At 47.0% G+C, this 139913-nt stretch overlaps 4 protein-coding genes, 1 long non-coding RNA gene and 3 pseudogenes across 9 annotated transcripts; 5 read left to right on the forward strand and 3 right to left on the reverse strand.

The window, feature by feature from the left end:
• Positions 1–693: 693 nt before the first annotated feature.
• On the forward strand, positions 694–6221 carry LOC125525818 (disease resistance protein RGA4). Of its 4 annotated transcripts, XM_087534728.1 has the most exons (4): positions 700–2241; positions 3862–5318; positions 5424–5813; positions 5908–6221. In XM_087534728.1, exons 1-3 carry the CDS (start codon positions 1412–1414, stop codon positions 5792–5794), a joined length of 2658 nt encoding a protein of 885 aa, XP_087390854.1. In that variant the 5' UTR covers positions 700–1411; the 3' UTR covers positions 5795–5813; positions 5908–6221. The 4 variants fall into 4 exon arrangements, with proteins under 4 accessions (XP_087390855.1, XP_087390854.1, XP_048546777.1 ...); XM_087534729.1 differs by lacking the exon at positions 5908–6221 and having other exon boundaries at positions 694–2241; positions 5476–5611; XM_048690820.2 differs by having other exon boundaries at positions 701–2241; positions 3862–5813.
• Positions 6222–32821: 26600 nt separating this feature from the next.
• Positions 32822–34275, forward strand: LOC147956705 (uncharacterized). Its single transcript, XM_087531427.1, has 2 exons — positions 32822–33950; positions 34229–34275. Exons 1-2 carry the CDS (start codon positions 32822–32824, stop codon positions 34273–34275), a joined length of 1176 nt encoding a protein of 391 aa, XP_087387553.1.
• Positions 34276–39731: 5456 nt separating this feature from the next.
• Positions 39732–59272, reverse strand: LOC125524102 (disease resistance protein Pik-1-like). The gene is made up of 3 exons (XM_087531429.1): positions 58058–59272; positions 39861–42351; positions 39732–39740 (listed from the first exon to the last, which is right to left on the reverse strand). Exons 1-3 carry the CDS (start codon positions 58912–58914, stop codon positions 39732–39734), a joined length of 3357 nt encoding a protein of 1118 aa, XP_087387555.1. The 5' UTR covers positions 58915–59272.
• A 527-nt stretch (positions 59273–59799) lies between these two features.
• LOC125524752 (disease resistance protein Pik-2-like) lies at positions 59800–65412 on the forward strand (annotated as a pseudogene). Its single transcript, XR_015611364.1, has 3 exons — positions 59800–60771; positions 61231–62313; positions 63034–65412. The product of XR_015611364.1 is annotated as a disease resistance protein Pik-2-like (transcript).
• A 2514-nt stretch (positions 65413–67926) lies between these two features.
• Positions 67927–70429, forward strand: LOC147956706 (uncharacterized; annotated as a pseudogene).
• A 15783-nt stretch (positions 70430–86212) lies between these two features.
• Positions 86213–86643, forward strand: LOC147956707 (uncharacterized). Its single transcript, XR_015611365.1, has 2 exons — positions 86213–86317; positions 86402–86643. It is a non-coding gene; the product is annotated as an uncharacterized LOC147956707 (long non-coding RNA).
• A 5637-nt stretch (positions 86644–92280) lies between these two features.
• LOC125524012 (MDIS1-interacting receptor like kinase 2-like) lies at positions 92281–96013 on the reverse strand (annotated as a pseudogene).
• Positions 96014–98696: 2683 nt separating this feature from the next.
• On the reverse strand, positions 98697–117008 carry LOC125523984 (disease resistance protein RGA4-like). Its single transcript, XM_087536286.1, has 8 exons — positions 116131–117008; positions 100923–102988; positions 100670–100789; positions 100161–100358; positions 99902–100030; positions 99641–99766; positions 99340–99515; positions 98697–99091 (listed from the first exon to the last, which is right to left on the reverse strand). The coding sequence occupies exons 1-8, from the start codon at positions 116928–116930 to the stop codon at positions 98927–98929; spliced, it is 3780 nt and encodes a 1259-aa protein (XP_087392412.1). The 5' UTR covers positions 116931–117008; the 3' UTR covers positions 98697–98926.
• Positions 117009–139913: the final 22905 nt, after the last annotated feature.

Below are 139913 nucleotides of genomic sequence, written 5' to 3' on the forward strand. Positions count from 1 at the left end.
ACACGGGGACTTACGGGGCTCACGAACTAGATCGGATAATGCGTGAGGGGTGTGTTTGGGAGCTCTAAAAAGTTCAGCCGCACTTACTAGAACTTTGGAATAAAAATTACATCGACGTCTCTGAAATAACCACTACCGTCGCCAGAATGAGCTGCTAACCGCAAAAAATAATTAGAGAAACGCTGCTAGAAATAATTATAGATCGTGACATGGCGGGCGCGTCTGGATGTCCCCTGCCCGCCTTATATTTGGGCCGGGTATGAGAAATGCAGAACGTTTGGCCGGATATGAGACGTCCCATTGTTTGCAGGTTTTTCATTCATTCGGGCAGTGGCAGGGCAGCCGCCTGGGCTTTTGGGGATGAGATGTCTACTGAATTACTAGTATGGTTGCACCGATCTTAGTCATGGTAGATCAGGTCCAGTCTAGTACGGTTCCTCTTTTTCTCGGTTCGTGCAGGTGAGTGAGAGAGAGCGGGTACTGGACTTCATTATGGAGAGGCTACCCGACAAGTAGGAAAGCAAATATGCAGTCCAAACACACTAATGGAGTACTAGTGATAAAAGTGTTAAAGCGGTGGGGGAGTGGGGTGGTAGAACAGTGTAAAACATGTACAAAGATGCTCGGTGCCTCCTTGCCGACAACTCCCACCCCGCGAGGATACCGATGGAGGCACGCTCGGATTGATTGATTGATTGATGATGCCAAAACCAAGAGGAAAAAGTACAAAGATATTTTTGACTCGTCTGCGCAGTCCACCCGCACTCATCAGCCTGCCTGTACGCTGCATGCACCGAAGATGATGTTGTAAATAGCTATTTAGTGTTTGCCCTACATCGATTGTTTTTTCCTCAAGTACTATTAATATTAATGCCTACGTCTTGCAGTAGTTTTTCAAAAATCTAACTCCAAGGCAGTGCACAGTGCTTTCAGTTCCATCCATAATACTTTGAATTCATGTATGGTCTATTATTTAGCGACAGTGTTAACTACTTTTCCTTTTTTGTGTGATTACCTAGCATGTTTATTTATTTTTGGTTACGTGTACTTCTAGTTCTAATATACGTATAATAGTAATGGTGTGTCCTCATTTCACATATCGTTTCACGTTAATTAACTTAGTGTTTGTAAGTTTGTTAAGCTAAGGATGGATATAGTAAGAAGGAAGGACAGCAATACTTTGAAGATATTACCATGTGAACAAGATATTTTCTTGGCAGATTTGTGCATGTCAAATGTCATGTGACGGGTTAGTATTGTTAGCATCCTGGCAGGTCTAGGTAGCTTAGTTCAACTTCATCCATCCATGGTTGCTATTGTGTGTTGTCCTCGCCGGTCAGTGAAAACTCCCATGGTGTGACCTTGCAACCGTTGAACACACACACACACACACAGAGAGAGAGAGAGAGAGATGGAGGCTGTGGCGACGGCCGCGGCCACCTCTTTCGTGGAGTGGATGGTGCCGAAGCTCTTCGATTTTTTAGATAAAAATCACGAGCTGCGGAAGAACCTGGAGCGTGACATCAAGTTCATCAAGGACGAGTTTGCCATGATTTCTGCCGTCATCCAGGATGAGCAAAACAGTCGCCATGGAAGGGGTGAAGAGGTGCATAAGGAGTGGATCAGGATGGTACGTGAGGTGGCGCACGCCATTGAAGACTGCATCGACCGCTTCATGCACCGCGTGAGGAGGGCCAAGACAGGGGCCGGTTGGCTCCGTCGGGCTGTCCACCGGGTGAAGACGGTGAAGGCCCGTAACGAGTTCGCCATGGCTATCCAGGAGCTCAAGAAGATATCAGAGGATGCGTCCAAGCTGAGAGGAGCATACTGTAGCAGCACCACCTCTTCGCCAGGGCGGTCGCTGTCGTCTGAGCAGACAGAGACTGCAGCGGCGATCGAAGATGATGAAGACGACGACCATTCAGCAGCATCATGCCCTGTTCCCATGGGTATGGAAGATCCCCGCGACGAGCTTCTGGATCTGATCCGGCAGCAGCAGCAGCTCAAGGTGATCACCATTGTTGGGTTCCATGGTATGGGCAAGACTCTCCTCGCCAATCATGTGTACAACTACAAGGCAATTCAGACCCAATACGAAGCACGGGCCTGGGTTCCTCCAGCGAAACTTGGAGGAACAGCCGCCAATGTTCTCAGGGAGATACTCGGGCAACTTGGCCATCCCACCGACGGCCGTCTCACCAAGCTCCAGGAAAGAATCAAAGAGTGCATTGGGATCAAAAGGTAATTTATCTACTGATCGATGTACCAAACTCCTTCAATAAATTATTGTCTAATAAATCTGCCATGTTTAATTTGGTATGTATGTTCATCGTTCTAACTACCCACACATTTGTGTGCTAGATTTTTTCCGACTATACTTACTGTTAATTCCTCTCTTTATTTTTTTGCTCCCATAGTCAATTGTTATTTCGTTCAACTTGCTTCATAATATTACTTACCACTTATAGTAAAATATATTAAGCACAGGTTGAGGTTCGTCCTCAATGGGAAAATGGAGCACCTAACAACGCATCTTCACAGACCAAGAACTACGAGATCGCCCCTTTCATTCTGGGGTGACATCTCAAGAAAAAAATAGACTTTGGGTTAAATATATTAAGTTTATTTACTATATATGTTAATATATCAAGTTGTTGTCAAAGACACATTGATATGTGGTACTTGAAGACTATGTTGTCAATAGTATGATCTTGCTTCTTCACTTCAACTCATCCACGGGATCCGTTGTTTCTACTTTTATCGCAAATATTTTAACTAACAAATTCACCAAGATTTGAATGTTAAATATTAATGGCTTTTATATAGATCTTGTATTTTGTTTCTCCACATGTCTTTGTGTCTCTGGTTGCATACATATTTGTTTACTTACTGCAATGCAGTTGGCAAATACCGAGACGTGGCAGTTACTGTAACTCCTAGAATCTTTGCCAAGCTCCCCACTCGGCAAAAGCCAGTTCAGTTGCCATATGCACTACTGGAATCACCTATTTTTCTTAGTGTCACAGACACTCGGGTAAGGGCCAAAAAATACTCAGCAATTCCTTTGCAGAGTATAGTTTCGGCAAAAAGCACTCACCGTACACCCCTTGGGCAAACAAAACTTTGCTGAGAACCATCTATTGGGGGCTTGGCAAACTTGTTGTCAAGAACCAAAATGGTACCTTCGGCAAAGTAAAGTGACTTCACGTCCGGAGGGTGAGGACGGCACCGTCATGTCTTTGCCGAGAGCCGGCATAGAACTCAGCAAACACTTCCGTAGTTGCCGACTGTCGGTTCTTGGCTTACCTGGCACAAAGCAACTTCCTAGGAACACCCATGTGTCGTTTTTATTTGGTGTACAATGATTTTCCAGTAGTGGTGCTGTCTAGCTTTGTCGAGTGCGATGCTCGGCAAAATGGAATACTCGGCGAACAGGTTAAACGTCTGCGGTGTTTCATAGTGGGCCAAGGTTTGCCGAGTTTCGGCGAACGGGTACAATGCAATATATTGTACCACGCGTTGACAGCTTGCTCGTCCAAGTAATGCCTGGTTCCGTACACGAATAATAGTCTAGCCACGTGTCGCCACCGTTAACGACCCGTTTCATCTAATTTTTTGTTTGCCGAGTTCTCGTTTGCAGAAACTCGGCAATGGATATTGAAGATTTTGGCGAATCCAGTAGTGATGCATGGTCATCTTACTTTAGTTGTCTGTGCGAAAACATTTTCCCCATTCAGTTTTGCCATGCCTTATTTTTTTTCATTCATTCATTCAGTTCCCTATCCCCTCTTGCTCTGCTAGCTTCATCTATCATTGTAAACCTTGTCTAATTTAGCTTGTCATGTTTAATTTGGTACATAGGTTCTTCATTGTGATTGATGGCTTGCAGAAAGCAGGATATTGGCACGATATAAAACTGGCTTTTGCGGGGTTAAGCGGCAGATTTCTGGTGACGACGACTATTCAGCGCGTAGCAAATACGTGCAGCAGCTCAGCTGTTAATGATCATGTGTACACAATGTCAACTCTTGCCAATCAACACTCAAGACTATTGTTCTTCAAGGAAATTTTCCAAGATGATGAACTACCGCCAGATGTGGAGGAGCTTGGCTCCGAAGCGCTCAAGAAATGTGATGGTCTTCCCCTTGCTCTTGTTACCACTGCCAGGTTCTTGCAAAGCGCAGGAAATCCGACACCCATGAAATGGGCGAAGTTATGCACCGACCTGGGTACATATTTGGAGAGTGATGAGCTATTTTCAAGAATGAGGAGTGTGCTTGTGCAGAGCTACACCAGCATTGATAGCCAGGTTGCCAGGACATTCTTGCTATATTTGAGTACCTACCCAAGTGGGCGTCCAATCAAGAGATCAACCCTGATAAGGAAATGGTTAGCCGAGGGGTTTTCACCGGGAAACATTACAAACAATGCCCTCGACGCCGCTACCAGCTGTTTTGATAAGCTAGTTGACCGGAGTATCATCCAACCTATTGATGCTAGTGGTAACAGTACAGAGCTGAAGACATGCCATACCCATGGCATGATGCTGGAGTTTGTCATCCGCAAGTCCATGTCTGACAACTTTCTTACCTTGTGTAATCAGCCGTCTGCTCCACCCCTACCCAGCAAAATCCGCCGGCTGTCTCTGCATAATACAAAGCCTAGAGAAGTGAATGATCTATCTCTTGTCCGGTCACTGACTGTCTCCGGCGAGACACACCCATCAATCCTGGACTTCTCCAAGTATGAACTGATGCGAGTTTTGGATCTAGAAGAGTATGATCATCAGATGTCAGATGGCCATCTCAAGTTGGTATGCAGAAACCTGTTGCTGCTGAGATACCTAAGCCTCGGAGCTGCTGTTACGGCGCTTCCAAAAAATATCAAGAAGCTTCAGTTCTTGGAGACACTGGATGTAAGAAGGACGAAGATAGAGATTCTGCCAACACAAGTCATGGAGTTGCCATTTTTACTTCATCTGTTTGGGAAGTTCAAGCTGAAACAAGATGTAGGAGCCCGCAGAATGAGTAAGCTACAGGCGTCGTTGTCAGCCAACAGCAAATTGGAAACAGTAGCAGGATTTGTTGTGGACAGCAACAAGAGCCAAGGATTTGCACAACTCATGGATCATATGAAGCATTTGATAAAGGTGAAAATATGGTATGATTCTTGCGCCGATGCCAGCAGCACAAGTACTCTCTCGAAGGCCATCAAGGGGTTCATCGAGCGAGGTACCAATTTCACGACTTCACTTGCACTCTCACTCAATCTCAGTGGTGAAAGTTCTCAAGACTTGCTAAATTTCTCCCTTGAAACTGGTAAATCCTACTATCTTAGCTCACTCAAGCTACAAGGGGGCAATATATTCAGCCTACCCCCCTTTGTTACCATGCTGGCTGGTCTCAATAAGTTGTGCCTTTCAGTCACTCATCAGCTGAGTCGTGACATTTTTGCTGCCCTGAGTGAAATGCGCAGCCTGAAGCAGCTGAAGCTGACTGCGACTCAACTGGACAAGCACATCATCGGACAAGGTGCATTCAAAATCCTGGAAGACCTATGGATCACGGTGGAAGTGATGACTGCGCTGGACATCGAAGACGGAGCTCTGCCGTGCCTCAAATCGCTCCGGCTGCTATGTAAAAATCTAGATGGCTTTTCCGGCACATCGGCGATCAAATACTTTAAGCGCCTCAAGGAGATTGCTCTTCATCGTGAAGTGGGTGGTGACACAAAACAGAAGTGGAAAGAAGCAGCAAGGAAACACCCAAGATGTCCCAAGATCTTGTTTGTCTAGACAGCACATCAACATCCAGGTAATGAATTGTGTCGTACTTGCCTTGCATTGACCATCCTACTCACCTCTCCACAGTTCACATCCTGGTAATGACACCTTTTTCTATCATGCAGGCAGTACAGGCTGCGACTTGCTAATGGCAAAGCATTCTCGTATTGTGCTTATTGGTTGATGGCCATTCATCAGCATGATCAAGTGCGTCGAATAATTTAGTCCTCTTTGCTCTCGTGTCGATTTGGTGGCTTCCCCGCCGTTCGTACTTTTATGTTGAGTCACCGCTAGGATTTATTTATTTCTAACAGATCGAAGTTAACGATTTTCTTTGCAAGAAATATGGTGACTTCCTGCTGTAATAAATAAGTGTACTCTGTTTATTGTTGGACATGTATTTGGCTATTTCGGTCCTAGTATACTTAATTGGCTTTTACTATTATTTCTCACAAATTTAGCACTACAATATCCTAGTACTCCTACTTGTTTGGGATAAATTATGGAATCTTAATATACTTGATGTGCAGTGCTTCCTGTGCTCTGTTTTCTAAAGCGAGGTTAAGTTCTACACACTGATGGTCTAGATATGTAGCTGAGCTGTGAAGCTTACCTCTTTGGCGATGATGCCGTTAATTCGATCTACCTCTTGGGCGCAGGTCTTGCATTGCAAACTCGATGCTCCAGTGACATCTTCTTTGTGGACCTCGACTCGACTTTGTGGACCTTCAGAACTGATACATATGTTGCTCTGCTTTCTGAAGTCTGAATATTTGCGTGTAGTTAGCATCCTCTGCTTTTGCTCTGTTTTCTGGACTCTGAACATTTGGCTGCAGCGTGAGCTTTGAGCCCGCGTCAGGTCGCTTGACTTGGGGCCTGACAGACAATCTTTCTCCTTCTGACCACTAATGGCGGACGGAGATGCTGCCTGCCCCTCTCTTTCTTTTAACAAAAGGCCGAGGAAAATACACGCTAGACTGTGTGATACAGACCAAACACTCACCGATCAAGACGCGACAACTCCACTCCAGCACGAGCCGGGCAACCTCCACCGCCACCGTCGCCTCTCCGGCACCACTCGCTGCCTCCAGCTTGATCGATCGTGAACACCAGGTACACCAAGCTGGAGCTGGAGAAACCAAGCAAGCAAGCCATCTAGTGCTGATTGGTTGACAATCACACACCGATCCAATCCGATCAATCTTTTTAAGGGAATGATCTGGGTAGTTGGTTCCTAAAATTTACTGGAGAGGTTGGAAACTTTATGGCTGTCATACTTGCTGCTTTAGTTTGGAGTATATATATGGATAGCTAGAAATGTTGTCTCCAAAAACATGTTTCCTAGTGCTAATGGTTTTTCAATTGTCACGTTGGTTATCGTCTGGACCGGTTTGCAGAAACGAGGCCTACAAAGCAAACATCGCCTTCCCTTGCAAAGTGGAAAGGAGCGGTCGGTGCCTGGGCTTGGTTCATCTTACTCGGGACGGGACTGTGGTATGCTTTGAGTCATTCAGTGTCAGGTTTACTCTCAGGTGCTTGCTATGGGGAGGAGTCGCCTCCTGAAGATGATGAAACGCTTCTGATAAGTTTGTCCTGAATGCACATGAGTTTGTTCTCATGAATACAGATTTGGTGCTCGACTCTGTCCTCTGCTCATGAGATGTGATGAGACGAGACGAGGAAATGAAAACTGAAGAAGCATAGTAGCAGGGCCATGAACCCATGACCATGTGAAGCCAAGCTTTCGACAGCCTTCCGAGCTACAGCCAGTAGTGACCGACCCGCTCGTCGTCCCCGTCCACGTCTCGGATGTCTCTTAGATCGGTGATCTGTTATCGACGGGGAAATGATATGTGACATTTGAATTTTGAAGTTCGGAGTGTAAGTTTTGTTTTTCTGTAATGATCAGTAAGAACAGTGTGAAAATTCAGTGAGAGAGGGAGAGAGAGAGAGAGAGAGAGAGAGAGAGAGAGAGAGAAGTTTGTTATTACATTGTGAAAGATAAGAGGAAGTCCACCGATAAGGTTGGCTAGGCCTACCAAGGTTACTCTGCTCTCTAGCACTGTATATGTGTTCTTCAACCACAAGTTAACTGACGGCAAAACACGGCACAGACAAATTCAGGAACTGAACTTGGACTTGATTGCTCGTCTCGGACTCGCTGACAAGCACCATCCACGGGATGCCTGACTGTGTCGTCAACCTTATATGCACCCTAAGCATGAGCTTGAATTGCGCCTTTAACCCCGCTATCCACAGTTCGCTCGTGAGAGTCGATAGCAGAACCTCCGTTTCAGTTGCACATGCCTTCTGGAATTCGAGAAGCCCAGTTCAGTTTGGATGTGCTACTGCAACTCAATAGTGCGACACCTGAAACCACAAGCTACAGGCAAGTGTTCAGGGTTCAGAAAGCAGAGCAAAAGCAGAGGAAGCCACAGGCAAGTGTTCAGGGTTCAGAAAGCAGAGCAAAGCAGAGGAAGCACAAGTGCAGTCTGTATATATATATATATGCATCAGTTCTGATTTTCCATCTTTCCAGGCCCTGAGCTTGAAATACAGACAAAATTAACAGCATCATCATCGGTGGATCTCCCGCAGGTAAGCAGGCTGGGATGCCAGAAGGACAGTTCACGGTCGACACTCCTAATGAGAATTCTTCAGATTCTGCATATACAAATTCAGAAACAACCACGTTCGGTTTGGCTTGTCATACTTTCTGCCTGGGCATCCTCTACAAGTCTGAAATTTCTGCTAAAAGATTCCTTCTGTCTGATGATTGTTCAGATTTGGATCACCAATCTGACCCTTTTGTTTGGCAGGCTGCGTGTCCTTCATGAAAACATGTTTAGTATTTGGATTCTGTAGCGCGTGTGAGAAATGTTGTTGCAGAGGCTGACCCTTGTTCTTGGGATAACTGAGAGGATGTTACTAGTTGTCAAATACGCAGCTTCACTGGCTATGTTAGATCTCGCCAGTTCCATCGTTACAGAGTTTACTTCACTTGCTGGAATTATGGCACGCCATTGTGCTTGGAGGGGTGGTCTTCCAGAACAGATTGCACAATCACTGTTTGAGATATCACAAACAGCAGCTGAAGTAAGAAATCATATCGTTCAAGTTTTATGCGCTTAGCACCTTTGCTGAAATTTATGGAAGCGTCCTGCGTTTGTTGCTGACGGTCTTTCTTTGTGGATACTTGCAGATGGAAGCATTCTCAAGGAATGAAGTTTTACCAAAAATTGTCGAGGGCATGAGATGTATTCAAGGCCAGTTCGAATTATAACTGGAAACCAAATTGAGTATGCTTGGGAGGTACTGGCTGTTTTTACATAGATATGTACCGTCATTATAACTCAGAGTGCAGCTTGAATAATGAAGTAAGCTTGCCGATGTAACATCCATCGACGACCTGCCTCACCGTGAATGCAGCATGCAGGTCAATGCAAGCGTATTCGAGAAAGACAAAGAAAAATCCCTGTGGAGCGCCTACTTGGAGGTTGCCGATAAGATCCACCCTGTTACACAAGCCTACCTTCATTCCTCAAAAGCCACAAGCTTCAGATCCACGGTTCATAAAGCTCTGTTCACCGCTCTTGTAGGCGTCGACGTCAAAACCTTCGCCGAGGCTTCTCTGCTGTTGATACAGCCCCTGGAGAATTTCTTCAACAACGTTTTCGTCTTGGCGGTGAGTACAAATCTATGCATTTCAAGATCTCATGATTCATTTCATTTTTACCGTTAAACAAAGAGTGTATATATGCACATGTACCTTGGCTAATTCATCCTGTCTGTATATGGTGATGGCTCATGGAACAGGAAGATGAGAAGATCCGCAACAACCGGCTGGCACTGCTACAAAAGGTTGCGAGTCTGACAAAGGGGATAGCCGACCTCTCGATTTTACAAGGGTTTTCATTAGCCATGTAGCGAGCTGAGAGCGTGTGTCCCATTTTTGCGCTTGTGTCATTAAGTTGGAGCCTTTTTTTTTTACTTTTGTTACTGGTCATTCATCTGGTCGAAAATTACTCAGAGATTGAATGAGAATGGTATTTCAAGGGTTTCTCTACTAGTATGTTGTTTATGGTAGTTGATTAAATGCATTTTCTTCTTCCGTGATGTGTTGCTGATATTATTTTGGACCCTCTTCGATTGGAGGATGGTGACCCAGGAAAAATTTACTTAGCATTCATTTAAATCTTACTAATTTCAAGCAAATCGGGTGGGCGCTCCCTGATGTTGATATTTGTTCGTCGGTGTATAATTTTTCTTTTAAGAAGATTGAAACAGTTGCAGCTAGCCTTCCTTTTGTCTGTTGGTTCGTGACCATTTTGGTCAATCTTTTGGTAAAACATACTATCAGTTAGGTTTTGCCGGGTTCTTGTTTGTACTACAATAATCTGGGTTAGTAGCGTGCGTAATTGTTTTAGTAAGGGCCTTCACGTGGCAATGAAAGAGAGAAAATCCAGAGGGCAGCCCTCAGGATTTTAAATTCTAATACATGTATTAAAATGAAATAAATTTTGCTTTTCCCATGCACTATAAAAAGTGTAAGATTATTGTTAACATTTCTGTTGTTATCTTAAAATGAAATAAATAATGCCCTCAGGATTTCTGTTGTTGAAAAGACATATGCCGGAGCAGCGGCAGAGGAGGGCCGGTGCAGCCTAGCCGCCGGCCGGAGCGACGGTCGGGCGGCGTTGAGGGAGGAGTGGGCTCGGGGAGGTCCGGCCGAACCGAGCTCGATGAGGGCGCGGGGAGGATTCCACGCGCCCTACCGCGGCAAGGGAAGGGCGGCGGCGGCGCGACCCGAGACGACGAGGCCGGGGTGGAACACGGGTGGGGCGGCTGCGGCGAGTGGCGAGGGAAAGGCGGCGGTGGCCCAGAGCGCGGGTGGGGCGGCGGCGGAGCAGGGCAAGGGAAGGGCGGCGACAGCGACTGGAGAGGAAGGGCAGCGGCGGGCGGAGCAGAGGATCCGGCGGCGGCGCGGGTGTGGGTCGGGAGGAAGGGGGAGATGGGGAATGGGTGGTCGGGGGCGAACCGCAGCGGATAAGGTCAACCTATGCCGACGGCTTGGCCGTCGGCATAGGCCTGGCCCTTTGCCACGTCATAGATACTTTGCATTTTTTTATTTTTTTATTACGACATGTGTTACTCTCAGCACAATGTAAAAAATAGTCTCACCTCGCCCAAAAAAAGTCTGAAGGTTTCACCGTGATAGTCCACGTTCCATGATGGATGTCGTTTTCCACCTCCGAGACATGGCGGCAGCGACGCCCGTGAGGGGGGCACACCCCGGAGTCGCGTGTCGGGTGCCTGAGCGTGCCACCATGCTTCCACAAGCGTAGTAGGGCCCACCGCAACACGTGGCGGCATTGCAACCCCCTCCGGTACCCCGTCCCGTCTAACCCTGACATAGACGACCGCCGGATCTAGCTCTTGAAGGAAATATGCCCTAGAGGCAATAATAAAGTTATTATTTATTTCCTTATTTCATGATAAATGTTTATTATTCATGCTAGAATTGTATTAATCGGAAACGTAATACATGTGTGAATACATAGACAAACAGAGTGTCACTAGTATGCCTCTACTTGACTAGCTCGTTAATCAAAGATGGTTATGTTTCCTAACCATGAACAAAGTGTTGTTATTTGATTAACGAGGTCACATCATTAGTTGAATGATCTGATTGACATGAACCATTCCATTAGCTTAGCACCCGATCGTTTAGTATGTTGCTATTGCTTCCTTCATGACTTATACATGTTCCTATGACTATGAGATTATGCAACTCCCGTTTGCCGGAGGAACACTTTGGGTGCTACCAAACGTCACAACATAATTGGGTGATTATAAAGGAGCATTACAGGTGTCTCCAAAGGTAGATATTGGGTTGGCGTATTTCGAGATTAGGATTTGTCACTCCGATTGTCGGAGAGGTATCTCTGGGCCCTCTCGGTAATGCACATCACATAAGCCTTGCAAGCATTGCAACTAATGAGTTAGTTGCGAGATGATGTATTACGGAACGAGTAAAGAGACTTGCCGGTAACGAGATTGAACTAGGTATTGGATACCGACGATCGAATCTCGGGCAAGTAACATACCGATGACAAAGGGAACAACGTATGTTGTTATGCGGTCTGACCGATAAAGATCTTCGTAGAATATGTAGGAGCCAATATGGGCATCCAGGTCCCGCTATTGGTTATTGACCGGAGACATGTCTCGGTCATGTCTACATTGTTCTCGAACCGTAGGGTCCGCACGCTTAAGGTTTCGATGACAGTTATATTATGAGTTTATGAGTTTTGATGTACCGAAGGAGTTCGGAGTCCCAGATGAGATCGGGGACATGACGAGGAGTCTCGAAATGGTCGAGACGTAAAGATTGATATATTGGAGGCCTATGTTTGGACATCGGAAGTGTTCCGGGTGAAATCGGGATTTTACCGGGTTACCGGGAGGTTACCGGAACCCCCCGGGAGCCATATGGGCCTTATTGGGCCTTGGTGGAAAGGTGAAAGGGCTGCCCATAAGGGCTGCACGCCTCCCCCCTTCCCCTAGTCCTATTAGGACTAGGAGAGGTGGCCGGCCACCCCTCTCCCTCTTTCCCCCTTGGGAATCCTAGTTGGAATAGGATTGGGGGGGGAGTCCTACTCCCGGTAGGAGTAGGACTCCTCCTGCGCCCTCCTCCTGGACGGCGCCCCTCTCCCCCCTTGGCTCCTTTATATACTGAGGTAGAGGCACCCTAGAACACACAAGTTGATCCACGTGATCGTTCCTTAGCCGTGTGCGGTGCCCCCTGCCACCATATTCCACCTCGGTCATATTGTAGCGGTGCTTAGGCGAAGCCCTGCGACAGTAGAACATCAAGATCGTCACCACGCCGTCGTGCTGACGGAACTCCTCCCCGAAGCTTTGCTGGATCGGAGCCCGGGGATCGTCATCGAGCTGTACGTGTGCTAAGAACTCGGAGGTGCCGGAGTAACGGTGCTTGGATCGGTCGGATCGGGAAGACGTACGACTACTTCCTCTACGTTGTGTCAACGCTTCCGTTGTTGATCTACAAGGGTACGTAGATCATACTCTCCCCTCTCGTTGCTATGCATCACCATGATCTTGCGTGTGCGTAGGAAATTTTTGAAATTACTACGTTCCCCAACAGTGGTATCAGAGCCTAGGTTATTTATGTTGATGTTATATGCACGAGTAGAACACAAGTGAGTTGTGGACGATACAAGTCATACTGCCTACCAGCATGTCATACTTTGGTTCGGCGGCATTGTTGGACGAGACGACCCGGACCAACATTACGCGTACGCTTACGCGAGACCGGTTCTCCCGACGTGCTTTGCACACAGGTGGCTTGCGGGCGACTGTCTCTCCAACTTTAGTTGAACCAAGTGTGGCTACGCCCGGTCCTTGCGAAGGTTAAAACGGAGTCTATTTGACAAACTATCGTTGTGGTTTTGATGCGTAGGTGAGATTGGTTCTTGCTTAAGCCCGTAGCAGCCACGTAAAACTTGCAACAACAAAGTAGAGGACGTCTAACTTGTTTTTGCAGGGCATGTTGTGATGTGATATGGTCAAAACGTGATGAGATATAAGTTGTTGTATGAGATGATCATGTTTTGTTAAAGTTATCGGCAACTGGCAAAAGCCTTATGGTTGTCTCTTTATTGCGTAAGATGCAAGCGCCAAATAACTGCTTTACTTTATTGCTATGCGATAGCAATAGTTGCAAGAGCAATAGTTGGCGAGACGACCATGTGACGACATATTGATATAGATCAAGATGATGGAGATCATGGTGTCATGCCGGTGACGATAGAAATCATGACGGTGCTTCGGAGATGGAGATCACAAGCACAAGATGATGATGGCCATATCATATCACTTATATTGATTGCATGTGATGTTTATCTTTTTATGCATCTTATCTTGCTTTGATTGATGGTAGCATTATAAGATGATCTCTCACTAAATTATCAAGAAGTGTTCTCCCTGAGTATGCACCGTTGCCAAAGTTCGTCGTGCCCAGACACCACGTGATGATCGGGTGTGATAAGCTCTACGTCCATCTACAACAGGTGCAAGCCAGTTTTGCACACGCGGAATACTCAGGTTAAACTTGACGAGCCTAGCATATGCAGATATGGCCTCGGAACACGGAGACCGAAAGGTCGAGCGTGAATCATATAGTAGATATGATCAACATAACGATGTTCACCATTGAAAACTACTCCATCTCACGTGATGATCGGTCATGGTTTAGTTGATTTGGATCACGTAATCACTTAGAGGATTAGAGGGATGTCTATCTAAGTGGGAGTTCTTAAGTAATATGATTAATTGAACTTAAATTTATCATGAACTTAGTCCTGGTAGTATTAGCATATCTATGTTGTAGATCAATAGCTTGCGTTGTTGCTTTCATATGTTTATTTTGATATGTTCCTAGAGAAAATTGTGTTGAAAGATGTTAGTAGCAATGATGCGGATTGGATCCGTGATCTGAGGTTTATCCTCATTGCTGCACAGAAGAATTATGTCCTTGATGCACCGCTAGGTGACGGACCTATTGCAGGAGCACATACAGACGTTTTGAACGTTTGGCTAGCTCAATATGATGACTACTTGATAGTTTAAGTGCACCATGCTTAACGGCTTAGAATCGGGACTTCAAAGACGTTTTGAACGTCATGGACCATATAAGATGTTCCAGGAGTTGAAGTTAATATTTCAAGCAAATACCCGAGTTGAGAGATATGAAATCTCCAACAAGTTCTATAGCTAAAAGATGGAGGAGAATCGCTTGACTAGTGAGCATGTGCTCATATTGTCTGGGTACTACAATCGCTTGAATCAAGTGGGAGTTAATCTTCCAGATAAGATAGTGATTGACAGAATTCTCTAGTCACCATCACCAAGTTAGTAGAACTTCGTGATGAACTATAATATGCAAGGGATAACGGAAACAACTCCCAAGCTCTTCGTGATGCTGAAATCAACGAAGGTAGAAATCAAGAAAAAACATCAAGTGTTGATGGTTGACAAGACCACTAGTTTCAAGAAAAGGGCAAAGGGAAGAAGGGGAACTTCAAGAAGAATAGCAAGCAAGTTGCTGCTCAAGTGAAGAAGCCCAAGTCTGGTCCTAAGCCTGAGACTAAGTGTTTCTACTGCAAAGGGACTGGTCACTGGAAGCGGAACTACCTCAAGTGATTGGCAGATAAGAAGGATGGCAAAGTGAACATAAGTATATTTGATATACATGTTATTGATGTGTACTTTACTAGTGTTTATAGCAACCCCTCAGTGTTTGATACTAGTTCAGTTGCTAAGATTAGTAACTCGAAACGGGAGTTGCAGAATAAACAGAGACTAGTTAAGGGTGAAGTGACGATGTGTGTTGGAAGTGGTTCCAAGATTGATATGATCATCATCGCACACTCCCTATACTTTCGGGATTAGTGTTGAACCTGAATAAGTGTTATTTGGTGTTTGCGTTAAGCATGAATATGATTTGATCATGTTTATTGTGATACGGTTATTCATGTAAGTAAAAGAATAAATTGTTGTTCTGTTTACATGAATAAAACCTTATATGGTTACACACCCAATGAAAATAGTTCGTTGGATCTCGATCGTAGTGATACACGTAATCATAATATTGAAACCAAAAGATGCAAAGTTAATAATGATAGTGCAACTTATTTGTAGCACTGCTGTTTAGGTCATGTTGGTGTAAAGCGCATGAAGAAACTCCATGCTGATGGGATTTTGGAATCACTTGATTATGAATCACTTGATGCTTGCGAACCATGCCTCTTGGGACAGATGACTAAAACGCCGTTCTCCGGAACAATGAAGCAAGCAACAGATTTGTTGGAAATCATACATACTGATGTATGTGGTCCGATGAATATTAAGGCTTGCAGCAGGTATCATTATTTTCCGACCTTCACAGATGATTTGAGCAGATATGGGGATATCTACTTGATGAAACATAAGTCTGAAACATTTGAAAAGTTCAAAGAATTTCAGAGTGAAGTGGAAAATCATCGTGACAAGAAAATAAAAGTTTCTACGATATGATCGCAGAGGTAAAATATTTGAGTTACGAGTTTGGTCTTCAATTAAAACAATGTGGAATAGTTTCACAAACTCATGCCACATGCAACACCACAGCATAATGGTGTGTCCGAACGTCATAACCGTACTTTATTGGATATAGTGCAATCTATGATGTCTCTTACCGATCTACCACTATCGTTTTGGGGTTATGCATTAGAGACAGCTACATTCACGTTAAATAGGGCACCATCTAAATCCGTTGAGGCGACACCGTATGAACTATGGTTTGGCAAGAAACCTAAGCTGTCGTTTCTTAAAGTTTGGGGTTGCGATGCTTATATGAAAAGGTTTCATCCTGATAAGCTCAAACTCAAATCGGGGAAGTGCGTCTTCATAGGATATCCAAAGGAAACTATTGGATACACCTTCTATCACAGATCCGAAGGCAAGACTTTTGTTGCTAAATTCGGAAACTTTCTGGAGAAGGAGTTTCTCTCGAAAGAAGTGAGTGGGAGGAAAGTAGAACTTGACGAGGTAACTGTACCTGCTCCCTTACTGGAAAGTAGTACATCACAGAAAACTGTTTCAGTGACACCTACACCAGTTAGTGAGGAAGCTAATGATAATGATCATGAAACTTCAGATCAAGATACTACTGAACCTCGTAGATCAACCAGAGTAAGATCCGCACCAGAGTGGTACGGTAATCCTGTTCTGGAAGTCATGCTACTAGATCATGATGAACCTACGAACTATGAAGAAGCGATGGTGAGCCCAGATTCCGCAAAGTGGCTTGAAGCCATGAAATCTGAGATGGGATCCATGTATGAGAACAAAGTATGGACTTTGGTTGACTTGCCCGATGATCGGCAAGCAATTGATAATAAATGGATCTTCAAGAGGAAGACGGACGCTGATAGTAGTGTTACTATCTACAAAGCTAGAATTGTCGCAAAAGGTTTTCGACAAGTTCAAGGTGTTGACTACGATGAGAGTTTCTCACTCGTATCTATGCTTAAGTCTGTCCGAATCATGTTAGCAATTGCCGCGTTTTATGAAATCTGGCAAATGGATAAACAAAACTGCATTCCTTAATGGATTTACTAAAGAAGAGTTGTATACGATGCAACCAGAAGGTTTTGTCAATCCGAAATGTGCTAACAAAATGTGCAAACTCCAGCGATCCATCTGTGGACTGGTGCAAGCATCTCGGAGTTGGAATATACGCTTTGATGAGTTGATCAAAGCATATAGTTTTATACAGACTTGCGATGAAGCCTGTATTTACAAGAAAGTGAGTGGGAGCACTACAACATTTCTGATAAGTATAAGTGAATGACATATTGTTGATCGGAAATAATGTAGAATTATTCTGTAAAGCATAAAGGAGTGTTTGAAAGGAGTTTTTCAAAGAAAGACTTCGGTGAAGCTGCTTACATATTGAGTATCAAGATCTATAGAGATAGATCAAGACGCTTGATAAGTTTTTTCAATGAGTACATACCTTGACAAGATTTTGAAGTAGTTCAAAATGGAACAGTCAAAGAAAGAGTTCTTGCCTGTGTTACAAGGTGTGAAGTTGAGTAAGACTCAAAGCCCGACCACGGCAGAAAATAGAAAGAGAATGAAAGTCATTCCCTATGCCTCAGTCATAGGTTCTATAAAGTATGCCATGCTGTATACCAGATCTATTGTATGCCCTACCACTGAGTTTGGCAAGGGAATACAATAGTGATCTAGGAGTAGATCACTGGACAGCGGTCAAAATTGTCCTTAGTGGTATAAGGATATGTTTCTCGATTATGGAAGTGAAAAAAGGTTCGTCGTAAAGGGTTACGCCGATGCAAGTTTGACACTAATCTAGATGAGTCTAAGTCTCGGTCTAGATACATATTGAAAGTGGGAGCAATTAGCTAGAGTAGCTCCATGCAGAGCATTGTTGACATAGAAATTTGCAAAATACATACGGATCAGAATGTGGCAGACCCGTTGACTAAGAATCTCTCACAAGCAAAACATGATCACACCTTAGTACTCCTTGGGTGTTAATCACATAGCGATGTGAACTAGATTACTGAATCTAGTAAACCTTTTTGGGTGTTGGTCACATAGCGATGTGAACTATGGGTGTCAATCACATGATGATGTGAACTATCGATGTTAATCACATGGTGATGTGATCTAGATTATTGACTCTAGTGCAAGTGGGAGACTGAAGGAAATATGCCCTAGAGGCAATAATAAAGTTATTATTTATTTCCTTATTTCATGATAAATGTTTATTATTCATGCTAGAATTGTATTAATCGGAAACGTAATACATGTGTGAATACATAGACAAACAGAGTGTCACTAGTATGCCTCTACTTGACTAGCTCGTTAATCAAAGATGGTTATGTTTCCTAACCATGAACAAAGTGTTGTTATTTGATTAACGAGGTCACATCATTAGTTGAATGATCTGATTGACATGACCCATTCCATTAGCTTAGCACCCGATCGTTTAGTATGTTGCTATTGCTTCCTTCATGACTTATACATGTTCCTATGACTATGAGATTATGCAACTCCCGTTTGCCGGAGGAACACTTTGGGTGCTACCAAACGTCACAACGTAATTGGGTGATTATAAAGGAGCATTACAGGTGTCTCCAAAGGTAGATGTTGGGTTGGCGTATTTCGAGATTAGGATTTGTCACTCCGATTGTCGGAGAGGTATCTCTGGGCCCTCTCGGTAATGCACATCACATAAGCCTTGCAAGCATTGCAACTAATGAGTTAGTTGCGAGATGATGTATTACGGAACGAGTAAAGAGACTTGCCGGTAACGAGATTGAACTAGGTATTGGATACCGACGATCGAATCTCGGGCAAGTAACATACCGATGACAAAGGGAACAACGTATGTTGTTATGCGGTCTGACCGATAAAGATCTTCGTAGAATATGTAGGAGCCAATATGGGCATCCAGGTCCCGCTATTGGTTATTGACCGGAGACATGTCTCGGTCATGTCTACATTGTTCTCGAACCGTAGGGTCCGCACGCTTAAGGTTTCGATGACAGTTATATTATGAGTTTATGAGTTTTGATGTACCGAAGGAGTTCGGAGTCCCAGATGAGATCGGGGACATGACGAGGAGTCTCGAAATGGTCGAGACGTAAAGATTGATATATTGGAGGCCTATGTTTGGACATCGGAAGTGTTCCGGGTGAAATCGGGATTTTACCGGGTTACCGGGAGGTTACCGGAACCCCCCGGGAGCCATATGGGCCTTATTGGGCCTTGGTGGAAAGGTGAAAGGGCTGCCCATAAGGGCTGCACGCCTCCCCCCTTCCCCTAGTCCTATTAGGACTAGGAGAGGTGGCCGGCCACCCCTCTCCCTCTTTCCCCCTTGGGAATCCTAGTTGGAATAGGATTGGGGGGGGAGTCCTACTCCCGGTAGGAGTAGGACTCCTCCTGCGCCCTCCTCCTGGACGGCGCCCCTCTCCCCCCTTGGCTCCTTTATATACTGAGGTAGAGGCACCCTAGAACACACAAGTTGATCCACGTGATCGTTCCTTAGCCGTGTGCGGTGCCCCCTGCCACCATATTCCACCTCGGTCATATTGTAGCGGTGCTTAGGTGAAGCCCTGCGACAGTAGAACATCAAGATCGTCACCACGCCGTTGTGCTGACGGAACTCCTCCCCGAAGCTTTGCTGGATCGGAGCCCGGGGATCGTCATCGAGCTGTACGTGTGCTAAGAACTCGGAGGTGCCGGAGTAACGGTGCTTGGATCGGTCGGATCGGGAAGACGTACGACTACTTCCTCTACGTTGTGTCAACGCTTCCGTTGTTGATCTACAAGGGTACGTAGATCATACTCTCCCCTCTCGTTGCTATGCATCACCATGATCTTGCGTGTGCGTAGGAAATTTTTGAAATTACTACGTTCCCCAACAGCTCTTTGACTTGTGCCGGACTGGGTCTGACCGGTGGACCTTTTCACCTGATTTTCGTAGCCCAGCCCATAGCTGCACCCCCCAACACCAATCCGGCCCAACCCACCCAAAGATACCCTCCGTGTCGGCCCGACGTGGCCGTTTCCCCCCTTCGGGACGGGCTTTGACCAGTGGACCTCCCCACCCGATTGTGTTAGGTCAGCCCATAGGAACACTTCGGAGCAACATCCGGGCCAGACCCACAGCAAGATCCCCTCCGTGTAGACCCCACGCGTCCGTTTCCCCCCTCCAGGTGCCGGCGACAGCGCCGTCCGTGAGGGGGGGCACACCCCGGACACGCGTGCCGGGCGTTTGCAACCGCCACAACACTTCCAGACTTGTGAGAGGCCGCCTACGCAAGATTTGGCGGCATGCTAGCCCCCAGAGGCCGCCGGCCACAGCCGTAGACGCGCGAAGGGCAATCCGCGTAGAGGGAATTTTTCGGATACTTCTCCATCACCAAAAATTATGAAAAAATACCATCGTTCCTATAGCACATGTGCCCGCGTCGTGCAAAAAAACTCATGATTTTATCGCGCTCCGAGTATTTAGTAATATTGACGCCGCATCGTTACTGCAGAACGTCTACTATCGTGTCATCGCCGTCGTGAGGGGGGGCCACGCCCCGGAGACGCGGCCCGCCTCTTCGGACATGCCACCACACCACCCCGCATGTATGAGGGCCCGGTGCGACGCTCCGGTGGCATTGCTACCCCCAGTGCCCCCGTCCCGCCTAACCCTGTAGCGTTTGACCACGGGATCTAGCCCTTTGACTTTGCACGGACGGGCTTTCACCAGTGGACCTCCCCACCCGGTTGTGTTAGGTCAGCCCATAGGAACACTTTGGAGCAACATTCGGGCCAGACCCACAGCAAGATCCCCTCCGTGTAGACCCCACGCGTCTGTTTCCCCCCTCCAGGTGCCGGCGGCGGCGCCGTCCGTGAGGGGGGGCACACCCCGGACACGCGTGCAGGGCGTTTGCAACCGCCACAACACTTCCAGACTTGTGAGAGGCCGCCTACGCAAGATTTGGCGGCATGCTAGCCCCCGGAGGCCGCCGGCCACAGCCGTAGACGCGCGAAGGGCAATCCGCGTAGAGGGAATTTTTCGGAGACTTCTCCATCACCAAAAATTATGAAAAAATAACATCATTCCTATAGCACATGTGCCCGCGTCGTGCAAAAAAACTTTTGATTTTATCGCGCTCCGAGTATTTAGTAATATTGACGCCGCATCGTTACCGCAGAACGTCTACTACCGTGTCATCGCCGTCCGTGAGGAGGGGGCCACGCCCCGGAGATGCGTCCCGCCTCTTCGGACATGCCACCACACCACCCCGCATGTATGAGGGCCCGGTGCGACGCTCCGGTGGCATTGCTACCCCCCCCCCCTAGTGCCCCCGTCCCGCCTAACCCTGTAGCGTTTGACCACGGGATCTAGCCCTTTGACTTTGCACGAACGGGCTTTGACCAGTGGACCTCCCCACCCGGTTGTGTTAGCTCAGCCCATAGGAACACTTTGAAGCAACATCCGGGCCAGACCCACAGCAAGATCCCCTCCGTGTAGACCCCACGCGTCCGTTTTCCCCCCTCCAGGTGCCGGCGGCGGCGCCGTCCGTGGGGGGGGCACACCCCGGACACGCGTTCCAGGCGTTTGCAACCGCCACAACACTTCCAGACTTGTGAGAGGCCGCCTACGCAAGATTTGGCGGCATGCTAGCCCCCAGAGGCCGCCGGCCACAGCCGTAGACGCGCGAAGGGCAATCCGCGTAGAAGGAATTTTTCGAATACTTCTCCATCACCAAAAATTATGAAAAAATACCATCGTTCCTATAGCACATGTGCCCGCGTCGTGCAAAAAAACTCATGATTTTATCGCGCTCCGAGTATTTAGTAATATTGACGCCGCATCGTTACCACAGAACGTCTACTACCATGTCATCGCCGTCCGTGAGGGGGGCCATGCCCCGGAGATGCGTCCTGCCTCTTCGGAGATGCCACCACACCACCCCGCATGTATGAGGGCCCGGTGCGACGCTCCGGTGGCATTGCTACCCCCCAGTGCCCCCGTCCCGCCTAACCCTGTAGCGTTTGACCACGGGATCTAGCCCTTTGACTTTGCACGGACGGGCTTTGACCAGTGGACCTCCCCACCCGGTTGTGTTAGGTCAGCCCATAGGAACACTTTGGAGCAACATCCGGGCCAGACCCACAGCAAGATCCCCTCCGTGTAGACCCCACGCGTCCGTTTCCCCCCTCCAGGTGCCGGCGGCGGCGCCGTCCGTGAGGAGGGGCACACCCCGGACACGCGTTTCGGGCGTTTGCAACCGCCACAACACTTCCAGACTTGTGAGAGGCCGCCTACGCAAGATTTGGCGGCATGCTAGCCCCCGGAGGCCGCCGGCCACAGCCGTAGACGCGCGAAGGGCAATCCGCGTAGAGGGAATTTTTCGGAGACTTCTCCATCACCAAAAATTATGAAAAAATAACATCGTTCCTATAGCACATGTGCCTGCGTCGTGCAAAAAAACTTATAATTTTATCGCGCTCCGAGTATTTAGTAATATTGACGCCGCATCGTTACTGCAGAACGTCTACTACCGTGTCATCTCCGTCCGTGAGGGGGGGACACGCCCCGGAGACGCGTCCCGCCTCTTCGGACATGCCACCACACCACCCCGCATGTATGAGGGCCCGGTGCGACGCTCCGGTGGCATTGCTCCCCCCCAGTGCCCCCGTCCCGCCTAACCCTGTAGCATTTGACCACGGGATCTAGCCCTTTGACTTTGCACGGACAGGCTTTGACCAGTGGACCTCCCCACCCGGTTGTGTTAGGTCAGCCCATAGGAACACTTTGGAGCAACATCCGGGCCAGACCCACAGCAAGATCCCCTCCGTGTAGACCGCACGCGTCCGTTTCCCCCCTCCAGGTGCCGGCGGCGGCGCCGTCCGTGAGGGGGGGCACACCCCGGAGCCCCAAGACGGGCGTCTACGCATGCATGAACACTTTCACATATGCATCGGGACCCGTTGGATGTTTCGGTGACATAGCTACACCCCGAACCCCCCCACCAACCAGAATTCCTTCCGTGTCGACCGTTTTCCCCCCTCCGTGACACGGCGATAGCGACGTTTGTAACGGGGGGCAATCGATATACCATCGAGTATGTTTTTTTAGATAAGGCATAATTATCTTATGCAAAAGCAAAAACTAAAATAAAGTAAAAATAAAAAAATAAAGTAATGCCCACGTATGCCGACGGCAAGGTCGTCGGCATATATGTGCACACACGGAGGTTGTCCCACGGATCGGTGACGTGGCGTGGCACAAGGATCGATGACGTGGCGGAGGGGCCTATGCCGACGGCTGTGCCGTAGGCATACCTCTGCCACAAATAAATTTAAAAATTGAGTAAAGTAAACATATGCCGATGGCAAGGCCGTCGGCATACCTGCGCACACACGGATCGATGACGTGGCGTGGCACACGGATCGTTGACGTGGCAGAGGGGCCTATGCCGACGGCTGTGCCGTAGGCATACCTCTGCCACAGATATGCCGACGGCCGCCGTTACCACCCGTCGGCGTAGGTTCAACGCCGTCAAATGGTCAGCGCTGACCGGACAGGTGGGCCCGTGCTATGCCGACGGCCTGACCTATGCCGACGGGCCCCGTAGGCGTATCTCGGACGGTCCCGACGGCTCGTCTATGCCGACGGGCATAGATGGATGTATGCCGACGGCTTTTCTACGCCTACGGCCTATCCTTGGCCGTCGGCATATGTCCGGCGATGCCGACGGGGGCCGTCGGCATAGATTTGGCCGTCGGCAACCCCAGTTTTTCTGGTAGTGGTGGCATCACGACCAGCACCATCATTGGGGAGGTTAAGTGTGAACGTTGTTGCAATTCTGCATATATCATCATGCTATTTCTTTATAATTTCTTTAACATAAGTGATGTTTTTTTATCTGATATGTACTTGAATACTTAAACTCAGAATTATTTCATCATGTGTCATGTTGATCTTTTTCCATCCATAGGATTCATATGGACATATGTATATATATATATATATATATATATATATATATATAGAGTGTTCCACAACTAAGTTGTGCCTTCAATAAGTTGGTGTTACCGTGGTCTTCGGTGCTGTAGTGACTACTATATGCGGAAAAGCCTCTCCTGATTGTTGCAGAAGATCTAGAAAAGTAGAAAGAGAGGCATTGGACGCTCTGATTCCTGACAAGCTACATGCACGCATGAAGGTCAGTAAATTTAAACGATTTTTCTTTTGACATCTGTATGGCCTGTTGTTCTTATTCAATGTGCCATTGAGGTATTTGCAAGCTCCTGGTTTTTGGTGAAAATGGAAGCAAATTTATAGGACCTTGCTATCCTTACTTGGGAAAAGTAACTGTGTAAGTTACCACGCATATTTCGATGTTTTTGTCCGAGATTCAGATATGTTGTTAAAATTAGGATCTCTCATTATAAAGGGCATAACTGAAGGGTTTCACATGAACTCAGAGAACTTTGACCCTGATATGTTGGATACATACAAAAGGTATGATCACTAGAAGAATGAGTTTTTTTTATTTTTGTGCCTTTGGAGGTTTTTAACCACAATGTGATGTTCTTTCACAAGCTTTAGCATATTAAATTATAAGTTTCCTCCCGTTGCAATGCACGGGCATTCGCTTGTCCATCATCACGGGGAATACGAGGAAAAAAGCTGTTGTGTACGGTAGGTAGAAGCACGCCGGAGAAACCGTAGGCCATCTACACAACTGCCGTCGTCTCGCCGGAGTGGTGGCGGAAAGAAGCTGTTGTATGCTAGGCAGAAGCACGCTGCAGAAATTGCAGGCCATCTACTCAACGGCCATCATCTCGCCGTCGCGGTGGCTCATGTCCTTAACGTCTCCTCCAGGGTCCGGCAGTATTAGGAAACACCCAGGTATGTGTGTGACGGTGTGTTCATAGTATATACGTCAATATGCTTCCACTGAAGCAAGAGATGGCATCCTCAATGGCCCAATCTCGCCTGTCTTCATGGCCTTCTCAAGGAATAGCTGTGGCGTGCCATCTCGCTGTAACTTCAGTTCCATTGTGTCACGGGAACAACTACACCAAGCAACCCAAATGGGCCAGCCCAAGAGAAGCCTACCAGGCCGCAGCGCAGCAAGCAGCCCAACCAGCGCTACGCCGGTCCAGACTGGAGCCAGTGAAGCAGCCCTGCCCTACATAGCGCGTGGTTGGTGTGTGTGTGAGGGGCACGAAAGAAGTGAACCCCGACCCGGCCGCCTGTGGCGTGTATCCTCCTCCCACCTCTGGCTCTCACCTCCCGATCCCCTTCTTGCTGCTCTGGATCTGTACCGCATATTGAGAGATTAATCCATAGCTGGCTAGTTCGAGAGGCAAGATCCGTGCCATTTGGTATCAGATTGCCGGTCCCCGCTTCTTCATCCTGGCCCCGACGCACACCAAGAGCCTCAAGGCAGTCATGGCGGATCTCGATCTACAGAAGCAGATGGCGGAGGCAGCGGTCGAGCGTGGCGGCATCGCCGCGGCGCTGTTGGCGATCCAGAAGTCGCTCGACAAGATGGAGCCTACGGTGACCCGCATGGAGCCTGTGCTCGCGTCGCTCGAGCCCAAGGTAGCCAATCTGGCGGCGTGGCGCCCCGGCGTGGACCACGCAGTCGGGCAGCTCCAGACGGATCTGGGTGAGATCCGCGCCGAACTCGCCAAGATCACCGCGCGACCCTTCTTCCATGAGGCGGGCAAGGGCAGCACTAGCGGGATCCAGCCCGCGGCGGACGCGCCTTTCTCCACCAACAACATTAGTGGCGACGGCCACGGGCCCGATGGCCACGGCAGGACTCTACCAGTACGGGCTTCGGTGGGGGGGAGCCCCTTGCTCCCTGCACCGACCCCGGCCAATGGTACGTACAGAACTCCCTTCCCTTCCGTTCCGCAGCTTGGTCCCTGTGAGAATAGCGGCCCGGTATCTGCACCGCGCAATTCATCTTCCCATCTAGTGTGTCCTGAATTCGATGGGACAACCCTACGGGTTGGCGCATCCGTTGCGAAGCCTACTTCCGAGTCTGTGCCATTGATCCCAGTACTTGGGTGGATACGGCCATGGTTTATTTCACTGGTGCTGCAGCTCTATGGCTCGAATGGTCCCAAACCCACGTTAAATTTCCTCAATGGGAGTACTTTGTTGCTGCTATTCTAGAGAAATTTGGCCGTTCTGAATTTCAACACCTCGTTCGTAAATTCTCTAGATTAAAACAAACTGGTTCGGTTTTGGAATACGCCGAACAGTTTAATATTGCTATGCACAGCTTGTTAGCACATCACAAATCATGGGATCCCTTGTTTTTTACTACCCAATTCCTTGATGGTCTGCATAGTGACATTAAGGCAGCTGTTATTTTGCATCGCCCGGTCGACCTGGAAACTGCTGTTGCTTTGGCTGCATTGCAGGAGGAGGCCCTGGCGCTTATTCAGCAGGACCGTGCGGAGATAGCTGCAACGAGTCCGCAGCAAGGAGGGGGGCGTGCAAACCGCGCTTCGCCGCGCCCTCCAACCCCGCTGTCCATCCCAGCAGCCACGCCCTCAGGCAAAATACCGTCGACACCGAGCGCGGGTGGGGATGATCGACGCAGTCCAGACAGCTCCAAGCCTCCTTCCACTCCCTCGTCTATTGACGACAAGCTCAAGACGTTGCGTGCGTATCGCCGTGCCCGAGGCCTCTGCTTCACTTGTGGCGAACAATGGGGGCCGGGGCACACTTGTGCTGCCACTGTCCAGCTGCATGTGGTCGAGGAATTGGTGGGCATGCTCAACAACCCTCCTTCACCCGAGTCCGGCCAGCTGTCAGCCGACACCTCGGAGGAAGATCTCTGTCTGCTTTCAGCGGCTGCGGCTACCGGCACCGAGTCCCCCCGAGACTTCCGTCTGTTGGGTCAACTCAAGCAACGATCCCTCTTGATGCTGGTAGATTCGGGAAGTTCACATAGCTTCATCAACTCGGATATCGCCGATGACTGGCCTGGGATTCAGTCTATACCGACACCACTGAGAGTCAAAGTGGCCGATGGTGCCATCGTCTCTTGCACTAAAGAGATTCCAGCAGTGGAGTATCAAGTTCAGGGGCACAACTTTCAGTCCCCGCTGAAGCTTTTTCCCCTGGGTGCTTATGATGTTATCTTGGGAATGGACTGGCTCGAATCTCGCGGTGTCATGACAGTTGACTGGGGCCAGAAGCACATGCAATTCCACCACTCGGGGGTTGTTTGTCACTTGACAGGGATTTCAGCCAACACCACGTCATGCAAGCTTCTTTCACCGGATGAGTTACACCTGATGCAGGCGCGTGACGAAGTGACCCATGTACTACAACTCTGCTCGGCTAAGACCACACCAGATGGAATTGAAGTTCCTCCAGAGGTTCAGACTCTCATCTCTGAGTTTGAGCAGTTGTTTGACGAGCCCCGGGGTCTCCCACCAGCCGTAGCTTCGATCACTCAATTGAGCTGTTGCCCGGTGCCAAGCTAGTGAATGTCCGTCCCTACCGCTACAACCCATCTCAGAAAGACGAAATCGAGGCTCTGGTAGCTGACATGCTGAAACAGGGGATAATCCAACCAAGCCGCAGCCCATTTGCATCTCCGGTGTTATTAGTACTCAAGAAGAATGGTGAATGGCGCTTTTGCGTTGACTATCGACACCTCAATGCTATCACAGTCAAAAATCATTACCCGCTGCCCATTATTGATGAACTGCTCGACGAACTGGCCGGTTCTGCTTGGTTTACCACGCTGGACTTGCGCGCTGGTTTCCATCAGATCCGTATGCGTCCTGAGGATGAGGCCAAAACTGCCTTTCGCACACACCATGGGCATTTTGAGTTCAAGGTGATGCCGTATGGGGTTACTGGTGGACCCCCCACTTTCCAGTCTGGGATGCATGTGGTGCTGGGGCCGTTGATTCGGAAAGGAGTGCTAGTTTTCATCGACGACATCTTGGTTCATAGCCGCACTCTGCCTGATCATTTGCTGCTGCTCCGGTCTGTGTTCCAGCGTCTGAAGGAATACTCCCTGAAAGTCAAGCTCAGCAAATGCGTCTTCGCGCAACCTCAACTCAAGTACCTGGGTCATGTCATCAGTTTTGAAGGCGTTCGTACTGATCCAACTACTGTCGACAAGGTGAAGGACTGGCCACAGCCTACCTCAGCCAAGGAAGTGCGACAGTTCTTGGGTCTGGCCGGGTACTACCGCAAATTTGTGCGCCACTATGGCGTGATCAGTCGTCCCCTGACCGATCTGCTCGAGAAGGGAGTGGTTTATGCTTGGACACCTTTACACGAGGAGGCCTTCCAAGAGCTTAAACGAGCCTTAATCTCAGCCCCAGTTCTTGACTTGCCGGACTTCAACAAGCCGTTTGTTTTGGAGACAGATGCCTCAGAGCGTGGAGTTGGCGCGGTACTTATGCAAGGGCACCACCCGAACGCCTTCATGAGCAAATCCCTGGGACCCAAGCTCCAGGCGCTTTCTACATATGAAAAGGAGTGCCTCGCCATCCTCATGGCCGTAGATCGATGGCACCCATACCTACTCACTTCTTCTTTTGTGATCCGCACAGACCACCGCAGCTTGGCGTGCCTGGACGAGCAGCACTTGACCACCCCTTGACAGCAAAAGGCGCTGACAAAACTGCTTGGCCTAAACTACACCATCGAGTATAGGAAAGGCGCGACTAACCTGGCGGCCGATGCCTTGTCCCGTCGCCCCGAACTATCTGACCAGCTCAATGCAATTTCAGTTTGTGTTCCGACATGGCTGGAAGAAGTTAAGAAAGGCTACTCCGTGGATCCACAGTGTACCAGGCTGCTGGCAGCGGCTGCAGCGCTAGAGCCTGTCGAGTCGCCGTTTGCAGTCCAAGATGGTATCATTCGTTACAAAGGGCGTATCTGGATTGGTAACAACAAACGAGTGCAAGATCAGCTACTCGGTGAGATGCATTCCAGTGCCATCGGGGGGCACTCTGGGATTCAGGCTACTTACAGCCGGGTCATCCGTCTATTCGCGTGGCCGCAACTCAAGCAAACGGTCAAGAACTTTGTGGCGCTCTGTGCGATTTGCAAACAGGCTAAACCGAAACATGTCAAGTACCCTGGACTACTGCAGCCGCTGGAGGTGCCCACGCAAGCTTGGCAAGTGGTCACTCTCGACTTTGTGGAAGGGTTACCAACCTCTCGAGGTTTCAACTCAATCCTGGTGGTGGTGGATAAGCTCAGCCGGTACGCACATTTCATTCCCCTCCGCCATCCTTTCACCGCGCTCCAGGTGGCGAAAGCATACATGGACTTTGTCTTTAAACTACACGGGCCTCCAGACGCCATGGTTTCCGACCGCGACAGAATCTTCACCAGCCGGGTTTGGAGGGAGTTGTGCAAGCTGACACACACGACCCTCAACATCTCATCGGCTCGGCACCCGCAGACTGATGGTACAACGGAGCGTGTCAACCAATGTATGGAGATCTATCTCCGCTGTTTCGCCCATAACTGCCCCAGCAAATGGATGGATTGGCTCTCCCTCGCAGAATTCTGGTACAACACTTCTTATCATTCCACCCTCAAGTCCACACCCTTTGAAGTGCTCTATGGCCACAAACCCCGCTTCTTCGGCATCTCTAATGTGGCCGACGCCGCAGTCACTGATTTGGCACAGTGGACCGCGGAGCGTGCCACCATGGTGGCTCTGCTGCGCCAACACCTCAACAGAGCCAGACAGGACATGAAAGAGAAAGCCGACCGCAAGCGATCCGACCGAGTGTTCGCTGTGGGAGATTGGGTGTTCCTCAAGTTGCAACCATATGCGCAGTCGTCTGTGGCGGCGCGGGCTAACCACAAACTTGCCTTTCGCTTCTTTGGACCGTTTCAGGTGCTGCAACGAGTGGCCGAAGTGGCGTACAAACTTGCACTCCCAGAGCATTCTAGGATCCATCCGGTCATCCATGTCTCGCAACTGCGTGCCGGCCTTCCACCGGCTACAAGTGCTATGCCAGAGCTTCCAGTGCTCGACGAGGACCACCTTCCATTACAAGTACCTGAAGCCATCCTTCAGAAGCATCGTGTCCAACGTGGAGCTCGCCTGGTGAAGCAAGTCCTGGTGCAATGGTCGGGTTTCCCCGCATCCTTGGCAACCTGGGAGGACAAGATTCCGCTGCGGTCTCGTTTTCCCCGAGCGCTAGCTTGGGGTCAAGCCAAGCGTAAAGGAAGGGGAAATGTCACGGGAACAACTACACCAAGCAACCCAAATGGGCTAGCCCAAGAGAAGCCTACCAGGCTGCAGCGCAGCAAGCAGCCCAACCAGCGCTACGCCGGTCCAGACTGGAGCCAGTGAAGCAGCCCTGCCCTACATAGCGCATGGTTGGTGTGTGTGTGAGGGGCACGAAAGAAGTGAACCCCGACCCGGCCGCCTGTGGCGTGTATCCTCCTCCCACCTCTGACTCTCACCTCCCGATCCCCTTCTTGCTGCTCTGGATCTGTACCGCATATTGAGAGATTAATCCATAGCTGGCTAGTTCGAGAGGCAAGATCCGTGTCACATTGTCTCTTTTAATTTTATTTCATTTAGTTTATTTTGAACTTCTGGACATCAACGATTCCATCCAAACTCCTCTAACAAACCAACCCCTTCATTTAAATTTTCTCTATTTTTTTCTTCAGCATAGCAATGGTTCCACCCAAATCCTTCTAAGAAACCAGTCCACTTAATTTCACTCTATTTTTTTATTTCTTCTACAAGGATTCCACACACATTTCAATCATAAAACTGAGTAAATTTTCTATAATTAGTTCAGTTTGTTATGTATTTGTATTTTTTGTGTCATATAAGTGAACTAGATGACTAAGGCCCTGTAATCGAATACTTGGCACCATGGTTCTCCATGCAGATAGACATGTCAGGTAATTGTTTCCAATAATATTCTTTTATTCATAAAGGAAGGTTTGCTTCTTCTTTTCTTAATTATTTAGTACTTTAAACTGCCTTATAAAGTTAAATAAAATTACCCACCATACCAATGGGTAAATAGGAAAAAACACTTCGACCACCCATCGCGATTTTTCCACCCCTTGAATCTTTCTCCCCCGATGGTGCCTCACCCATTTTCCTCCTGTGTGCCCCTCAGCCTGCCGTTGTTATTGTTTCTTTTACTTACAAAGTTGTTTGAGAGGTAAATTATTTTTTTATCCGTTGCAACGCACGGACCATTTTGCTAGTAAAAAACAAAATACAGATACGAGCAGAGAACATACCAGTATTATTGATGATTCACTATGGGTGGTACTGTCCACAGTCCACACATGTTATGAGATCTCTGCCACCACCGTAACATTCACCAAAATGTCACAATTAAAAATAATAAAGGTAATGGATACAACAGAAACAATGTAGGAAAATATGCTAGTAATCACGGACATCACTAAACCCCATGTAGGGCTTCAGGGTTGCCTCTCAATTTTAAGATCTGCTATGTAATTCCAATTATGACAGGGGCTATATAACACATTCTTGATTTTTGGCCTATCCTTGTCATTTTGTATAAAATATAGTATCGCAAAAATAACGAATAGAAACCAAACGAAAAATCAGCCAGGATTAGGCTGGAAACTCCAACTTTTTTCAGATTCTTCTTAAATTTTCAATACAATATGTGAATAGTAGTTTGAACAGTTTACCATTAGTATTTGGATTGCTGACTAAGAAATGACAAAAATTTGGCGATCTGCGTGCTGCCGTTGCCTTACATTGATTGCCAATTCTCTAAGCATCTCATTTTGACATATAACCATAAAAAATTCAGACACCTAGCTTGTTCGCGCACAAGTGAGATTGCTTTATCCAAACTCTAGTTAGGTTGCTGGTTATCAAACTCTAGTTATTTTGCTTTATCCAAACTCTACTTAGGTTGCTGGTTATCAAACTCTAGTTACTTTTATTTATTCTACTTAGGTTGCTTTTGTTAGAGTTATATTAAGTGATGTCTTTTGGCCTTTTACATTCTAGTCTCCTGGCATCATCTTGTAGCCTTTTGGCATTCTCATGTATGTGTATATATGTTGGCATTGGCCTCCTAATAATATAAGCTATATATTTCCAATATGGTATTAGAGCTCTAGGTTTTTTTTTTGCACGCGCACTCGTGCTCTCTCCGATCCAAAATTCCCATCGCTGTTCGTCTCTGTCCAGCTGATTGCTGCTCCTAATCCCCTGTGCACATGCCCATGCCGCCGTAACTCCCCTGCCTAGATTGAGCCGCCCTGGTTTTCTCCACTAACAACAGCTCTGCTGCACTCCCGATCGGGCCGCCCCGATCCTAATCCCCATTCCTGCCGCCGCCCGCCTCCAGATTGGGCGGTGGCTTGCCCGCCTCGTCTTGGCTAGCCCTGGCCTGCTTGGGTGTCCTCTGCACACCCCGCTGCCGGCCGCCGGCTCCTGGCCTGGTTTGGTCTCGCGTGGCACCCGCGGCTACGGATTTCTCTGACGGCCGCCGCCCCACGACGTCTCAGCCGGCCACCGCTTCCTCCCGGCCGCGGCCCCGCGACGTCTCAGCCGGCCACCGCTTCCTCTCGGCCACGGCCCCACGACGTCTCAGCCGGCCGCCGCTTCCTCTCGGCCACGGCCCCGTGATCTCTTCGCCGGTCGCAGCCATCGCGCGTTCTTGGTTCGCGAGAAGACGAGGGGCACTGGCCCTCGGGTTCGGGTGCTCTTACGAGGACGAGTGGAACTGGGCCTCTGGCTGACTGCTGCTGCTTCGTTTCGGCCCACTGGTTGCACGTCGGTTTTCACTGTTTTGGGCTGATTTCTTTGGTTGTCTCGATCTGCTGCTAGTTCTGGTCGCTCTCATCTTGGCCAGTTGAGTCTTGGGTGGCCTTTGCTATTCTCAAGACAGAAAAGGAGCACCATGTCTTTGGCGTCATCTGGCTATGTTGCCATCCCACGCTGCCCGGTGATATTCGATGGGGCTAATTATGCTGAGTTCGTTGCCTTTATGCGCATTCACATGCGTGGCATTTGTCTCTGGGGTGTTCTTTCCGGTGAGGTCCCATGTCCTCCACGCCCAGTGCCTCCTGTGGCTCCTACCCCACCGCCGACGCCACCAGATATTGACGCAGATGCTTCTGATGCTGATAGAGTTGCAGCCAGGGTTGCTGCTGATGATGCAGATGCCGCTTATGACCAGGAGGTCTTGGATTATTCAAATGCTCTTTCTGTTTATCGTGACGATCTGGCTGCTTATACTCAGTGGTGTGATGATGATACTCGTGCTGCGACTGTTCTCACTTCAAGTGTTTTGCCTCAGTTTGCTTCTGAGTTTATAGGCCTCGGTACTATCTTTGAGATGTGGACTCATCTTCGTCAGCGCTATCAGCCCTCTGGTGATGCTCTGTACTTGTCTGTGGTCCGTCAGGAGCATACTCTTCAGCAGGGAGACTCCACTATTGATGAGTTCTACACTCAGAGTTCTGCTATCTGGTGCCAGCTTGACTCCCTTCGCACTACTGTTTGTGGCACTTGCTCGTGTTGCCAGACTGTGAGGTCAGATTTGGAGTTTCAGCACGTCTATGAGTTCTTGTCACGGCTCCGTGGGGAGTTTGAGCCTCGACGTGCTCAGTTGTTTGCTCGTGGTCGTGTTCCTATTTCTGAGGTGCTTTCTGAGCTTCGTGCTGAGGAGACTCGCCTCCGTGGTGCTGGTTTGCTTCAGGTTCCCTCTGTGCTTGCTTCTCGAGCTGCTACTCCTCCAGTGTCTTCTCGCTCCAGTGCTCCCCCGCTACTGCCCACTCCTCCGGGTAGTGAGGCCTGCTCTCGTCCTCGTACTCATTGTGACTACTGCAACAGGGATGGTCACCCCGAGTCTGACTGCTTCAAGAAGAAGCGTGATATGCGTAATAGGGAGCGCAATTCTTCTTCTGGGACTGAGCAAGATATTATGAAGCTCAAGCGTCTACTTGCTGCTTCAGGTTCTTCGACGGGTACCGCAGGCTCTATGACTGGTGCTTCTAGTGCTGAGCGACCATTGTCTACACAGTCAGGTACATCCCCATGGGTTCTGGATTCTGGAGCTTCATTTCATATGTCCTCCGATTCTTCTATCTTGTCCTCTCATAGATCTCTCGATTTTCCTATTAATGTTCTTACAGCTGATGGTACTCCTCTTCCTGTTGCGAGTCGAGGCACTCTTGCCACTTCTTCCTTTTATGTTCCAGATGTTTCTCATGTGCCTCGCCTTACTATGAACCTATTTTCTGCGGGTCAGCTTACTGATTCTGGTTGTCGTGTCATTCTTGATGTTGATTCTTGCACTATCCAGGATCGCCACACGAAGGCTCTGGTTGGGGCTGGCCCGCGCCGCCATGATTCTCAGGGGCTTCGGGAGTTGGACTGGCTTAATGTTCCTTCCGCTCCACCACACTCGCCAGTCCATCTGCCTTCGTCGCTTCAGCTACCAGCTCCTTCCAGCAGTGGCATCATCGACTTGGTCACCTTTGTGGTTCTCGACTATCGTCTTTAGTTCGTCGTGGTCTTCTGGGGCCTATCTCAGGAGATGTCTCCTTACAATGTCAGGGTTGTAGGCTTGGTAAACAAGTTCAGTTACCTTATCCTACTAGCGAGTAAGTGTCTCAGCGCCCTTTTGATTTAGTACTTCAGATGTGTGGGGTCCGGCTCCCTTCTCTTTCAAAGGGGGCCATCGCTACTATATTATTTTTATAGATGATTTCTCTCGCTACACTTGGCTTTACTTCATGTCTTCTCGTAGCGAGGTTCTCTCTATTTATAAGTGTTTTGCCTCCATGGTCCACACTCAGTTCTCTACACCTATTCGCGTGTTTCGTGCTAATTCTGCTGGCGAGTATATCTCCAAAATGTTGTGTGGTTTTCTTGCTGAGCAGGGTACTCTTGCTCAGTTCTCTTGTCCCGGTGCTCACGCTCAGAATGGTGTGGCTGAGCGCAAGCATAGTCACCTTCTTGAGATAGCTCGTGCAATGATGATTGCCGCCTCTCTTCCGCCTCATTTCTGGGCTGAGGCTGTCTCCACTGCCACATATCTCATAAACATTCAACCCTCATCTGCTCTACAGGGAGGTATTCCTCTAGAGCGTCTTTCTGATCATTCTCCTGATTATTCTGCTCTTTGGATGTTTGGTTGTGTTTGTTATGTTCTCCTTGCCCCCCCGAGAACGCACCAAACTAAGTGCTCAGTCTGTCGAGTGTGTTTTTCTGGGCTACAGTGATGAACATAAGGGTTATCGGTGTTGGGATCCTGTCGGTCGACGGATGCGTATTTCTAGGGATGTGACTTTTGATGAGTCTCGTCCATTCTACCCACGACCATCCTCTTCAACCTTTTCAGTAGAGGATATCTCTTTTCTCACGTTTCCTGATACACCTCCCTCTTTGCCTCATATTCCTACTCCTCCTTCTCGTCCCACTATTGCAGATCTGACACCACCTTCTCCTATCGCATCTTCTCCTTCCTTATTGCATGACACTCCACCTTCATCACCGATGTCTTCTCCATCTCCATCACCTCCGATGGTTCCTTCTCATCCCACTTTTCCTTTTCATTATACCCATCGTCGACGTGTTATGGATGTATCTACTGACGTGCCATCTACTTCTGGTGCACCGTCTTCCTCCTCCCAGCCGACTTATGGTCTTCGGGCTCGACCTTGCCCTCCTCCTGACCGCTATTCTCCTAGCCGATATGGCCTTTTGGTTGTACTTGAGCCTACCTCTTATCGTGATGCTGTTGTTCATCCTGAATGGCAGTTTGCGATGGCAGAGGAGATTGCCGCACCTGAGCGCAACGGCACATGGGATCTGGTTTCTCTTCCTCCCCGTGTTCGTCCCATCACTTGTAAGTGGGTCTATAAGATTAAGACTTGCTCTGATGGTTCTCTCGAGCGTTATAAAGCTCGTCTTGTGGCTCGCGGCTTTTAGCAGGAGCATGGTCGTGATTATGATGAGACATTTGCTCCCGTGGCCCATATGACCACTGTCCGCACACTTCTCGCCGTGGCCTCTGTTCGCCACTGGTCCGTGTCACAGCTTGATGTTAAAAATGCCTTTCTTAATGGTGAGTTGCATGAGGAGGTTTATATGCAGCCACCACCTGGGTATTCAGTTCCCGATGGCATGGTTTGTCGTCTTCGTCGCTCTCTCTATGGCCTTAAGCAAGCCCCTCGCGCTTGGTTTGAGCGTTTTGCCTCTGTGGTCACTGCTGCTGGTTTTTCACCCAGTGATCACGATCCAGCATTGTTTGTCCACCTTTCTGCTCGTGGTCGCACTCTTCTTCTTCTATATGTTGATGACATGATCATCACTGGTGACGATTCTGAGTACATTGCCTTTGTCAAGGCCCGTCTTAATGAGCAGTTCCTTATGTCTGATCTTGGTCCTCTTCGTTACTTTCTTGGGATTGAGGTTTCCTCCACCTCTGCTGGCTTTTTTATTTCCCAAGAAAAGTATATCCAGGGTCTTCTTACTCGTGCGGCTCTTAGTGATGAGCGCACTGCTGAGACTCCTATGGAGCTCAATGTTCACCTTCGTGCTTCTGATGGTGAGCCCTTGTCTGACCCGACACATTATCGTCATCTTGTTGGGAGTCTTGTGTATCTTGTTGTCACTCATCCGGATATCTCCTATCCTGTCCATATTCTAAGTCAGTTTGTTTCTGCTCCCACTTCAGTTCACTATAGTCACCTTCTTCGTGTTCTACGATATCTTCATGGCACGATCTCTCATCGTCTCTTTTTCCCCCATTCCAGCTCGTTACAGCTCCAGGCCTATTCGGATGCTACGTGGGCTAGTGATCCTAAGGATCGCCGTTCACTTTTTGCCTACTATGTCTTTCTTGGTGGTTCCCTCATTTCCTGGAAGACGAAGAAACAGACTGCAGTTTCTCATTCGAGTGCAGAGGCCGAGTTGCGAGCTATGGCTCTTCTGACGGCTGAGGTGACTTGGTTACGATGGTTACTGGAGGATTTTGGTGTTTCTGTTACTACACCTACCACCCTCCTATCAGACAGCACAGGTGCTATTAGTATTGCGCGGGACCTCGTGAAGCATGAGCTTACCAAACACATTGGTGTTGATGCTTCTTATGTGCACGCTGCTGTGCAGGATCATGTTGTTGCTCTTCAGTATGTGCCTTCTGAGTTACAGCTAGCGGACTTCTTCACGAAGGCTCAGACTAGAGCGCAACATGGGTTTCACCTCTCCAAACTCAGTGTTGTGGATCAACCATGAGTTTGAAGGGGGGGGGGGGGTGTTAGAGTTATATTAAGTGATGTCTTTCGGCCTTTTACATTCTAGTCTCTTGGCATCATCTTGTAGCCTTTTGGCATTCTCATGTATGTGTATATACGTTGGCATTGGCCTCCTAATAATATAAGCTACATATTTCCAACAGCTTTATCCAAACTTAATATAATAAAATACATAGAACTTACTTGGACTGCGTGGAGTCTGATGTTTCTACACATCGCTAACCGGATGCACAATAAGAAAAACTCTAGTAATCTTGCGCGTGCAATGCCCGTCTCAAAGTTACAGATATAAATTCAACAAAAGCACACTACAAGTAATAGCACTTCTATTTTAAAGATCCTGTACAATAAATCTCCACTAATAAGGAAAAAAATCGTGAACTAAATTACATATTCTAACTTATCAAAAAAATCATTATTTTAGCTTAAACTGCATCCAAATTTCATAGAAAGGAGAAATTGCATCAAAAAATCATTATTTTAGAAAGGAGAAATTGCATTTAGCTTTTTTAAAAGCTTACATCAGGCTATGATTGTCAAAGTATTCGCAGTGGTAGCGCTGCCACGTCCTGGTACGGATGTGGCCGGACCGTCATCCCCAGGAAATTTCATGAATTAATCATCGACTAAAGCAGTCCACAAACTCCTCATCGGAATGGTTTATAGCTAAAAGTCATGAAAAGATATTCAACAAAGATAAAGATAACAATTATTGGACATGCTAATTCTGCACATTTGTTTTTGGTAAAGAGACCGAAATATACTTGTGAACATTCCAGATTCAGAAGTCATAAATTGGCACCAGACTGATGGTATTTAACAAGCCAGCGTATGCAAATATGATATCCAAACAATTATTGTGCAATCAGAATATGTGAGGAAATAAAAACAAACACAATTACTATAACACCTAGAACGGACAAAACCAAAGTTCAGTTCAAAATCCTCTGAAGATATTAATTATGGTCCTGATACAGTAGTTATCACACTATCAGTCACATGAGCATGGCAGGCCCTAAACATGCAAGAAGCAGCTATATTTGTATTAACATCTAACACAACATCTGAGCATTGCATATCAAATTCGGCGTAATCGGCACATGCCTTAATTTTGTGTTTCTCTTGTTATTTTCAATCCCAAGGATCTCCAGTTGATCCGGTTTGCACTCCCAAGCTTCTGGACATCTGCAAGCAAACGCACCGCAAATCAATTAAACCCAATCCCAGCCCCCAAATCAGAAGAACAAATTTAACCTCACAACCCACTCACCCATGTTATTACAGAAGTTCTTCCTGGAGCCCAAGCAACCGTCCTGAGCTTCCCTGAGAATTTTGTCCGACGGAACTCCGAGACAAACTGCGACAGCTGAAGTTTGTGTTGCTAGTAAAGCACAACTTGGGAGTCACGTCCTCCGCTTCCGCTTCATCCCCATCATCCTCGCTCTCACTACCTTCTGCCTCCTTTTAGTAATAAAATGACATCTGAACTTCAGTTAAACCTACACGCATAACCAGATTACCAGATATGGCGTTCGCGTGGAGTGTGGCGCCGGTCACATCGAGGAAGTGGTGTCCGCGTGGTTTCAGGCGCAGGCAGCAACGGAATCAGCATCCGGGCCGTTCCGTCGACGACGTCCTTGCGGTGGAAGGATGTGACATCCCCTGCGATGGAGAAGAGGAGAAAGGGAGGAGCTGGGTTACCGCTGGGCGACCATCGCAAGGGAGCGCAATGGACGCCTCGATCTGTAGGGGCTCGCCGTGTGGGGATGGGCTGGGCTGTCGAAGTGTAGAGAAGGGGAGAGGATATGTGGTGGACGCCAGCGGCTTGGGAAGAGGAGGACGAAGGGGATCGGGGCGTGGGGACGGAGAAGTGGATGGTGCGTCAGGGTGTGGAGTACCAGAGGAGCACCGCTGGAGGTCGGGGCTGGAGGAGCGCCGCAAGAGGTCAACGTGGCGGCTGGTGCCGCTGATCATGCTTGCAGGCGAACCCTCGACCCCGACAGGTGAGGCGTGGCAAGCGGCAACCGTGCAGTGGGCGCGCGGATGGCGAGGCGGTGCCGAATCAGGGCAAAGCGCACGGAGCGGCGGCAAAACATTCCTTGGATTGGGGAAGCGATGTATTGGGTGGATGCGGAAGTTTGGTTCGGCAGAGTTTTCGTCCGCCAGAGCAAATTGCTAAATGCCGTCTCGGCTGAGGATTAGCATAATCATAACGGTTAGATTAAATTAAGTGATCCTGATCGTGAGGTTGGAATTGATCTGTGTTGTTATGTGTACATTAGGCTGTATGCACTTAACGATAAACATGTTTTCTTGTTTAATAGTAGTAGAGATTAAATTACATGGACAATCAACTTGTAGGCTTGTGCATAAGTAATGCTCCTATTAATAATTGCTTGGACGGGCAAAGAACAAACTGCATTTTCCTTGCAGGGATAAATTATACGGGATTTTCAAGGAAGTAAGAAAGCCTGAAGAAGAATAGCCGCCATGCCCATATATGGAGTATATAGTTGAAGATGATTGCGATGATGAAATAACCAATTAATCAACCTGCAAATTAAGACTGCGGACGGTACAAGCAAGTGTGTTAGTGGTCGGTCTGCTGGTAAAAGAAAGAAAGAAAGATCCAACATGCGGATTGATTACGAGCCACACGGAAGGATTAATTACCTGGCTCGATGGGTCGTGTGTACTTGACGCAGCAGCTGCTTCCAGGATCTCCTCCTCTTCCTTGATCTCAGGGCCTGTCCCCGCACTGCTGCTCGAAGCCTCCTGTGCCAAGCTCTTCTTCTCCTCACGCTTCTTCTCATTCTCAGCCCCACTCCCACTGCCGGAAACCTCCCATGCCAAGCTCTCCTTTGCTGAGAAAATCTCACCCATGCGGCCAGAGACACAAAAGAGGATAACGTTGGGATGCTCCTGGGCTTCTTTCCTCACCACATCAATCATGGCGCTGATGCACGGGCTGCTCTCTGCTGCTCCTCCATACCATTCCTCGCTGCATCTAAAGGCGACCGACCAGAGGCGCCCAAGGTGCTTGATACCAAGACCCAGAGTGTCTTTATTTGCAGGCGAGCCACCATAGAACTGGAAATGCAAGCAGATGTCTCCCAGCATCGGCATTGCTCCTTCCTGGAAGGTAAATTGTGGCATGCACCGGCTGTCAACAACGAGGTGCCAGAGCCTTGGGAACCCTTCACCGCTGATGGCTATGGGCTCTCTTGGGACGGCTTCAAACCTTAGCGTGAGATCCTCCAGTCTAGGCATCTCCCGCAGTATCTTGAGATCCCGCTCCTCTAATTTGCAAATCCTGATATCCAAGTAGGCAAGGTCATTGAAGTGATCCTTGATCCACCGTGGAATTCCCATGTGTTTTCTGCCAACGATTAGGCCGCCGCTATCAGTGGCCGGATTAACCAGCCGAACGAACAAGATCTCCCCGGCTAACTCAGACACAAGATGATTGTTCTTCCAGGCTTGGCGGATGCACTCAGGCACTCCCTCCAATTTCGAGAGCTGGGTAGCTTCCCAGGGCAGTGTAACGATGGTATTGTCTAATTTCAAAATCTCCAGCTTCTTGAGCCCTCCGATTTCCCTTGGTATCTTCGCCACCCGTGTACCATTCAAGAGCAGCCGCTTCAAATTCTGCAGTTTCCACATCTCACGAGGCAGTTGTGTGAGCCTGATGTTGTAACTGAGGTCCAAGGTCTCTAAATGCTGCAGGTCCCCAATTTCACTGCCTAGCCTTGTTATGCTTGCCCAACCCACCTCCAGTGTTTTCAAATGCTGCAACTTCCCAATCTCCGGAGGCAGCTCTCTGAGATGGGTCTCATTCAGGTTCAGATTCTCCAAATTCTGGAGGTTCCCGATCTCATGTGGCAACTCCGTGATCCTGTTGCTATAGCTCAGGTCCAGAGTCTCTAAATGTTGCAGATCCCCTATCTCCATGGGCAGCTTTGCCAGCTTACTGTTGCGACTTACAACCAGAGTCTTCAACTGCTGTAGGTCCCCAATTTCACAAGGTAACTCTGTGATCCATGTGAATCTTACCTGCAAAGTCTCCAGATGTTGCAGCCTTGCTATTTCCGGTGGTATCTCACTAATTCCCATCCCCTCAAGGCCGAAAAGGTGCCTCACACAGAGCAGTCTACATATAGCCTTCACATGATGATTCCCAAGAGCACTTATGCTTTTCAATTGAAGATCCAACACTCGCAGGTGTTCCAACTTCTCCAAGGGGAGTCTCTCAACACCTTCAAAAACAACAAGAGATCGAATCTGGGACCAATCTAGTTCCAACAAGGTATCTACCACCTCCACCACACCGTCATCAACAAGATAATCGTCGATACATAGCCGATGGATGCGACATGCATATGGCAATGTGATGCCGGAACTGCAAGTAATGAAATTATCTTCACACGATTTCCATCTAAGGAAATTTCGCATCATCGGGTTCATTTGGTAGCCACCATGATCATCCCGCAACATCAACCCCCTGTTGCCAAGCTCTTCAAGATAGTCTTTTGCTACATCAACTTTATAAGTAAATCCTTCAGCTACCCATCGCATGACCAAATCATTCATGGGAAAAGTGTAAGTCTCAGGGTATATACTGCAGTACAACAAGCAGGTCTTCAAAATATGGTGAGGAAGATCATCGTAGCCAAGCTGCAAGCTCTGTACCAACGGTTCGAACCTTGGAGTGTTCTGAATTCCACTTTGCTTAACTTGCTTCTCAATCATATCTTGCACATCACGTATCTTTACATGTACCCCTAGTTGTTCTTGTTGCTGTCGGACCATTGCCATTGCTGAAAACATGCAAAGTAGTGCTAACGGGACACCACCACACATGCGTACAATAGGATGGTCACAGTCAAAACCTTCTCCAACCATGTCAGGCTTCATCCGAGCAGCCACATCTTCCTCATCAGTTGTGTAGAGGAATCTATGAGGCCCGTACAACCATCTTCTATAAAAAAAATCCCATCTAGGATTCATATTGATGCAGAACTTGTTATTATCCAAATCATCTCCTGGTATAGGATCAATACGACTTGTCGTGACAATTCTACTGCCCAGAGTATTTTGTGGAAAAGACTTGCTGATGATCTCCCATTCTCCACGATGCCATATGTCATCAATTATTACTAGGTACCTATGCAAGTTGAGTACACAAGAATAAGATAGTTAGTAGACTGCATGAGGCTCGGATGTAAATTTATTCTTGAATAGTACATGTACTAATTCACATTCTACAGCGTGTATATATAGACGTGCAGGGCCAATCAATTGACTGCACGCATGTGAACTCTGCACATGTTAACTCACCCTCAGCAGTCACACGTTACATGCCACGGGCCCTTTCTTTGTACTCCATCTGATCCAAAATAAGTCTCACGATTTTAGTTCAAATTTGAACTAAAACCACGACACTTTTGTTGGATTGGAGCGACTAGTTGTTAGTTGAGGCTTGACCAAGACTAACATACACCGTATGTGCCATGCTATGGAAGGGTCATCTATTTAAAGGCAATTGCAATTGCACGGTTGTGTTGTTTCAAATATACTATTCACGATTAACATTGGCATCTGCTCTCACTTTCTCACTTGTGGTCCAACCATTACATGTCCCTTGTACTCTTGCTTCCTCTCGCACACGATCAGCACAGATTTACTCGCTATTCTTGAACAAAAAAAACATGAAAATTTTGACATGACTATCTAATACTGAGAATGAAACTAGTCCAATGCCTCTGTGTCGTCCGGTTCAGTGACTCGGAAGGCGATCCCGAGCCGGGTTCCTTTGCTCTCTCCCCAATATCAATCCACTCACCGATGCCGGCAACGACAGCAATGATGTTAATGGCAACTGTGCCAATGCCGGCGAAAGCCCGTGCGGGCGACGGCGACAATGGGATTCTAAGCGCAGGCTCGGTGACAGAGCAAGGCGCAACAGCGGCCGTGTAGTGTGTACCTTGCTAATGTGGGCAGCCATGACTGCCTTTGGGGAGCGCAACCTGGACAATAGGCGGCCGATCGACATCCATCAGGAACTTCCTACGGGATGTTCTGATTTGTGAAGGAGGTGTCACTTTAAAGTTGAGTATTGACCTTCCCCTCATGACACCAACTTTGCGTACCAATGATAGGTTCCCATGCAAAAGTGGGGGCTGGTTGCGACACTTTCTCGGGTGATATCGCGCGCTCCCTCTCTGGCGAGCCCCATGTCAGATAGACATAGCATTTCTTCGGAAGGGGCCGCCCCACATGAGTTTTATTTCTTGTTTGTGTTTGTGTAGATCATAGGACCAAGAAAACCGCAAGAGAGGCCTTGCCTAGGCTGCCGGCTTGCTGTTTGCTACCGTTTAAGTTCAGAGAAATTCACGAGAGGCTAGAAATTCATGGGACCTGGCGGATGGCGTGGTAAAAATTCGAGAGCGTTTCACAGAAACCTTCACGAGGCTCTGTGGAAATGGGACCAACTCCTAGGAAGGATGTAGCTATCGAGAGGGATGCGCCCAGTTTGTGAAGGAAGTGCACGGCTCATTCCTCTGTTGGCCTACAAACTTTTCAGCAGTTAACAAAGGCCATTCCAAGGCACATGCAAGGCCTTCGTCTTTTTCGAAGCCAACCTGCCATATTTGGGACATTTACTGCATTGGTATGGTTTAATGCCAGAAATTCGAGATCAGACCTGCATAAACTTAGTGTCGTTGAAAGAAATGGGCAAAAATTCCCAATATGTGCTCTTTGGTCCACGACTATAGGTCTTGTGAAGCCAATGCGGGGAGGGCCCAACACCGAGGGCCAAGGCCAGGCCGCTAGTGTTCGGTTGACTGCCGTTTAAATCCACGGAAATTCACAAGTCCCCGGAGATTCCCCGGACCTGGCACAGTTTCATCATACAGCCCCCGGAGGGTGGGTAAAAATTCGATAACATTTCGCAGGAGCCTTCATGACGACTATGTTGAAACGAGACCATCTCCCAAGAAGGATCTAACTATCGAGAGCGAACACGTCTGGTTTGTGAAGAGAGGGGAGCATGTTCCTCCATTGGCCTCGAAACTTTTCCTGGAGTCAACAGAGGCCATTCCAGGGCATATGTTGGTTCATCACCCTTTTCAAGACCCGCCTGCCATATTCAGGGCATTTATTGCATTTCTAGGGTTTTAATGCCGGAAATTGAAGATCTGACCTATGGCCAGATGAAATCATGAGCGAACACGTCTGGTTTGTGAAGAGAGTGGAGCATGTTCCTCCATTGGCCTCGAAACTTTTCCTGGAGTCAACAAAGGCCATTCCGGGGCATATGTTGGTTCATCACCCTTTTCAAGACCCGCCTGCCATATTCAGGGCATTTATTGCATTTCTAGGGTTTTAATGCCGGAAATTGAAGATTTGACCTATGGCCAGATGAAATCATGATCAGAGATGGGCTGAAAGTCTATGTTTGTGGTCAAAGTCCACAACTTGGCCCTGTGCAGACAAACTGGGGGAGGACCGTACACCGGGGGCTAGCTCTAGGCCGTTGTCATGTGGTTTGAGGTCATTTAAATCCACGGAAATTTATGCGTAATCGGGGTTTGTAAGGGAGTGTGGCAGAATAAGTGAGAACGAGAGGGGAAATAAACAAACTAAAATAAAAATCACAAATGAAACTCAAAAAAAATATACTTTGTGCATTACCCAAGGTAATAATAAAAATTAATGCATTGTGTAAGTTGAGTGGATTGAAATAAAACAAACGCAGGCCTGCTGGCGCTGCTGAAGATGAGTGTGCCTCCTGGCTCGTGGCGTGGGGGCGTCGCCATTGAGCTCTCCATTTTGGTTTATGTCTGGGTTTTTCATGAGGACCTTCTCCAGGATGACGGCCTGAGGGAGGTCCTCATCTTTGAGCTCCTTGGATGAGGAGTGGTCACTCAGCCACTCCTCACGCTCCGAGAAGTTGCCATCTCATATGTAATCTTTGGCCGCATGGTCGTCCAACAACAGGTGATGGTGTCCCGGCTAGGGGGGTCTCTCACCATCTCGTCTCCTAGTCTGGTTGGCCGGGCCAAGGATCCCCATGGCGGCCTATGATGTATAAATGAAAGCCTCCCGAAGACTTGTCACATACTCCAAGATGCTAGATTCGACTATTTTTTCTCTCTTCGTACGTGGCTGATTAGGATGTTGTAACCTTAGACCCCAGGGATATCTATATAAATCAAGGGGTAGGGCTCCTAGAGGATAGAAAACAATCTCAAGGTAGATCATGTGTACTTTGTACTCCAATGTACTTTGTACTCCAATCCAAAGCAATAAATACAAGCTAAATGTTAGGTGTTATCTCTTCGGAGAGCCCGAACTTGGGTAAACCTCATGTGCTTGTTACCATGGCATCTAGACGATGTGTTTGGGACTCCGTACCCGAGATTTGCCGAATTTAGCTCCGTCATTGGTAGCCCATACACGCCCTCCTAAGTAGTCACCGCGATACGATGTGGATCAAGATCATCGAGCAGATTGGTGCCGTCACAACCTTCGTGCCAGGACAGATCTTCATCCTCGATAGCATCACCCTATTCACCCACTCGACCGACCACCTAGGCTAGGTCGAGCCCTTCGCTCTAGGTCGGTTCTTTATATTCGACGACATGGAGTACACCGAAGATTCCCGTAGTGAGTAGGTCTTCACAAGCTGGATATCAAACCAGATCGAGGATCAACATGAGACGCTTCCCCTAACCCCGTTGTTATGTCTGGGTCAGGACAAGTGTGAGAGACCCTCATCGGACCTGACCTTGAGTATGGACCGGTGACGCCTTCCAAGGCCCAGATGTCAGATCGGGCCAAAGAAGGAAAACCAAAATCCAGGTCAGATCAGATCTTGTAGAAGTTTCCTCTGGTCCTGATGTTAGATCGGGCCAACGAAGAGCATGAGAAGTATCTCCTGAACGACATGTTAGATCGGATTCAGAGGTTCGCAATTCGGGAATCGCTAGGGAAGGTAGAATTTTTTAACCCACCGATACCCATCTTGTTGCCAATGTTGAGGACCTAACAGAAGTCCTCGCTAGTGCCTCCGATGAAGTCGAGGATATGGATGAGGAGGTCAGTGAGTCCTCAGACAGATCGCCAACGGCCACCACTCCCTCAGGCAAGTGAGCAGTGATCTCAACCTACGACATCTATATGGTAGGCACCCCGAGCATAACACCGAAAGAGGTGGCTATGCCAATGGTAATAGCAATGGGGGAGGTGGTGACGGCAACGGAAACAACAACAATGGCGGCAATTGGAACCCTGATGACAACGCGGGCGAGCCTCTAAGTCACCTCGGCCCAGACAACTATGATATACTCAATGAGTCACTCGGAAGCCTGAATCATGACACATTAAGATTGAGGTTAGTCGGCACAACCAAAAAGATAACCAGCAAAAGGCAACACCTTCGCGAAGACGAACAATACCTGAGTGATCAGTGGAACGAGATTTTCCTAGCCGAAGAGGTGCTCAAGGCCAAGATGCAGCAGCTGTAATCCCACATAGCACCACCAAGCTATCACAAGAACCTCCTCAAAGAGCTGGATGTCGCTGCCAAGAACAACACAATCTCTAAGCACCAGTGGAGATCTGCGCGGGAATGTGGAGAATTGCCTCCCACTTCGACGAATGGAGGAACGATACCAACATGCATGCTCCCGGGCTGTTGCGCCTATCGGCCTGGCACAAACCAGTGGAAGTCGGTGGGCAAAGGGCTCAGACAGAACTTAGAGATCCCCAACTTTGCCAAGGTGTCGGGGAAGATGATGTTGACTTCGCTGCCGATCGACATCCATCAAGACTCTGGGAAAGAAGAAGACGTCGACGATTGGGTTTACCACCAAGGAAAAATTTCCTAGATGGGGAGTGTAGGATGAGTAGTCTGTGCGATCAAAGATGATGGTGGAGTCGGACCACTCCAGGAACTTTGTGGGGGCTAGTGCGACCGTGTAGACTATGCGTCAAGTGATCTTCTGAGTTCGGCGTGTGTTGGTGCCCTAGAAGATCATGTCGACCCTCTGAAATCGCACCGCCTAATGGGATGATGAGGGCCCAACCACTCCGAGATCAGTTGCATTCGACCTTGCTTTGTGCGCTAAGGGTGATGGAGGAGCGCAGAAGCACATGGTGTGGTCGTGCCGATCGAAGTGGAACTCGAGGCTCCTGAAATTCATGTTGATGATGGAGGGAGGTGACATCATGTTGTAAAGTAGCCCACGACAGTTGACAGCGAACCCTAAAGAGAAGAATATGAAGGTTTTGCCTGGCATGAAGTCGTCGGGCATGAACATAGATCCGATCAAGTTTGGTCTCTGACCAGCGCAACCCCTGCCTGGCGTGCCAACTGACGGTTCAGAAACCACCAATACCATCGGTAGGGTGACAACCGTGGCTAGAAATACCAAAACCTTCATGGTGAGGTAACACCCTACGTCCTTGTTTGTTTTGTATTGATGATGGAGCACCTCGCGCGAGGGGGTTACAAGGGTGAAGATAAATATGGCTACCAAGAGTATGGTCTAAGGAGTAGATGGCAAAATAACTACCCATAGCCCCGCCTGATAAAGGGGACAAGAGCTAGAGTTTACAGGGTGCCTAACCGAACTCACTTCGAGTGTTCCTTGGCTTGTATGCCAAGATGGGCATCTTCCTTCTCATCGACCTACTAGACTACTTCCTAGAGCCGGGCGGCCGTCAGCCCCCTTGATCTGAAAGCCGGCCCAATACGAGGCTTCCTCTCCGAGGGGTCACCTCCGGTGTATTGCACTGTCAAAGAGCGTGAACGGAATTACCGAAGGAGACCGCACATGGGGAGTTTACCAAGGTTCAAGCCCTCATGGTTGAGGTAAGCCCCTACTCCTGCTTTGCTTTCGTTAATGGTGGGAAACACCTCGCCTAAGGGGGTTACAACTATGAGAGAGTTGTGCTACAGAGGCTCTAGCTTTTATATGATGCCCTCGAACTATCCCTAGCCTCGCCTTATAAAGGGGGACAAATATAGGGTTTTTACATATTTCTTAACCGACCTCGCCCAAGACCGGGCATAGAGGCCTTGGCTTGTAAGCCAAGATGAAGCTCTCCAAAAGTTGGGCCTCCTATTAAGTAATTGGGGGCCTTCGTAAAGTCCAGGCCCACTCGGCCCTGGGGTCGACCCATTGACGGGCCTCCGGGCCAAAGAAGAACCTCCATGTAATGCATTGTCAAGAGGGGTGAAGGGGTGGGGCACAGGAATAGGTAAGTTGGGGGTTTAGACAACATCCATTTCTAGACATAGGGTTTTTTGAGAAAAGTTTGCTTGCTATGGCAAAAGAAATCCAAGCAAAATCCAAATAAGAAGCGATAACAAGAAATTTGCCTCGACATCAACGTTTAGGGGTTTAGTGTTTGGTTGCCTCGATGCCGACATTTAGAGGTTTACGGTTTGGTTGCCTCAACATCGACGATTAGGCGTTTATGGTTTGGGTTTCTCTACATCGACGTTTAGGAATTTAGGGTTTGTTTGCCTCAACGTCAACGTTTAGGGATTTAGGGTTTGTTTGCTTCGATTCCTGCATTGAGGTAAGTTCTAGCCCACAATACCAAATTAGAAGATTCAATTCCATTCATTTATGCTAGAACATGTAACCTCACTTGCTCAAAAATAATTTGCAAAAAATGGGTGGTATGGGTAGAATGATTTCGTAGGATATTTTCCTCATCTTCTCCTCTTGTCTTTGTAAGTGTTCCAACTTTTCAATCCTTCATCTTACCATCGCATATGCTTATCAACTAATGCTTACAGCTCAATCCATCAACTGGATCCAACAATGTGCCGTTAGGTGGATCTACACCGTGGCAAGCAAGCCCAGCAATGCCATCTACAGGTCATGGCCCTTCGACCTCCAAACAACATTGACTACATGTATTTAAACTTGTAAACTCAGGTTTCTGCCTTGTAGATGTTTCTATTCGAACTTCTAAACTTAAAAGTCATGCTTGTGCCTTGATGATGATTGCATTTGAACTTTTGAGTATTTATAACTCATGCTTGTGTCGTGTCGATACTTGTGCTTCTGGACTTATGGAGTAATGCTTGCATCGTTTGCATTAATTACACCATGCAAACTCATGCTCGTGCTAATTAACTTATAGGTGTGTATTGCGAACACCGGCGACAGTGGTGCTCATCGCATTTGTTCGAGTGTCTATGTTTCCGCATGTGCTTGTTGATCTCAAACTTCTGTTCATCTATGTGACTTGTTGCTGAACTTCCTCTTGATGCTTGTGAACCAACACTAGTGGAAAAAGGGCTAGACACAACTTTAATTGGTGGTGCCTCATTTTCAATCCACACCTACAGTGGTGCTCATCGCATTTATTGGAGTGTCTATGTTGCCGCATGTGCTTGTTGGTCTCAAACTTATGTTCATCTATGTGACTTGTTGCTGAACTTTCTCTTGATGCTTGTGAACCAACACTAGTGGAAAAAGGGCTAGCCACAACTTTAATTGGTGGCACCTCATTTTCAATCCACATCACCACTATTTTTTTCAAGGTGGCGTTGGCATATTTGGTACGTCGCCACTATGTAGTTACTGGTGGTGTGCCGCCTAAAATCCACGCAACTAGTATTTGTGACCCAACAGACTGCCCGACAACAAGTTAGTGGTGGGGTGTAACTTTTTATCACGCCACCAGTATTAGGCCTACTGATGGCGCGTGACATTTTGCGACGACATTGGTAATTGAGTCAACCTGTTCAAAAGTAAAAAATAAAAGTTGAACAAATTACTGATGGCGTGCGAATTAAAGGGCACGCTATTAATAACTTATCAAGGCATTTCATGTGCACGCCACGGATAAAATTATATCCAAAACAGCCCACGAGGCCCAGCAGGCTAAGCCCAGCAGCCTCCCTAGCCCAGCCACAATCCTAATCTCCTCTATTTCGTCACACGATCCCCAAACACCGGATACACCGGTGTCTCTGGTGGCTCCCCTCTGACGGCAGCTGTGCATGGCATCGGCTACAAAATTGCAATGTGAGATCCTCTCCTTCCATTCTCTTGCTGCGGCTGTTGCTGGTAATTACGAAATTAATTGCCCCTTTGTTCAAGACTTGTTGTTTAGATCATCAAACTTTAAATGACCATGGGCCTATTTTCTAGTTGGGATATTGGTTACACACGTATTATGTAGTATTATCAGATACTGAATCAATTGTAGTATTGTTTGCCAACTAAAACATGTTGAGCCATCCTGTCCTGCTGAATTTATATATAGTATTGCAGTATCACAAGTGCTTAGTTGTTGAGGGAACATACAAGAAACCAGGGCATATCAAAAGGGCGGCTAATGGAACTTGTTTGATCTGTTCGGTCATACAATTTCCATCTTTTCATTTTCATGAGTGTTTGGACACACGTATTCTCTTGCATCAGCATGTATTAGCAATTCTTAGAGTTTGCTTGTGTCTTGCCATCTATCGTCTAGTTACATGCATACCATTGTCAGGTTCCTTACTGGCTCAAATGTTGATAATCTAGTTTGCTTCCATTGTTGTATTGGCATCATTTCTCAAGTTCATAAGGCACTTCTATAACTGACGGTTCTTCATTGTACTGCAATTTTCCTGCTACAATTTTTTTGTGCTCATATACTTGTATCGCTAAATCGCAGACTTCATGTTGAACATGAATCCTACAGTAGCCACTCAAATATTGAATCCCGACTGCTCTCACGGCTGAGATGTATGTATCTATGATGTAGGAGTTCTCCTCAACAAGTACGCCTCTACCTAGTAGGAGCTAGGTAGTTTAGTTTATTATGGTTTGGATTTAAAGAATTACTCAAGATTGGCTTCAAAATTTGGATGCTTTGCTGCTCAAAATAGCGTTTCCTGTTAATAGCGACTAGATTTCCCTAGATTTTGGCTAACTGCACGTTCATTTTTTTGAGAAACGGCTAACTGCACGTAGTGCCTGTCTCGTTTCGCCCACCTTGTGGCCGAAATCACTAGTTGAGGAGTACTCGTTGCTCAAAGAGGAGTACTCGTTGCAAAGATCACTCCAACTCCCCTGGTTGCGACAAGCGGCACACATGCAGCGCGCCACTTGTCGCAACCTGGGAGTTTTCCCTTTTTTCGTAGATCCGTTTACTCAAAACGTTTTATCTCTCAAACCGTGCGTCCAAATCTCGAACCGTTTTCACCGTTGGATTCCTCGCGTCGAGATCTTCAAAACTAGATCCAATGTTTATAGGTTTTGACGAACTTTTTTTCACGAAAAAACCAGACGAAAAAACTGAACCGGGAGCACGGATTTTTTCCCTTTCCGAAAGAGGCACGCCCGTGCCTCTCACGAAATAACAACCGTGCCTCTCGTGAAAGCAAAACTGTGACTGTCGCGGAAGGAAAAAAAGAGAAAACGCGTTTTTTCTGTTTCCGAGGAGGCACAGTCACTGGTAGAAAAAGGGCCTTTAGTCCCGGTTCGTAAGGGCCTTTAGTCCCGGTTCTGGAACCGGGACTAAAGTGTCGGTACTAATGCCCTGACCCTTTAGTCCCGGTTCAATCCAGAACCGGGACTAAAGGCCCTCCACGTGGCCGGTCCACCTTTAGTCCCGGTTGGTAACACCAACCGGTACTAAAGGAAATTTCCTGATTTTTTTTTGAATTTTTTTTGAATTTTTTTATTTTCAAATTTTTGAATTATTTTAACCTCTAATCTCTAATCACCCCTCATCACTGCTCAATTTAATCTCTAACTACCCCTCATCATTCCAAATCATCTCACTTTCCGAACGGTCACCCATCCTCTCACTACTCCAGCCTGAGCACGCTTAACTTCCGGGTTCTATTCTCCCTCGTTTCCAAGTCTGCATTTGTTGTTTTTCTGACAATAGTAAGATGTCAATCCTATTAACCCTCAGGAATTTAGCTTGAGCATGAAGTCACATATTTCACTGTTTGAGTTTAAAACTATTGTTCTAAAAAACAATAATTTTTTAGTAACACTAATATTTTTGAATAAGTAGTTTGACCATTGTTTGACCACAATTTGACCATAGTTTGACCAGATTTGACCAAAATTCAAAAAACGTGAAATAATTATATAATAACACTAATATTCTTGAATAATTATTTAGTAACACTAATACTTCTTGAATAAGTAGTTTGACCATAGTTTGACCAGATTTACTGAAAATTTAAAAAAACTGAAATTTGAGCATAACTTTTTTTCCTTTTGGAATTTGAGGATTCTAGAAATTTGCAAACAGGCCGTAGGCGGTCTCCATCGGATGTAACTTTTCGAGTAGATGATTTTTCATATAAAAAACTTTTTCATCCGAGTTCGTATGCAAAAGTTATGCCCATTTTACAAATTCCAGAGAGATTTTGTAAATAAAGTCGAAATTCATATTTGTAAATTTTCCCAACAACTAGACCACATATCACATGTGAAACTTATTTTCTTTTATTTTTTTGACATTTCCATCATTTTCTTTCTGTTTAAACTGAAAAGGCGATCCACGGGGGGGGGGGGGGTATAGTTTGAAAATGGGACCTTTAGTACCGGTTCGTGGCACGAACCGGGACTAAAGGTCTCATCCCCATTAGTCCCGGTTCGTGCCTCAAACCGGGACTAAAGGTCTAATCTTTAGTCCCGGTTTGTGGCACGAACCGGGACCAATGGTTGTGGGCCAGGAGCGAGGCCCATTGGTCCCGTTTCATCCCACCAACCGGGACCAAAAGGTCTAGATGAACCGGGACTAATGCCTTAGCCGCACGAACCGGGACCAATGCTCACATTAGTCCCGGTTCTAGACTGAACCGGGACTAATGGGCTGAGCCGGCCTGGACCATAGCCCTGTTTTCTACTAGTGGGTCGTGACACTCATGAAAGCACAACCGTGCCTCTCGTGGAAGCAAAATCGTGACTCTCGCTAATGGAAAAAAAATATACAAAACGCGTTCTTTTTCGTTTCCGAGAGGCACGGCCGTGACTCTCGCGAAAGCACACCCATGCCTCTCCCGGAAGCAAAACCGTGACTCTCGTGAAAGGAAAAAAACAGAAAACGTGTTTTTTTCGTTTCTGAGAGGCACGGCCGTGACTCTCGCGAAAGAAAAACTGTGCCTCTCGCGGAAGCAAAACCGTGACTCTCGCGAAAGGAAAAAATAGAAAACACATTTTTTTTTCTTTTCCGAGAGGCACGGACGTGACTCTCGCAAAAGCAAAACTGTGCCTCTCGCAGAAGCAAAACCGTGACTCTCGCGAAAGGAAAAAAAAAAGAAAACGCGTTTTTTCGCGCAAAAAAGATTTTTTTAAGTTATCGAAAAGCTAAGGAAGACCGATGAAATCCAAAACATAGAAAAACCAGGAAAAAACCGTTTAAAAAGCCGAAAACGCGTGCGGAAAATAATTCGGAGGGAGCGCCCAGAGCGCGACACGTGGCGAATGGCTGAGAGCGCGCCAAGTGGCGCTGATCGTTGCGAGGCTCCCGAAGGAACGCTCGTTAACTAGTTGCTCTCATGGCCGTGTCCCTCTCTCTGTAACGCAACATGAAGACCCAACCCATATATGTATATGTCAGACTATTGGGAAAACCCAATTTTCTAGCAAAAGAAGTAGGGGAAGCCCACTGTAGAAGGTAATGGGGCCAGGTCAGGAACGCACGCACGCACACACGCATAGGCCAGGTCGTGGCTACGATGGTGGCTGCTACGAGATCGACGCCTAATAATGCCCGGTCACCCTCCGCCTGCTCTGCTGCTATAGGGGCACCGTCTAGAGCAGTTCATGATCCATCGACGTGGAGCTTCCAATCTTAGTCCAGAATTGCTGAAGGGGAAATCTAGACCTTGCACGGCCGATCGGCCGGCCGGCTGCAGAGCCAAAATGAGGGGCAACGAGGCATGGAAAAATGCTTAGATTACTCTCTCTTCTCAATTACTTAGTCGATATCTCATGTTTTGAGATTAGATTAACTTGTGCCTTTAGAAGTAGAACCGAAGTACAAGATTTGATCTGTAAAACTACAAAAAAAAAAATACTAACCGTGAGGCATGGTTTTGCATTGGTTATCTGTTCCTGTAGTTGAATGATTTAGTTACATCCAAATTGCTTTCAGAATTTGCTTTATGAAAACTTCTGATTGAAATTGGATTTATTCATAGCTCGCGCCAATTTTCTTTGCTTGATTAGGATATATAGTTCATCAACCTATGCTATCGTCCCACTAAAAAAACTAGGTTACTGTGTCTCGATCTGCATGATCTTCTTATAAGTTTACACACTGAAGGCGAACTCTCGCCCCCCACCCCCTATGTTAAAATCCTAGCTCCGTCCCTGTTTGGAAACCCAGTTTCTGTGTCAAAAGTTATGCTGGAAAAAAATTTGTTATGTCAAGTTATCAACTGTGTGAGGGCCGATTTTCTGAATCACTTATTTTTCCAGGGATCTTGAAAAATATAATTCAAGATCAAAGCGCCCCAGGTCAGGTTACATACTTTATTCTTTTATGTGATGTGACTGTTGGTTATTCTGCTGTTGCTCACAACTTTCTGAATCACTTATTTTTATAGGGATCTTTGCAAAAGCTAGAAGTCCAATGCGACTTCCTGATTCAGGTATTATTCAAGTATTTGGGAACTAGTATTTGTCTTGTAGAAAAATTGGAGAAAGCTATGAATATTCCATGTTTAGCTGCTACTAGAAAAATGGGTTCTGTCCATACATCTTTTGGCTCTCTGATTATTGTTGTGTAAAATGCATATATCTAGGTGGTTCGTCTGTAGTTTCGTTGTTCATGAATGGATAAACACGATAGGCAAATATCACTTATATGTTGGTTGTTGTCGTCCTACTAGTTAAACACAGGGATACGATGATGATGTCCTCGACATGGGGATGCGACGGTGATGACACTGCGGTGGTGACGCTGCTGCCGCCGACATCAACACGGGACTACGACGACGATGATGATGACATCAACACGAGGCTATGGCAGCGGCGGTGACGTCCACATTGTAGAACTGATATATATGGATGAATGTATGAATTGTATAACTGATTTGAATATATGGATGAATGTATAATTTTTTGGATGCATGGGGCAATTGTATAACTGATTTTTTTTAAATCTATATATACTTAGTTGTGGCCTTGGTGGGTTTTGCTCACGTCACTGCTAGTAGTGAATAGTGGTGGCGTGGGTAAATGTTCACGCCATTGCTATTTCAAATAGTGGTGACGTGAGTGAACAATGCCACGCCATTAGTATGTAAAATACCGATGGCATGACGGCCTGAATGCCATCGGTATTTTGTTAGCAATGGCGCCATATTGGTGGTCTCGACCTTCCACGCCAAGAATGTGGATTTTAGAATGCCAGCACTAGCGTTTTCTACACTAGTGAAATGTTGCACATTGTTATATATGTAACTTGTGTGGACCAATATGTGTGTGTGTGTTTGTGTATGCCCCCGCGCTTGTTGCATTAATTACATCATGCAAACTTATGCTTGTACTAATGAACATATGTGGCTGTGTTGAATTGCAGGGTTGTCTCAGTAGGCAGACAAGAAATTTAGCACTAATATATTTTATTTCATTCATCACTCAATTAGCACTAATACATAGTTCAAAACATACATATAAAAAGATGGTAGGAATAATATTCAGTTTGAGAAATATGATGCTATTTCAGTGAAGACCTTTCGGTTGAGTGTATTAGACTATTCCTAAGGACATTTTATTGTGACAACAGAGTACCAATGGTATACTTAAATGATATGTCTGCAATGCAAAAAGCATTGACAGTCATATTAAATATCTAGCTTTCTCTCTCCCATCCCCCATCTCTGTTGTGTATTCTTTCACCAATAATGTTATAAAGAATTGTGCACCAGTAATAAATTCATTATGGCTTGTACCTAAACATTGTGTTCTCTACTTCTACTCGTATTGTCAATGGTTGTATCGCAGTTGCATTTCCTTTTACTACAATATTATCCTCCTCATGCTTATGCTCATCTTAATCTATTTACCCATGTCACTTGTGCTCCTAAGTTGAGTTTACAATATAAATGTTACTATTGATATTTATATAGAATATATTTTAAATTTGACTATCTATGGTTAACATACATATGGAGTTTTAAAATTATCATTGCAAATTTAATGTATAAAATATAGCTGTATACATTCTTTATCAACCTAATAAGAGTCATATAAACGTTCTCAATGTTTAATTAGTATTCTATTGATGAAATAAAAAGAAAAGATTGTGTAAAAATATGATGGGCATAATAAAATATAATTAGTACTCTATCTCTAGTTTTAGTGTACTTTCGGGAGGGTGGTAGGCATTTGCCCGGCTAAATGCGTAACGTATATAGCCACACATTTTCATGTGCTTATACATTATCTTGTAGGTAGAATACACCAAGCTAGCAGAAGTTATTTTTAAGAAGGTCGGCATTTGCCCGGCTAAATGCGTGACGTATTTGGTATAGCCACACATTTTCATGTGCTTATACATTATCTTGTAGGTAGAATACACCAAGCTAGCAGAAGTTATTTTTAAGAAGGTCAAAATAAAATATCTAGTTATGTGTTCTTCTTCCAATTCATCTTCATGTTCTGCTGTAATTTGCATCGAATGCATACAGACCATCATAATCCAATAAAGTATTATTTTATTTGCTTTAGAAATCTAAATTTAGCGCAATATATATGTAGAAAAAGAATCTACGTGCCCATGCATTTCCGTCTTCATCGAGTCCTTCTGCTGAAGGATATCGATTGCGTACGTATCTGTCCGGCTTTCTCTTCTAAATTGGGATTTTTTTTCTTCCAATGCTTATGTATACTGAATCTGAAGCCTCTTGTTTGCAGCTTCATCTAAGCCATTATTTTCCTGTCATTTTAATAATATAATAGAAATAACAATTTTAACTTATTTTATCAAATTAACTTGAATATTCTAACCTTTTTGTAAATGTATTCGTCGATATTAGAAATTGAGTTTTGAAATCTATACTAATTATAAGTGGATGAACATGAGAGTTGGTTATCTGATTAATCTCAAACAGAAAATGTGTGAAAAAGTTAAACTAGTTACTGCCGCATCGTATTTACTTTTTTTTCTATTAGTATTAGGTCTGATTGAGTCTAGAGTTCGGATCTTTGCATCAGATTGATAACTACCTGGAGTGAAAATTTGAAGGAAATATAGATGGAACATAATTTATTTTATTCTCAAATTTGTATTGTTTCATGGCCGGCTTCATATAGAATTCAACTTATTTTTTGCCAAAATCCACAGATTTTTTATTAGATTTTGTTCGAAGTTCATAAGACAGTGGATTTTCAGGTCCCGGGTGCCTAGGCACCCTCTATGAGCAGTAAAATAAAAAAAAATCTGAAACTTTGCAACATCAAAGATGATCAAACTTTGTAGGTGCTTGCAACTTTTCATAACAAAAAACCATTCGAGGAGCTCTACACACAAAAAATATTTTAGTGCTTGAAGTTTTGAGCAATTTTAGCACTGAAATCTGAAACTCCTTTGTACACCATTCTCTACTTGATATTTTGGCATGAAAACTTGCAAGAACCTACAAAGTTTGGCCATTTTCGATGTTGCAAAGTTTCAGATTTTTTTCTATTTTTTATTTTACTGTTCATAGAGGGTGCCTAGGCACCCGGGAGCTATCACACCTTTTCCAAGTTCAAAAACTTGACTGAATTAGTTTTTCAAATCACCTTTTCTTAAATCTAAATTTGAAATCCTGGCTCTCATAGTGCACATTTCAAAAAACATTAACTAAATCAAAGTTTTTTTATAGATTTGCGCACCTTTTGTCCTCTAGGAAATTCGATATGGTGTGGATGATATCTTCCTCTGTCCTTGCTTCGGCACCAGCAAGTGGTTCAGCTCCTATTTGTCGGAGAATACTCGTGAGAACCTCCTTCATGTTGGGAGTTGGAGTGAGAGACACAAAAGCCCGGGACTGGAACTTATTTCCAATCTCCTCGTAAACAAGGCTGGCAAGGGTTGTTTTTCCCACACCAGCCATTCCAATAATGGATGCCAGCTTGAGCTGTGGCTGCACCATGGTGATCTCTCCTTCTGCTGGTTCTTCTTCTCCTCTTCCTCCTCCTACCATGTATCCTATGAGGTCACTCCTCCATTTGCCCATACCGATGAGCTCTGATGCATCCTTGCGGATAAATGGAGCTCGAGGAGGAGGCGGTTTGCTGGGGGCGCTGGATGTGGCGTTCTTTCTTGAAAATAAGCTGGAGACAGCACACTTGTTCTTCTCCCACTTCCAGTTGCCGCGACACCGGGCTGACACATCATCTACTCTTGTCCTGAAATCTTGGAAGTGGCTTGCTTGCATCTTGATCTGTATCTTCATGTGCTTGTTTCTGTGGCTGGGCTCCATGGTGAGGATGAAGTCGTCGATGGCGTCGTGCATGTCATCAGTGAGATCCAGCGCTTCCTTCTTCAACTCCTTGGATTGCGCATCAAGTGTCTCCTTCCCCCATATTGCCCAAAGGATAGAGTGCACGGAATTGAGCTTGGATTTGATGAACTTGACGTCCTTCCGAGTCCGGTGCCGAAGCTTGTACTGGCTGCCCAGCAAAGCACCCAGCTTAGCCACAACGGGCCCCAAGGACCCCGTGGCTGCTGTCACGGGAGCTCCCTCCATGGCTCAGCTAGGCCGTGCAGGCTCTATGCACTGGAGCGCCGCCGCCAAAGAAGATCTATGTGTGTGTGTCGAAGCCGACGCCGGTCCGGCAGCCGTCCTTGCGAACTGTGTCTATCTGGGTGAAATGTGGAGATCAACCTCCAAATGGTTACTTCAGATGGTTATCACAGCAGAGGTGAGATTAAGTTATGCCTTCTCCTGGCTTGCAGCAAACCCAGATTCCAACAAATAGAAAAATGGTTCTTTGTCTTGATGATTTGGCAAAGCGGGAGGAAGAGATTGATGTGCTTCTTTTGATTTTTCTAATGAAATGAATGGCTATTCCCACAAGACAAGCGATCTCAAACGAATTGCACCAAACTGACCTTTTTATATTGGACAAGTTTTTGCTCTCACTCTCTTTTGCTTTTTAAAAAGCAGTGCTCCAGTTGTACTAGCGAAGCAAGGAACAGAACATGATTCTCTCCTTAATTTACTTACCCCAAGAATAGAGTGCCAGTCGATGCATTCCTAGGAAAACCAGCAACGCTACCCAGTTCTTTCCCAAAAGAATCACCCTTCCCTTTTCTTTTTCTTTGTTATTGGCGAAGACTGTCATTTCAAGCTTGCCATTTTGCTTTGAGCGCAGCGATGTAACGATGAATTTATGATGTGTGCTATTCTTTGGTGTCTTCCATAATTCAGAGAAAATGTTGTGCCTGATAAATGATGAAATGACGTTAATGAAAAATGTTGCACCTTGTTCCTTTCCTCAAATGATTCAATAACGCGTCGCCGCTTCTTTTTTCTCAGGAATGATGCTTCCCTTCTCAAAGGAACAAAGGTCATGCATGCACGCAGCAAAGCAGCAAAAGCAGCCCTTCTCAATGTGACGTCAATCATGCATGCAGCAAGCAAAGCAGCAAAAGCAAAAGCCCAGCAGCTTGCCAACTTTAATTGTGTCCACCACCATCCTTGGTTCCCCGCCCTCTACCTGGCAAAACAATGTAACACAGACGCTGGCGCTGCTCGCAGTGTCCCTCCAGCCGCCTGCTAAATCCTCTGCCTGGCCGGGAGCCACCGCAGAGGCCTCCGCCACTGACACCTTCGACGGCAGTCACTGGCTGGTAAAGCCTATTCGGCGGCCAGCATCGCAGGTGCCCACCTCTCATGCTCCCCCTTCTTGTTTCTCTCTTCTTTTTGAGGGAAGAGAGGAAGAGAGATCGAACCAATCAGGAGCATAGCCTCTTGTTTGCTTGCCAAGTTGACAAGAAAACTGGAAACTATGTAATGTCTAGAATTGCCTGAACATTAATTTCATAACTGTGCAAGCATGGACAAAAGATGTGAGACCTACATTTTGTTTGATTTTCGTTTCAGTCTTGTGGTTAATTGGCCAGATCTTCTAGTCGTACTACAGGGTGTACTAGATGCCTACAAACAGAGTATTATCTAGCATCTAGCATCTATCGGTGAGTAAATTTCCACCTTAGTACAAATTGCCATACTTCCATAGGTAGGTTATTTGGTCGGTGACAATTTAGTGTTTCATTACCTAAATTATTTTTCTCATCATGATCGATGACCCGCCTTTACGGTGTTATAGATAGATTGACAACTGCTGAGGAGATAATGGAAGTTAGCTCTGAGGTAACGGAAGTTAGCTCTGTCTATGCTTGATTTGAACTTTCTGTGGCCCACTCATCCTTTGCTGCACTTGCAACAACAGAGTACACCGCACATTAAGATAGAGTTTGCCAGGAGTACACCGCACATGCTTCCACCTGCCTGTGCAGCCGCCGCCTTCCACAGTGGCTGCCCTGCCCAGTGACTGCTCAAGACTCTTCAGCGACCAGCAGCTTATTGTCCAGTTCGCAGGTGCCTCCTCTGCCCCCAACTCCATTTTCTGTTGTCTGGTAGCTTGTTGTTCCACTTGCCATGGCAGTTGATCTTGACAACCTACCATCATTGTGAGCATGTTTTCACTCAATTAATTAACACCGCGACATATAAAAAGTACAAATTGGAAAATGCCATCAAGTGCATAACGTCCACAATTTCCTCAACATTATATGCAATCTTCAGGCATTGTTGGTTTTCATTTCATTTTTGGGGATAACTTAGTGGTGTTGATATATATTGTGGTTAGCCAATTCTATATGCATAAAATACAGTCATCAGTAGAACTTTTGCTCGTATAGTTTCTTTGATTGGGGGAAAATTGATATTCGCTAGAATTGTTCCATGATCTGATTGTGGAGCCTTTTTATGATTAATTATTTTTCTAGTCATAATTCATGCTGACCCTTACCTTCCTTTTTTCCGTTCTTTTCATAGATCAACAACTGTTGAGCACTGTCTTTGCACTTGCAAGTTACAACAACAGGGGCAGATTATAGTAGTGAAGATCACAGACAAGGAAGATGGAGTTTGTAGTGGGTGCTTCGGAAGCCACCATGAGATCTCTCCTAGGCAAGTTGGGCGGTCTCCTTGCTCAAGAGTATACTCTGATCCGCGGCGTCCGGGGCGACATCCAGTACATCAGCGACGAGCTCGCCAGCATGCAGGCCTTTCTTGGCGACCTCGGCTCTGCCCTGGATGACCATGATCGCCGGCTCAAGAGCTGGATGAAGCAGATTCGTGACATGGCATATGACATGGAAGACTGCATCGATGACTTTGCTCATCGCCTCCCTCAGGACTCCCTCAGCGATGCAAGATGCTCCTTCATTGTGACGATAGTCTATGAGCTGTGGACATTCTGGCCTCGCCGCGACATTGCCTCCAAGATAGCCGAGCTCAAGGTCCGCGCATAATACATTGCTGAGAGGCGCAGCAGATATGGAGTGGAAACCCAGTCCCAAGAAGAAGCTCTGAAGCCGGAGCAACCCATGTTGTTACGTATGGCATTGCTGAGCATTTGGTGGCGAGCTGTCAGCTCATCCGCACAGAGAACCCCGTGGGAGTGAAGGTGGACATGAAGAAGCTCGGAGGTTGGATAACCAAACATGATAAAGGCTCTCATCGAGCTGTTGTGTCATTGATTGGGTTTGGTGGTGTGGGAAAGACCACCATTGCCATGGCACTGTACCAAGATTTCAGGAATGAATTTGACTGCCGGGCATCAGTTACAGTGTCTCAGAACTTCGACGAAGATGAAGTCCTCAGGGATGTTCTTGCTCAAATCAAGCCAGCAGACAATCAAATCAAGCCAAAGGAGGAGGCGCAGGAGGGCGGCAATACAGGGAAGTTGGAGAAGAAAAACCTAGTGGCGGACATTAAAAGCTCAGTGAAGCGAGTTGTGCCACTGCTCTCTGGCCACAGGCCGCAAAGCAATGATAGCAGCACACAGAGTAAGATAGAAACAATGAACCGTGACCAACTTATTGAAGAACTCAAAAAACGCCTGCTTGGAAGGAGGTACATCAAAATCATTTCTTTTTCTTTTTTTGTAAATTAATTATAGTAACGTCTGTGCATATATGCATCAAGTGTCTGGATTGTAGTAAATCTGTGATAAAATCGCGTTGTTTACCACAACAATTTCAGTCTGAAGTTTGTACAATGGTGACTGAAAAATGGGAGATTTTTTGGAAAATAATACTAGTGTCAAAAAACGTCTTACATTATGGGACGGAGGGAGTAATAAACAGTTATGTAACTAGTGGACCCTAGATAATTAAGACCAAAAGATTAATAGTTAAAGTTGCACAAGGAAGTTCTGTCAAAAAAACGTTGCACAAGGAATATTTGTGCAAATTCTACAACTGAACTTCAACTTGCTACCAATAGCAAATTTCGTACCTATACACATATATGGACATAGTCACCATATAATTGACTAGATTGGATGTATATGGTGTCGATGTCCAAATTCTCATATATATATATATAACCTAGTCAAGTATAAATAAATTATTATAAAACATTGGTAAAATGTCAACATGTAACATGCTAAGACTGGTACATCCAGTTCATAAAAATATGAGAATTTGGACATAGATCGGGTAAAACTTGTTGAATTTGAATACTTATCGGGTTACTCTTGAACTCTTTAGAGGATTAGTTTTTCTCAGTGGTAGATTCAAATAAGCTAGCACATTTCTTCTCACTAGTATTTTATTACCTTTTTCTTGGCAGGTACCTCCTCTTGATTGACGATATATGGTCCGTAGAAACATGGGAGACCATTAGAAATTGGTTGCCACATGATAATACAAAGGACAGTAGAGTAATAGTAACTACAAGATTTCAAGCTGTTGGTGCAGCGTGCTCAGAAAGAGATGGAACTGATTATGTGCATACAGTTAATGTTCTAAGTGATGCCCACTCCAAAAGCCTATTTCATCAGAGTGTTTCTGAACCCCCAAGCAGCAAAGAAGGTGAAAGAATGGATACAAGATCTCAAGCTGATATTCCTAGTGTTTCTACCGAGTCCTCCGAAGGAGATGGAACTGATCATCAGCCTTCAGCTCATGTTCAAAGCAGCAAGGTTGGGGAGAAAGAAGAGCTCCATATGGATATATGGAAATATTGTGGGGGGCTTCCTTTGGCCATAGTCACCATGGCTGGCCTTGTGGCCTGCAACCCCCAAAAACAAAATGATCATTGGAGTAAAGTTTGCAAGTCATTATTTCCAGAGCAAGTGGCTCCCCTTACATTGGAGGGTGTCACAAGGATACTTGATTACTGCTACAATGATTTGCCAGCAGATCTCAAGACCTGCTCATTGTACTTGAGCATATTCCCCAAGGGCTCAAAAATTAGTAAGAAGCGTCTGACCCGGAGGTGGATATCAGAATGTTTTGTTTCTGAGAAGGAAGGGCTGAGTGCAGAGGAAGTCGCAGAAACATACTTCAATCAGCTTGTAAGAAGGAAGATAATACGTCCTGTGGATCACAGCAGCAATGGAAAGGTCAAATCATTTAAAGTTCATGACATGATCCTCGAATATATCGTGTCCAAGTCAAGCGAAGAGAACTTTATTACTGTTGTTGGTGGACATTGGCTGATGCCAACTCCTAGCAACAAAGTTCGTCGACTTTCCATGCAAAGCAGTGGTTCCAAGCATGGGAATTCAACAAAAGGCATGAACTTGTCTCAAGTGCGGTCACTGACAGCATTTGGAAGCCAAAACCGACGACTCCCATTCCATTCGTTCAATAATGGAATAATACAAGTGCTTGATCTTGAGGGCTGGAAGGGTTTGACAGATAAGCATTTGAATGACATATGTAAAATGCTTGTGCTGAAGTATTTGAGCCTCAGACGGACAGAGGTTTCTGAGATCCCATCAAAGATCGAGAAGCTCCAGTATCTAGAAACTCTTGACATAAGGGAGACAGATGTTGGGGTGCTGCCCAAAGCTTTTGGACAGCTCAAACAGCTCCGTAGCATGCTTGGAGGGAACAAAAACACAAGGAAGGCTTTGAAGTTGCCACATGAGAAGAACAAGGAGCCGATGAAAGCACTTCGGATCTTGTCAGGGATTGAGATCGGTGAGGACTCGTCAGCTGTAGCAAGCCTTCATCAGCTGACAGGGCTAAGGAAGCTTGCCATTTACAAGCTCAATATAAGGGAGGGCGGTCAGACCTTCAAACAATTACGCTCCTCCATTGAGTACCTCTGTAGCTGCGGTCTGCAGACATTGGCAATCAATGATGAGAGCTCTAATTTTATCAACTCACTAGACACCATGACCACTCCTCCAAGATACATCATCGGCCTAGAGTTGTCTGGCAAGATGGAAAGGCCCCCACAGTGGATCAAAGAGCTCAATAACCTCTATAAGCTGACCCTTTCTGTGACTGTTCTTCGGACTGATACTTTCAAGCTCATCCAGGACCTACCCAAATTGTTTACGCTCACCTTTACACTCAGTGCAGCCAAGGATGATAGGGACATAGTGGACATTCTTGAGGAAAATAAACAGCTTACCGACAGGGAGATCATTATTCCACCTGGAGGATTCAAGAGTCTAAAGCTGCTTCGTTTCTTTGCAACTCTGGTGCCAAGGCTGAGCTTTGCAGTTACATGAAAAGAGGTAATGCCAGCACTGGAGAGGATTGATATGCGGTTCGAAGCCTTTGAAGGGATTTACGGCATCGAGACTCTCAAAAGCCTCCAAGAGGTGCATCTCAGTGTTGGTAATCAAGCAGATGAAATAACCAAGTTCTTGGTAGATGATTTGAAGGACACCCCCAAGTACTTGGGTGAAAAGTACGCCAGCAAGTGGCCAAAGATAATCACCGAGTGAAGAGATTGGAATATGTCACATTATCTTGCGGTTGACCAACAAATCATCTGGTACGTGTTGTATAATTAAGTGGGGGTTGTTTCATCAAGTCTGTGTCGCCTTCTCGAGGGCTAAATAAACAGACTGCATCCATTATTGAATATTGTAATGCATATGTATGTGGTACTGCTGAATCCGTCACTCATTCTTGTAATTTGTACTTCTATTGTAATTTTACTTCCATTATTGATCTATTTGAACTTACCTCGTGTTCGGTTGTGGTATGTATATATATCCTACAGTACGTGTTTGATTGGGATTTCTGTACCCTATATTTAACTAAATAGCAGTCACATGGTTCAGTTGGTGTATTCAGGTCTCTTGCCCAAAGTGCTGGAGTAATAGGAAGGTAGATTGCCTTCAAATGCATGCAGGCAATGCAGAGTTTATGTTAACCTATTTTACCAGGAACTCCCGCTTTGTACGTGTTTGATTCTCTTAGCAAAGCAAAGAAGAAATCCCTGTTTTGTATTATCAATGCTCGAAGATTTCTTCTTTGAGACCACACTGTAGCAAACCACACCATGTTTCGTGCTTGGAAACAGCCAATTTTTGTGTTTGGACATTGGCAACAAAGTCATTTATTTTATCATAGGAATTCTCGAATGCATATAAGTTCAATACTACCAGTGACAGTCTTTGACATTTGGCTGTATACATCCCAAATGTAAGGTTACAGAGAGGTGAGGAGAGTAGATCCTACAGTCATTTATCACAGAAATGGATGCTAATCTGAAGAACAAACCAGGAGCAGGGGGAAGAGAACAGGGTACCTCATCTCGGCCGACAGAGCGAAAGTATGTTGCAAAGTGTCAATATGATCTGGTGCCGAGAAACAGAGTAGTTAGTACCACTGCATGCATACCTGTTCTTACTTCACCTCCTCGAATGTCAGTTTGTCAAGCTTGTCGATGCTTGGAGCAGACCATTCTGAACTTCTCAGGAGGCACACCGCAGAACTCCAGCATGACATCAAGCAACTTTCTGTGATTTAGTTTTATCATACGTGCCAATATCTAGCCTATCCAGCAATTCTGTCAGAATTCCATTGGCTCATATACTCCAGCAATGTCAAAAGTCACACTGGTAGAATTCTCGGTATCTTCCCTTTGATGGGTTATATCTCTCCTGTATAGTTTTGCTATCCGGTACCTCCTCAGTGCACTTATGTCATTCATGGCAAGATACCGGGCGAATGGAAATGGTCAGATCATACCGCAGAGAGCATAGCTCAGGCAGCCTGCAGGTTACTTGATGGTAAGATTTGAAAGTTTAAACATCTACTAGGGATGTATATAATGCAATAAAGGATCGACAGAGTTGCTGAATGCCGTAGTTCTAAGAGCTCCGGAATTAACCTTGTCCGAATTATAATTTATATACAGAAGCGGCACATGACAAATCAAACACAATTTGGGATTTTCAGCAAAACCAAATAATTCTTCAGCTAACATTAATTTTAAAAGGACATTGAAACTGTCTGTACCTGATCAAGAAGGTCATACACCAAGTTAGAGTCTTGAGTCTTGACCATATTTGCCCATAAGGGTTTCTCTCAACTCAAATGCAGGAGTATCAATTTCAACAGCACCGTGCATCTCAAATACCGCTGTTATTACTGAAATTGCATGCCACCTTGTGGCCATTTGATCTGCCCCAAAGTCACGTGTTCCCTAGCAGGCCAGGAGTAAGGATAAACATTTAGACATAGAATTGACTCTTGCTATTTGTTCAGGATGCTTCTGAAATCTACAGAATATAAGTAACAAAAACGTGCGCAGTGGTTCGTTAATTCATACAGTACCTTGGGAACCCTTGCTAACTAGGTAGTACAGACCAAACTTACAGATCAAGCCGTGAACGACTTCACTCCAGCTGTGCGACGGGATGGCGCCGGGGCTACGGGCAACCTCTGCTCGTTGCCACGCCGGCATCTCTCTCTTGTTTGTCACCACCAAATGCTATCGTTGTTGTGGACGATATCCTGCTTTGTTATTCCATAATAAAATAAATAAACCTTGGATGTGGCCAAGGAAACTTTGAAACTCAATTTTCCTATGTGTTTTTTGCTTTTGGAGTACAGTGTCTTAACTGAGGTAGTGTTAGCAGAAGGGGCTGGAAAGGGAGAGCTGAGTGTATGTTGTGTAGTGCTGGAGAACCTGAGGAGCGCTTGTGGCTCTTGTGCTCTGTTTCTAAGTGCACACTGATGTTCTATGTATGTACGTAGACGTAGTTGAGTTGTGAAGCTTAGCTGCCGGAGACCCCTTGATGATGGATGCCGTCAATTCATTCTGTCGCAACCTCAGCTTTCGCTCTGTTTTCTCAACTCTGCCTTACCTGTAGTTAGACTCCTCTACTCTTGTTCTGTTTTGCCAACTCTGAATATTTGCATGTCCCTTCCTCTGCTTTTGCTCTGTTCTATGAGCTCTGAATATTTGGTTGTAGCTTCAGCCCGTTTCACGCGTCAGGTCGACTCCACTCCCCTCCTTCCCACCACGGGACAGACGGATGGAGATGCTGCTGGCCTCCTCATGCTAATGGCGGCTGCTATGTATCCTCTCTTTCTTTTTCACAAGGATAACAGACTCTAGACTGCGTGATACTCGATCTACGGTTGCGGATCTACTTCACCGAAGGCACACCATTCAGAATGGTTCAAATGTGGATGGATGATGAGGTGGACACCGTGTTAAAGCATGAAAGGAAGAAGCAGAACAAGAAATAGAAATTGTGGAAAGATGGGGAGACCGCCGGAAACGCCTCCGCCACTCCGATGGGCGGTGACCTTCTCCACCGCCTTCCTCGATGGCAGGCTGGAGTGGCGCGTCGGTTCTCTTTACCTGGATCGTCCGGACTTCTGTTTCTTACGGAACAGCGATGGGAAGATTGAGGAAGGGAGGCATCTTCCGCCTGGGGAGAGGATCTCCACCGCGAATGAGATGGTGCTCCTTGACTGTGTCGTGCGCGTTGGAGCACGAGTCCTCCCGGATCGACGGCGGCTTACCCTCGCGCCGGGAGATCTCTCGCCGGCGATGGCGGCTTCTAGTTCTGGATCACGTTTCAATGTCCTTGCTGAGCCGCAGGTCGGGGAGGATGGCGATGAGGCCTCGGCCGTAGATGCTTCGTCTGGAAAGGAGCATGTGGCGGTGAAGGCTGCTTCCATGATCCTGTCCGATGAGGGTCTAGCGGACGGAGGTGCTGCCTGGTCCACTGTCTCGCGCCGTAGGAAGACAAAGGAAGAGCTGGTGCAAGAGTTTTGGGAAGACGTCGGTTTTCCGACGCGGCGTCGCGCGTTTGGGAACGACCTGGATCTTCATCTCCGACGCCCATCTCCGGCCAGGTACGGGATAGTTCAATTTCGACTAATGGGTTGCCTTCTCAGTGCAGGACCTCTACAAGCCGCCGGCTGCCGCGCGCCACATCCGCCGGGGTGTGCTAATTCGGCCGTGGAAAGGGCCTCTTCCGCGCCCGCGGCCGATGCAGCCCGTCGCCCTGGCGGCATTCATGCCGCCGCCGTCGTCCAACGGGCCCGCGGCAGACAACGCTCAACGGTCGTTGCATGATCCACGTTCTGCGGCAACATGCAGTGCGTCAGTTACGCCTAACTCCACGCTGCCAATCGAGACCCGGAGGATGGGTTCGAGCGATGGTGGGTCCTCTGCCAGCGCGTCGCAGATGTCAGGGTGGCCCCGCCGCGTTGACTTTTCTCTTAGGGGAGGAGTCGTACGTGCCTGGGCCCTAATCCCTACGTGCGAAACGCTTCCATCACCATCTCGTTTGCCGCCGCCGCCGCCGCTGAGGGTCTCCTACGCCGCCGCCGTTCGTGTAGGCGCCTCCGCTGGCATGTCAGGGCGCCTACCTTCCTCGTCCAAAGGCGGTCCGCCGGCAATGAAGGGAACCGCGCCATCTTCAGCTGTTGTGTCACAGGACGGCCCTGTCGTACCATCCCAGTCCCGTTTCACCGGGTTTGGCCCCACGGCCGGGCCGCCAAGGACCGGCGCCTCCGGACAGGCACCGCCGGCTGCCGCTCCTCTCCAACAACCGATGCTTTTCGGCGTTCCAACAGCAGCGGCTGCTCCTCCCACTTCTAGCCGTCCGAGCAACAACAACAAGAAAAAGAAGCGTAAGGGTACCGGCCGGGTTCCTGCATCGACTGCCTCGGGACCGCCGCTCTTTGTTCCGGTTCCTCAGGCCACGCCTGCTGCTCCTGTGTTGCCTGGCCCTGTGTCGGCTGGGACTTCAACTGTTTCGCCTGCAGCACAGATTGGAGGGAAGAAGATTAGTCTTTGGTGCTACAAGTGCAGGACGGACGATCATCTTTCTAAGGATTGTAATGTGACTCACTTCTGCTACATTTGCAATAATTATAAGCATCCTCTTCATCGCTGCTTTGTGCTGAAGCAGTCGAGACCTATGGCAGCCTTCGGTGGTGTGGGTCTAAACGAGGCCATGTTCGTGCATCTGCCGGACTCAGTTTTTAAGGAGCACCTCGCACCATCGTCCTCACCAATCGGTCTGGTTATGATATCGGGAGGCTCGGTGACGGGAGCTGTTGTGGAGGCTGAGATTGCTAAAATTGCCTCGGTACAAACTTCATGGAAGTGGGAGGCCGTTCCTCGTGGTGATGATGCCTTCTTGGTTGCCTTTCCGTCTATGGAGGTTTTGCGTCGAGTGTCTGCTTTCGAGTTCAAAGTCAAGTCTCACAATGTACTGATTGCTATCAGTGAATGGAAATCAGAAAATGATGTCAAGCCTACGTATAATCCACTGAAGCCAGTTTGGGTACATGTCACCGGAGTTCCACCGCCACTTCGCCACTTTCTTGGTTTGTGGGCAGTGGGTTCCGTCATCGGCGCAACACAGGATGTTGACTTGATTTGCTTGCGACGCCGTGGCATCGTGCGTATTCAAGTGGCTGTCCTAAATTTAAATATATTTAAGAAAGAGGATAATACAGGGAGTGCGTCAGTGTCTGCTGGGGTGTATGTCAAATTAAATGGTTATGACTTCCGATTTGTTCTCGAGGAGGATGATTTTAAACCCGATGATGATTTTATCCCTCGAATTTGGGAACACCAAGATGATGGCCCCGACCATGGGGCAAACCGGGATGATGATTTGCCTGATCGGGATGCGAATAAAAAGGCCAAAAATTCTGGAGTCTTCGGTGCAGCTTCCTCTGAATCTCAGTCTGATGGGACCGTTCCAATGAACACGGATGTTGGTTTTGCGGGTGCATAGAGAGTATGCTCGGACTCACCCATGAGCACCATTGAAGAGTCACGCACAATTAGCACCCCATCTATTGATGTGATACATGCAGATAATTTGGAGGCAAGCGTTGGTGGCCATGACAGCGCACACGCAGGTCTGGGGCACCCCAAGCGAGTTGCTGCCTTGCAGCCGGTTGAGGGGGAGTTTGGCCCACCAGCTCAGGGCCCGGCGGAAGCCATCGGCTCAGGTGCATGCCCAGCTACTGTGCACGGAGCAGCTGATGTGCACGGGGCTGTAGATCTTCGCCAGCGTTTGGACGTGTCGGTTTAGCAGCCGGCTGTTGCTGCAGTCAGCCCACCCACGCAGGCTCGGCAGCAGTCTCCGATGCTGTCTCACGGGGCTATTCCGATGGCGCCAAGTGTTGATCTTGCTGCACCGACTTCGTCTTCAACACCTACCATGTTGGCTGCTACTTCATCATTGTCAACGGATCGTCCGATGACGCCGATGGCTCTTATGTCTGAGGGAAGCTCTCCCCTTCGACGTAGTAACCGTCACCCCGTATCAGTTGACGGTTCTTCTCCGACCGACGAACATGCTATGGACAAGGCAATGCGACGTCAGGCTGCACGTAATTTGGACACCGCTCCAGGTAATCTCTTCACGAAATCTTTTCTTTCCTTTTCAGATTCACGTATTTCTTCTAGTTTAAAGAATGTTGGATGCTCTATGGGAAAGAATGATAATGAAATTAATCTATCGTTTGGGGTGCTTAAACATATGGAGATTGACCGTTTAAAGGTTTCTCCGAAGTGTAATGCATCCATACCTAACCCTGAAACCGAGGAGGATGATGAAGTGGATGCCAAATATGATGGTCCGCTTATATCCCACTTGGTTGGTGAGGTTACCGAGGTTGGATTGGATGACGCGAGACCTGGGTCCATGTTTTGTGACTTCACAGCGTCCTCGCAGAAATCTAAATCAAACTCATCTAAAAATAAACAAAAACCGCCCAAGAAGGCCACACCGATTCGAGTTTCCACATGAAAGGCATGTTTTGGAATAGCAGAGGTCTCTCAGACTTGGCTAAACATAAACACGTCGGTGATTGTGTACGGGAACATGGATTGGATTTTGTGGCAATTTATGAGGCTGGTAAGTGTGACTTTCGCCCGCATGTTCTCGATCACCTATCAGGTGGTTTTGACTACGCATGGCATAGTCTACCAGCTCGTGGAAGGTCCGTAGGAATACTTCTTGGGATTCTGACCACAGTCATGGACTTGTTGGCCTTTTCGATTGGTGAATTTCATATAAAATGTCACCTAAGAAATAGGACGGAGAATTTTACATGGACTCTCGTCGCTGTCTATGGGGCGGCCCAAGATGAGCAAAAACCGGCTTTCCTTCGGGAGTTGGTAAACCTGGCTAAGGATAACCCGTACCCAATGCTTATTGGAGGGGACTTCAATATCCTTAGGTACCAGGAAGAGAAAAATAATGACCGCTTTGACACTCACTGGCCTTTCCTATTCAATGATGTGATAGACAGTTTGGATCTTCGGGAGGCCAGTATGTCGGGGCGGCAATTCACCTGGGCTAATAACCGATCTATGCCAACATACGAGAAGCTTGACAGGGTACTCATGGATACCGAATGGGAACTAAAATTTCCTCTGGTAACTGTGCGATCCCTAGAGCGTATAGAGGCATTATCGGATCATGCACCCATCATTCTGGATTCTAACTCTACAAACCCGGCTGCCAGACGTCGTTTCAAATTTGAATTGGGTTGGCTGCTCCGGGAAGGATTTGTAGACATAATCAAGAATGTTTGGGAGAGGCCCGCTGTTGGTCGTACACCTATTCAGAGATGGAACTTTAAAATAAGGGCCATGAGGCAATACCTCACTGGATGGGCGAAACATACCAACGGGATATACAAAAAGGAAAAACAACGGCTCTGTACCATCATTGACGACCTCGACAAAATTGCTGAGACGCGCACCTTATCTCAACAAGAGATTGAATTGAAAAATCAATCTAATGAGAAGGTTGCACGTCTTTTGCGAGAAGAGGAGATCAAATACTACCAAAGATTCAAAGCCGATTTCATTTTGATGGGTGATAGTAATACAAGATACTTCCAATTGGTCGCTAATGGGCGGCATCGGAAGAAATGTATTTACAGTCTCCAACAAGAGGAGGGGCGGATCGAAGGTCATGAGGAGCTCAAAAAGTATATCACCAACTACTACAAATCTCTATTCGGGGCGACGGTTGATGGGAACTTCACTCTTGACGAGTCCCGAACAGACGATATTCCACAAGTCACGGCAGAAGAAAATGATATCCTTACAGCACCGTTCTCCGAAGAGGAGGTGAGAGCTGCGGTGTTCCAAATGGAACATAACAAAGCTCCAGGCCCAGATGGTTTCCCGACAGAATTCTATCAGAATTTCTGGGATATCATCAAGTCTGACCTTTTGGAGTTGTTTAATTGTCTTCATGCCGACAGACTTGACCTATTCAGACTTAATTTTGGGGAGATTGTCTTGTTGCCAAAGATTAAGGAGGCCGAACGGATCCAACAGTTCAGACCCATATGCCTCCTTAATGTCAGCTTCAAAATTTTCACCAAAGTGGCTACGAATAGGTTAAACTCAGTAGCTGACCATATTGTCCGGCCATCTCAAACGGCTTTCATGCAAGGAAGAAATATACTCGATGGCGTAGTAATCCTGCATGAGACCGTCCATGAGATGCACCGAAAAAACATGAGTGGAGTCGTATTCAAAATCGACTTTGAAAAAGCCTATGACAAGGTCAAATGGCCTTTCCTCCAACAGGCCCTAAGGATGAAAGGTTTCTCTAATAAATGGCGTCAGTGGATCCATAATTTTGTAACTAGAGGTAGTGTGGCCATCAAAGTCAATGATGACATAGGCCATTACTTTCAAACAAAAAAAGGACTACGACAGGGTGACTCCATGTCCCTAATGTTATTTAACATTGTCGCTGACATGTTGGCTATTCTGATTGAGCGCGCCAAGCAGGACGGCCAGATTGCAGGAGTAGTGCCACACCTTGTGGATGGTGGCCTCTCTATTCTGCAATACGCCGATGACACAATTCTCTTTATGGAACATGACCTAGATAAGGCTCGAAACCTGAAACTCTTGTTGTCAGCATTTGAGCACATGTCGGGTCTTAAAATTAATTTCCATAAAAGTGAACTTTTCTGCTTTGGAGAAGTTGTTGAGGCGGCGGCCGATTATGCTGACCTGTTCGGTTGCACACATGGCCAATTCCCGATTAAATATCTGAGAATACCGATTCATTATCGGCGTCTCACCATTGCGGAGTGGAAGCATGTAGAGGAGCGGCTAGAGAAACGTTTGAGCAGTTGGAAAGGCAAATTGCTCTCAGTTGGAGGACGGCTGGTTTTGATTAACTCTGTCCTCACAAATATGGTTCTTTATATGCTCTCTTTCTTCCAACTCCCAAAAGGGGTCCTGCAAAGACTGGACTATTTTAGATCCAGATTCTTTTGGCAAGGAGATGGTGAAAAGAAAAAATACAGGTTGGCCAAATGGAGTGTGGTTTGTAGGCCAAAAGACCAAGGTGGCCTTGGAATTCATGACCTGGAAGTCAAGAATGAGGCCCTACTTAGTAAGTGGTTGTTTAAACTTCTTACCGAGGATGGTGTTTGGCAAACCATGCTGCACAACAAGTATCTAGGTCAAAAGGCGGTGTCTCAGGCATATTGGAAACCTGGTGACTCGCACTTTTGGGCTGGCCTAATGGCAGCAAAGAAACATCTCTTTCGCTTTGGGTCTTTCGCGATAAAGGACGGGTCGGAGATTCGTTTTTGGGAAGACATCTGGCTAGGCAATGCCAGTCTCCAAGAACAATATCCAGCCTTGTACAACATCGCTCGCGATAAGAATAAAAGTATTGCGCAGGTGCTCAGTTCATTCCCGCCCAATATTTCTTTTAGGCGGGATTTGATTGGCCCCCGTCTTACGTCATGGCATAATCTTTTATCCCGTCTGGATTTGATCAATTTGACACAAGGTCGGGATGTGTTTCGCTGGAACCTTACTGCATCGGGGTCTTTCATAGTACACTCTATGTATCATGCGCTCACGCATTCTGAGGTACCAGTGGGTAATAACAAGAAAATCTGGAAGTCAAAGATTCCACTAAAAGTTAAAATCTTCATGTGGTATCTTCGTAGGGGAGTTGTTCTAACCAAAGACAACCTCGCACGGCGCAACTGGCCAGGGAGTAAGATGTGTTGTTTTTGCACTCATGAAGAGACAATCAAACACCTCTTTTTCCAATGCAAGTTTGCACGTTCTACGTGGTCAGTCATCCAAATAGCGTCAAATTTGTATCCGCCCACAAGTGTCGCCAATATTTTTGGTCATTGGTTGGATGGTATTCCAAATAGGTTGAAAACGCTAATAAGGGTGGGAGCGTATGCCTTACTATGGTCGCTTTGGCTATGTAGAAATGATTTGGTTTTCAATAACAAAAATGCTTCTCCTTTGCAGGTTATTTTCCGTTGTACGCACTCGCTTCGTACGTGGTCTACGCTACAACGAGTGGAGTACCAACCGCTGTTCAAGGCGGTGTGTATGCGGTTGGAGCAGGTGGCTACGGAGGTTTTTACCCAACATGGGTGGCAGCATAATCTCCGGATCGGTCCACCACCCCTTTCGACATAGGCATAGTGTCGGTCTATATGACTCTACTGTCGCCCATTTGTCGTTTTTTCTTCCTTTCTTTTTATCAGACTTTAGGTGATTGGCTGTGTGCATCTTAGTTATGCAGAGGCCGGGTGTTACTCATAATGCTTTGTATCTTCTTGATGCTACTTTTTGAGATAATAAAAGCGCCCTTTATCGAAAAAAAAGAATGATTCAAATGTTAAGTTATTTTCTTTTCCAAAGAATGAGAGATTCATGCTAGTACATTATTTACGTAGCACGGGGGCCTCCACCGACGGGCCTGTCATGAAAGGCTTAAGTGTCAGTATTGACTATTGACGTTGCTTTTTAATTTATACCGAAAAAGGGTTTCCCCCGCTTTGTATTCCAAAGCAAACCACCAAAGTACACATCGCAATGCTGGGGCGAGCAGCACAACAAGCCCAAAGAAAAAGAAGAAGAAAAAATGCCAACAACGGCAGCTCGACAAAGCGCGGATGACCCGCGACCGCTGCGCCCTCCGGAAACAAACCACCACAGCCCGAGGCTCCGAACTACCGCGAACTAAGCAGCACCTCCAAGAAGGGATACGACGCCGACGACGCTGCTGCCCGGACAAGTCCTAGGGTTTCCCCCAGTACGCGGAGGGAGGTGGGGGATAGCTACTCCCGACGCCCTCCAGGAAGGGATACTGGCACCCGCCGGTGTCACCGCATCGGAGCCGGACGAACCGGCAAGGATTTCTCCTGCACGCCAAACCCCACCAGCCAATCGGAGCCGACCAACCAAACCACCGCCCAACTATGCGCCACGACGGTTGCGCCGCCACCAACACCGTCTCGCTGCGAACACCACCACGAGGCCAAGAGGAGCGGAGAGAAGATCTGAGCGACGGGAGCAGCAGCATCAAGGCCGAGCGGGAGGGAACCACCTCCACCGCCGTCGTGCGGGAGGCCCGCGCCTCCGGCACCGTCGCGGTAGCCGTCCGGACATGGCAGCGGGGCATACCAGGCCACCCCCGGCCCGGCCAGGCCCGAAACGGGCCCGCTAAGCCCCGCCAGCCACGCTGCAGCAAGCTGGCGTCGACGCCGCCAGCCCCCGCCGATCATCGCTGCTCGCCACCGCCTCCTGGAGGCCACGCCGACGCCACGCCTGTCGCCGGCCCGCCCCGACCCAGATGGAGCCCGAAGGGCCCAGATCTGGGCCGGGCGGGCGCCGCCAGCCTGCGCCGCCGCGCAGCCCCACCGCCGCCCAGAGCTCGCCGCCGCCGCCGCGCAGGACCGCCGCCGCCTAAGGACACCGCCTGGAGCCGCTTCGTCCCGCGCCGGAGAAACCCTAGGTGGGGAAGGGCTGGGGGCCGCCGCCACCAACGCCGCCCGATCCAGGCCCGAGGCGGGCGCCGGCGGTGGCGGCGGGGAGGAGGAGGAGGGAGGGGGACGTGCGCGGGAACGGAGGGAAGGCGCGGCCGGCCGCCCGCGGGGGCGGCGAGGTCGCGGACGAGAGAGCCAGCCACCGTGTTTATGCTATAGAGTCCTTTTTAATATATTACCTCCACCAAGGAGCATCACGAATATGTTCAGTAATTGGGTAGCTGGGTTGATCCCAAAGCTCAAGGCACAAATTTGGGTGGGGGTGCACACTCTTTGCTGGGCAATTTGGAATTGCCGCGATGATTCTGTTTTTTAGGAACTTTTACATTTCTGCCTACCCAATAAGGTGCTCTGTCGAGATCATGGAAACAGTGTAGCCAATTCTTGGCTGTTCGAGAGGTACTTTTCCGTGCAAATACCTAGGGCTGCCGCTCACCCTGAGGAAGCAATCCCATGTGCAGCTGTCAAGCCTTGTGAATCAACTAGCGGCAGCGCTGCCAAAGTGGAAGGCGGCCAAGATGCCGAAGAGTGGAAGAATGCTTCTAGTTCAACCCGTGCTATGTGCGATCCCGTTGCACGCAATGATGGCACTCGACCTCCCGCACAAGACAATTGCAGCAATAAACAAACTTTGTCGCAGCTTCCTATGGTGCGCAGAGGCAAGCTCGTCCGGCGGCAACTGTGCTGTCGCCTGGGAGACCGTATGTGCCACCAAGTGGGCGGGTGGTCTAGGTATTCCCAACCTAAGATGGATGAACACAGCCGTGCAGGCAAGGTGGCCTTGGCTGCAACGATCAGACACATCGAGACCATGGTCTGAATTTGACATCGTGGTGCCGCAAGCTTCAAGGCAAATCTTCAACGCAGCTGCTCACTCGATCATAGGTGATGGAAATGCATCACTCTTTTGGGAGGATAGATGGCTTGAAGGGTATCAGATTGCCGAGATTGCGCCTTTGACCTATGAGCGAGTCAGAAAGAGAATAAGAGGCACATGCACCGTATCCCAAGCATTTGTAGGACGACCATTGGGTTGCTCAAGTGAGCCCGGAGGTAACAGTCGAATCACTGCGCAAGTACTTGCAGCTGTGGAATATGATCCAAAGAGTGGAGCTTAACCTAACACAGCGCGACAACATCACCTGGTCATGGGAAGCAACTGGATGCTACTCAACCAGGACAGCCTATGCCGCCAAGTTCTGGGGCAGACAGATCGTCCCCACAGCCGAATTCACTTGGAAATCTAAGGCACCAACACCTTGTCGCTTCTTCACATGGCTCGCAGTTCAAAATAGATGTTGACGTCCGATCAGTTGGCAAGAAGAGGACTCGACCACCAAGACAATTGCCCACTGCGCAACCAAGCAGAGGAGGGTTTAACCACATCCTTTAACAATGTGTTGTTGCACGGGAGGTGTGGACCGCGATCTGCCGCCCCCTAGGCAAGCCAGAGTGGATACCCACAGCGAACGACAACCTCACTGCATGGTGTCAAGACAAGGGAGGAAGAGGACAGGCCAGGAGGGATGCACATGCAATCATCATCCTAGGCCTATGGCAACTATGGAAGCACCACAACTCTATCGTCTTTGACGGGGCCACACCTTCAAAGAATCGGGTTATCCACGCCGTCGTCAGAGAGGGCCGCGTATGGAAACAGGCGGGCATACTAAAAGGGGACATGGATGTGTTCTTCGCAGAAGTGGAAGGGTGGGCTGCAGAGAGTAGCTAGACATAGGAGAGGAAGGTGGAGGGTGGGCTTAGTGTTTGGTGGGTATATATGTAATCTGTAACACTAACGTGGACGGGCTCTTTACCCCGGTTCCTTCTTTATAATATAGTACGCACACTGCCCTTTGATCGGCCCTGCTAATCTGTTTTACCCCTAATTTTCGGCATTTCTCAGTTTTGACCATTTTCCGTTAAACCGTCTCCGTAATGTTACCGAAAAAGGCTTTCGCCCCGCTTTATATTATAAAGCAACTGCCCAAGCCAAACATCCAACAAGGTTCACAAACACACACACGCACAAAAGTCTCACAAGAGGGTTAATGCTGAGGGCACAGCTCAACAAGCCCTGAAAACCAGAAAAAACATGCACACACGGGGCACATAGGAGCATCTAGTCGGGCTCCGGGGGAGGCGGTGGAAGCGGAGGCGCCAAGCGGAAGGCCATCGATCGAAGGTCGGCGAGGAGAGTGTTGATGGCGTCCCGGTCCTGGGGGCGGCTAAGCGGCCGCCAAAGCTGCAAGTAGCCACATATTTTAAAGATCGCGTCAGTAGCACGTCGAAGAGGCACCTTCTGGATGACAAGCTTATTGCGAACAGTCCAAACCGTCCATGCAAGGACCCCAACGCATAGCCATCTAATATGGCGGTAGAGGGGAGGGGAGGCGTGGATTTTCGCAAGCATGTCAGGGAAGTTGGTGTTGCACCACTGGCCACCGATAGTCTCGCGGAAACAGGACCATAGAAACTGGGTCGTGGAGCAAGAGAAGAAGATGTGGTTAGCATCCTCCATCGTGCTGCACAGGGGGCAAATCCCATCTCCAGGTCCATTACGCTTAAGGACCTCCACCCCGGACGGGAGGCGGCCGCGAATCCATTTCCAAAGGAAGATCCTAATTTTCAGGGGCAAGCGGATATCCCAAATCAAACTAAAGGGCTCGGGGGCCGTCGAGGGGGCGATGGCCGCATAGAGGGGTTTGGTGGAGAAGCACCCGGAGGGCTCCAGTCTCCAAGAGATGTCGTCCGGGGTGTCGGCAACGTCCATCGGGAGGAGGGTGATGTCCTGGAGGAGGGCATCCCAAGCGGCCACTTCAGGCGGTCCGAAGGGGCGGCGGAAGGCGAGGCGCCCTAAGTCAATAAGGGCCGCCTCAACCGAGACCCGAGGGTCCACCGCGATGGCGAAGAGCACCGGAAATCGCGCGGCCAGCGGGAGGTCGCCGAGCCACCGATCAAACCAGAACAGGGTCGAGGAGAAGTCGGTCAGGGGAGCCATGAGGGTGGGGAGCGCGCCCGGGGGGCAGGCGCGCCTCCCTGCCTCGTGGCTCCCCTGACCGACTTCTTTCGCCTATATATATCCATATACCCTAAAAACATCGGGGAGCATAATAGATCGGGAGTTCCACCGCCGCAAGCCTCTATAGCCACCAAAAACCAATCGGGACCCTGTTCCGGCACCCTGCCGAAGGGGGGATCCATCACCGGTGGCCATCTTCATCATCCGACGCTCTCCATGACGAGGAGGGAGTAGTTGACCCTCGGGGCTGAGGGTATGTACCAGTAGCTATGTGTTTGATCTCTCTCTCTCTCTCGTGTTCTTGAGGTGGTACGATCTTGATGTATCGCGAGCTTTGCTATTATAGTTGGATCTTATGATGTTTCTCCCCCTCTACTCTCTTGTAATGGATTGAGTTTTCCCTTTGAAGTTATCTTATCGGATTGAGTCTTTAAAGATTTGAGAACACTTGATGTATGTCTTGCATGTGCTTATCTGTGGTGACAATGGGATATTCACGTGATATACTTGATGTATGCTTTGGTGATCAACTTGCGGGTTCCGTGACCATGTGAACTTATGCATAGGGGTTGGCACACGTTTTCATCTTGACTCTCCGGTAGAAACTTTGGGGCACTCTTTGAAGTTCTTTGTGTTGGTTGAATAGATGAATCTGAGATTGTGTGATGCATATCGTATAATCATACCCACGGATACTTGAGGTGACATTGGAGTATCTAAGTGACATTAGGGTTTTGGTTGATTTGTGTCTTAAGGTGTTATTATAGTACGAACTCTATGATAGATCAAACGGAAAGAATAGCTTCGTGTTATTTTACTATGGACTCTTGAATAGATCGATCAGAAAGGATAACTTTGAGGTGGTTTCGTACCCTACCATAATCTCTTCGTTTGTTCTCCGCTATTAGTGACTTTGGAGTGACTCTTTGTTGCATGTTGAGGGATAGTTATATGATCCAATTATGTTATTATTGTTGAGAGAATTTGCACTAGTGAAAGTATGAACCCTAGGCCTTGTTTCCTAGCATTGCAATACCGTTTACGCTCACTTTTACCACTTGTTACCTTGCTGTTTTTATATTTTTAGATTACAAAAACCTATATCTACCATCCATATTGCACTTGTATCACCATCTCTTCGCCGAACTAGTGCACCTATACAATTTACCATTATATTGGGTGTGTTGGGGACACAAGAGACTCTTTGTTATTTGGTTGCAGGGTTGTTTGAGAGAGATCATCTTCAACCTACACCTCCCACGAATTGATAAACCTTAGGTCATCCACTTGAGGGAAATTTGCTACTGTCCTACAAACCTCTGCACTTGGAGGCCCAACAACGTCTACAAGAAGAAGGTTGCGTAGTAGACATCAGCCTCCATCGCCATTGGCAATGCGCTAGAGCCAACGGGTCAGGAGGGCCATGTTCATGCGCCGGGAGGACAAAATCCCAAGACCGCCCTGGTCCTTAGGTTTGCAGATATCGGGCCAGCTCACCATATGGTACTTCTGCTTATCACCCTCACCAGCCCAGAAGAATCTAGATTGGTACTTGGCGATTTCCTGATGTAGCGTCTCATGCAAGCTATAGAAGCTCATGAGGAACCAAAGAAGGTGGCAAGCGAGGAGTTGATTAGGATCACTCGAGCGGCCTTTGACAACCAGCGCCCTTTCCAGGGCACAACACGATGTTGCATCCGGGTCAGCGTGGGGCGAAGGTCCGCCACGGTGAGGCGCGAATCACTAATGGGGATCCCCAGGTAGGTCATGGGGAAAGAACCCAAACGACAATTCAGTCGATCCGCAATGGCTTGTGCTTCGTCCGGGGAATATCCAAGAACCATCACTTCGCTCTTATCGAAGTTGATAGTTAACCGCGGCATCTGTTGGAAGCACAGGATGAGGAACTTCAGGTTGGCAATGTCCTGAACAGTGCCCTCCACCATTATTATGGTATCATCCGCATATTGCAGGAGGGAGACCCCTCCCCCTCCGACTAGATGAGGGACGATGCCACGGATATGGCCGGCAGCTTTGGCCACGGATATGGCCACCAATCTGTTTTACCGCTAATTTTCGGCGTTTCTCAGTTTTTAACCTCGCTAGCTGTAAGTGCGTTGTGTATACCTGCAGCAAATTAATCTAGCTTTTAGTTTCTGTCAGGTGTTTTGGTTATGCTGGCAAATCAAAGTGTTTGAATAATCTACGTACAGCATTGCATTGCCATGTGAGAGGTGCAACACAGCCATCCACAGATCGGTATGCACATTGCTCCAACACGAATTACTTGACTGCTAGCTGGAGCTGGCCGTAACTCTCATGCATGTATACTCTTCGTCAGGCACGCATGGAAGGTTCTGCAGACTCTCATACGGTCTAGACTCTAGACGGGCATGCACAAAGGTGTGTTCGATATTTAGTGAAATTGTTGATGGCGTGGTTGTGTTCACGACTTCACAGTCGTTGCGCGCCCAAAAACATCGTCACTGTATTATTCCATTTCATGAACACACTTGCGTAATTTTAGATACTCCATTATATTTTTGCGTAATAAAGCAAAATGCTAAGTAAAATTACAAACTAGTAAGCATGTCTATGAAATCAATAAACTATGAGCAACATAAACTGTGACACGATTTTAGCACATTATTGCTTCCTGTCTATATAAACTAGTATTGGTATGGTGAGGAAATGGAAAATTTGGGTTACTTCTCCACTGCATAGGCGCACAGCATATATCCACTGACTGACTGCAAGTCTTTTACAGACAATTATTTTAATCTTGAATGATTCATAGTCTTGTTCAACCGCATCATACACTTGACTGAGGGTCGGCTTTTACAAACTAGTAAAACGTCTTAAATTATGAGACAGAGGGAGTATTATTTTAGTCTTGGATGCTTCAAAGTCCATAGTACAATTTTTAGTCTCCGTTCTCTGGGTTAACCAAGAAGAGCGACACCACTCATTCTGCTGCCTGGTTTGGTCCACGTATCCATCAAATGTCTGGAAGCTAGTACAACATTGCCGTGCCGTATGAGACATGCAACGCAACCATCCGCAAATCAGTATGCACATGCCTCCGGTGGCATGTGCCGTTGTGGCTTCTATACAGCTGTTTGCAGGTTGGCTTTAAGGTTGGAGCTCTATGGTGAAGTCGGAGTCGTTCGTTCGGGGCAACCAGTGATGACGATGACGCTTGCGACTGCTCGACAAATGTCTTTCTTCTTTGCAGCTTTCTGTCCCATGTCGGTGGCCAGGTTGGCCGGTGGTGCCCATGTCATGTGGGTTGAGTTGTATCGGTTTTAGCCCAATTTTCCGCCAATTAACTAGGAAATTCTCTTTCTTCTTAATTAATGAAAATGGCAAATCTTTTGCCTCATTTCAATTTTTTTTCTAAATTCTCGGGTCGAAGGATAAGCCACTGCTCTCCTTCTGGCACTAATAATCTCCGTTCATTAGCATTGTTATGAGGATGATATGTATTGTGACCTGCAACTTTAAGTTTCCTTCTGAATTGACAGTTTCAGACTATCGTTAAGAGAAAAAGAACAGGTTCAGTCTTAGCCGGCCTGCCCCCAAGGCTGTTCAAATTCTGAAGATATCAAATGGTCCACCAAAACCGACGGGTGCATTTCAACAGTATAGAAAAGCATTGCCAAATCTATGGTTATTTTCTGCACTACGTTCATCACCCAAGGTGAAGTACTTCATTGAACGACAAACTTCAGACATTAATGTAACCTTACCTCGTCGACAACAGATCACCGATCTGAGAGACATCCAAGACGTGGCTGATGACGACGAGCTGGTGTGTTGAATTCTTCTTATGTTCCTGGGGGCACGCACTGATAGTATAAAAAGAGGAGACATGAGTGAGTTCAAGAGGAAGTGCCTGCATAAATAAACATCTCAAGGCTTGTTGAGTTGCTACCTGCTGTTTTGCTGTAATTCTGCCGTACTGGGATACAGATGCTTCCACATTACATGAAACTTCATCTTCCAATGATGCTGTTGAATTGAATTGCAAACCCGATGACTGTTCACCTGCAAATTCTATTGGCGGCAGCACAGCTCTGCTGTTATCACGATCTTATCCTTTTGTTGCACCTGCTGTTGCAAACCTGATGACTGTTCATCTGCTTTGCTCTGCTTACGAACTCTGAATGCCTGCATGTCGCAACCTCTGCTTTGGCTCTGTTTTCTGAACTCTCCTTTCCCTCCTCTACTCCTTTGCTTTCCTCTGTTTTCTCAACTCTGAATATTTGCATGTCGCTTCCTCTGCTTTTGCTCTGTTTTCTCAACTCTGAATATTTGCATGTCGCTTCCTCTGCTTTTGTTCTGTTTTCTCAACTCTGAATATTTGGTTGTAGCCGCTGCGAAACCCTTCGCTCGCTGCTTCTCCGGCATCTCTTTCGCTATCGACTCCTCTGCACCAGAGTCGAGAGAGACGCCCACGTGTCAGCGGAAGGTGTGCTCGCATGACGCAGCGCGGATCCGATGGCCACGGAAACTCGGTTGCGATTTAGAATGTCTTTTTCTTTTACATCATGTCTTTGTTTTCCAGGTGGTTGGCTCTGCTATGTTAAATCAATTTATTTTTGCTTTCAGGGATCAGTTTGCTGTGTTGATACCGATGTAGTTTCACCACCATATATGTATTTCAAGATATAATTATTGCTCTGTGTTAACCAAAGCTAATAAGCATTCATGTATGCATGCATGTATGCATATGGTATAGCAGCCTGCAGACAGAAATTGGTTCAGACAAGAAATGGTATGCTATCATCAGTGCTTTGTTAAATACTCCTATATGGTTATTTGCGATTTGTACATAAGAGTTTGAGTGGATAATCTTGCAGGGCTACCATCATAGTAGTACTGATATACTTTTCTTCATGATGCCGGCCTCTGATCAATTCGGCAGATCCATGACTTGAATTTACTCTAGTAGGAGTAGGTTTCATTCAGACAATGAACTGTACGTTAAGTCATTACCATCGGCAACCATACGTGTCAACTTGCTGATCCCCGAGGAGCGGATGGCGTGCAACACTGATTCCCGTACGTGTTCGTTATTTATCTCCATGCGGCGAGCCTCCAGGTTTTCTAGCTGGGTTCCCTTCTCCGGAGTCATTGGGGTGACGACGAATTCGAGGAGCAAGCGTTAATCCATTTCCCGTGCCACATCAGATGTATTGGGGCGGTTCAGGGTGACGAGGTGTGCGGCGATTACGACTCCCGACGTGAGTAACTTTTTTGGTGGCATATTTTTTGTCTAAGTTCTAGTGAACATGGTGTTTTAATTTGCCAGATATGTCATCTAGAGAAGCATGTGTTGTGGATTCTTCTCCAGGTTAGTGGGAAAAAAATTATATGAAACCCACCTTGATGGATAACACGTGGCATTCACAAATCATAAAGCATCTAATCTCTCCCCCAGGTGGGGGGTGGGGTAGATGCTTTATGATTTGTGAATGCCACGTGTCATCCATCAGGATGGGTCTCACCTGCTAACCCGTGAGACCTGGTCTCATAGAATTTTTTTCCAGGTTAGTGGGTCTCTATTTTAAAACCCGCTAGTATTTGCCCCTTTCTTTTTGTCCGGGCCGTTTTATTTGCCAAGTCCAGGCAGGGGGTGGGCAGGGCAATTTTTTTTTCTAACTGCAAAGGCAAATCGTGAACTAGACACGTCTGACATCATCATTGGACAAAAAATTCGACTTACACTAAAATGAAAATCAGTAGACAGTTGAATGGAAAATTCCAGAACAAAAGGACTTACTAAATCGTACCAGAGTTTTGGTGGCCGTCCGGCGATTCGCATAAGCACCTGTGGCTCCTTGTTTCATTTGTAAATCGTCCCAATCAAAACGGTGGAAATAATTATATGTGAAAGAACATGGTGGCTATTTTCCTCATCGTGCCTATCTCCATATGCTTGCACATATCTCCATCGTACTCTATGTCACTCTTCCATTAAAGCAATGCAACTATGAATTTGTCAAAAATTGGTAGACAATATCTCCCACTCACTCTGACCATATATTGTTCTTTTAATAGATAATTGTGTTGTATTTAGTACCGTATATTTGCTACTCACCAGATGATAATTCAGAAGTCATCAACCATGCAATAGAAACCACACTTCAATGCTCGGGGTGATTCAGTATTAGGAAAAGGACATATGTTTCTAAACATTCCACTTTCTGCTAATTAATTCTTGGAATTGATTCCCTTGCATAACACATAGCAAATCAAATTGACCTGCAAATTTTGGATTTATTATCATCATTAATTGGCCAGACCCAACTAAATCCAACATGTGATACTTACTCTAATCCTTGCGATCGCCCCAGTGCCTTCTCGATGACAGGTTAGTCATTCCATGCAAGAAGGAGAAACAAAATGATCCACACCACTACCATGATTTGATTTTGATTAGTAAATGCCCCCATATATAAATGAACATTATGTACTACTTGACTATAAAGCAGAAAATTTATTTCCAATATTTATAAATTAATGTTGGGGCAGATTTGCAAGGAGAATCAAATAACACATCAATAGTTCACCTCATTATTTTTCAAATCTTTAGAAATTAATGCTAGATCAGAAAATTTCTGCGACGAGACTAGAATAGGAAGAGATAAATGACTATGAGAGGAAGGAGGTGAGAAAACATCCATATAAATACAATACACATCATATGATAGACCACCAACCAGATTAAGAAGTATGGCTCGTAAGGTTTCCGTCGTTGTTGTGGCATCCATCCTCATATGGGCGCTCCTCATGTCTTGTGGTAATAAGAAGATAATGGTACCTTCTCTCCATATAAGAGTTTTGTACATTTAAATAGAATAAAACAACTTTCTTTCGTTTGCAGACGTGGTTCAAAGCACATGCCATGACTATACCAGCAAGGTCTGTTTTGGTGACTCCCGAACTTGTTCTTGGTGGTGCAAGTACAACGGTGCTAGTGATGGTCGCTGCAATAATCGTTTATGTGTGTGCACGGACTGCGGGCGGCACGTGATGGGTTCTACTTGATTAGTTCCTTTGTATCTGAAAAGTTATTTGGTGATCAGGGGTCTCGTACTCGCAGAATAAATAGTATGTTATGATGAACCGAGCATTGCTTTTATGGTTAGTGAAGGTGGTTTCACCCTTGATAATCTAGGATTGAACGCTAGGTTTGATTATGGGTGTGGGGGTCATCTTAGTGAGTTTCACCTTATTTTTGTTATGTACCCCTTTAATCATGTGCTCCCCACCACACACACACACACACACACACACACACACACAAACACACACAAATGTTTCTCAATCCCTTACCATTTATTTTGGAACGGAGGGAGTAAAATATAAGAAGTTTTGGTAGGCTAAAATTGGGTCATCTATTTTGTACTAAGTTAGTACAGAGTTGGGTCATCTATTTTGGAACGGAGGGAGTAGAACAAAGGTAGTATACTTGAACCACAATTTTATGAGTAAGCACAGTTGTTTGCACCTATCACTATCAGGAATCACATCTTAATAAATGAGACATCGGCATGTAGATGGCAAATATATTCCTGCTAGAATCGTAGGAAAAAGAGAGAAAGAGAGAGATTTTCTAGACCTGAGCAACCACATATGAAAAACAAAAGGGCTTACAAAATCGCACCTGAGTTTTGGTGGCCGTCCGATTCGCGTAAGCACATGTGGTTCTGGGACGCAGGGAGCAGAGGAGCCGAGAGAGAAAAGATGCCAGAGAGGCACCTGTGCCGGCGGCTGTGGCGGAGGTTGCCTGGTGCCTCTGGCCAGAGTTTTCTTCATGTTGCTGTCAGAAAGTGGAGTCTCAACGTGGTGGATTACGTACGCACGGAACAAACTTTATTTCAAATTCTCAACATCTGGCTGTTAAGAGTGGGAGTTTGTATACATATACATATACAATCAGAACATGATAGAGTTGTGAAGCTTACCTACTGGAGACCCCTTGATGATGGACCCGGTCAATTCATTCTGTCTCTTGAGCCCAGGGCCTGGCCCTGGATTGTAAACGCCATGCTCCAGCCTGCAGTTATCAACGAGGGTCAAGGCAAAAGGCAGTGGACAAAGATGGACAATCACAACTGATACAGACTGCAATTATGTTTGCCTGTAGCTCTGCCTCCTCTGCTTTCTAAACTCTGAATATTTGCAAGTCCCTTCCTTTTCTTTTCCTCTGTTTTATGAGCTCTGAATATTTGGTTGTAGCTTCAGAGCCGTTTCAGACGTCAGGTTGACTCCTCTCAGGGCCAGACAAATAATCTTCCTCCTTCCGACCACGGGACGGACAGAGATGATGCCGGCCTCCTCACGCTAATGGCAGCTGCTATATATCCTCTCTTTCTTTTTAACAAGGATAATACACACTAGACTGTGTGATACTCGATCTACAGCGCCAAATCTACTTCACCAAAGTCACACCAGCCAGAATGGTTCAAATCTTCAGTTATTTTCTTTTCCAAAGAATGAGTGATCGAATCAGCGAGATCGGAACGGTCATGCTTTGGACGGAACTTTCGTATGTAAATTTTTTGCGATATAAAAATAGATGGGTGGATTGCAACTGCCTCGTCTCGAGCTTGGTGTTTTCACTTTCGTCAGTCAGAGAAGTCGATAGGGCTGGGGTGTGTTCCAGGTATCAGGTTGGCATTTTAAGTAGCTGCAGCTTCTGTTGCCTCGACAGCTGGGTTGTCCTTTTTAGCCTTTGGACATTGCGCTATCAATTTCTGATGCGATAATGGTGGATTCTGAGGTGCTGGATGTGCCGTTATGGCTATGGGGACTCGTCTCCTAAAGACGATAAAGCGCTTCTCATAAGTTTGTTCTGAATGCACATTAGTTTGCTTCTCATGAATCCAGATTTGGTGGCTTTCTGCTATCCTGTGACAGTTCATCATTTATGTTTATGTTGTTGGACAATGGTTCCATGAATGTAATCAGGACATCACTTGCCGATTATGTGTGTCCTAAATTATGCGTGCTAATTGTGCATACTAATCTTAGAATGAAAATAATATAATACAATGTTGCACTTTACACCAAACACTACATTTGGTACAAAAATAATAATTTGGGGGATTGCACATGGGAATTCAGGATGGAGGTTTGTACCCCTGCTTGGTAATGGCAACTCATGGTTTTTTTTTGAAAAGGATGATATCCCCCGGCCCTCTCCATCAGAACGATGCATGCGGCCATCTTATTACAGATGAAAACACTAATACTAGAAAATAAGTTTCCCCATTCTCCTCGCATTATTTGATTTGCTGCTTGGGACTGAAGAGACGAACAAGTCTTCTCTGCTATGCAACTGAAGCTCCTGAACAACATGTTAATGGCGGACGGAGACGCTGCCTGCCCCTCTCCTCGCGTCAATGGCGGATGCTACCTTTTTTCCCTTGGATCACCGACCGGACTATTTCAGAGTTAATTCCCTCGTCCACCTGATACAAAATGAGGAAATGATGGGTCAGTCGAAAAGGACATGGAATTTTACTCACATACAGGTTGTTTGAATGGATCGTTTGAAGAACTTGACTGACATCCAGCTCCAAACAGACCCACTAGGCTGAGAAACTCTGTTGATCTCCAATGACATAAGCTGAACTTCCTCTATTTTTCTGAACTCTGAATATTTGCATGTAGTTAGCTTCATCTGCTTTTGCTCAGTATTCTGAAAATAAGAAGAGTTGGCAACAACAAATGTACTGTATGATCGAAGAGAATCAGCAACCTGGTCTGGAAGACCATCCCGTAAAGCATGTTGGTGTGCCAGCGAGTGAAGTAAACTCTGTAACAAATGGAAGTGGCGATACCTGACATAGCCAATGCAGCTGCATCTTTGACAACTGGGACCATCTCTCATTTATCCCGAGAACAACACATGCAGGCAATTGGAAACAAACACACCAATTGTTGAAGAAACCACACGAACGGAACCACCGACTGCATCCCTTGTCGCCCCATGCCTCTGTATGAGCTCCATGTGTTGGGGATGTACACGGAACGGAAGGGTATTTCTCAACAGCCCAATGGTGAAGAACGTGGTTGCAAGGCATGGTGGCGTGCCGTGGCGGCTTGGATGTGGTGGCGATGCGGCGGTCATGAAGCTGTGGTGTGGTGTGGCAGTCCCACCGATGGCGATTTTTGTTGTTGTTGTTCACCATGTTACAAAGCCTTCTCTATTGCCGAGCATATGAACTTGGCAAATCATCTGTGCCAAGTGGCAACAGCACTGCCTGTCCGCTCTGTTCCGTCTGGTCTTTTTTTTATGCCGTGTACTGGCTTTTGACACTCAGCAAATGCGTGACAAAAAAAACTCAGCAAGGAGCCCTGTGCTGGAAGTGTGTATGCCGAGTGTAACACTCGGCGAAGCCTTTGCCAAGTGTTTTTCGTTCTTATTTGGCACTAGGCTAACAATTCGATTCCGGTAATGATACGCCAGGAACTAAACAATACACATCAACTCTACAAGTCAGGTTCTAGTTACTGATGTGGCAACCAACAACATTCTACAAAACTATGAGTGTGCATAGCCAATGGGCAAGCAATACTTGCCAAAGCCAAAAGTTGACAGTGAGGACTAGCTAGCGTCAATGTCAGGCACAAAATGCCTGCATATTTTGTCATATTAAAACTAGCTTATCTTTCTAGTTTGATATGAATCATATCACTACCTGCATATTTTGTCATGCTAAAACTACCTTGTATAAATAGGAGAAAACCATCTGAAACTAGCTTGTATAAATGAGTTGTTTGATATGAATCATATCACTAGTAGAAGACCATCTGAAACCATAAACTGAGCCAATAGAAGAAATAATCTGCACTACTTGTATATATCTTCGAGCTAGAATCTAATGTTCAATGCGTACGGAACAAAAAATATGCATGATTTCTAGGCCAGTTATTCCAAAACCACATGAAATGGTGCTTCATTTTTTTTCGAAAAGGGGGATCTCCCCGGCCTCTGCATCAGAGCGATGCATACGACAAACTTATTAAACCAAATAAATAAGTTCCAACAAGGTCTCAAAGTCTCCAACTGGAAAAAGTGAAAAAAAAGCTCACACAGAGCCAAAATGGGCTAGAAACACAAACTAGCCAAATAAAGGACGGCACAACCGGCTGGCTAAAGAGAGATAGGTAAACTAATTGCCTATCCTATTACATGACCGCCATCCAAACCGGTTGAAGATATCCCGAGCTACCATCTCCCATCGGATAGACACAGTAACCAAACGCTCCCTGGCCTCCGTCGGAGTGAGTAGCGACCACGAACGGATCAACGCCGTGGCTCTGAAAATAACCTGCAAAAAATGAATGTGTGTTGTCCTGTTAAAAACCAAATCATTTCTGCAATTCCAGAGCGCCCACACCAAGGCGCAGACTCCAACACGAATATGTCGCGCTAACTCGGGCTCTACCCCATTAAGCCACGTTCCAAATAACGTGTTGACTGAACTTGGTGGAGTAATATTGAAAGCAATATGGACCGTCCGCCATAAAACTTTAGCTAGCGGGCAATCAAGAAAAAGGTGTTTGATCGTCTCATCCCGATCACAGAAACTACACCTAGTAGGTCCTGTCCAATTACGCTTTGTCAAGTTGTCCTTAGTTAAAATAACTTGTTTATGGAGAAACCACATAAACACTTTGATTTTCAAAGGGACTTTGACAGCCCAAACATGTTTGGAACTAGGAATCGAGCTTGAATTGATAACATCAACATACATTGATTTAACTGTAAACACTCCCGACCTAGTAAGCTTCCAGTGTAATTCATCGGGTTGTTGGGAAAGCTGAACGTCCATCAGTCTACTTACTAGATGTAACCATTCTTCCCAACGATTACCCACTAACGCCCTTCTGAACTGAATATTAAGGGGGACAGATTGTAATACCGTTGCAACAAAAACCTCACGTCGTTGAACAATACGATACAAAGACGGGTATTGGATGGCTAAGGGTGGCTCTCCGAGCAGTATCCTCCCAGAATCGCGTGCTGGCACCATCACCAACAATAAACTTTGTCCTATTAAACAAGGAAAGCTTTACTTTCATAAGCCCTTTCCAAAAGGGTGAATCAGTCGGTCTTACTGTCACCTGAGACAAAGTTTTGGTTTGAAGATACTTGCTACGGAGGATTTGCGCCCAAGTGGCGTCAGTCCCACTCGATAACTTCCACAACCACTTGCTGAGAAGACATCTGTTCTTAACTTCAAGATTCTCAATCCCAAGACCCCCTTGATCTTTCGGTCTACAGATGATATCCCATTTGGCTAAACGGTATTTTCTTTTTAGTTCATCACCCTGCCAAAAGAAACGCGATCGATAAAAGTCCAGTCTTTTTCTAACTCCAACTGGGACTTCGAAGAATGACAAAAGAATGACAAATGAAATGGTGCTTCATTGTACCCATCTTATTTATTGTTTATAAGCAACTACTGGAGCTTGCTGCAGCCCCAAGTGATAGGAAGCAGCTCATGGCTTGAGAATATTATAATGTCCATAAGGATCTATAAGGAGGCATCTGACACAGGATGTGAATGGATTGTTCATTAATAATTATTAAGAAATAGCAGGAGCTCTGCCTTGTATACAAATATTTATATGTAGCTAAATGCAAAACAATAGCTACAGGGCATGAGGGTAAGGAAGAAAACAAATTAACACAGAGGCTATGTAATCATAAGGAAACAAACAACAATGTGATAGCCAGATGAACATTCATGACCAGCAGGCAGGGATGACAATGCCCGTTTGGAGATAATCAAGATGATCAGTAGGTGATCGTTCAACTGTTGAGAAGACCTTGAGTACTTGTTGCATCGTTGGACGGTGTGATGGATCAGGCTCTATGCACTGGACAGCGACGATGATCACTTGAAATATCTCACTTGCGATCACAGCTCCCGTGAGTGGGAGCCGTGTGTCCAGCAAATTCCGAAGCAACGTAGTTTTGTCGACAATGGATGAAAGGAAATCACCTGGGTGATATCCCATGAACAACTCTAGAACCAGCACTCCGAAGCTGTAAATATCACACTTCTCAGTCACCCTTGTTGTGTATGCAAGCTCTGAAGAAATATCAACATTTGAGAGTCAATTTTGCTACCTATAGCATCTAAGTGCATTGATCAATAATAACTCTTCTAGTATGTTTATCTAAAAGTACCAACATAGTGATATAATTTTACCTGGGGCAAGATATCCTTTTGTCCCGGCAAGATTTGTGCAGTTTGATCCATTCACATCTAGTATTTTTGCTAGACCAAAATCCGAGATGCAAGCCTTAAATTCAAGATCAAGCAAAACATTGCTGCTCTTTATATCTCTGTTGACTATCGGCGCGAAGCAACCATGATGCATGTATGACAAAGCATGAGCAACATCCCTAACAATATTTAACCTCCTTGTCCAATCCATTTCAACTGCAGTTTCCACACAATTTAAAGATGTTGCTAAGCTCCCTCTGTCCATGTATTCATATACAAGGAATCTTCTCTGAGTTGCGGAGCAGTAACCAAATAACTTTGCAATGTTGCGATGTCGAATGTGCACCAATGAGTGTATTTCATGGTTAAATTGCTCATCGTCTTCTTCCACATGGATCTTCTTCACCGCTAATAATTCACTTGTTGGTAACTAAGCCCTATAGACAGATCCATTCCCTCCAGATCCGATGCAAAAATCATTGCTGAAATTGTTTGTGGCATCAAAAAAAATTCTTGTACACATCTTCCCCATCAAAGTTCCAGATGGCGTACATCATGGTCAGTTGTACTTCATTTGATGTTTATATCTTATTTTTCTTCCTTTTGCAATGCCATGTTACTAGTGTAATGACAAACACAAAAGATATAACAACTGGTATAATAACTAGTAAACTAGCATCAGATGTTTTCCCTCGTTTATTACTTTGAGGAAGGTCACAAGGGGGCAAAACTTTCACAACACCACACAATTTCTTATTATTCCAGAACCATTTGATTGGAGCTTCTTCGGAAAACCTAGTATGTGGCACTAACCCTTCTAATTTGTTGTATGACACATCCATGGATAGCAGACTGGTCATGCTTCGAAATGATGGTGGAATGCTGTCGTTCAGTGCATTGTGAGAAAGATTCAAGGCTTTCAAGCATACCAAAACCGCCTAACAGACTTGGAATAGATCCAACAATTGAATTGTCACTTAGATCCAACACATCTTGTAGGTTTACTAACATCCCAAGTTCGATAGGAATTGTACCATTGAGGTGATTGTGGCTCAACTTTAGAAAGTGAATCTTTAGGCAGTGCTCAATTGATCTTGGTATTTGCCCAGTTAGGTTGTTTGATGACAAATCTAGATACTCCAAGTTGTTCAGTGATCCAATTTCTTGTGGCATATTTCCCTGGAGCAAGTTACCAGAAAAGGCTCAGGTTAAACAACATCGTTGAGTTGCCGATTTCTCTCGGAATCTGTCCTTCAAGTTTGTTTGATGAAACATCAAGTATCCCCAGATGAGTTAATTTCCCTATACTTGATGGTATTACTCCAGTTATATTGTTGTTTGATGTACGTAACATAGTAAGTTTGTAGCACTCACCCCAAAGATGAGATTATCCGTCGAACAATTTATTTGAACTGACATCACTATAGAGAAGATTTGGATAAGCTCCCATCCCAGTGATATCTCCTTCAAGGTTATTTCATTCAAGTCGAACCCTTACTAGGATCTTACAACTTAGCAAGCTTGATGGTAAGGGTCCAACCAAGTTTTTGCCAGTAGCAGACAAATGTTGTAGCTGACCGTCTGGTAGTGGTAGTAGAGCAGGCAGGAGATGTTGCAAGTGTTTTTTGGTGGGCTGTGTTGGGTTGCTGCCATCCAGATTAAGGGCTCGGCAGGCCTCGGAGCGCCGACTACGATCAGTAGTTCGCACCTACGCGTCCTCGCCGCTTCGTCTGGCGAGGAGCGTGACCCTCAGCTTGGGCTCGGCGGTAGGATTGCGGTGCCGACACTGACTTGGACGACATCGCTCCAGCGCACGCGCTCAGAGCCTGATCTCCGGGTGGACATGGCAGTACGTGAGAACAATTCTAATATGGGCTTCTTTAGTTATTTGTAGGTTGTATATAAACTGAGCCCGATCTCTGGATTTACTAAGCAGTCAATACTTTCTGTCTCAGGGTCGACTGGCGAGCCCGGTCTTGTACACGGTGCTACTCCAACGCGGAACATCTTCCCTGCTTAACCGCCCTCCGGCCAACCCGCCACCCTACAGCCCGCCGGCTACCCTGCCACCATGCCGGCCTCATGCAGGTCACCGAGGAGGATGCCACAGTGGCCATGGTGAAGGTGATGCAGAGGCAGAGCAATGTGTTAATATGAGGGGGCCAATGCCCCCCCTCCCCAGCTTTGAACCAATTTTTGAAAGAAAAAAGGGGAGGGCTTACATGGGTGTAAATTGCAAAAAACCACCACAATTGATGACTTGTATAATTTACTCATTCCAGCCCTTTGCCTCAAGATTGGAAATTCATAAAAGTATCCTTCTCTTGTTTTGGAAATTCAGAAGTGTGTTTTCCCCTCTTCAACACAGCAGTCGGAGAGGTCCCACGCGCATTGGCGGTGGGGCTTAAGCCGTTACATTTTGGTACACCCAGCCATTAAATCCTCGAAACATGATGCAAGTCTAAGGTTTGGTTCAGAATGCGAATCCACTTCACACGAATTTCTTCAGTACGAATATATATTTTTCAGCGTGTGGGCTGAGTTACCAGGCAAATCACATTGGGTAGTTTCCTTTCACATTCTGGATTACTTCTGTATGAATTAATGTTCCTTTTTTCAGTAAAACTGGAAGCTATTTTTGTTTCTCTAATGCAGATATGTTGATTGGGAAGGGAAGAACAATGTGGTGACTGACACTGATTGTAACTTGGATAAGTACTACAGTCTTCTGTTTGTGTATGCACCAGGGAACATGGAACATGGTTACATAGTTAGTATTCGATCGCTAACCTCTTGGTAAGTATCATAACACTCTGTAACTCCAATTGTTCTGCAAGCAAGTGTGACAATATTCAGTCTTAACTGTCCTTCTCATCACAAAAGGCACTTGAATTTCTCAATCATGGTGGTGTTGCCTGGTCTTTTATCTCATGGTAAGACCTTGAAACTAATCCTCTCACGTCTCCTCCTCGCCCCTCGCGTCGCCCCCGCGGGCGACCCGGGGGAAAACCCTAGCCGCCACCCCTCGAGTCTCCTCCTCCTCTCCCTCTCCTCGCCGCCGTCCATAGCGCCACCGGGCGAAGCCTGGCCGGCTGGGCGGCGGCGGGGCTTCTCCCCATCCTCTCCGTCTTGGCTGGCGCGGGACAGCGGGATCCAGAGGAACGCCGGTCGAACGTGGGGTCCGGCGGCGCCGCGGGCGGGTCTCCCATCGGCGTCGTGCGCGGCGCGGCGGTGGCGACCTGCATGTCGTGAGGTGGTGGCTGCGTTGGCCTGTCGCGGGTGCCGCCGGATCCAGATCGGATCCATCGGGATCTTTTCTCCGGACTCCGTCGGCCGCTGCGGGGTGGTGATGATCGTCGCTGGCCACGTCGGATCGTTGGATTCGGCATCTGGAGATATACAAGGAGTTCTTCTCGGTCCTCCTTTCTGGTGGGTTGAGCCCCATGGCTCTTTCATCTTTGGTGGCATAGGATGGGGACCGGAGGAAACTTTGGTCGGCGTGTTCGGCCCGGCATCGGCGACGTCACTTGACGTCGTTACCCTTCCTGGAGGCGAAGCCAAGGTCCCCCCTATCCACCCCCGAACCCCTCCCGAACGAAAGTCCAAAATTCAGTCTGGATTGGGCGGCGGCGGCGTCCTGCGCGTCGTATCCTCCATGGAGGCGCCGTCTTGGGAGGAGCTGCTGTTCGGGGGAGAGATGTTGTGGATGGTGGGCTCCGAGTAGCTCCAGCAGTGGCGATGGTGTGGAGGTTGCCAGGTGATGCGGCATTGTATCTATCGTGTCATTGACGACCAGTGGGTGGCGGCATGGTGCAGCTGCATATCGACGACGGGTGCGGCTGGATGGACGAGCGCAGGGTGGTCGAGCTGTCTGGTGCCATGGTGGTGTCGACGGCAGGCCTGGCAAGGTCTGTGCGCCAGTACCTGCTCTGCAGATGGATCGGTGGAAGAAGGCGGCGGCAGCCTCAGTGAGTGCGCCGGACCGGCGTGTGACCCAGTCCTGGTATGTGGCTAGGATGGGGCATCCAACATTAGATGTTAGGATTTGGTGCGATGTCTGTCTGGTATTAGGCTCGGACATTCGGCACCACTGCATCAAGGGGGTAGGAGTAGCGACAGATGTTGCTTAGATGGTGGCTTCAGGCTTACTGATGTACTACTTTGTAAGGTCTTTTGTGCTTAATAATTAATAAAGTGGCCGTATGCATTGTCCAGATGCAGAGGCCGGGGGTGCACCCTCCTTTTCTAAAAGAAAATACAACAATGTGCATCACTGTAGATGCGTCTGCTATTAATGTCATCAAAAAAAGGGAGAGTTCTGAATCGCTTTTTCGCACATTGTCCAGCTTTTGTACATTGTTTGCAGTGGTTAATAGACTCTGATGAAGGTCTGTCTATGCTTAGAATCCATTAACATTTTCTACATTAACCAGTCCTCTGTTCCACACTTCCACTAGACCATCTCCCAATGGTCACATATTTCACACAACATGGCGAATACCACACAAACATAATATAAATAGTTATATTCATAACCTACTGGTAAGAAAGGGTGTTCAGATATCAAGATTCTCCGCTTCCTGGCTCCTACATATTTGCAAGGTCATTTTAGGCAGAAATTTTGGCCTGAAGCGAAAGCAGAATATACTTCATAAATTCATGGATTCATGAATATATAATGGTCAAGTACCAAAGTAGGCACCACAAAGAAACAGGGGAACCCCTATACTATCAATTTTAATATTGATTATATCACACTTCTTTCAATTCAACGGTAATATGCATAGGAAATGAAAGAAACAGATAAATAAGGGTGACAGCAATACTTTTGGATTTCTGGTGGCATGGAAGGATGTGCCACGGTCCTGACCCGATGTGCCCGGCGCGCACACACACATGCGCCCGGCCACGTCCGAGCCCACCATGGCTTATTGCCCAACAGTCTATTCTCGTCTCGTCACCAGGCAAAGAGTTTAGAAAACAGACCAAAGCAAAGGCTAACGATAGGCAAAGCAGAGTTTAGGAAGCAGATCAAAAGCAGAGTTTAGGAAACAGATAAAAAAAGCAGAGGTTGCAACATGAAGTATTCATAGTTTAGAAAGCTATATATGTATCAGTTATATATCAGGCGGGGGATCTCCTCTCTCACGCGTCTTCGGGTTGGGGCGGGACCCCTAGGCGCGTGGCGGCGCGGCCGATCTGGGTTCTGCGGCGCAGCGGATGGCTGCGGCAGGTGGCGGGCGGCCGGCCCGTCCTCCGACGGTGGCGGCTAGGTGCGGCGGGCGGCCCAGCCATGGATGGCGACGTGGGCTGCGGGCGTAGCGGCCGGCCTCTTTGGGCGCCGGCGGCGCCGGCTCCGGTCGGCGGCGACGGCCAGCTAGGCTGCGGTGTCGTGCATAGCGCCTTCAGATAGGCGGCGGCGGCGTGGAGGGCCTGGTGGTCTCGTTGGTGGAAGCTCCGACCAGATCTGTTCTGACCGATGCGACCGACGGTGATGGTCATCTCTTCCGTCAGAGGTGGTCGGCCTGAGGCTGGATGTTCGGATCTCCGGATCCGTGGTCCATCTTTGTCCACTGCCTTCTGCCTTCACCCCTCGCTGATAATTGTAGGCTAGAGCATGTGGTTTGCAATCCAGACGGCGTCCATCATCAAGGGGTCTCCGGCAGATAAGCTTCACAACTCAACTACATATATACATATATAGATAGACCATCAGTGTGCACTTAACCACACTTTAGAAACAGAGCACAGAAGGCACGAGCTCTCCTCAGGTTGCCCAGCAGTTTACAACTTACACTCTGCTCTACCTTTTCAACCCCTTCTGTTAAGATACTATACTCCACAAGAGAGCCGCATAGAAAACTTGAGTTTCAAAGTTTCCTTGCCAACATCCAAGGTTTATTTATTTGAAGGAATAACATAGCAGGATATCGTCCACAACAACGATAGCATTCGGTGGCGACAAACAACAGAGAGAGAAAAGCAAGTCTGGTCAAGCATATGCTCTCGCCTCCTACCGCCAACAGGGATGCATAGAGGCAATTGCTACTGTTTTTTTTATTATAAGCTGAACCTATAGGTATTTCTTTCCATGGTGTAAATTGCTGCTGTTTAAGTCCAGGAAGCATGCACATTGGAAAACAAGATCCTTCCCACAGTCATTTCGCCTCAACGACATCTTTCCCAGCACCTTCTTCGGGTCTCACCTTCACCTTCTCCAGCATCTCCAATCCTGGGAGTGTTTGCCGGCTTTGTCCTTGCCCAAGAGCGGCTTCTACGAGGCGTGCGGCCTCATGCTCCAGCATCCCGTGTTCCTCCCCGACCTGCACATAATTAGGTCCACTTAAAGAAACTGAACCTTTAACACAAGTACACAACTCGCCCGCAAACAAAAAAAAAGACACGAGTACACAACTATCCACATCTCCATTTTCTAAATCAACCCCACATTCAACCTGAATAGACTTATTTACCTAGGAGAAATATTACCTCCAAACTGCGCCTCGATTCTACTGGCTACGCCACCAAGAGAAGATTAGAAGAATTTAAGACAGTGAACTGTGTAAATTACCTGGGTGCCATTTTCCATCAGCTGACCCTCTAATCCTGCCACTCCTTCCATCCCCTCTGTAAACATTGCCATGTTAGTGCTCTGCCCATTTTCACTAGCAAAATCATTTGAATCACCGGAGCTATCTACATCTTCTGTACTATGATCATCATGTTGACCATCACCATCAACTTGTACTGCACAATAAAAAGTGTCACATGAGCGCATGCAGAGGGAGCATATATAACTCATCATCAATACTTACCAAAGTACCAGCAGTTAAGGAAAACAACATCATCGACAACAATACTTAGTTGATTACCAGGATGTTCTTGTTGTGCATTAGCAAATGCATCATGGTTAAGTGATGTTGCATTATCAGTGGTAGATGATGCCATAGGGATTTCAGCAGCAGACTCACTTCCCATCTCATAAGCAACAACTTTTACTGCATGATAAAGGAAAAACGAAAAAAAATCCTATGTGAGGAGGGAATATGTAAATAACTCAACACACCACAAGAACTAACCGAAGTAGCAATTGAAAAAAAAAAGATATGCACATAGAACAAATAATTAATTACCAGGATGTTCTTGTTGTGCATTTGCAAAGATGTTGTGATTCACCGACAATGTTGTATTATCACTAGTAGCTGGATCTGCGTGTATTTTTGCAACAGTCTCACTTCCCGTCTTAGAAGTAGCAACTGGTACTACACAATGAAGAATAAAAAATGGCATGTGCCGGTGTGAGGAGGGAGTTCATATTTAACTCAATAAAACCCCAAGAATTAACGAAAGTATTAGTTAGCAAAATAAGATGCACATGTAACATTTGCTCACCAGAATTTCCATCAGAAACAGCCTTGGGCGGCATTGCCAGTGATAATGTCATATAAGTAGGTGGTGCCGCATAGCTTTCAGAACTCTCCACGTGTTCACTTTCCACAGCAAGCGTTGTGGTTATCGTGTTAGTAGCTATTGCCACAGGGCTAATTTCTGCAGCAGACTCACTTCCCATCTCAGAAGTAACAACTTGTACTGCAGGATAAAATATAAAAAAAAGTTCAACTACCTGCGTGAAGAGAGAGTATATATCAATGGACACCAAAGTTTTAAATAGCCTGCTATAGCCCAACTATAGAGGGGCTACAACTGTTTGAGTAGGTGCCGCTATATGGCATAGCCCGCTAAACTTACGAAATAACCGGCTATAGCGGGTTATAGCGTCACTATAGCTGATTTGAAGGGCCGCCCCTATTTGGCATAGCCTGCTATTTAAAACATTGGACACAACCAAGAAATACTTAAAGCAAGATAAGATTCACATGCAACAATAAATACTTGCTTACCGGGCTCTCCAGTTGAAATGGCACCGGACAACATGGTCACTGATAATGGCATATCCGTAATTGGTGCCACAGGGATTTCCGCAGCAGGCTCACTTCCTATCTCAGACGTAACAACTTGTACTGGATGATAAAAATAAGAAAAGGTCACGTGCATACATGAAGACAAAGTATATGCAGATATCTCAACACACCCCAAGAATTGATCAAAGGTGCACTTTGGCAAAATAAAGATGCACATACAACACTTGCTTACCAGACTCTTCAGTAGAAATGGCACCAGACCGTGTTGTCATTGCTAAAATCGTATTAGTAGGTGGTGCCACGGGAGCCTCTTGGGCCAACGTACCAGCTGTGGGTATTGCCACAGTGCTAGTTCCTACAGCAGGCTCATTTCCCACCAGTTTAAACAAGACCTTGGGACGTCTGGGATGGTTCTTTGCTGCTTCTTTCCACCCAAGTTTTATTTGGTCGTCCAGTTCATCATGGAGAGCGACCTCCTTAAGAAGCGGCAGGGACTGGATCGTCGTGCTGCTAAAGCCATTTAGATCCTTACATAACAACTGGAGAGAGTCAAGGTCCGGTAGAGCTCCCTCTTCAATTGCCAGCCCAGTCATGACTTCCACTACGATGCATAAGCTTTGCAGGATTTCAAGTGCACCCTGTCTGATAACGAAATGATCCAGTTGAGCTGCAATCAGCTTCAGGTACTTCAGGCCGCGCACTTTGCTCAGGGCATCACCAATGTCACCGCTTAGCCGATGATGAGGGAATGTAAGGCACAACTTAGTGAGACCAGCCAACATTGTAACAAATAAAGGCAGGCTGAATATGTTGTTTCCTTGTAGCTTGAGCGAGCTAAGATAGTAGGAGTTGCCATTTTCTAGGGAGAAATTCAGCAAGTCCTGAGACCGTTCACCGCTGAAGTTCAGTGAGAGTGAACATGAAGTTGTCAAATTGGTGCCTCTCTCGATGAACCCCTTGATGGCCACTGAGAGATGAGTTAAGTTGCTGCTGACATCGGTCGTGGACTCGCACCATATTTTCAGCTTTGTCAGGTGCTTCATATGTTCCATGAGTTGCGTAAATTCTTGGCTCTTGTCCCCGACAAATCCTGCTAGTGTTTCCAAGTTACTGTTCTCTGACAACCAAATCTGTAGCTTACCCATTCGGCCTACACCTTCAAGCTTGAACTTTCCAAACAGGTGAATCAGGCATGGCAACTTCAACACTTCTTTGGGCAGAATCTCGATCTTGGTTCTTCTTACATCAAGTGTCTCCAAAAGTTGAAGCTTCTTGATCTCTTTGGGAAGAACTGTAACTGTAGCAGCACCCCCGAGGCTTAAGTACCTGAGTAGCACCAGGTTGCTGCATATCTCTCTCAGATGCTTGTCCTCCAAGTATTCATCACATTCTTCAAGATCCAAAACTCGCATCAATTTATACTTGGGAAAGTCCAAGACAGATTTGTGCGTGTTACCGAAGATTGTCAAAGACCGGACAAGCCGTAAATCCTTTGGATTCACTTTCGAACTTGCTGCAGTTTTATTATGCACAGAGAGCCAACGGACATTACTGGGTAGGGTAGCCTTATCGTATAACAAGGTAACAAAGTTCTCATTTATAGACTTGTTCAGGATGAACTCTATCATCATTCCGTGAGTTTGGAATGTCTTAACCTCTGCATTGCTGGCATCAATAGGCTGGATGATACTCTGGTCGAGCAGCTCATGAAAACTCCCAATAGCGGCATCCAGGGCACTAGATCTATGACCCCCTTGAACGAACCCTTCAGCTAACCATCTCCTTATCAGGCTTCCTCTCCTGATTGGATGGCCACTTGGGTAAATACCCAAATATAGCAAGCAAGCCTTGACATCTTGGCTACCAAGACTGGTGTAGCTATGGACAAGCACGCGCTTCAAACTTGCTAAGGCCTCATTTGTCTCTAGATGTTTGCCAAGGTTTGTGCCCAGATTTGCCCATCTTTCTCGTGTGGGATCACCTTGCAACAACCGGCCAGTGGTAACAAGAGCAAGGGGTAGACCATCACATTTCTTTAGTGCTTCTGAGCCCAGCTGCATATGATCACCAAGTTGTGGTGGGTCTCCCATGGAAGCTTCTTGGAAAAACAATTGTCTCGAATGTTGCTCGCCAAGAGTTGTCATCACGTACACATGACCATGAGCACAGCTGCATGCATTTGCTATGGACCGGGTCGTCGTTGTAACGATAACTATGCTGAACTTGGGATCCACAGGGAAAGCATATTTTATATCATGCCAAATTAATGCCCGCATGTCATCGATTACAATGAAGAATCTGTACAAACAATAAAAGCAAGTTAGAACACATTCGCTCTTCTGATGATCATGGGAATGGAGTCCGGGGGCAATCCTCCTTTTCAAAACATAAAAGAAAATATAACATAATGCAAGTCTAAATAACACATAATATACCAAGGCAATTAATCCATGTAGGGACTAGCTCGGGAGATATGGCACAAACATGCACAATGTCAAGGCAGAAGTGGATAAACAATCTAGGGAATAACGGGATATGGTTTTGGTGTGAGCGGCTCTCGCCACTAGGGTTCCGCCCCCCACCGCCGCCGCCGGCTGCCCCCACTCCCGCCACCGCCGGCCGCCGGCCTCGCGCGCTCCACCTCCCTCTCCTCCTCCCCCGCGCTCCCATCGCCCCTCCCCCCCCCCCCAGCGGGCGACGTGCGGGCCCCTGCTGCTCCTCTCCTCCTCCGGCCCCTCCTCCCCATCCATCTCCCTCCCCGCCGCCGCCGGCTGGGTCCGCCGGGCCTTGCCCGCGTGGCGCTGGCGGCGGTGGGCCGTCCCTTCCCCGCTCACTCATGGGGGGGGGGGGGGGGAGGGCTCCCGATGGCGGCGGTGCGGCTCGGCCGGCTGTGGTGTGGCTCGGCGGCGGGAGTCCGGCGAGCTTCGTGGTTCTTGGTGCGGCGGCGCGGCCGTTGGCCGCGGGGCGGCGTGGCGATGCTGGTGGCAGCGGCGCCCGCGCGGCCCAGATCTAGGCCCTTTCGGGCTCCATTTGGGCTAGGGCGGGCTGGCGACTCGGTGCGTGGTGACGCTGCTCCCTGGTTGGTGGCGAAGAGGCGGTGGCGGCTTCGTCGGCCGACGAGCTGCAGCGTGGCGGCAGGGGCTGTCCGGACCCTTTTGGATCTGTCCAAGCCTTGGCGCCTGGTAAGCCCCTTGTCCGTGCGTCCGGTCGGCTCCGCGGTGGCGGTGGTGGTTGTCCTCTCACGTCGGCGATGTTGCGGATGCCCCAGAGGCCACTATCTCTTCTCCCGGTGACCTCTGGGAGACAGCGAAGTTGATTTGGTGACCGTGGTGGCACATGTTGGTGGGCGGCATGATGGGCGGTGCACTATGATTCGTCTGGGGTGGTGGTGGGGGTTTGGGTTGGGAGAAATCTCTGGCGGCTAGTCCGGCCCCGATGCGGCGACGCCTGTGGGTGCCGCCGGACCTTCCTGAAGGGCGTCGGGTACACCCCTTCCCCTACTGCCCCCCGCGTACCGGGGGAAACCCTAGGACTAGTCCGGGCAACAGCGGCGTCGTCGTCGCCTCCTTCTTGAAGGTGTTGCTTGTTACACAGCGCTTCAGAGTGCTGGGAACGTGGTGGTACTTCTCTGGAGGGTGCAGCGGTCGCCGATCATCTTCGTTTCGTTGATGTGCCGTTGTTGGCATTTGTTTCTCTTTCTTTTTTTTTCTTTTTTTTCTTTGGGCTTGTTTGTGCTGCGGCCCCAGCACCTATCGTTGGATGTATCGGTGGTTGCTTTGTAATACAAAGCGGGGGAAACCCTTTTTCTTAAACAATCTAGGGAGTATACCAATAACTGCAGCCAACAATGATATCAAAGAGTCTTAAGCATGACCCATAAGAGTATGAAATTCTCATATTCTTTTATTAACTAGTAATCGTGCACGTGCAACACACGTCAAGTTTGATAGTATTTTGAGGTGTCTGCCTCGCCGTATTCCATGTCTCTCTCCTTTTGATATATGGATGCTGCCTAAAGTTTGGTTATTCATGAATCTAAACTATGTTTTGTGCCGATATGGCAGTGCTCAATTTGCATCGGTTGCAGGCCTAAACTGCACTTGTGCATTTCTCCACTTAACGAATGTGGTGCGCCCTTCGTGCTTAGCTTCTCGACATGGCAAAGTTCTGGCTGAAGGTATACGGGTCGCTGTCCAATATGATGCGGCTTACCATTTGCTACTGTTGTGCTCTAAGTGAAGGAAATATGCCCTAGAGGCAATAATAAAGTTATTATTTATTTTCTTATTTTCATGATAAATGTTTATTATTCATGCTAGAATTGTATTGACCGGAAACATAATACATGTGTGAATACATAGACAAACAGAGTGTCACTAGTATGCCTCTACTTGACTAGTTCGTTGATCAAAGATGATTATGTTTCCTAGCCATAGACATGAGTTGTCATTTGATTAACGGGATCACATCATTAGGAGAATGATGTGATTGACTTGACCCATTCCGTTAGCTTAGCACACGATCGTTTAGTATGTTGCTATTGCTTTCTTCATGACTTATACATGTTCCTATGACTATGAGATTATGCAACTCCCGTTTACCGGAGGAACACTTTGTGTGCTACCAAACGTCACAACGTAACTGGGTGATTATAAAGGTTCTCTACAGGTGTCTCCGAAGGTACTTGTTGGGTTGGCGTATTTCGAGATTAGGATTTGTCACTCCGATTGTTGGAGAGGTATCTCTGGGCCCTCTCGGTAATGCACATCACTTAAGCCTTGCAAGCATTGCAACTAATGAGTTAGTTGCGGGATGATGTATTACGAAACGAGTAAAGAGACTTGCCGGTAACGAGATTGAACTAGGTATTGAGATACCGACGATCGAATCTCGGGCAAGTAACATACCGATGACAAAGGAAACAACGTATGTTGTTATGCGATTTGACCGATAAAGATCTTCGTAGAATATGTGGGAGCCAATATGAGCATCCAGGTTCTACTATTGGTTATTGACCGGAGACGTGTCTCGGTCATGTCTACATTGTTCTCGAACCCGTAGGGTCTGCACGCTTAAGGTTTCGATGCCAGTTATATTATGAGTTTATGAGTTTTGATGTACCGAAGGAGTTCGGAGTCCCGGATGAGATCGGGGACATGACGAGGAGTCTCGAAATGGTCGAGACGTAAAGATCGATATACTGGACGACTATATTCGGACATCGGAAAGGTTCCGAGTGATTCGGGTATTTTTCGGAGTACCGGAGAGTTACGGGAATTCGCCGGGGAGTATGGGCCTTATTGGGCCATACGGGAATAGAGGAGAGAGGCCAAAAGGAAGGAGGCGTGCGCCCCCCCTCTGGTCCGAATTGGACAAGGGGTGCAGCCCCCTTTTCCTTGTTCCTCTCCCCCTCTTTCCTTCTCTCCTACTCCAACAAGGGAAGGAGGAGTCCTACTCCCGGTGGGAGTAGGACTCCCCCCTTGGCGCGCCCTCCCCCTAGGCCGGCCGCCTCCCCCCTTGCTCCTTTATATACGGGGGCGGGGGGCGCCCCCATAGACACACAAGTTGATCTCCGTAATTGTTCCTTAGCCGTGTGCGGTGCCCCCCTCCACCATATTCCACCTCGGTCATATCGTAGCGGTGCTTAGGCGAAGCCCTGCGACGGTAGAACATCAAGATCATCACCACGCCGTCGTGCTAACGGAACTCATCCCCGACACTTTGCTGGATCGGAGTCCGGGGATCGTCATCGAGCTGAACGTGTGCAAGAACTCGGAGATGCCGTAGTTTCGGTGCTTGATCGGTCGGGCCGTGAAGACGTACGACTACATCAACCGCGTTGTCATAACGCTTCCGCTGTTGGTCTACGAGGGTACGTAGACAACACTCTCCCCTCTCGTTGCTATGCATCACCATGATCTTGCGTGTGCGTAGGATATTTTTTTTAAAATTACTACGTTCAGCAACAGTGGCATCCGAGCCTGGTTTTATGCGTAAATGCCATATGCACGAGTAGAACACAAGTGAGTTGTGGGCTATATAAGTCATACTGCTTACCAGCATGTCATACTTTGGTTCAGCGGTATTGTTGGATGAAGCGGCCCGGACCGACATTACGCGTACGCTTACGCAAGACTGGTTCTACCAACGTGCTTTGCACACAGATGGCTGGCGGGTGTCAGTTTCTCCAACTTTAGTTGAACCGAGTGTGGCTACGCCCGATCCTTGCGAAGGTTAAAACAACACCAACTTGACAAACTATCGTTGTGGTTTTGATGCGTAGGTAAGAACGGTTCTTGCTAAGCCCGTAGCAGCCACGTAAAACTTGCAACAACAAAGTAGAGGACGTCTAACTTGTTTTTGCAGGGCATGTTGTGATGTGATATGGTCAAGACGTGATGAGATATAAGAGATGATCATGTTTTGTTAAAGTTATCGGCAACTGGCAAAAGCCTTATGGTTGTCTCTCTATTGCATATAAGATGCAAGCGCCAAATAATTGCTTTACATTATCGCTATGCAATAACAATAGTTGCAAGAGCAATAGTTGGCGAGACGACCACGTGACGACACATTGATATAGATCAAAACGATGGAGATCATGGTGTCATGCCGGTGATGATAGAGATCATGACAGTACTTTGGAGATGGAGATCAAAGGCACAAGATGATCATGGCCATATCATGTCACATATTTTGATTGCACGTGATTTTTATCTTTTATTCATCTTATCTTGCTTTGTTTGACGGTAGCATTATAAGATGATCTCTCACTAAATTTCAAGGTATAAGTGTTCTCCCTGAGTATGCACCGTTGCCAAAGTTCGTCGTGCATAGACACCACGTAATGATCGGGTGTGATAAGCTCTACGTCCATCTACAACGGGTGCAAGCCAGTTTTGCACATGCAGAATACTCAGGTTAAACTTGACGAGCCTAGCATATGCAGATATGGCATCGGAACACTGAGACCGAAAGGTCGAGCGTGAATCATATAGTAGATATGATCAACATAATGATGTTCACCATTGAAAGCTACTCCATTTCACGTGATGATCGATTATGGTTAAGTTGATTTGGATCACGTGATCACTTAGAGGATTAAAGGGATGTCTATCTAAGTGGGAGTTCTAAAGTAATATGATTAATTGAACTTAAATTTATCATGAACTTAGTCCTGGTAGTATTAGCATATCCATGTTGTAGATCAATAGCTCGCGTTGTTGCTTCCCTATGTTTATTTTAATATGTTCCTAGAGAAAAACTATGTTGAAAGATGTTAGTAGCAATGATGCGGATTGGATCCGTGATCTGAGGTTTATCCTCATTGCTGCACAGAAGAATTATGTCCTTGATGCACCGCTAGGTGACAGACCTATTGCAGGAGCAGATGCAGACGTTATGAACGTTTGGCTAGCTCAATGTGATGACTACTTGATAGTTTAGTGCACCATGCTTAACGGCTTAGAATCGGGACTTCAACGACGTTTTGAACGTCATGGACCATATGAGATGTTCCAGGAGTTGAAGTTAATATTTCAAGCAAATACCCGAGTTGAGAGATATGAAGTCTCCAACAAGTTCTATAGCTAAAAGATGGAGGAGGATAGCTCAAGCAGTGAGCATGTGCTCAGATTTTCTGGGTACTACAATCGCTTGAATCAAGTGGGAGTTAATCTTTCAGAAAAAATAGTGATTGATAGAATTCTCTAGTCACCATCACCAAGTTAGTAGAACTTCGTGATGAACTATAATATGCAAGGGATGACAAAAACAATTTCCAAGCTCTTCGCGATGCTAAAATCGGCGAAGGTAGAAATCAAGAAAAACATCAAGTGTTGATGGTTGACAAGATCACTAGTTTCAAGAAAAATGGCAAAAGGGAAGAAGGGGAACTTCAAGAAGAACGGCAAGCAAGTTGCTGCTCAAGTGAAGAAGCCCAAGTCTGGACCTAAGCCTGAGACTAAGTGCTTCTACTGCAAAGGGACTGGTCGCTGGAAGCGGAACTACCCCAAGTATTTGGTGAGTAAGAAGGATGGCAAAGTGAACAAAGCTATATTTGATATACAGGTTATTGATGTGTACCTTAGTAGTGTTTATAGTAGCCCCTGGGTATTTCATACATGTTCGGTTGCTAAAAATTAGTAACTCGAAATAGGAGTTACAGAATAAACAGAGACTAGTTGAGGGTGATATGACGATGTGTGTTGGAAGTAGTTCCAAGATTGATATGATCATCGTCGCACACTCCCTATACTTTCGGGATTAGTGTTGAACCTAAATAAGTGTTATTTGGTGTTTGCGTCGAGCATGAATATGATTTGATCATGTTTATTGCAATACGGTTATTCATGTAAGTTAGAGAATAATTGTTGTTCTGTTTACATGAATAAAACCTTCTATGGTTATACACCCAATGAAAATGGTTCGTTGGATCTCGATCGTAGTGATACACATATTCATAATATTGAAGCCAAAAGATGCAAAGTTAATAATGATAGTGCAACTTATTTGTGGCACTGCCGTTTAGGTCATATTGGTGTAAAGCGCATGAAGAAACTCCATGCTGATGGGATTTTGGAATCACTTGATTATGAATCACTTGATGCTTGCGAACCATGCCTTATGGGCAAGATGACTAAAACTCCGTTCTCCGGAACAATGGAGCAAGCAACTGGCTTATTGGAAATAATACATACTGATGTATGCGATCCGATGAGTGTTGAGGCTCGCGGCGGGTATCGTTATTTTCTGACCTTCACAAACGATTTGAGCAGATATGGGTATATCTACTTAATGAAATATAAGTCTGAAACATTTGAAAAGTTCAAAGAATTTCAGAGTGAAGTGGAAAATCATCGTGACAAGAAAATAAAGTTTCTACGATCTGATCGCGGAGACAAATATTTGAGTTACGAGTTTGGTCTTCAATTAAAACAATGTGGAATAGTTTCACAAATTCGTGCCACCTGGAACACCACAGCATAATGGTGTGTCCGAATGTCATAACCGTAATTTATTGGATATAGTGCAATCTATGATGTTTCTTACCGATTTACCACTATAGTTTTGGGGTTATGCATTAGAGACAGCTGCATTCACATTAAAAAGGGCACCATCTAAATCCGTTGAGACGACACCGTATGAACTATGGTTTGGCAAGAAACCAAAGTTGTCATTTCTTAAAGTTTGAGGTTGCAATTCTTATGTGAAAAAGTTTCAACCTGATAATCTCAAACCCAAATCGAAGAAGTGCGTCTTCATAGGATACCCAAAAGAAAATGTTGGGTACACCTTCTATCACAGATCCGAAGGCAAGATATTCGTTGCTGAGAATGGATCCTTTCTAGAGAAGGAGTTTCTCTTGAAAGAAGTGAGTGGGAGGAAACTAGAACTTGATGAGGTAACTGTACCTGCTCCCTTATTGGAAAGTAGTTCATCATAGAAATCTGTTCCTGTGACTACTACACCAATTAGTGAGGAAGCTAATGATGATGATCATGTAACTTCAGATCAAGTTACTACCGAACCTCGTAGGTAAACCAGAGTAAGCTCCGCACCAGAGTGGTACGGTAATTCTGTTTTGGAGGTCATATTACTTGACCATGATGAACCTACAAACTATGAGGAAGCTATGATGAGCCCAGATTCTGCGAAATGGCTTGAGGCCATGAAATCTGAGATGAGATCCATGTATGAGAACAAAGTATGGACTTTGATTGACTTGCCCAATGATCGGCGAGCCATTGAGATTAAATGGATCTTCAAGAGGAAGACAGACGCTGATAGTAGAGTTACTATCTACAAAGCTAGAATTGTTGCAAAAGGTTTTCGACAAGTTCAAAGTGTTGATTACGATGAGAGTTTCTCACTCATATCTATGCTTGAGTCTGTCCGAATCATGTTAGCAATTGCTGCATTTTATGAAATCTGGCAAATGGATAAAAAAATGCATTCTTTAATGGGTTTATTAAAGAAGAGTTGTATATGATGCAACCAGAAGGTTTTGTCAATCCTAAAGGTGTTAACAAAATATGCAAGCTCCAGCGATCCATCTATGAACTGGTGCAAGCATCTCGGAGTTGGAATATACGCTTTGATAAGTTGATCAAAGTATATAGTTTTATACAGACTTACGGTGAAGCCTGTATTTACAAGAAAGTGAGTGGGAGCACTACAACCTTTCTGATAAGTATATGTGCGTGACATATTGTTGATCGGGAATAATGTAGAATTATTCTGCAAAGCATAAAGGAGTATTTGAAAGGAGTTTTTCAAAGAAGGACCTCGGTGAAGCTGCTTACATATTGAGCATCAAGATCTATAGAGATAGATCAAGACGCTTGATAAAGTTTTTTCAATAAGTACATACCTTGATAAGATTTTGAAGTAGTTCAAAATGGAACAGTCAAAGAAAGAGTTTCTTGCCTGTGTTACAAGGTGTGAAATTGAGTAAGACTCAAAGCCCGACCACGGCAGAATATAGAAACAGAATGAAAGTCATTCCCTATGCCCCAGCCATAGGTTCTATAAAGTATGTCATGCTGTGTACCAGATCTATTGCATACCCTACCACTGAGTTTGGCAAGGGAGTACAATAGTGATCTAGGAGTAGATCACTGGACAGCGGTCAAAATTATCCTTAGTGGAATAAGGATATGTTTCTTGATTATGGAAATGACAAAAGGTTCGTCGTAAAGGGTTACGTCGATGCAATTTTTGACACTAATCTAGATGACTCTAAGTCTCGGTCTAGATACATATTAAAAGTGGGAGCAATTAGCTAAAGTAGCTCTATGCAGAGTATTGTAGACATAGAAATTTGCAAAATACACACGGATCTAAATTTTGGCAGACCCATTGACTAAGCTTCTCTCACAAGCAAAACATGACCACACCTTAGTACTCTTCGGGTGTTAATCACATAGCGATGTGAACTAGATTATAGACTCTAGTAAACCCTTTGGGTGTTGGTCACATGACGATGTGAACTATGGGTGTTGATCACATGGTGATGTGAACTATTGGTGTTAAATCACATGGCGATGTGAACTAGATTATTGACTCTAGTGCAAGTGGGAGACTGAAGGAAATATGCCCTAGAGGCAATAATAAAGTTATTATTTATTTCCTTACTTTCATGATAAATGTTTATTATTCATGCTAGAATTGTATTAATCGGAAACATAATACATGTGTGAATACATAGACAAACAGAGTGTCACTAGTATGCCTCTACTTGACTAGCTCGTTGATCAAAGATGATTATGTTTCCTAGTCATAGACATGAGTTGTCATTTGATTAACGGGATCACATCATTAGGAGAATGATGTGATTGACTTGACCCATTCCATTAGCTTAGCACACGATCGTTTAGTATGTTGCTATTGCTTTCTTCATGACTTATACATGTTCCTATGACTATGAGATTATGCAACTCCCGTTTACCGGAGGAACACTTTGTGTGCTACCAAACGTCACAACGTAACTGGGTGATTATAAAGGTTCTCTACAGGTGTCTCCGAAGGTACTTGTTGGGTTGGCGTATTTCGAGATTAGGATTTGTCACTCCGATTGTTGGAGAGGTATCTCTGGGCCCTCTCGGTAATGCACATCACTTAAGCCTTGCAAGCATTGCAACTAATGAGTTAGTTGCGGGATGATGTATTACGAAACGAGTAAAGAGACTTGCCGGTAACGAGATTGAACTAGGTATTGAGATACCGACGATCGAATCTCGGGCAAGTAACATACCGATGACAAAGGGAACAACGTATGTTGTTATGCGGTTTGACCGATAAAGATCTTCGTAGAATATGTGGGAGCCAATATGAGCATCCAGGTTCCGCTATTGGTTATTGACCGGAGACGTGTCTCGGTCATGTCTACATTGTTCTCGAACCCGTAGGGTCCGCACGCTTAAGGTTTCGATGACAGTTATATTATGAGTTTATGAGTTTTGATGTACCGAAGGAGTTCGGAGTCCCGGATGAGATCGGGGACATGACGAGGAGTCTCGAAATGGTTGAGACGTAAAGATCGATATACTGGACGACTATATTCGGACATCGGAAAGGTTCCGAGTGATTCGGTTATTTTTCGGAGTACCGGGGAGTTACGGGAATTCGCCGGGGAGTATATGGGCCTTATTGGGCCATACGGGAATAGAGGAGAGAGGCCAAAAGGAAGGAGGCGTGCGCCCCCCCTCTGGTCCGAATTGGACAAGGGGTGCAGCCCCCTTTTCCTTGTTCCTCTCCCCCTTTTTCCTTCTCTCCTACTCCAACAAGGGAAGGAGGAGTCCTACTCCCGGTGGGAGTAGGACTCCCCCCTTGGCGCGCCCTCCCCCTAGGCCGGCCGCCTCCCCCCTTGCTCCTTTATATACGGGGGCGGGGGGGCACCCCATAGACACACAAGTTGATCTCTGTAATCGTTCCTTAGCCGTGTGCGGTGCCCCCCTCCACCATATTCCACCTCGATCATATCGTAGCGGTGCTTAGGCGAAGCCCTGCGGCGGTAGAACATCAAGATCGTCACCACGCCGTCGTGCTGACGGAACTCATCCCCAACACTTTGCTGGATCGGAGTCCGGGGATCGTCATCGAGCTGAACGTGTGCAAGAACTCGGAGGTGCCGTAGTTTCGGTGCTTGATCGGTCGGGCCGTGAAGACGTACGACTACATCAACCGCGTTGTCATAACGCTTCCGCTGTCGGTCTACGAGGGTACGTAGACAACACTCTCCCCTCTCGTTGCTATGCATCACCATGATCTTGCGTGTGCGTAGGAATTTTTTTGAAATTACTACGTTCACCAACACTAAGTTGTTTTATCGGACTTTGAGGGGTTTGGTAGTGATGTAGTCTATAATACGAACTAAGTCCTCACCGGTGCAGGCACACACTTGGTGCCGCTTATCTCATTCAAAAAATGGTTGTTGCCTGATACAGTTGAAGTGATAGAGGGAAGTGAAAGAATGTTTTTACAAATAAAATTTGTGCAGCTAATGTTGCTCTAGAATATTAATTTCAATTAGTGCAATTTTTGATATTTTGAAGATTAATCTCAATTAATGCAATCACTCTGAGTCCATGCAGCCGGGCACGCAACAACACTCCCAGTCTGGCACGTACACCCAGCCAGGCATGCAACGACACTCTCAGTCTGGCATGTACACATAGCTGGATTGGGCCACTACCAGCAGGAGCAGGAGGAGAATGATGAGGAGGACGATCCGGATGATTTTTGCTGATCCAAAGAAGAGAGAGCTACAACATGAGGGAGGATGAGTTATTGTACGATGCATGGCTAGCCACTAGCATCGATCTGAACCATGGTACAGAGCAAATGGCTCAACATTTTGGGCCAACCTTCATACTTGGTTCCATGAGCACAAGCATTTCAAGACCTACGCCAACGAACTCATCCGCGACCGTGCGATGAAGTCTCTCAACTATCGATGGTACATCATGCAAGAGGCCATTTCCAAGTATTGTGACCATTTGAAGCAACTCATCGAACGGTGACCAAGTGATGTGCAAATCTCCGAGCAAGTAAGGTTAATATGTGTTGATAATTTGGCCGGATATGCAACTTGTTGGGACGATTTTCTCGATGTGTCGATCGTTTAGCCGGATCGGATATGCATACATGTTGATAATGTTTTACTTCATAGCCTTCCCGTCCATGCAATGTGCTATTGAAGTTAGAGAAGAAGAACTTCACCATCATGTATTACTGGTTGAAGTTGAATATGCAACCCCAGTGGAATCTATTCATTGCCAAGACAGTGGGCATGGGCTCTGAGGAAGAAACGGTTGATCCAACCGGCCACAAAAGTGCCAGACAAGAAGGTTAGAAGAGGGTTCCAGAGAAAGAAGTGGGAGGAGGAGAAAGCTAAGCGAGAAGGGGTGGCAGCCAAGATGATGGAGAGGCTCAAGGACTTTTTGGCAAAGAAAGAGGAGGAATACGTCAAGGACGCAGGTAAGGCTGAGAGGTTTAACATGTTGATGGCGGCGATCGAGAAGAAAATCATACTTGAAGAGAAGAAGGTCATTCTCGAAGAGAAGATGGTTGAGATCATGGCCACTTCGCAGGATGTGAAGATGTTCACCTTGAAGATGGATGAGTTGGATGACGATGCAAGGATGATCGTGTAAGTAGTCTGCTTTAAGATGTTGAAGCCCACGAGGGATCGGGAGGTTGCTGAGAAGGAGGCGGCGACATATTAAATGTGGAGGCCTGGATTGCCGGTCAGGCAGGCAGAAAATTCAATTTTTTGCATGGACTGCCATGCTGATATTCTTTTGTAATCGGGCATGTAAAAACTATGCATACTTGCCTTTTTTTTCTGTCGTAATCGGACGTGCCCTATGTGATCGGGAGCTATGCATTTGAATTTGAAATTAACCGAACCTAGACGGATGTAAAGGTGATGTGATTGGATGGCTGTCTCCCACATCACTGTTCGCGGACATGTTCCCGCCGGTCGGCCGATGGATACAGTTTCCTTGTTGTGGGTCGGTGTTGCAGGTGCGCTTAATTGCCCAAACTGCGGATTTCCAGGTCAGCAAAAGAACACGGGTGTACAATTATTCAGTTCACATACTTCAATAATCACGCTGTAATAGGAAAGCCCATAAGCGATATACACAATTAGAATAAGATGAACATGTGTGGAAGCCTTTGGACTCATGGTATGGCACTACATGATAAACACAACAACAATGTAGCGAGTGATGAGGTTGGTGGAGAAGGATAACAAAAGGTTTAGCACGAGCTACCTGTGATTATATCTATTTTTTCGCTAAATATTTCTCAAAATAGTATGGTTAAAAATATAGTAATGAGTGGTGGTTTGTTGAAGAGAGTATCTAGAAATCATCCCAGCAAGTCTAACCACGTTTCATCTTTTTTATTTTCTATTATAAAAGGTAATATAGTGGCAAACCAAATAAAGGAACAATTTGGCATCATGTTTACCGAAATAATATATACTATACCGTAAAACTAGGCACGTAAAAATATCTTGGTCATCCAACTAATTTCTATCGAACTATGCCAATTTTCTCTTCCACGACTATGTACACTTTTATAAGATATTTCACGCCACTACTTTAGTGATCTAAAACATCTTACATTTAGTTATATATAGAGGGAGTACTTGTTTTGGCTGTACGCATTCTCTCATGAAAGTCGTGTGTAAATCCACGCAATTATACGGTATGATGTTTGAATGAATAATGCTCTCATTGTCTTGGAAAAAAAATTAATCTCATGTATATATACTCCGACGATCTTCGCGATATTAATATACTCCCTTTGTCCAAAAAGGAACTCCGCACTCATTTTTTGGGGGCCGGTGATGGGCAAATATATGTCATGGAATCAAAGAGAAAAACATGTCTGGAATAGAAATACTGTAGAAAAGATCGACCCCATACCTCTTGTTCCCAAGGCACTCTCTAAGCCTTGTGCGGAGCTCGCTGAGTGTGCCGGCATCCGAATACCCAAGTCGCCGGAGAATCTGCCGGAGAACATCCCGTGCACCTTTGTTAGCAGCACGAACCCAAGCCCGTGCTTCGTATTCGCCTTTCCCAGCTGTGTAGTCGTAGGCTTGCCAGGCAAGGAGGGTCTTCCCGATGCCATCGAAGCCAACAATGGAGATCACGTTGAGCTTCTGCTGCTGACGATGGTGGTGGATCAACTCCAGAAGCTCATCACGGCGCTCGTCCATACCCACGGCGGCCACTGAGGTGTCCGTCGCTGTATCTTCTTCGTCGGATTCCAAGGTGCTGGATCCGTCGCCGCTGCCGCCAAACTCACTGTTGTACCTTTGTCTCAGCTTAGATGCCTCCTCTGATGTCTTCCTGAGACGACGGACTGCCGCGGCAAACTGGTTACGGGCCCTCACCGTCTTCACCCGGTGAAGTTTCCGACGAATCCACGACGCGTTGGTGTGGAGCGTCACGCGGTGCGTGAATCGGTCGATGCAGTCTTCAATGGCGTGCGCCAAGTCACGCACCATGCTGATCCAGCGACTGTGTACGTGGTCGCTGCCAGAATCTCCGCTCCTCCGGCGACGCTTCTCGTCTTCTTGAACGGCCGCAGAAATCATGACAAACTCATTTTTGATGTACTCGATGTCATGCTCCAGGTCCACTCGCAGATTGTGATCTCTTACTATGAACTCGAAGAGCTTCGGCGCCATTCTACCGGCCACGGTGCCAACCGCGGCTTCCATCTCCTCTTGATCGAACAGTTCACTACCCGCATGGAATTTGGTGGATGCAATGAGAAGATAGAGTTCAGCAGCTCAACGCCATGGCCAGGTCAGACACAAGGCAAGCGTTTGTTTTATTAGCAATAATACAAAACCCATCGCATCACATCACATCACATCAGCCAAATAGACTAACACGCCAGCATCTTACAATTTAATTTTACATCCTCTAGTCAACTCGCACTAACTCCCCTTCAAACCGGGCATATTTATGTTATATTATATGGGCGCCGGCCGGCCGGCCCAAATTTCGGGCAGCCGGCCGATTGGAGCGACCGATGCCATGTGATTTGTTTTCTCCCGTGAAAAAATGGCGTACTATAACGCGGCTAATAGCACTTTATAGCGTTCTTAGAAATGTCTTGTTAAATAAATAATAATATAAAATACCTCGCTAATAGCATGCTATATTCTCGATATAGCATGCTTATAGTGTATTTAAGACTACCTACATAGGGGGAGTAATTTAGACTAATAGCATGCATATGTTACTACTCCCCCTGTCTAGGTGTGTAAGTCATTTTACGAAAACCAAATAATCCCAAAACACTTAGACGCGGTGCATTAACTTCTACATCATTTATTGTTTCTTGACATATCAACTAATAAGAGATGTGGGGTGTAAATGCTTTTAATGACTTGAGACTACCAAACATAACATGCAGTGGTTAGGTGGTGTTTGTTTCTCTAGTCTTAGGACTTTTTCTAGTCCCTGGGACTTTTTGAAAAAGACTCTCAAGGAGTTGCTTCTAAGGACTTTTAGCAAAAAGTCCCAAAAAAGTCTCACCCTGTTTGGTTTGCTAGGGACTTTTTCTAGTCCCTATACCAAAAAGTCACTGGAAACAAACACCCCCTTAGTTCATTGCATGAAATTCTTAATTAGCAAATAAACATTAAGTTCTCTCGTTTTTCCCTCCTCTTTGGTCACGGTGCACAACCTAAGATGACTTATTTACCTAGACGGAGGGAGTAGTCTATGTTACTCCCCGCGTTATAGCACGCCATTTTTTTACCTCTATAGTGGGGAGTAATATATGTGTGGTGTCATGCAATACTTCATTTATTAGGTTGTAGACTTATTTTGTCTTGATATGTGTGATGTTACTTATAGTGTGAGTAACTAGCTATGTTAATTAATTTGTCTCTCTCCTCATTAATTAGCTGCCACATCATTATTATTATTTTTGCTTAGGTGTCATCTATGTTACTCTCTATGTTACTCCCACCATGAGTAGTCTAAGGGTCACACTATTTTGTCATAGCACGCTATTTTTTTATTGGTTTTCTCGTTCCTTGCAGCATCTCTTATTCCTTCCTGCATAGGATCAATCCCCCATGCCACTCCCCCCAGCACCGAGCTTGTCGCGCCCCCTCTACACTCTGCACCGACCTCACCGCGGACCCTACACCAAGCTCGCCATTCTCGCAGCACAACCGGTGGTCGTCCTCGCACCCCCGCTCTATATGGTTCCAGCAAAACAAGATGCCAGTCATAGCATTTTGCGCCATGGATGCACCTCGACTCGTCGCAGGTTCCAGCGCAGCATGACGCTGGTTGTGGCAAAGAATAGACGGTCGGTGTAGCATCGCCGTCTTCCACTTGCAGCGCTATTGTAGCAAAATAGCTTTCCCATGGAATCTTTGTGGATTTCCGGTTGCAACAAATCAGGACTCCGTCACCTTAGCTGCCGTAGTACCATCCCTTCGGTTGAAACAAAAAACAGTGATATTTCCAGCTCCGTTACCGGCAAGGTTGTAGCAAAGAAAAATGCTTGTTCCAGCTTTCACTTCTACCGGTTCCAAAAAAAATATCTACTAGTTCCAGCTCCGACGTTGGCCGGTCGCTACCACAGAACTACCCATTCGGTTAAAGGAAAAATCAGTGCTGGTTCCACAGCAGGTTGTGGCAAACAAAAATGCTAGCTCCAGCTTCCGCTTCGGCCTATTCCAGCAAAACATATGTTGGTTCTAGCTCTGGCATCGGCCGGTTGCAGCAAACAAAGTTGCTGGTTCCAGCTGGTTCAAGGAAAAAAACTCAGCTGCTGCATTCGAATCGCCGCCATGTCGCCACCGTGTGTTCGATGGTTTGCCCCCTCTCCCCGCCGGCGGTGTGAGGGTCGCCGCAGCACTACGAGTGAGCAGCGAGATGCGTGCCCCTGGCGAGGACGATGGGTATGGAGGATAAACAAGAGAGGAGGGCGGGGCGTGCGGCGGTGGATCTAGTCGGGATTTTTGGGATGCGGCGGCACGGCTCGCCGGCCTACTACCCCATGGTAGCAAAAATCGCCAGAGACTAGGTGAGGAGTAGGGTGGGTCACGGAGCGGAGTGGATCTCGTCGCGTCTAGTCTATATCTATACCTACTAATAAAGCAAGGTGTGTTTCGTTAATTTTTTCATCCGTTCACTGCCAAAAATATTTTGTTTTCTATTCGAGGTGGTACTAAATTCTTATGCGTTTGTCTACTAGAAAAAGAATTTTCGTGCGTGGGCCTTGCTCTGTGGCCCAGCGAAACCAGCCCACTTAATTACTTTGCCCACGTAGCTGGCAAACTCTATTTTACGCACTGGGCAAGAAATAATTAGAGTTTCGCAAAGGACAACCAATTATTAGCTGGCTTTTTCTTAATTCGTGTGTTTTACATATATTTTTATTCTCCTTTACCTATCTCATTTTTTCAATCCAAGCTTTTTTAGAATGTATTTCTTAAATAAAAAATACAATAAAAAATTCAAATTCCAAAAAATTGTTTCTATTTTGAAAAATTATTCGAAACTTGCAAAAAGTTTCCTATTTTTTCAAAAATAATTTCTTTTTAAATTTGTTCCAGATTTCGAAAAATAAAATGGCATTTCGAAAAATATATTAGTTTTATTTAAATATTTTCCAATTAAAAATAATGTTTGGGTATCAAAGATACACATTTTCTAAAAATCTTATGAATTTTCAATACATGTTCCCGATTTGAAAAAATGTTCATAAATTTAAACAATGATCATGTTTTTTGCTTGAAGTTTCCCCCAGGCCAACAAATAATGGGGTGGGCCATTTTTATATGTTTCTGAGTTTTCCTTTCACTTTTATTCTTCTTTCTCTATCTCATTTTTCCTTTTTGAAATTTATTTTTCTTTGAGAATTTATTTAGTAAATTAAAAATTGTCAAAAACCGTTCAAAATAAAAAAATGGAAAATGTTCAGAATTCCAAATTTTCGTAGTTATATTGAAAAATATTTGGAACTTGCAAAAAGTTTCCAATTTTTCAAAAACAATTATTGTTTTTCAAAATTGTTCGAGATTTCTAAAAAGAAAATGGTATTTCAAAAAATGGTCTAAATTCGAAAAACATTATTGTTTTAGTGAATTTTTCACTATTTAAAATAATGTTCATGTATAAAAGATACACATTTTATAAAAATCTTATGAATTTAAAACACATATTCCCGTTTTAAAAAAAGTTCAGAAATTCAAATAATGTTGATGTTTTGATAAAAAAAAAAGTTGGTGTTTTCAGAATTTTTTTCTGAATTTTAAAAGAAATCCCTTTCATATTTCGTTTGTGATTTTCTAAAAGTGTACATAATTTTGAAAAAAAAATCAAGATTTAGAAATTTGTTCATGTTTCTTAATATATTTAGAAATTTCTTTTCTTAAAACCCCCTCCACTAAAAGGATTTGGAAGCAAAATTAGATTGAATAACTCATGAGCCTTCTCTGACGTACATTTTTTTTAAAGGAGCATAACCCCTAGGCTCTGCACAAGACGATGCATGCAGCCATATATTATTGAAAATCCAAAATCCAGCAGCCAAAGAAACTCGACTCGGAAATAGAACGAAAAGCAAACCCTGAGGCCAAATACCTCGTGACAACAACTTCCCTAGATAACCACTAACCATATGTTATAACACACAAAGAGACAAAAATTACACAACTCCTAGGTTACACCTTCAAGAAGAAAACGCCGGACGTGCACCAATGATGGCGAGTCCACCACAAGGTTGAACTCTGGATTCTCATTCGATCCACCACCTTCAACAAGGACACGACACAGGCGCGACATGACATAGCCCGATCTGAGATCTTGTGTTTCCACCGAAGTGCATAAAATCATCGTTGAAGCCTCCTATAGCATCCGCCCTTATCCGTCTACCAACGCCTCGATATTCGGATACCTCTGGAGAAGACAATGGAAGATAAAGATGTCCCATACCGCCTGCCTCCCACTAACAGGCTAAGCATGAGCCCTCCACCAGAGCCATCGTGTGTCACCTGCCGATAGCAGGCATGATTTGACGTCTCCACATAAGATGTTGCGCGTAACATCCTCCGGTAGCACATCCACCCGGTAGCTTCACCTGCCGACGACAGGTACTGCCTAACAACTCTGAAAAAGTCACAAGTCTCACCTCCGAGCCGCATCGAACCCGATCTGTTAATGGAAGGGACGTCCCATACCGCCATCAGCCTTAGAAGGCTGTCACCACCTCGAGATCCAAACTCCGAGTCGCCCACACGACCCCGGTGTCCGCCGCCGTTGATGAAGAGGGGCCGCCGCCCTGATTCCAGGTGCTACAGGGAGCACCCACCACCGCGTTAGCTGCTGTCGTCGCCCATACAATGGCAACCGCCGCCGCAATCACGCATCAAGCACGGTCGACGCCGAAGAAAGCTCCGGTCGCCATGCGTGCCCTGCACGAGCTCAGAAACTGGATCCCAAGATCCACCGCCACCTGCACCGCCACAACATCCTGCATCAAGCTCTGACGTATGCTGACGTAACAAAACTCTTAAATGCCCTTGATTAATGAATAAAAAATAGCGGATTGATTCCTTCACACACGATGAAACCGAGAAGCTAAATGTTTCTTTTTTGTGTGCGCACATGATTTTGTATGCACATATAATTCTCACTGACTTTAAATACATATTATTTTATCTCCCGTTGCAACGCACGGGCATATGTGCTAGTAAAAGAAAAGGGAAGAGAGGAAGCGGTGCGCACGGTGCCCGCACCTCCGTGGCAAGCGAGACGTGCATGACGTGCAAGCACGACCGGTCGAAATCTTAGCCGGTTGGCTGTCATGGATCATTTACCTATGCACTATGCAGCCTAGTAATAATTTTATTTCACATGATAACTTATTTTTCTCTTTATATTTTTTCTTATGTCATCCACATGGTAGCACATCACATCACTTTGACAAGATAAATTACTAAAAGAAAAATAACGCCTAGAGAGCTATCATTCCACTATTTAATTTACATCTCCCAGTCAAATTCCCAATCACACCCCTCCAAACCCGATGGATCCATTTTTTTTAATGTGTAGCCTAGTAAATAATTTGTTCACATGATAACTTATTTTTCTCTTTATATTTTGTTATGTTATTCCCATGGTAGCACATCACATCACATTGACAAGATAAATTAATAAAAGAAAAACACCACCTAGAGAGCTTCCATCAATCCGTTTATTGATCAGATCACTACCCGGATGGAATTTGATGGATACAAAGAGAAGGTGAAGTTCAGCAACTCAACGGCATGGCCAGATCAAGGCCACGAGACTACAGTTTGTTTTATTATCAATATAACGCAACCCCACCGCAGCACATCACATCACATCACATTACATCAGCGAGATATACTAACAAGCCAGCATCTTTTTTAAATAAACGCACCAGCATCTTACCATTTTGTTTTACATCCCCGAGTCAACTCCCACTCTACTTGCAAAAAAACAAAAAAACAAAACTCCCACCCACTCCCCTCCAAACCCGGCAGATTTTGTATTCGTATCTTATGTTATGCAGCCTAGTAATATTTTTTTCACATGATAACTTATTTTTCTATTTCTATTTTTATTATGTTATCTGCATATGGTAGCACATCACATTAACAAGATAAATTAGTAAAATAAAAATAATGCCTAGAGAGCATGATCATTTTAGAATTTTTTTTGAAACTTCGGCCTCTTTATTAGATCAAATAACCGTTACATCGTCCACCAGCCACTTTACAATAGATACCGGTGGTTCCTCGACCCACAGCGAGGGTGGGTTTGAGACCGCCAGCCTAGCTAGCTCATGAGAGACACAGTTTGCCTCCCTAGGGCAATGGGCGAAAGACACCGAAGTATAACCTACTAATAGAGCATTACAATCTGCATAAATTGCCGCCGCTCCTGTCGCCGTGAGTCCGCCCGAGTTCATCGTGTTGATTACTTCCAAACAGTCCGCCTCCACCACCATCTTGGTCACGCCCACCCATTGCGCCAGTAGGAGCCCATGTCTCAAGGCATATGCTTCTGCTGTTCCCGCGTCCGCCGCATGCTCCAGCGTTTCATTCGACCCCGCTATGAATCTCCCTCTGTCATCCCTCAGCACTGCCCCGACTGCTCCACTGCGAGTTTCTACATGGAATGCTGCATCGACGTTAAGCTTGACGTGGCCCTCCATGGGCTTCTTCCATCCCTCCTTCTTCCCCCCGTGCTCTTCTTCCTTGCATGCATGTAATTTGCAGCTAGGGCTGCTATTGACAACGCCGACCGAGCCGGTGTCTGAACTTTTTCTCCATGGACTCGTTGCCTTCTCTCCCACCATACATACCATATCCCGACGAGGATTAATGTCTGAGCGCTCACCTCTGGAAGCATGCTCTCTCTCGTCGGCATGCATAGAATATGGTCCAGAACTGAGGAACCAGCTCTGTCCACACTACACGCCTCCTCCACTAATCCTTCTAGCCGTAGACACCTCCATACTTCTGCCGCCCTTGTGCAAGTAAAAAGCACATGCTTGATATCCTCACATCTGCCTGCACACATTGGACAGTTCCTGGGCATAGCAATATGTCGATTTGCCAGGACACCGAAACATGGTATGAACCCATGCAACACTTTCCATGCGTGTATCTTGATCTTGCCCGGCAATGAGGACTCCCAAAGCTTCGCCCAAACTGGATAACGCTGTGATTGTTGTCCTTCCGCTCTCATAAACCATCGTCCAAACTGATGCTCCCACTCCGCATGATATGCCGACCGGACTGTGAACATGTTGTTCTTAGTAAATCTCCATGCCACAAAATCCTCCATCATACCGTGCGGCGCGAGCGGGATCGCTAGGATTCTCTCTGCATCAACCTGCCAAAACGTATCCATAACAAGTTCCTGATCCCACACACCTGTCACCGGATCAATCAGATCGGACACCTTTGACAACAGGTTTGCTCCTCTCGGGGTAACTACACGTCCATCTGCACTCTCGGCAATCCACGAGTCAGACCAAATATTAACCCGAGAACCATCTCCGATCCTCCAAATGGCTCCTCTTTTGAATGTGTTAATTCCTGCACAAATGCTCTGCCACGTGTAAGAACACCCACTCTTCATCTTTGCCTCCAAAAGTTTTCCCTCCGGGTAATACTTCGCTCTTAATACTTGAGCGCACAGCCACTCCGGGTTTTCCAACAGTCTCCATACCTGCTTGGCCAGCAAGGCAAGATTGAAACTATGTAGATCCCTAAACCCCAGCCCCCCTTTACTCTTCGGTATGCAGATTTTCCACCAAGCCGCCCAGTGAATTCTCTTATGGTTGTCGTCATCACCCCACCAATACCTTGATATGGCATCCGTCATCCCTTTGCAAATTTTTTTCGGGATATTAAACACCGACATCGCGAATACTGGCATGGCTTGGGCAACAACATTAATGAGAATATCCTTCCCTCCCGTGGAAAGTAGCTTCTCCTTCCATCCATTCACCAACTGGTTGATCCGTTCAATTAGATATTCAAAAGCTTCACACCTGTCCACACCCACCATTGCAGGTAATCCCAAATACCTATCATTCATGGCTTCCGAAAAAATACGCAGGTTCTGACATATCAGCGCCTTCTCTTCCGCTGGTGTGTTCGAGCTAAAAAACACACTGGACTTAGCATCACTAACCAGCTGCCCTGAGCTCTCACAGTATGCATCCAAAATCTCCCTCAGACAAGCTGCATTAGCTGCGTCGGCTCTCATCAGAATTAGGGAGTCGTCCGCGAAGAGTAAGTGCGAGACTTGCGGTGCATCTCTACAGACTCGCACCCCCACCAGATTACCGTTGTTCTCTTCCCTTTGCAGCATATTCGACAAAGCCTCTGCACACAATAGAAATAGGTAAGGAGATAGAGGATCTCCTTGCCTTAATCCTCTCGAAGGGGTAAACACCCCCGTACTAGACCCGTTGAAACACACATTATATGACACTGTTGAAACACATGCCATAATCAACGATACCCACTTATTATCAAAACCCAGCCTCTCCATCATTCTCTTCAGGAAACACCATTCCACTCGGTCGTATGCCTTGTGCATATCTAACTTCACCGCACAGAGCCCTGTCTTTCCTTGTTTCCACTTAATAGAATGCATGCATTCATACGCAATCAGTATATTGTCCGTGATCAATCTCCCGGGAACAAATGCGCTTTGCGTCGGGCTAATAATCTCCGGCAGGATTCCTTTCAACCGATTAGCCAACATCTTCGAGATGATCTTGTAGGCCACATTACACAGACTAATCGGTCTAAATTGCGTGGTATTGGTCGGTGCTGATGAAGCTATGTACCTAGGGTAGGGGCATGGACATGTCCTAAGTGCCCTACCCAAGGACATCCCTAGAAGAAGTCACCTTTCAATCGATTTGGAGGTATCCCACTCGACGGATTCAAGACACTCGACCACGAAGCTATCACTCGACCACGAAGCCAACCACTCGACTGCCAGGAGATCTAAAGTCACTCCGCACGCAAACGGTCGGTCATTAAGTAGCTTTTATGGTCATCATAGCACTTTATTAGGGGCGTTACCAGTAACGCCCAGCCTTAATGTACTTTAAATCCTGCATTACTGAGGGCTGGAGGGGCCTGGCGAACTCTATATAAGCCACCCCCCTCCTCAGTATCAAGGGTTCGCACCCCTGTTATTCACACACCTATAATCCAATCGACCGCCTCCGGGCACTGAGACGTAGGGCTGTTACTTCCTCCGCGAAGGGCCTGAACTCGTAAACATCGTGTGCTTACAACTCTTCCATAGCTAAGATATAGCCTCTCCATTCATACCCACCTACATCACTGTCAGAGTTAGAACCACGACAGTTGGCGCCCACCGTGGAGCTAGGAGTCTTAGCGCCTAGTTGGAGAAGTTGTGATTTTTCCGATCCCTTTGATCATGGTTTTGGGTGGAGCTTTGGTGGAGGGCCGCGAGATCCGTCTCGGCGCGCTCTCGTTCATCGCCGACGACTCCGCTTGGCTTCAGGAGGCTCCACTCGACATCGACGTGCTCCCCGTCCGCGGAGCGACGCACTTTCGCGCATGTGTCTGTGGCAGCCGTCGACCCAGTATCGGTCGGCTCCCATGTCATCTCCCCACCTTGTCTCTCGCCGGCGCAAGCGCTCTGGTCGATCGAGGCTTCAGAGGTGGGTGAGGCATGCGGTGGCTTGCCAGTCGGCCACCCCACAAGTTGCGGCAATTGAGCCCGACGAATCCCTCTACGGCCTGTTCGACCTGTCGACTGGCTTCGCAGAGACCGCGTCCGAATGCGACAGCAGTGACCCAGCGGCGGAGGTCCTGGTGATCGATGGACCACGCGATCCTCCCGGTTTTCCCCGCACCGACGGAGGTGCAGGCGGGGGCGACCCGTCGCATCCCCACGAGGAATATCTCCCTGAGCCTCTCACTCAGTGCAACGAGAGGAGCTTCGCCGCCGGAACATGGATGCACTTCACGCTCCTATCGTTGGAGAAACCCCCAAGGCCCGGGCCTTGGAGGACGTGTGCTTGGCTAACTTGGCTGAGGGCACTCGACTAGAGAACCTCCAGCGAGCACTCGACGAGCGAGCGCGTCAACGGGCTCCCGAATCTAGTCGACGTCAGCTCTTCCCGCCTACGCAGGTATATCGAACTCCGTTTCAGAATTTGGCGGCCGCGGCTCGTATAGCAGAGTCGATTCAGCCCTCCCAGTCAGAGGCTGGTAGGGGCTTGTTGCAAATCAGAGCGTTGCTCCGAGCAGCGGGAAACCAGAATTCTGCTGTTTCTCAGTCGCGGAATAGGATCCATAGTCGATCCATTGCAGTGGATACAGTCCAGTCGGCTCACAGCCCAAGATCGCCCGTGAGGCGTGAGGGACATGGAGACCGTCATGATCAGTACAGAAGGAATGAGCAATATGATCACCGATTCGATCGTGATGATAGACGTCGAGTGCCAACCCCTCCCCCGAGGAGTGGGTCATACGCGCCTCGACAGCAGGATGACAGACGCCCCCATAGTGTTGGGCGGAGAATTCCAGTCGACCTTAGGGAACCAGGCTTTGATACGAGATCCATTCTCGTTCAAGGTTTGGTCGACAGGAACAGAGCTCACCGAGAAGGCCACGACAGAGATGCGCCTACCAGTAGCAGAGTACATGTTTCAGGACCAGAGTGTTTCAGTCGAGCCATCAGAGCCGCTGTGATTCCTCCCAACTTCAGGTTGGCGACTGGAGTTAGTAAGTTCACCGGTGAGTCTAAGCCTGACACTTGGCTCGAAGATTACCGAGTGGCTGTCCAGATTGGCGGAGGCAATGATGAGGTAGCTATGAAGCATTTGCCTCTCATGTTAGAAGGCTCAGCCAGAGCGTGGCTAAATCAGTTAGCACCCAACAGCATCTACACTTGGGAGGACCTCTCCCGAGTGTTTGTCACAACTTTTGAAGGAACATGCAAGCGACCTGCGAGTCTTATAGAATTGCGGTCTTGCGTGCAGAAACCGAATGAAACTCTGAGAGATTACATCCAGAGGTGGATCACGTTGCATCACACAGTTGAGAATGTGCCAGGTCATCAAGCAGTTTGTGCCTTTAAAGAAGGCGTTAAATACAGAGAATTGAATCTGAAGTTCGGTCGAACCGGAGAGATGTCTCTCAATCGGATGGTGGAGATCGCCACCAAGTACGCTAATGGTGAAGATGAGGATCGACTCTGGAGTGGCAAGCACAAGGCAGTCGCCCAGGAAACCGGAGGAAATTCCAGTCGGAAACAGAAGCGGAAGGCCGAGCCAGTCGCTCCTGGGGAGGCCCTGGCCGTAACCCAGGGGACATTTAAGGGAAAACCCAAGGGGCCTTGGAACCCCAAGAAAGTTAAGGACCAAGATGGAAATGATGTTTTGGATCTACCGTGTCACATCCACACCAAGAAAGATGAAGAGGGTAAACTCATTTACCCAAAGCATACCACTCGACAGTGTCGGCTCCTGATCCAGCAGTTCCAGGGCAAACAGTCCAAAGATAAAGAAAAGGAGTCGGACAAAGTTGAGGACAAGGAAGATAGTGACGATGGATACCCCCAGGTCAATTCCACCTTGATGATTTTTGCTGATGTTGAAAGCAAAAGTCGACTGAAAGTCATTAACCGCGAGGTGAATATAGTTGCTCCGGCAACACCCAGTTATCTGAAGTGGTCTCAGACTGCCATCACATTCGACCAGTTTGATCAACCTACGCACATTGCCACCCCTGGGAGGCAAGCTTTGGTGGTCGACCCAGTTGTCGAGGGCACTCGACTGACTAAAGTCCTGATGGATGGTGGCAGTGGTTTGAACATACTGTATGCAGAAACATTGAAAGGGATGGGCATTCCGATGTCCAGGCTCAGTACCAGTAACATGAGTTTCCATGGAGTCATTCCTGGGAAGAAAGCCGAGTCACTCGGCCAAATAGCTCTGGATGTGGTTTTTGGTGACTCCAAGAATTACTGCAAGGAAAAGTTGACATTCGAAGTTGTGGATTTCCAAAATGCTTATCATGCCATTTTGGGCAGGCCAGCTTATGCATGCTTCATGGCTCGACCATGTTATGTGTACCTCAAATTGAAGATGCCTGGCCCCAAAGGTGTGATCACTGTTACAGGCAATCGGAAGAAAGCAGAAGAGTGTTTTCAGAAAGGCTCAAAGATTGCTGACGCTCAGATGGCAGTGGTCGAGCTGCAAGAGTATCAGAAAACTGCAGATCCGAGTGAGTTGCTACGAGTCAAGAAGCCTGCTTTAGAGTCAGCTTTTCAGTCGTCCGGTGAAACGAAGCCAGTTCACATTCACCCGACCGACCCAAATGCTGCTCCGACTCACATCTCAACAACGCTCGACTCCAAATAGGAAGAAGCGCTCATCCAGTTCCTCCGTGAGAACTGGGACATCTTCGCATGGAAACCTTCTGACATGCCTGGAGTTCCCAGGGGGCTGGCTGAGCACCGTCTACGAGTCGACCCAAAATTTAAGCCTGTGAAAGAACATCTTCGACGGTCCGCCGTTCAGAAGAGGAAGGAAATTGGCGAGGAGGTGGCTCGGCTCCTAGCAGCAGAGTTCATCCGAGAAATTTACCACTCCGAGTGGCTCGCCAATGTTGTCATGGGCCCCAAGAAGGACAAGTCACTTCGCATGTGCATTGACTTTAAACATATCAATCGGGCCTGCCCGAAAGATCTTTTCCCTCTCCCCCACATTGATCAGATAGTCGACTCGACCGTGGGGTGTGAGCGTTTGTCTTTTCTAGACGCCTATTCAGGGTACCATCAGATCCGTCTGTATGGACCTGACAAGATCAAAACAGCTTTCATCACTCCATTCGGGTGCTTCTGTTATGTCACCATGCCCTTCGGCCTCAAGAATGTCGGAGCCACGTTCATGAGGATGATTCAGAAGTGTTTGCTCACTCAGATCAGTCGGAATGTGGAGGCATACATGGATGACATTGTGGTTAAGTCACGGAAGGGTTCCGACCTGCTGACTGACCTTGCTGAAACCTTTGCCAACCTCAGGAGGTATAATATCAAGCTCAATCCATCAAAGTGCACATTCGGAGTTCCGGGTGGGAAGTTACTCGGTTTTCTCGTTTCCGAACGGGGAATCGACGTCAACCCTGAAAAAATTGGTACTATTCTCCAGATGAAACGTCCTGTGCGTGTGCATGACGTCCAGAAGCTTACAGGATGCTTGGCCGCTTTAAGTCGATTCATCTCTCGCCTCGGTGAAAAGGCATTGCCTCTTTACCGACTGATGAAGAAGTCCGACAAGTTCGAGTGGACTCCAGAAGCTGATGCGGCGTTTGCAGAGCTCAAAGCTCTGCTCTCCACCCAGCCGGTGCTTGCTGCCCCAATCAGCAAGGAGCCTTTGCTGCTTTACATTGCAGCTACAGGACAAGTTGTCAGTACAGTACTTACGGTCGAGCGGGAAGAAGAAGGAAAGGCCTTCAAAGTTCAACGCCCAGTGTATTATGTTTCTGAAGTTTTGACTCCTTCAAAGCAAAGATATCCCCATTACCAGAAGCTTGTGTATGGGATTTATATGACCATGAAGAAGGTTGCACATTACTTATCTGATCATTCCATTACAGTCGTCAGCGACGCTCCCCTATCAGAGATTTTGCACAACAGAGATGCAACTGGTCGAGTGGCCAAATGGGCAATTGAACTTCTCCCCTTAGATATCAAGTTTGAGGCAAAGAAAGCTATCAAGTCCCAAGCAATTGCAGATTTCGTCGCCGAGTGGATCGAACAGCAACTTCTGACTCAAGTTCACTCGGAGCACTGGACCATGTTCTTCGATGGATCTAAGATGCTGAATGGTTCCGGCGCTGGGGTAGTATTGGTTTCCCCCTGAGGAGATAAGCTCAGATATGTTCTCCAGATTCACTTCGATTCCTCCAATAACGAAGCAGAGTATGAAGCACTTTTATATGGGTTGCGCATGGCCATTTCACTCGGCGTCCGTTGCCTCATGGTCTATGGCGACTCAGATTTGGTGGTTAATCAGGTGATGAAGGAGTGAGACGTCAGAAGTCCAGCTATGACTGGTTATTGCAATGCAGTGAGAAAGTTAGAGAAGAAATTCGAGGGGTTAGAACTTCATCATATCCCCCGACTGAAGAATCAAGCGGCTGATGATTTGGCAAACATAGGCTCCAAGAGAGAAGCCATTCCCAGCAATGTGTTTTTGGAACACATCCACTCGCCATCAGTCCAAGAAGATCCTTTTACGGATGAAGCCCCGCAGCCAAAGAGTGCCACAGATCCGACTGAAGTTGAAATTCCGGCAGTGGTCGACCTAATCATGGAAGTTTTGGCAATCACCCCCGACTGGACGATACCGTACATTGCGTATATCCTGAGAAAGGAACTCCCGGAGGACGAAGAAGAGGCTCGACAGATCGTCCGTCGATCCAAAGCCTTTACAGTCATAAAGGGACAGTTGTATAGAGAAAGCGCGACTGGAGTCGGTCAGAAGTGTATAACACCAGAAGAAGGTCAGATAATCCTTGATGACATCCACTCGGGGACCTGTGGTCATCATGCGTCCTCTCGGACCATTGTGGCTAAAGCATACCGAGCAGGATTTTACTGGCCAAGAGCGAATGAAATGGCAAAAGAGATAGTCGACAAGTGTGAAGGGTGCCAGTTCTACTCCAACATGTCACACAAGTCTGCATCAGTCCTGAAGACCATTCCAATCGTCTGGCCCTTCCCTGTTTGGGGACTGGACATGGTTGGCCCGTTGAGAACAGGCAGGAGCGGCTTCACACATGTGCTTGTGGCAGTCGACAAGTTTACCAAATGGATTGAAGCTAAACCTATCAAGAATCTTGATGCTGGCACTGTTATCAGTTTCATCAGGGAGTTAACATTCAGATATGGAGTCCCGCATAGCATCATCACTGACAATGGGTCAAACTTTGATTCGGACAAGTTCAGAGCTTTTTGCGCCTCGCAAGGCACGCGAGTCGACTATGCATCGGTCGCCCATCCCCAGTCGAATGGACAAGCTGAAAGGGCAAATGGTCTGATTCTCAAAGGACTAAAGCCTCGACTGATGCGTGATCTCAAGCACGCGGCAGGCGCTTGGGTCGACGAGCTTCCGTCAGTTCTGTGGGGATTGAGGACCACCCCGAACCGGTCGACTGGGAGAACTCCGTTCTTTCTGGTTTACGGAGCCGAAGCAGTCCTGCCGAGTGATCTACTTCACAATGCACCCCGAGTCGAGCTTTACACCGAAGATGAAGCAGAACAAGCCCGGCAAGACGCAGTCGACCTCCTAGAAGAAGAAAGGGAAATGGCTATGATCAGATCGACCATTTATCAGCAAGACTTGCGTCGATTCCATGCCAGAAACGTGAAGAGTCGAGCCTTCCAAGAAGGAGATCTGGTCCTCCGAGTGGATCAACAGAAACCACACAAGCTCGCTCCTACTTGGGAAGGCCCCTTCATCGTCACCAGAGTCCTCCACAATGGAGCGTATCACCTTTACAATGTTGATCGCCAGATCGATGAGCCACGAGCTTGGAATGCGGAACTGCTCCGCCCCTTTTACACTTGAATTCTCACTCGGATGAGATGTAATAACTTCTGTAGTTTATTTTTATCAAAGACAAGAGTGTTCCAATTTCTTCTGCAATTGCTATCACTTTTGTTTACGTATAAAATCCCCCAGTGGGTGACTTAGCTGCGAATCCGTTTCGCCTAAGTTTGCAAAAAAAATCCTACCGAGTGGTGAGCCAGACTCCCACTCGGGGGCTTAGCTGCAGCCCAGCGCTTGCCTAAGTATGTAAAAATCCTACCGAGTGGTGAGCCAGACTCCCACTCGGAGGCTTAGCTGCAGCCCAGTGCTCGCCTAAGTGTTTAAAAATCCTACCAAGTGGTGAGCCAGACTCCCACTCGGAGGCTTAGCTGCAGCCCAGCGCTCGCCTAAGTGTTTTAAAATCCTACCGAATGGAGAGCAAACCTCCCACTCGGGGGCTTAGCTGCAGTCCAGTACTCGCCTAAGTTTGAAAAAATCCTACCGAGTGGAGAGCAAACCTCCCACTCGGGGGCTTAGCTGCAGCCCAGTGCTCGCCTAAGTTTGAAAAAATCCTACCGAGTGGAGAGCAAACCTCTCACTCGGAGGCTTAGCTGCAGCCCAGTGCTCGCCTAAGTGTTTAAAAATCCTACCGAGTGGAGAGCAAACCTCCCACTCGGGGGCTTAGCTGCAGTCCAGTACTCGCCTAAGTTTGAAAAAATCCTACTGAGTGGAGAGCAAACCTCCCACTCGGGGGCTTAGCTGCAGTCCAGTACTCGCCTAAGTTTGAAAAAATCCTACCGAGTGGAGAGCAAACCTCCCACTCGGGGGCTTAGCTGCAGCCCAGTGCTCGCTTAAGTATGAAAAATCCTACCGAGTGGAGAGCAAACCTCCCACTCGGGGGCTTAGCTGCAGCCCAGTGCTCGCCTAAGTATGAAAAATCCTACCGAGTGGAGAGCAAACCTCCCACTCGGGGGCTTAGCTGCAGCCCAGTGCTCGCCTAAGTTTGAAAAAATCCTACAGAGTGGAGAGCAAACCTCCCACTCGGAGGCTTAGCTGCAGCCCAGTGCTCGCCTAAGTATGAAAAATCCTACCTAGTGGAGAGCAAACCTCCCACTCGGGGGCTTAGCTGCAGCCCAGGGCTCGCCTAAGTTTGAAAAATCCTACCGAGTGGCGAGAAAATCTCCCACTCGGGGGCTTAGCTGCAGCCCAGCGCTCGCCTAAGTACGGAACACATCCCAATCCGCAAGGACGACGAGGTGCGAATCGACTGTTACCTTCTCCTTCGGAGCTGCACCACAAATACGAAGTTATTTGGAGTGAAGATCAAGTTCCACTCGACAGATAATCCATGAAGATATTCGACGATAAATCAAGTTCGTATAAGAGCCAAAGGTCCCAGACCTCAGATCAAAGTATTCGAGCCCTCAGCTCGACAAAGTTTAACGGTTACAAAATCCACTCGGCATTCCGAGGCAAATTTAAAGTGAAGCATAAAAGTTTTTATTCCTCAGGTGGAGGACTGGAAGGGGCAACGAACTCGTCCAAGTCGATCCCGTCTGCAATACGAGTGGCAACAACAATGAAAGTCTCCATGAAGTCTTGAAAGCTGTGCTTCCTGGTATTGGCAACTTGGATGGCGGCCAACTTTTCCTCTCGCGCCTCCCTGCAGTGGACGCGGACCAGAGACAGAGCGATGTCAGCGCCACACCTTGCAGAGGATTTCTTCCATTCCGTCACTCGACCAGCAACGTCATTCAGTCGAGTCATCAGAGACTCGAGGTCATTCGGAAGCGTCGTCCTGGGCCAGAGCGACGTGTCGGTCTGCGACACCGCAACCTTCAGTCGGGCCAGATAGTCAACCACGCTGGCAACACGAGACTCCAGTCGGAGCACGTTCATAGCAGCCTCGTCCTTCACGAGAGAATTGGCAGGGTCCAAGCCTGGCTCCACTCGACTGGTCTCCTCTTCGAAGTTCTGGCAGAATTCTGTAAACACGATTCAAGAATAAGACAGTGGCTCTACACGAGTTTGGTAACTGCAAGACAGTCGGGCTGGAGTAATTACCCTCGAGCATGACGAACAGCTTCTTGGCGAGTCCACCAAGATAAGCCTCCAGATCGTTCCTCTTCCCTGCCAGTTCACTCGCCTTGTCATTCAGAGCAATTTGTCGTTCTTCAGACGGCTGACCTCTAGATTGGCTGCGTCGAGAGCAGCTTCCAGTCTGGAGTTCTCCTGTTCAAGAGTACCGACTGAAGCCAGTTTTTCTTCAGCAAGCTTCGTTTTGTTCAAGGCCTCCTTCTGCGCTTCGGCAAGATCTTGATCCTTCTTCTTCAGAGCTTCCTCCAGTTTATCTATGGAACGTCGAGTGAGATCAACATCAAGAATGGACAAGAAAGAAAAGTCACTCGTCAAGAATGGAGAACCTCACCAGCCATACCTTTTGCTTCTCCTCGCGCCTTCTGCAAATTCTCTTGAGCAAGCTTCAAGTCAAGGTTGAGCTGGATCTGTTTATTCTCCAACTCAGTATAGCGAGCCACAAGTTCACAGGATTTCTGCAAAAAAATCAGTCAACAGATGTCCAAGATAAGTTGCTTCCGAGTAACCAAGAGACAATGATGGCGTTTTCTAAGACTACAGCTGAATCAAAAACATTCGACAGTAGTCTCGGGGACTACACCCAGTGGGTGCACTCAGCGTGCCCCCACTGGTTTGAAAAAAAATCGACTGCCCGCAGTCGACCGGATACAGTTCCATTCGACATGGCCTGACCAGACCGAGTGAAGAAGTACAACTACAGCAACACAATATAAAGACTACAGTCGACTGCCAACAGTCCACCGTAGTCTCGGGGACTACACCCAGTGGGTGCAGTTAGCGTGCCCCCACTCGTCCAAAAATTGACAGACACACCCAGTGGGTGTACAGATATAAAGATCTTCGGAAAAGAGATTCTTCAAACAGCATATCCTAACAGAACAAGCGGTGAATCGACTGACCTGGACGTTGCTCTGAAGAGCTGAACTCGCGTCATAAGCGGCTTGGCTGGCTTCCCGAACCACCTTCACCTGCTCCATCATGATTCCCGCCTGGCGTATAGCCTCTTTAGCGGCACCCACTTGGTCCTCAGGGACGTGGTGTGTAGCAAAAAGCGAAGGCGGATTTGCAGTCGACGTCGAGGGCCGCACGCTCGTCAGAGGAACGGCGAAAGTCACGAAAGCCCGAGCGGTATCACCACCATCCCGAGCTACGGCCTCAGGCGCCGGAGTAGATTGTGGGGTCTTGCCAGCCGACGCCCTCCTGTTCCTTCTCACTCTCAGCGGCACTTCGTCGTCGTCATCAGGGAGGTCAATAACATGAGGAGGAGCTACAAGAAAAATTCAATCAACCGGAGTTATAAGAAATCGTCAGTCGACTCAAGGCAGAGCATCAGTGATCTTACCAGGGTTGGAGGTAACAGCGTCTTCCATCTCTTGATCATCGTCCTTGGCGGAGATCTCCGAGGTAGCAGCACTGCAAATTTTGAAAGTCAGTCAGCTCACTCGATGAGTCGACCAAGAGTCTGTCACGTTCAACAAAGGAAAGCAAATTCTACTATTACCCAGAAATGGTGGGGACAGTCATCTTCATCTTGGGCAGAGCCTTGGGCGGCTTGGACGGCGTCGCGCGTGGGTGCTTGGGAGCTTTTTCAGTCGGCGTTGGAGAAGAGGTCCGAGGGCGCTTCGACGACTGCCCAACGGGAGCAGTCGCCTTACCACGTTCCCGCGCAGGGTCGTGTGTAAGCTTGGATCGCCTTTCCAAGCTAGGGATGGCAATGGGTAGGGTATGGGCGGGTACAACCTCCTTCTACCCAAACCCATACCCATAGAAACTTTTTATACCCACCCACTTCAATGCCCATGGGTATAAACTGACACCCATGCCCATACCCATCGGGTATCGTATACCCAATGGGCATCCATTGTGTACAATATATAGCATTCAAATTCTTAAGAGGTAGAGAAATGAGTTTAAAATTCAAGTGATCATGGTAGAGTAGTATAGCACGTATGTGGCCTCCTCCAGTGGGTGGCCTTTTGGAGGCATCAGGGGAGTATGAGCAGCGGTTGGTGGAAGGCCGACGTAGTGGAAGGCGGTGGTGGGAATTTGGGATCGCTGGATTGAGTGTTCGACAAGAGTCTGGTAGCTAAGAGTCGATATTTCATCTTTTGAGGAGTCACATAGGACGTATGAGGAGTGGCGAGCGGGTGATTATGAGCCTATGAGCTATGACCTGTTTAAGGAATACGAGATTTAGGGTTGGACCATATGAGTTGGATGTTAACCCCACATGTTATAGGAGTTATTTTCATTTATTAATTTTCTGGGTATCCATTGGGTTACCCATGGGCACAATTTCTTACCCATGCCCTACCCATATATTTTGCGGGTATGGGTACCCATTACCCATGGGTAGAAAATCTCTTCAAGTCTTGCCCATACCCATTGTTTTCGGATAGGGTACCCGCGGGTACCCATACCCATGGGCAAAACTGCCATCCCTATTCCAAGCGGGGGGGTTCAGCTTCCTCCTCCTCCTCTTCGCTGGAGTCGACGTCGTCGTCTCCCTCTCCTTCGCCGTCAGATTCCCACTCTCCTTGTTCGTCTCCACTTTCGCCTCCGCTCGCCTCCCCTTCCTCGGCCTGCTCCTGTGCTCCATTGGGTGTCGAGTACATCTCAGTAATTGCCTGGAGGACAACAGACAAGACAAAAGTCAATCGACCGATTCAAAGAGAACAAATAAAGAAAGCAAGATCTCAGTCAGAAACACAAGGTCATACCTGGTCCACTTCGTATGTGTTGTCGAGTGGAGGAATCCTCCTGGCGCCTCGGGGGTTGTCTTTGTTCCCTGTGATGCTCGACAGCCACCCTTCCAGCATCTCGTCAGTGACCTCCTCTGGGTGAACCCGAGTGGTGTCTTCGAGACCCGAGTACAGCCACATTGGGTGGTCACGAGCCTGAAGCGGTTGGATGCGCCTCCGAAGGAAGACCTCCAGCAAGTCCATGCCGGTCACGCCCTCGCAGACAAGCTGAACCACTCGACCAACCAGCACCTTGACTTGTGCCCTTTCCTCCGGCGCCACTTTCAGAGAGGCAGGTTTTTGCGCTCGGTCCAGAGAGAAAGGGGGAAGCCCAGTCGACTGTCCCGGGGTCGCCTGGTCTTTACAGTAAAACCAGGTCGACTGCCAACCACGGACCGACTCGGGGAAAGTGATAGACGGAAAAGAACTTTTTCCCCTCATCTGGATCGCCAGACCCCCGCACAGCTGGATCACTTGCGTCCGCTCGTCACTCGACTTGGCCTTCTTTACCGATTGGGAGCGACAAGTGAAGATGTGTTTGAAGAGTCCCCAATGGGGGCGGCAACCCAAGAAATTTTCACACAAGGAAACGAAAGCAGCAAGATACACGATGGAATTGGGAGTGAAGTGGTGGAGCTGCGCTCCGAAGAAGTTCAAAAAGCTCCGGAAAAAAGGATGAGGAGGCAGAGAAAATCCGCGATCGATATGGGTGGCGAGGAGGACGCACTCACCGTCGAGAGGCTGGGGTTCGACTTCTTTCCCCGGGAGACGCGCAGCCTCGTGGGGAATGACTCCCCCCTCGACCATATCATCAAGATCGTCCTGCCGAATCACCGATGGCATCCAGTCGCCCTGGATCCAATCCTTGGGCAGAGCAGTCCTCGAGGAAGATCCGCCCCGAGCGGACTTCTTCCCCTTCCCCTGCACCGCCGTCTTCTTTGCGTGCTCCAGAGCCGAAGTCTTGTCCTTCACCATCGTCGTCGGCGAAGCTCGAACAGGCCTACGGCACCAAGGTGAGGGCGGAGGTGGCGGAGGAACTTGTGAAGGGAGAAGGAAAAGTGAGGACGCACTGTTCGGAGGTCCCGAGCCGGCAGCTTATAAGAGGTCGCTTCCGAGTGGCTGACTGGTGGGCCCGGGCAATCCCGTCAAATCCCGCAACAGGCGCGCGCGGTATGTGGCGAAAAAGGTGGCGCAGGGATCGAGGAGCTTCCGCCTTATCCCATCCGATTGCTGCGGCCGCCCCCGTCCCGCGCGCTTCCCGAAATTCAAATCCCGCGAAATCCGCGGGTTGCAGAACAATTCGTCAGACAGAAGATCCCTTTCATACCGTCACCCGGAACTTTACGAGTACAGGAATTCACTCGACAAGAGGCCAAGAATGGATCAAGGCGACTGAAAGAAGTTGACGACGTCATCCGTGACAATTGATTCGAATCAAGGAGCTCGTGTCGCACAGGAAACCAGTCGGAAGGATCCTCAACTCCTTCCCCACTCAAACCTCGATCCATTCGGGGGCTAATGATGAAGCTATGTACCTAGGGTAGGGGCATGGACCTGTCCTAAGTGCCCTACCCAAGGACATCCCTAGAAGAAGTCACCTTTCAATCGATTTGGAGGTATCCCACTCGACGGATTCAAGACACTCGACCACGGAGCTATCACTCGACCACGAAGCCAACCACTCGACTGCCAGGAGATCTAAAGTCACTCCGCACGCAAACGGTCGGTCATTAAGTAGCTTTTATGGTCATCATAGCACTTTATTAGGGGCGTTACCAGTAACGCCCAGCCTTAATGTACTTTAAATCCTGCATTACTGAGGGCTGGAGGGGCCTGGCGAACTCTATATCAGCCACCCCCCTCCTCAGTATCAAGGGTTCGCACCCCTGTTATTCACACACCTATAATCCAATCGACTGCCTTCGGGCACCGAGACGTAGGGCTGTTACTTCCTCCGCGAAGGGCCTGAACTCGTAAACATCGTGTGCTTACAACTCTTCAATAGCTAAGATCTAGCCTCTCCATTCATACCCCCCTACATCACTGTCAGAGTTAGAACCACGACAGGTGCAGCCACCTTAGGGATCAACACAATAGTTGTGCTATTCCACCCGTCAGGTATCTTGCCTGTGTTTATGGCTTCCAACACCTCCTTCACTAGATCGCCCTTGATCATACTCCAAAACCGCTTATAGAATACTGCATGTAATCCATCCGGTCCAGGGGCCTTGATGATCATTTTAGAATTTAGTCTACATCCCGAGTCATCTTCACGCCGCTCCAAACCCGAGGATTCAGTTTTTCTTTCTTATGTTGTGCAGCCTAGTACTAATTTATGCACATGATAAAGTATGTTTCTCATTATAGCGTTTCTTATGTTATTTTCATGGTAGCACATCAGATCACGCCAAGTCACATCACACTAACAACATAAATTAGTAAAAGGAAAACACCTCCTAGAGAATATGATCATCTTACAATTTAGGTTACATCCTCAAGTCAACTCTCAATCATGCCCGTCCGACCCTGATGGATGTTCTTAAACACAATACAGACGCAGATGCTCATGTACACGCACATACACTCGCTCATATGACCGCATGCAGGCACACTCTACCCCTATGAGCATCTCCTATATATGGAACCGGCACAACATCATAACATTGACGAGGTCACCATAGGGGCCGCGTAGTCAAGGGAACATCTCCTCCCACTGAATGAACTTCGACGAAAGGGTGAAATAAATCCAGGAAAATGCG

Source organism: Triticum urartu, chromosome 7A (genome assembly GCF_056163025.1).
Source record: "Triticum urartu cultivar PI428250 chromosome 7A, HENAU_Tu73, whole genome shotgun sequence".
Classification (NCBI taxonomy): domain Eukaryota; kingdom Viridiplantae; phylum Streptophyta; class Magnoliopsida; order Poales; family Poaceae; genus Triticum; species Triticum urartu.

Excerpts from the sequence above, each read along its gene's own strand:
- LOC125525818 (XM_048690820.2), top strand. The coding sequence starts at position 1,412 with ATGGAGGCTGTGGCGACGGCCGCGGCCACCTCTTTCGTGGAGTGGATG. Across the intron at positions 2,242-3,861 it reads GAGTGCATTGGGATCAAAAG|GTTCTTCATTGTGATTGATG; the intron begins GTAATTTATCTA and ends TTTGGTACATAG.
- LOC147956705 (XM_087531427.1), top strand. The coding sequence starts at position 32,822 with ATGTCTTTGGCGTCATCTGGCTATGTTGCCATCCCACGCTGCCCGGTG. Across the intron at positions 33,951-34,228 it reads ACCATTGTCTACACAGTCAG|GATCGCCACACGAAGGCTCT; the intron begins GTACATCCCCAT and ends TGCACTATCCAG.
- LOC125524102 (XM_087531429.1), bottom strand. The coding sequence starts at position 58,914 with ATGGAGGGAGCTCCCGTGACAGCAGCCACGGGGTCCTTGGGGCCCGTT. Across the intron at positions 42,352-58,057 it reads AATTTCCTAGAGGACAAAAG|GTACCTAGTAATAATTGATG; the intron begins GTGCGCAAATCT and ends CAACTTGCATAG.
- LOC125523984 (XM_087536286.1), bottom strand. The coding sequence starts at position 116,930 with ATGGAAGCCGCGGTTGGCACCGTGGCCGGTAGAATGGCGCCGAAGCTC. Across the intron at positions 100,790-100,922 it reads CATTTCTACTGAAGAGTCTG|TACAAGTTGTTACGTCTGAG; the intron begins GTAAGCAAGTGT and ends TTTATCATCCAG. Across the intron at positions 99,092-99,339 it reads TGATGGAAAATGGCACCCAG|GTCGGGGAGGAACACGGGAT; the intron begins GTAATTTACACA and ends AATTATGTGCAG.